Source organism: Marmota monax, unplaced genomic scaffold, assembly GCF_021218885.2.
Source record: "Marmota monax isolate L192 unplaced genomic scaffold, Marmota_monax_Labrador192_F-V1.1 WCK01_AAM20220418_F8-fsc00115, whole genome shotgun sequence".
NCBI lineage: Eukaryota > Metazoa > Chordata > Mammalia > Rodentia > Sciuridae > Marmota > Marmota monax.
In genome coordinates, this window is record NW_026694419.1 from 4,991,694 (window position 1) to 5,135,872 (window position 144,179).

Here is a 144,179-nt window from a genome sequence, read left to right on the forward strand (position 1 = left end):
CCTCATATGTACTCCACAATTTAGATAGGTCTTATCTAATTGGCTGAAGGAATAGAACAAAAAGACTAGGCTCCCCAAGCAAGAGAGAGGGATTCTACAGAAAACTGGTTAAGAAATTTGTCTGAACTACCTTGCCCTGAGATTAAAACTGTACCATAGATTGTTCTGGGTCCTCAGACTGCTGTCAGACACTGTAGATTTTAGATTTATCAGCATTCATAAACATGTGAACCAAATCCTCATAATAAATCTACCTATATAAGTGTACATATGTACAAATTTGTTCCTCAAAAGAACCCTGAATAACACATATAAAGGTAGTGAAAGTGGTTCAACAAGGAAATCTATATTTTCTTTAATTAATTTTTTTAAATTAATTAATTTATTTATTCAGATTAGATATATATGACAGCAGAATGCATTTTGATTCATTGGAGGCAATTGCAGCACAACTTTTCATTTCTGTGATTATACACAATGTAGCGTCACACCATATGTGCAGCCATACATGTACCTAGGGTAATGATGTCCATCTCATTCCACCAACTTTCCTGCCCTCATTCCTTCTCCCTTTCCCCTCCACTTTCCCAGTTAAAGTTCCTTCATTTTTCCCATGCCCCACACCTGCAGTGTGAATCAGCATCCACTTATCAGAGAGATCATTCAGCCTTTGGTTTGGGAGGATTAGCTTACTTTACTTAGCATGATATTCTTCAACTCCATCTGTTTACCTACAAATGCCATAATTTTATTCTTGTTTAATGCTGATTAATATTCCATTATTTATATATATCACAGTTTCTTTATCCATTCATCTGTTGAAGAGCATCTAGATTAGTTCCACAGTTTAGTTTAGTATTGTGAATTTGAGCTGCTATAAACATTGACATCTCTGTTACTATAGTATGCTGATTTTAAGTCCTTAAACTGAGAAGTGGGATAGCTGGGTCAAATAGTGGTTCCATTCCAAGTTTTCTTTTTTTAATTTTTTTATTGTTGGTTGTTCAAAACATTACATAGTTCTTGATATATCATATTTCACACTTTGATTCAAGTGGGTTATGAACTCCTATTTTTACCCCATATACAAATTGCAGAATCACATCAGTTACACATCCATTGATTTACATATTGCCATACTAGTGTCTGTTGTGTTCTGCTGCCTTTCCTATCCTCTACTATCGCCCCTCCCCTCCCCTCCCCTCCCCTCTTCTATCTCTACCCCCTCTACTGTCATTCATTTCTCCCCCTTGTATTATTTTCCCCTTTCCCCTCACTTCCTCTTGTATGAAATTTTGTATAACCCTGAGGGTCTCCTTCCATTTCCATGCAATTTCCCTTCTCTCTCCCTTTCCCTCCCACCTCTCATCCCAGTTTAATGTTAATCTTCTTCTCATGCTCTTCATCCCTACTCTGTTCTTAGTTACTATCCTTATATCAAAGAAGACATTTGGCATTTATTTTTTAGGGATTGGCTAGCTTCACTTAGCATAATCTGCTCTAGTGCCTCCATTTCCCTGCAAATTCTATGATTTTGTCATTTTTTAATGCAGAGTAATACTCCATTGTGTATAAATGCCACATTTTTTTTATCCATTCGTCTATTGAAGGGCATCTAGGTTGGTTCCACAGTCTTGCTATTGTGAATTGTGCTGCTATGAACATCGAGGTAGCAGTGTCCCTGTAGCATGCTCTTTTTAGGTCTTTAGGGAATAGACCGAGAAGGGGAATAGCTGGGTCAAATGGTGGTTCCATTCCCAGCTTTCCAAGAAATCTCCATACTGCTTTCCAAATTGGCTGCACCAATTTGCAGTCCCACCAGCAATGTATAAGTGTACCCTTTTCCCCACATCCTCACCAGCACTTGTTGTTGTTTGACTTCATAATGGCTGCCAATCTTACTGGAGTGAGATGGTATCTTAGGATGGTTTTGATTTGCATTTCTCTGACTGCTAGAGATGGTGAGCATTTTTTCATGTACCTGTTGATTGATTGTATGTCCTCCTCTGAGAAGTGTCTGTTCAGGTCCTTGGCCCATTTGTTGATTGGGTTATTTGTTATCTTATTGTCTAATTTTTTGAGTTCTTTGTATACTCTGGATATTAGGGCTCTATCTGAAGTGTGAGGAGTAAAGATTTGTTCCCAGGATGTAGGCTCCCTATTTACCTCTCTTATTGTTTCTTTTGCTGAGAAAAAACTTTTTAGTTTGAGTAAGTCCCATTTGTTGATTCTAGTTATTAACATTTGTGCTATGGGTGTCCTATTGAGGAATTTGGAGCCCGACCCCACAGTATGTAGATCGTAGCCAACTTTTTCTTCTATCAGACGGCGTGTCTCTGATTTGATATCAAGCTCCTTGATCCATTTTGAATTAACTTTTGTGCATGGCGAGAGAAAGGGATTCAGTTTCATTTTGTTGCATATGGATTTCCAGTTTTCCCAGCACCATTTGTTGAAGATGCTATCCTTCCTCCATTGCATGCTTTTAGCCCCTTTATCAAATATAAGATAGTTGTAGTTTTGTGGATTGGTGTCTGTGTCCTCTATTCTGTACCATTGGTCCACCCGCCTGTTTTGGTACCAGTACCATGCTGTTTTTGTTACTATTGCTCTGTAGTATAGTTTGAAGTCTGGTATCGCTATACCGCCTGATTTGCACTTCCTGCTTAGCATTGTTTTGCTATTCTGGGTCTTTTATTTTTCCATATGAATTTCATGATTACTTTCTCTATTTCTACAAGAAATGCCGTTGGGATTTTGATTGGGATTGCATTAAACCTATAGAGAACTTTTGGTAATATCGCCATTTTGATGATGTTAGTTCTGCCTATCCATGAACAGGGTATATTTTTCCATCTTATAAGATCTTCTTCTATTTCTCTCTTTAAGGTTCTGTAGTTTTCATTGTATAAGTCTTCCACCTCTTTTGTTAGGTTGATTCCCAATTATTTTATTTTTTTTTGAGTATATTGTGAATGGAGTGGTTGTCCTCATTTCCATTTCAGAGGATTTGTTGTTGACATACAGGAATGCCTTTGATTTATGTGTGTTGATTTTATATCCTGCCACTTTGCTGAATTCATTTATTAGCTCTAATAGTATCTTTGTAGACTCTTTTGGGTCTGCTAGGTATAGAATCATGTCTCCTGCAAATAGTGATAATTTAAATTCTTCTTTTCCTATTTTTATGCCTTTAATTTCTTTCGTCTGTCTAATAGCTCTGGCCAGTTTTTCTAGAACTATGTTGAACAGAAGTGGAGAGAGAGGGCATCCCTGTCTTGTTCCAGATTTTAGAGGGAATGCCTTCAGTTTTTCTCCATTCAGAATGATGCTAGCCTGAGGCTTAGCATAGATTGCTTTTACAATATTGAGGTATGTTCCTGTTATCCCTAGTTTTTCTAGAGTTTTGAACATAAAGGGATGCTGTACTTTGTCGAATGCTTTTCCCGCATCTATCGAGATGATCATATGGTTCTTATTTTTAAGTCTATTGATGTGGTGAATAACATTTATTGATTTCCGTATATTGAACCAGTGTTGCATCCCAGGGATGAATCCTACTTGATCATGGTGCACAATTTTTTTTGATATGTTTTTGTATCCGATTCGCCAGAATTTTATTGAGGATTTTTGCATCTAGGTTCATTAGAGATATTGATCTGTAGTTTTCTTTCTTTGAAGTGTCTTTGTCTGGTTTAGGTATCAGGGTGATGTTGGCCTCGTGGAATGAATTTGGAAGTTCTCCCTCTTTTTCTATTTCCTGAAGTAGCTTGAAAAGTATTGGTATTAGTTCCTCTTTAAAGGTTTTGTAAAACTCTCCTGTATACCCATCCGGTCCTGGGCTTTTCTTAGTTGGTAGTCTTTTGATGGTTTCTTCTATTTCCTCAATTGATATTGGTCTGTTTAGGTTGTCTATATCCTCCTGACTCAATCTGGGCAGATCATATGACTTAAGAAATTTATCGATGCCTTCACTATCTTCTAATTTATTGGAGTATAAGGATTCATAATAATTTCTGATTATCTTCTGTATTTCTGAAGTGTCTGTTGTGATATTGCCTTTTTCATCCCGTATGCTAGTAATTTGAGTTCTCTCTCTTCTTCTCTTCATTAGAATGGCTAAGGGTCTGTCAATTTTATTTATTTTTTCAAAGAACCAACTTTTAGTTTTGTCAATTTTTTCAATTCTTTCTTTTGTTTCGATTTCATTGATTTCAGTTCTGATTTTAATTATTTCTTGCCTTCTACTTCTTTTGCTGTTGTTTTGCTCTTCTTTTTCTAGGATTTTGAGATGAAGTATGAGATCATTTATTTGTTGGTTTTTTCTTTTTTTAAGAATGAACTCCAAGCAATGAATTTTCCTCTTAGAACTGCTTTCAATGTGTCCCATAGATTCCGATATGTTGTGTCTGTGTTTTCATTTATCTCTAAGAATTTTTTTAATTTCCTCCTTGATGTCTTCTATAACCCATTGATCATTCAGTAACCTATTGTTCATTCTCCAAGTGATGCATGATTTTTCCTTCCTTCTTTTATCATTGATTTTCAGTTTCATTCCATTATGATCAGATGAGATGCATGGTATTATCTCTACTCCTTTATATTGTCTAAGAGTTGCCCTGTGACATAATATATGATCTATTTTTGATAAGGATACATGTGCTGCTGAGAAAAAAGTGTAACTGCTTGATGTTGGGTGGTATATTCTATATGTGTCAATTAAGTCTTGGTTATTAACTGTGTTATTGAGTTCTATAGTTTCCTTATTCAACTTTTGTTTGGAAGATATGTCCAGTGGTGAGAGAGGTGTGTTGAAGTCTCCCATGATTATTGTATGGTGGTCCATTAGACTCTTGAACTTGAGAAGAGTTTGTTTGATGAACATAGCTGCACCATTGTTTGGGGCATATATATTTATGATTATTATGTCTTGTTGGTGTATGGTTCCCCTGAGCAGTATGTAGTGTCCCTCTTTATCCCTTTTGATTAACTTTGACTTGAAATCTATTTTATTTGATATGAGTATGGACACTCCTGCTTGTTTCCGAAGTCCATATGAGTGATATGATTTTTCCCAACCTTTCACCTTCAGCCTATGTATGTCTTTTTCTATCAAATGCATTTCCTATAGGCAGCATATTGTTGGATCTTTTTTTTTTTTGAATCATTCTACTAGCCTGTGTCTCTTAATTGGTGAGTTTAAGCCATTAACATTTAGGGTTATTATTGAGATATGGGTTGTTCTTCCAGCCATATTTGTTTATTTCTGTTATTAAACATGGTTTGTTTTCCTCTTTGATTATTTCCCCCCCCTTTACTGTCCTACCTCCCACTGTTGGTTTTCATTGTTATTTTCCATCTCCTCTTCCTGTAATGTTTTGCCGAGGATGTTTTGAAGAGATGGTTTTCTAGCTGCAAATTCTTTTAACTTTTGTTTATCGTGGAAGGTTTTAATTTCATCTTCCATCCTGAAGCTTAATTTCGCTGGATACACAATTCTTGGTTGGAACCCATTTTCTTTCAGTGTTTGAAATATGTTATTCCAGGATCTTCTAGCTTTCAGAGTCTGTGTTGAAAGATCAGCTGTTATCCTGATTGGCTAACCCCTAAATTTAATCTGCTTCCTTTCTCTTGTAGCTTTTAAAATTCTCTCCTTATTCTGTATGTTGGGCATCTTCATTATAATGTGTCTAGGTGTGGATCTCTTATCATTTTGCACATTCGGCATCCTGTAGGCTTCTAGGATTTGGGATTCTGTCTCATTCTTCAAGTCTGGGAAGTTTTCTCATATTATTTCATTGAATAGATTGCTCATTCCTTTGGTTTGGACCTCTATACCTTCCTGTATCCCAATGACTCTTAAGTTTGGTCTCTTGATGTTATCCCATATTTCTTGGATGTTCTGCTCATGGTTTCTTAACAGTCTTGCTGAGCTGTCTATGTTCTTTTCAAGTTGAAATACTTTGTCTTCACTGTCTGATGTTCTATCTTCTAAGCGTTCTACTCTGCTGGTAGTATTCTCAATTGAGTTTTTAAGTTGGTTTATTGCTTCCTGCATTTCTAGGATTTCTGTTTGTTTGTTTTTTATAACCTATATCTCCCTGTATAGTTGATCTTTTGCTTCCTGGATTTGTTTGTGTTTTCATTGTCGAGGTGATCTTTCATTGTCTGATTTTGCTGTCTAATGTCTTCCTTGAGACTCCAGATCATCTGAAGCATGTATATCCTGAATTCTTTATCTGACATTCCATCTGCTGCAGCTGTTACCTCTTCTAAAGTTGAGTTGACCTGCATTGCTTGTAGTCCTTTCTTTCCTTGTCTTTTCATACTGCTTGCGTTTCTTTCTGCTTGGTGAAACTGTTGTGTTTTTGAAATTTTTTCCCCCTGTATATTTATATTGCTCTTGTATAGTTGAAAAGTCTCTCTTGCAGGGTCGGGCGGCGTTCTGCCTACCTTGCAGGCGTGGGCAGCAGCTCTGCTCTGTCCCTCCTCCAATTGGTGTGACTTGTCTACCACACCCGCGGACCGCTGGGCCTGTTCCGGTGTGGGCGAAGGCTCTGCTCTGCTTCTACTCCAATTGGGGTGACTTGCCTACCACCCTGGCCGGCCGCTGTGCCTGTTTCACCAGTCAGTCGCAGGTCTGCCTACCTTGCGGGCACGGGCGGCGGCTCTGCTCTGCCCCTACTCCAAATGGGGTGATGTGTCTGTCATGCCGGCAGGCCACTGGGCCTGTTCTGCTGGTCGGTCGCAGATCTGCCTACCTTTCGGGCGCGGGTGGCGGCTCTGCTCTGCCCCTACTCCAATTGGGGTGTCGTGACTACCACGCCAGCAGGTCTCTGGGCCTGTTCCGGGCGCGGGCGGCGGCTCTGCTCTTCCCCTACTCCAATTGGGGTGACGTGTGTACCACGCCGGCAGGCCGCTGGGCCTGATCCGCTGGTCTGTCGCAGGTCTGCCTACCTTGCAGGCGCGGGCAGCGGCTCTGCTCTGCCCCTCCTCCAATTGGTGTGACTTGTCTACCACACCCGCAGACCGCTGGGCCTCTTCCGGGCGCAGGCGAAGGCTTTGCTCTGCCCCTACTCCAATTGGGGTGACGTGCCTACCACCCCGGCTGGCCGCTGGGCCCATTCCAAGTTTTCTAAGGAGTCTCCATACTGCTTTGCAGATTGGTTGCACCAATTTGCAGTCCCACTAGCAATGTATGAGTGTGCCTTTCCCCCCACATCTCACCAACACTTATTGTTGTTTGTATTCTTAATAACTGCCATTCTGACAGGCATGAGGTGAAATTTTAGAGTAATTTTGATTTGCATTTCTCTAATTACTAGAGAAACTTTAGTTGAACACTTTTTCATATACTTGTTTATAAGTTATTATATATCTTCTTCTGAGAAATGTCTGTTCAGCTCCTTATTCCATTTATTGATTAGGCTGTTTGGTTTTATGGTGTTAAGTTTTTTGAGTTCTTTATATACCCTAGAGATTAGTGCTCTATCTTATGTTCATGTGGCAAAAATTTGCTCCCAAAAGTTACTCTTGTTCTTCAACTCATTGATTGTTTCATTCGCTGAGAAGTTTTTAGTTTTAATCCATCCCATTTATTGATTCTTGATTTTATTTCTTGTGCTTTAGGAATCTTGGTAAGGTAGTCAGGGCCTAATCCAACGTGATAAAGATTTGGGTCCACTTTTTCCTCTATTAGGCACAGGGTCTCTGGTCTAATTCCTAGGTCTTTGATCCACTTTGAGTTTTGTGCATGATGATAGATAGGGATTTAGCTTCATTTTGCTGCATGTGGATTTCCAGTTCTCCCAGCACCATTTGTTGAAGAGGTTGTCTTTTCTCCAAGGTATGTTTTTGGCATCTTTGTCTAGTATGTGATAACTGTTTTTATGTGGGTTTATCTCTGTGTCTTCTATTCTGTATCATTGATCTACATGTCTACTTTGGTGCCAATACCATGCTGTTTTTCTTGCTATAGTAGTAAGTTTAAGGTCTGGTATTGTGATGCCTCCTGCTTTGCTCTTCTGGCTCAGGATTGCTTTGGCTATTCTGGATCTCTTGTTTTTCCAAATGAATTTCATGATTGCTTTTTCTGTTACTATAAGAAATGACATTGGGATTTTAACTGGAATCACATTGAATCTATATAGCGCTTTAGGTAGTATGAACGTTTTGACAATATTAATTTTGCCTATCCAAGAACATGGGAGATTTTTCCATCTTCTGAGGTCTTCTCCAATTTCTTTCTTTAGTATTCTGTAGTTTCCATTGTAGAGGTCTTTCACCTCTTTTGATAAGTTGATTCCCAAATATTTTATCTTATTTTTATTTTTGAGGCTATTATGAATATTGTAGTTTTCCTAATTTCTCTTTCAGAGGATTCATCACTGATGTATAGAAATGCATTTGATTTATGGGTATTGATTTTATGTCCTGCTACTTTGCTGAATTCATTTATTGATTTTTGATTTTTTAATTCTTGATAGTTTGAGTTCTTCTTTTTCTATTTGTATCCCTTTATTTTTTTTTCATCTGTCTAATTTCTTTGGCTAGAGTTTCAAGGACTATGTTGAATAGAAGTGGTGAAAGAGGTTCCACTTTTTAGAAGAATGCTTCCAATTTTTCTCCATTTAGAATGATGTTGGCTTTGGGTTTAGTATAGATAGCTTTTACAAGTTTGAGGTATGTTCCTAATATCCCTAGTGTTTCTAGTTCTTAAACATGAAAGGGTGCTGTATTTTGTCAAATGCTTTCTCTGCATCAATTGATATAATCATATGACTCTTATATTTAAATCTACTGATGTGATGAATTATATTTATTGATTTCTGTATTTTGAACCAACCTTGCATTCCTGGAATGAATAGTACTTGATCATGGTGTACTATTTTTTAAAATATGTTTTTGTTTGTGATTTGCCAGAATTTTATTGAGAATTTTTGCATCAATGTTCATCAGGAGGGATATTGGTCTGAAATTTTGTTTCCTTGATGTATCTCTGCCTGGTTTTGGTATTAGGATGATATTAGCTTCATAGAATGAGGTTGGAATGCTTCCTTCCTTTTCTATTTCATGAAATGATTTGAGGATTGTTGGTATTATTTCTTCTTTGTAGATCTTGTAGAACTCTTGTATGAATCCATATGGTCCCAGGCTTTTCTTGGTTGGTAAGCTTCTATTTTCTTGCTTGAAATTTATCTGTTTAAATTGTGCATGTCCTTTTGACTCAGTTTGGGTTGATCATATGCCTCTAGAAATTTGTTGGTGTCTTTGAGGTGTTTTATTTTACTGGAGTATAAATTTTCAAAATAGTTTCTAATTGTCTTCTGTAATTCAATAGTGTCTGTTGTGATATTTCATTTTTTCATCATGAGTTTTAGTAATTTGAGTTCTCTCACTCCTTCTTTTTGTTAGATTAGCTAAGGGTTTGACAATTTTACTTAATTTTTCGAAGAACATGCTTTTTGTTTTGTCAATTTTTTGAGTTGTTTCTTTTGTTTCAATTTCATTGATTTACACTCTGATATTAATTATTTCCTGTCTTCTACTACTTTTGGGTTGGTTTGTTCTTTTTCTCGGCTTTGAGATGTAAAGTCAGATCATTTATTTGTTGCTTTTTATTCTTTTAATGAATGAGCTTAGTGAAATGAACTTTCCTCTTAGCACTACCTTCATAGTGTCCCAGGGATTTTGATGAGTTGTATCAGACTTCTCTTTTACCTACAAGAACTTTTTTTATTTCTTCCCTGATGTCTTCTGTTATCCATGCATCATTAAATAACATATTGTTTAGTCTCCAGGTGGTGAAGTAGCTTCCATGTTTTAAATTTTATCATTGATTTCTAATTTTATTAATTTTTTATTTTATCATTGATTTCTAATTCCATTAGAAATGGTCAGATAGAATGCAGGGTAGTATCTATATTTTTTTTGTATTTGCTAAACTTGGTTTGTTACATAACATAGGTTCTATTTGGAGAAGGATCCATGTACTGCTGAGAAGAAAGTATATTCACTCCTTGATGGATGAAATATTACATATATGTCTGTTAAGTATAAATTATTAATGATCTTATTGAGTTCTATAGTTTGTTTGTTTAGGTTTTGTTTGGAAGATGTATCCAGTGGTGAGAGAGTTGTATTAAAATCTCCCAGTATTGTTGAACTGTGGTCTATTTTATTCTTGTAGTTAAGAAGAGTTTGTTTTGTTGTTTATGTATGATAAGCAGTATAAAGTGTCCTTCTTTATCTCTTTTCATTAACTTTGTTTTGAAGTCTACTTTATCTGAGGATGGAAATCGCTGCTTCTTTTCGTGTTCATGTGAGTGGTACTTTTTTTCCCCATCCTTTCACGTTCAGTCTGTGGGTGTCTTTTCCTGTGACAAGAGTCTCTTGAGAGCAGCATATTGTTGGGGTCTTTTTAAAAAATCCAATCTGTCAGTCTATGTCTTTTAATTGACGAGTTTAGTCCGTTCACAATAAGGGTTATTATTGAAATATGATTTGTATTCTTGGACACTTCAGTTTATTTTTGTTTTAACATGACTTGGTTTCTCCTTTGATTGGCCTTTACTTTAGTGTAGTTTCTCCCTTTTCTGATTTTCATTGTTGTTTTTAATTTCCTCCTCCTGGAATATTTTGCAGAGAATGCTCTGTAGTGCAGGCTTTCTTGTTATAAATCATTTTAACTTTTGTTTATCATGAAAGATTTTATTTCATTGTCAAATCTGAAGCTTAATTTTGCTGGATATAAGATTCTTGGTTGGCATCCATTTTCTTTCAGAGCTTAGTAGTTGTTGTTCCAGGATCTCGTGGTTTTGAGGATCTGAGTTGAAAAGTCTGAGGAGATCCAAATTGGTCTCCCCATATGTGTGATCTGATTCCTATTTCATGGTCTTTAAGATTCTATCCTTATTCTGTATGCTATACATTTTCATTATAATGTGCCTTGGTGTAGATCTATTGTAATTTTGTACATTTGGTGTCCTGTAAGCCTCTTGTATTTGATTTTTCAATTCACTCTTCATGTTTGATAAATTTTTTGATATTATCTCATTGAAGAGATTGTGAATTCTAGTGCAAGTGAGCAAAAGTTAACTTGAATCATAAAAACAGATAACAAACGTCCTTTGATGAATTCCTAGAATTGAATTAGTGTATAGCCCAAGAACTTCTTGAATGAGAGGGAGGATGGGTCTCCTTCAGGAAGGACCTTAGATCACTTCTAAAAATACATACTGTTAATCTGTCTCCTATCTTTCCCTAAAGAGATGTAGAGACTTTTACAAGAGCAATTGTACATTAGGAAAAAGGAAATAATTCAACATGTTAGGGAATAGTAGACCTACCTCTAACTTGACACTAATTCCAAAAGACCCAAAGCTCTGGTCTGCCATTAAGAATAGGGGTAAATAAGGGTCAGGCAGTGAATAGAGTTTTAGGTCAGGTTCACTTCATAAAGAGGGACATAGTTACCTAACCCCATCCAGTGATTATTCCCCAATTTAAGCATACATAATTGGAATAGATATACTCAAGCAACTGGCAGAATATTTATATTTGTTCCTTGATCTGTGGAGTATGAGCTACTATGTTGGGCAACAGGCACGTGGAAGTCATTAGAAATGCCTCCAATTAAAAAGACTATATATATATATATATATATATATATATATATATATATATATATTATTCTTAGTTAGATTGCAGACATTCGTGATACCATTCAGCACTTGAAAGATGCATAGTGGTGATTTTCAAGTCACCTATTTGGTCTGGGCCAAAGAAAGAACTGGAGAATGGTGACAAAGTATTGTAGGTTTAACCAGATAGTGACTCCATTGTAGATGATATACTATATAGGGTTTCATTTGCTTGAGTAAATTAACACATCTCCTATGTGTATGTAATTTTTATGTAATTTTTAATTCAGCAAATGCTTTTTTCTCCATTCTGGTTAATAAAGACAACCAGAGGTATTTTTTTTCTACTAACTAGCAAGGTCAATAAAACACCTTCAATGTCCTACTTTAGGGGTGTATCAACTTTCCAATGGAACAGTTTAGTTAGCAAGGATCATATTTCTTTTTTCTTCCACAACATCCTCATATTGAAGTTATAATGTTTATTTGAACTAGCAGGCAAGAGGAAGCAACTACTTTAGATTTACGAGTAGGATACTTATATGACAATGAGATGGGAAAAATAAATGACAAAAATTTATGGGTCTTCTACCTCAGTGAAATAACTAGTGGACCTTTGGTATAGGGCATATCAAAATATCCCTTCAAGGTGAAGGATAATTTGGAGTTTGTGGTGTTTCTTCCAACCAAAGAAGAAATATAAGCCTAGTTGGCTTCTTTGGACTTTGCAGGCAACATTTTTTTGTAAGTATTATTTTGGTTTGGCTCAGTTACCAAATAAACTGAAAAGCATAGTTTTGAGTGGGGTCCAGAATGATAAAAAAGCTTTGAAACAGGTCCTGGCTGCTATGGTAGCTTTTGTGTTACTTGAGTCATATGATCTGGCAGATCCAATGTTACTTAAGGCATCAGTGACACATAGTGTTGTTATTTGATATTTACTTTTGAAAGAGCTGTATAAGTGAATTATATTGCAAGTCTTCAGGGTGTTGGAGCAAGGCTTTGCCATCATCTGAAGATAAATACTCTCCTTTTGTGAAATAAATAAATAAATAAAACAAACTCTTGGCTTTCTATTAAGATTTAGTGAAACTGAACATTTAACTGAGGACTGATAAATTATCATATGACTTGAGCCCCCATAAATTAGATGCTATCTAACCTGCCATCCATAAAGTTGAAAGTGCATAGCAGAACACTCTATCTTCAAATTGAAGTGGTGTATAACATATTGGGGTGATAAGGCCCTGAAGGTACAAGTAAATTTCATGAAGAAGTGGCTCAATTTACTTCATTACTGCTACATTTACTTCTTTCAACAAATCTGCTTCTATAGCCTTCTAGGAAGTTAACTACCATCAATTAACAGTGTTCTAGTTTACAGATGTTTCTTCATGATAACCTAATTCCACTCAAAAATAGTCAGCTCCTGCACCACAGCTCATTTCTGAGACACACTTGAAAGCAAGGGTGAAAGAAAATTCTCCAGGTTGGAAGAACTCTGAACAGGGCATCTGGCCATTCATTTTTTTGAAAGGAGAAATGTCCAGATGTGTCACTATGTACTGATTCATGGCTTGCAACAAATAGTTTGGTTGAATGGTCAAGGACTTTGAAGGAATATGATTTAAAAATTCCCGAGAATGTTGGGCATAATGGTGCATGCTTGTAACCCCACAGGCTTGGGAGGTTCAGACAGAAGAAATCTCAAGTTCAAAGCCAGGTTTAGCAATGGTGGGGCACTAAGCAACTCAGTGAGACCCTGTTTTTAAATAAAATACAAAAATGGGCTGGGGATGTGGCTCAGTGGTTGAGTTGCTTGAGTTCAAACCCCAGGACACCCACCCCCAACAAAAAAAAATTAATGAGAATAATTTGAAGAGGAAGTTTATGGATATACCTCTCTGAATAGACAGAATTAGTGAAGATATTTTCCCCCTACATCTGTGCTCACCAAAACACAACCTCAGAGGAGGAGGATTTTAATAATCAAGTGAATAGAATGACTCATTCCTGGAACACCAGTTTCTTGAATGAACACCAGTTTCTTTTCCTAGGTATCCTTGACATTTTTCAATGGACCAATTGAACCAGTGGCCGAGGTAGCAGGGATGAAGGTTATGTATGTTCTCAGTAAGATGGATTTCTATTCCCCAAAGTCAAACTAGTTATGGCTACTCCCATAGCAGATTAACTCTGACCTTCTGATATGGAACAATGTCCTGGAGTGATCAGACAGGTACCTGGGAGGCAGGTTGATTGCATTGGACCATTTTCATCATGGAAGGGACATCATTATGTTCTGACCTGAATAGACATTTACTATGGATACAAATTTGCCTTTGCTGCACTCAAACTTTGGATAAAACTATCATCTTTGGTTTTATGCCTTATCTATCATCGTGGTTTTCCATACATGTGTGTACACACACATATGTTGGTTCTAATCAATAAATTCACTTCACAGCAAATGAAGTGTAGTAATGGATCCATGCTCATAGAATTCACTGGTCTTACCAAGTTCCTCAGTATCCTGAAGCAGATCATTTGATAGAAGTTTGAAAAGGTCCTTTGAAATCTAAGTTACAGAACCTAATAGGTGGCGATAATTTGCATGGATGGGACAAAGTTATCCAGGAAGTCATATCATACTTTCAATTAATATCCAATATATAGTGCTCTTTCTTTTGTAATCAGAAAAAAAGGATAGAAATTGAGGGTAGAAATGAAAGTGGTGAAATTCACTATTGTCTTTAGGTCACCCACTAGTGGAACTAAATTTCTATGTCCACTACTTATACTGCAATTTCCTAGAGATTTTAAATTTTAAAGGAAAGAATGCTTCTACTAGAAGTGCTGACTAGGGGGATTTATACTGATTACCAACAGGGAAATTGGACTTCCAATGAACAAGGAAGATGTGGAAGAATATGTGTATAACATGGGGAATTTACCAGAATGCCTTTTATTTATACCATGTCCTGTGATTAAGGTCAGTGGGAAAACTGCAACAACCCATTCTAGGCAGGAGTATTAATATCCCAGAACTTTCAAGAATGAAAATTTGGGTACCCCACCAGAAAAAGAAGTACAATAGCTGAGGTGTTCACTGAGGTAAAAGAGAATACAAAATGGCTAGTGGAAGAAGATACTTTTAAGTAACAGGTATGACAATGTGACTATAATTTATAGAAACAAAAACCATACTTATTGTGATTTTCCAAATATCATTTTTCCTCTCTTATTCCCTTATCATGTAACACAGACATATTGAATTTATATAATATAATTTTGTGTTATTAACTACATCACAGTATATAAATTATGTAATATTTTATATTCATGTAAGTATAAACATTATCAAAATACTTTGCATCTTCCTGGAAAGGGTTGGTATGTTTTCAGTTATGGTCAGAATAGTTGTTTCATGTTCAGTGATCATAGGACTTTGTTACTTTCTTTATTGGAGAGTAAATATGGCTTAAGAAGGTGAGTTGTATGGGCACAAATTTTTTAATAGGTAGACAATAGGTAATAGTGTTAATTTTTTGTTGTCAACTGGTAATTTTGGATGAAATTAATATTTTAGAAAGGTGAACTTTGAGTAAGCAGATGACCTCTTTTTAGTCAACTTTTTCATGTCTGTGTGACCAAAAGACCTGACAAGAAGAATTTCAAGAAGGAAAAGTTTATTTTGACTCATGGGTTCAGAGGTTCAGACTAAGGTTGGCCCATTTTGAAGCTGTGGGCCTAAGTAAGGCCCAGAAAATTACAGCAGAAGAGTGTTATAGAAGAAAGCACATCAGAACATGATAATCAGGAGAGAGAGAGAGAGAGAGAGAGAGAGAGAGAGAGAGAGAGAGAGAACCCTCCATTCATAGGGACAAGATATAAACCCCCAAATCACACCTCCAGTGAGCTACTTTCTATAGCCATAGCCTAGATGCCACTGATCAGGTTACACATTTCATGGTCTAATTGATTCACCTCTGAAAATTCTTGAATTTCTCACACATGAGCTTTTGGGGGATACCTCATATCTAAACCATAATATCCTCCTCCACATAGGTGAGTCTCATTTAAACAGTTAAAGAGCTAAACAGAATGAAAAGATCAGAATCTCCAGGAAAGAGGGCATTCTCCATGATGGCTTTTGGACTTCGTCTGCACTATTTAATCTCTTGGGTCTTCAGTTTACCAGTTCTCACTGTACACATACTGAACTCACTAGCTTTGATAATCATGTGAACCAATTCCTAAGTATATTCTATTGGTTCTGTTTTTTTTTTTTTCTGGATAACCCTTAATAATAGAGGGAACAATACATGTAATCTGATAGACTTGTAAAGATGGACAGCACAAAGGATTTCAGTGGATCACCAGGAAGGAAGGTAGGTGGAATTTTTTTTTCTTATATCCATATATTCTTCCTAATGGAAATAAAAACATTTAAAGATACTTTATTTAACAAGTATCCTTCATCCTAGAAAACAGTACTCCTTCTCATTACATCTAACATCTTCCATATTACTTTGGCAGACCATTTCAACTCTTAAATAGTACATCACCTTCTATATGGTCATGGTATGGAATATACTGTGGGTCTGAAATCATATATTCTTTGCTGTAAAGCTTTCCATGTCATGTGAATATAAAATATTCTGATTCTCTTTTGTAAGTATGTTCCAAAAAATGTATTTAACAAATGGGTGCACTTCATGTAGCTGAGTGCCTATTAATCTGCTGTAATTAAAATGCTGTACTATCTACTGCAGTGGTTAAAACTGAAACTACTACTTTATGAGTTTGTGATTGTCAAGTTTCATCTGTCAGAATCTATCTGGTTTCTGCAAGGTTAGTGTGGCAAAAATAATTAAAGATGTCATAGAATCTATTATCTCTCCATCTTTTAAATCTTTTTAAGGGTGGTACTAATTTTGTTCACTCCTGGAATGCAATATCATTTTACTATCTTGTCTGGAGAAGGAGCAGTTTTAAGTTATTTATGTCTGAAAAGTTTTTTTTTTTTTTTTTAGATTGACATTTGCATTTGAATCTGTGGACTGAGTAAGGCAGATGACATTTTTTTTCTCCTAATGTTAAGTAGGCCTTATCAAATCAGCTGAAGGCTTTAATAGAAAAAAGGCTGATTCACAAATAAAGGCAAGTCCTCTTGCCTTAGTACTTGAGATGAGACATTAGTCTCTTCTTGCCTTTAGACACAAACTGAAGCAATTACTCTTCAGGGATTTCAAGCTTGCTGGCTTTATACCATTATTTTTTCTGGTTTTCAGATCTTTGGCCTTTGACTAGAAATGTACCACTGACTTTCCTGGTTCTTCAGATTGTTTACTACAGATCTTGTAACTTTTCTGTCTTTATAATTTTATTGGTCAAGTACTCATTAAAATTATCTGTCCACTATGTTTTAGGATCAATGTTATTTTTTCAGTTCCAGCATCCTACAAAAGTCTTCAAAATGTTTAGATATTTTCTTTTCCTGAAGATGTGTTTACATGAGAGAATAGTCACAGATCTGTGTCAGGAGGCTAGAATGATCCGTCAATGACTCAAAAGCTCACAGTTTTTATATAATTTGCAGCCGATAAAATTTAGAAATGAAATATATAATTCAGTACCTAACACAACGGAAGTCTTTCTGATATTGAAATCATCCTTTCATGTTTATGTCTAGTCTTATCTCACTGACAAAATGTTTCAGCATTAAAGAAAGTTAAAGTTCCTTGAGCACTAATGCACAGATTAATTTACCTGAAATTGATCTCTTTTTTATTTATATAACCATATATATCAAGAACTAATGAGTCTTTTGAAGTATCATTATGATAATTGATAACATGTTTGAAATTGTGTTTGATGAGCAGTTATTATTATCACTTCTCACTACATCTCAATAAAATACTAAAGAAGCAAAAATAATGATATAATCTTACAACAACATAAACTAACAATAATCATAGCTTTTGAAACTGATAGGAATCCATGCTAACTCTAAAGCACGAAGGGAACTAGACTTGAAAATTACACTTTATTTGTGTTCTTATATTTTTAAGCTATTATAACTTGTGAAATAGAAATAGATAACACGCAGAAAATAATGAAGGACCTTATTCTACTGTTTGTGTATTGAAAACAATTTTTAATACAATAATTTTAAAGTCTCGAGATGCTTTAACATAAAGACTGTCTTTAATTTGGAAGGAAGTCACAAAACTCTCTATTTAGTTTTTCTGCTAATATTATTTCTCATATCATCTTTTCTGCTCAATACATGACCTGCACTAATCTTGAACTCCATTTTAAAAAGGATTGTCCCTTCAATAATTCACGTCCCAGGATATGAAAGAGAATACACAAACCTTCTTGGTGTACCATAGGATCTATAATGAGCAGTAACTTAGACAGTGTGCAAGGAATAAAGTCAAAGTATTTAAGTGAGAGCTAAAGTAACAAATTTTTAGCTAGCATCAAAACTAGCATCTGATCTACTTAATTTAGTTTGCATATTGGAAACTGAATTTAGTTTCCATAAAATTTCCAATATAGTTCCAACATGCACAAATAATGGTATAAAACATATTACTCCACAAACTTATTCTTCTCAAGTAGATAATATAATCCTTTAATACAAAGGATCTCATTTTTTTGTCTAGTGGTTATATTTCTAAACTTTGTTATAATTATGTGGAAAATATAGTACATATCAGTGCCATGTTACTTGACATCTAGTCATACATGATTCTTAGTCTAGTGCCTTCCATATGATAAATGTTGAGTACATGTTTATGTAGCAAGTAATTTTAAATTGAAAAATTAACAACTTTCCCTAACAATTTGGGCTTCATGTAGAAGTGGATTAAATTCAATTTGAAAATAGGTAGAATTTTCATATATGCCACTTCAAATCAATAATGAAATATTCTTTAAGAGAATACTGATCACACAATATATAAGTAGAAATTTTATTTTATTTTTGAGTCTCCTATAAAATATATACATATTACATTGTCTTTCTCAGAATGCTGTTAAAAAAAATCTCTTCCTTTTTATATGGAAAACACCACTTTATTATATTGCATATTCTTCTCTAATATTTAGTATGACTTTTACTGATGCAATTCTATGAAACTAAGGTCCTTTACAGCTAAGTAGTTTATTTTTATAATATTCCCCCTCCCTTTTTAAGTAACTGTCAGAGAATTTTAAGGATTTTGTTCGATTTCCTTTAGATTTTACTGCAAATCAAAGCCTTTAAGACAAAGAAAGAATAAATATTGTTTTACAAAAACTCTTTTAATAGAGATCTTTTTGATTTTCAATATTTTAAAACATGATTGCTATAAAATCAAAACTTCAAATGAAAGAAAATTGAGGAAATACAATATTGCTCTTTGGGGAATTCTTCATAATTCAGTTAAAAGGTCCTTAAACAGATTTATCTGTTAGAAAGTTCCATATTCAGACCAGTTCACAAACCATCAGACTTTCAATTTAAAAACAAATCTAAAATTTACTGTTTGGACATAAATTTCTTCTTCAGAGTATAATATAAACATGAAAATGAAAATAAATAATATCTAATGAATTATACAAATTAAGTTGAATATTATATGATTTATATACCAACTATTTTCTCATTTTTCTAGGATAGTAGGTGTCATTATATTAAACACTTTGGATAGATTATATTTATTCACTTTTGTTAGTATGCAGAACAGAATGTCTAGATTTACACAAAGAAATGATAGCTCTGATTTTTCCAGATGGAATTTTACTCAAAAAGATTGCTTTGAGTAGGTAATAAGACATTTTTCATAGATATTCATATAAATGGATATATTAAATTACAAAGAATCTATTATATAAGAATGCATTTTTAATTACTCCATTTTAAAATTATTACTAAATGCTAGTTACACTGAATAATTTTTTTATAGAGAGCAATTAAATATAATTAACTTATAATGTTTTACTATAATAAACCAAAAATTTATCATGTATTTCAATTAAATGTTCATGAATAGTAAGAAGGAGATGTCATGTGATTAAAAAATTGGTTTCATTGATACTATAAATACTTTCACTGGAAAGATGAATTATAGAAGATTTGTGCACATTAATGTCTATGCTCTATTTGGGATGCAATTATAATGTGAGCAGCATAAACACATGTATCTAAATGTCTCTTTCCAAATTAATCCGGATATGTCCAATGAAATTCTTGTATAATCTAAAATTTTCTGTGCTTTATCCATCAATTATCTAAATAGGTATCATAAGATATATGAATATGGTTATAGAATTAGAAATGTCTGCCTATAATTATCTCAGTGTTGCCTTAATACGTCAAGCTGCATTATTAGAGGTAAGCATCTCAGAATGGTCACTATTATGTGTATCTCTCATTTTTTTCTAAGGTTTATTTTTACCTTAATTTTGTACTAATGTCATTAAAAATGAGTTGTAGCAGTTTTCTTTACTTATCTAGTGTAGTGTAGTTTTCCCTTTAATTTTAATAGTTTTGCATACTTATAGGTATTGAAATGATACATAATATATGCCTTGATTTTTTTAGAAATGGTGACTTTAATTTTTTTGCATAAATACTAGGGAGTAGTATATCTGAATCCTATTGTAGTTCCATTCCTAGTCTTCTGAGGAATTTCTGTGCTTATTTCCATAGTAGCTGTTTTAATTTACAATCCCACCATCAGTGTAGTAATGCAGTTCACAACAGCCAAGTTACAGAACCATCCTAGCTGCCCATCAATGGATAAATGGATAAAAAAATGTGGGATATGTACACAATATAGTTTTATAAGGCCATAAAATAATTAAATTATGTTATTTGCAGATAAATGAATGGAACTAGACAATATCACGTTAAGTGAAATAAATGAGACTCAGAGTCAAGGGCCATATATTTTCTTGCTTATGTGGAAAGAAGGAATATAAAAATTTCATGAAAATGGAAGGGAAGCCAGTATAGACAAGAATAGAGACCAGGGTAGGGAGGAAGAGAGGAAAAAGAGATGTCCTGGGCAATGAATTGATTAAATTATGAAATATCCATAAATGAATATATCAAAATAAATTCCATTATTTTTTATAATTATGATGCACCAAAAATAAAAATACAACAATCTTTTTAATATTGCACTAAGCTATCTTTATTTATTTCTTTTCGCATTAGATATTACTTTGTGCATTTATTTTAGCATGCCTCCTTGGCTTTACAAAATCTGTAACTTCTTTAATTTCTTTAAAGAAATTACATATTCCTAAGAAATCATTGACACTTATGCATTTTGTTAATTTTAGTATCAACTCGACTGGGTTAAGGGATGACCAGATATCTAATAAACATTATTTCTGGGTGTGTATGTGAAGTTATCTCTAAAAGAGATTACCATTGGAATCAGTAGATTTAGTGAAGAAGATTGTCCTTACCAATGATAACAGGCATCGTCCAATCCTTTGAAGATCTGTATATAACAAAAGGCAGAGGAAGGGTTAATTTGCTTGTCTTTTATGATGAGATAGAAATCTTCTCTTGCCCTTGGACATCAGAGTTCCTGCTGCTTGGGCCTTATGATTGGACTGAAAACATCACTTACAGGTTCTCCTGGTTCTCCAGCTTTCAGACGACATTTTGTCTCATTTCCTGGACTCCAAAATCACATGATCCAATTTCCATGGTAAATCTCCTCATATCTGTGTATCTCCTATTGACTCTTACTACTATAGAACTAGTCCATTGCCACTCTTTCTTAATGGACTATTCTTTACAGCAATTTTAGGTTCACAGCAAAGAGAGTTTTCATATATCCCCTCTTCCTACATATATAGAACTTAACCTTCCTTCTTTCCTTTCTTTCTTTCTCACTTTGGACTGAACCCAGGGGTGCTGTACCTCTGAGCTACATCCCCAATCATTTTTATTTTTCACTTTTAGACAGGGTCTCCTAAATATGTTCAGGATGGTCTCAACCTTTAAGTCTTCCTGTCTCTGCTTCCTGAATAGGTGATATTAGAGAAATGCACCACTACCTGGCCTTCACCCACTTTTGATAGTCACATCAGAGTTGTTACAATTGATGAATCTAAGTTGATGAATCATTATCACTTAAAGTTCATAGTTTGCATGAAAGTTAATCCTTGGCGCTATGCATTTTGTGGACTTTGACAAACATTCAACGGCATTCACCCAATGTTAAAATATCACAAAATATTTTCAATGACATGTGTTATGTCTATTCATGTGTGCTCCTCTCTAAGCCAGCAGCTGCTTGTCTTTTTGCTGTATTGATATTTTCTCCTTTTCTAGAAAGTCATATAGCTATAATCATATGTTATGTAGCCTTTTCATATTGACTTCATTTACTTAGTAGTAAGCATATAAGTTTACTGCATGCCACTTCATGGCTTGATAGCTCATTTGTATTTAGCATGGGATACTATTCCATTGCATGGATGTGTTCCAGTTTATTTATCCACTCACCTATTGAAGATATCTTGGTTGCCTCTGTGTTCTGACAGTTATGAATGAAAATACATGTACATGTTTTTATGTTTATAAGTTTTTGTTTTGGGTAAATACCAAGAGCTATTATTGCTAGATAGTATAATTGTATGTTAATTTTGTACAAAACTTCCACACTATTTTCCACAGTAGTTGTGCCATTTTGCAATCCAATTAGCAAAGAAAACAAAACTTCTTATTGCTCTGAATCCTTGCCAACATTTTTTGTTGCCAGTGTTATTGAGTCTTGCCATTCTAAGTGTGAAATGGTAACCATTGTTGTTTTCAATACTCTAATAGCATATGATGTTGATCATTCTCTCTCTCTCTGTGTGTGTGTGTGTGTGTGTGTGTGTGTAAAATATTTTTTGGTGATATGTCTATTCAAATCATTTGCTCAATTGTTAATCAGCTCATTTGTTTTCTTAATTTTAGGTTGTAGTTTTTTTATTTTTTGTATATCGTGCATGACAGATTTAATCAGATATATCTTCTACAAATATTTTCTTAACATCTACACCTTGTATTCTCATTATCTTACAGGGTATTTCAGAGAGAAAAACATTTAATGTTAATTAAGTTCAGCTTATCAATTGTTTCCTTCATGGATAAGGTCTTTGGTGCTATATCTAAAGTCATTACCAATCTCACAGTTGTTTAGATTACTGCTATGCTCTCTTCTATGAGTGTTTTTTGGGGTTTTTTTTTTTTTTGCATTTTATATGTAGGTCAATGGTTTATTTGGGGTTAATTTTTATGTGGATGTAATATCTGTGTTTGGATTCATTATTTTGCATGTGAATGTGTAGTTGTTACAACACCATTTATTAAAAAGACTTTCTTTGCTCCATTGTATTTGTCTTTTCACAGATGATTAAATTTCTGTTGGTCTATCTCTGGGCTATTTTGTTTAATTGCCTATTGTTCTATTTTGTCAGCACCACACTATCTTGATTTTTTTTTTTAGTTTTATAGAAACTTCTGAAGTTGAATAGTATCACCCTCTGCCTTAATAACTATCATTTAATATTGTAAGTTTTGAGTTTGTCATTTATGCTATAGGATAATATATGATTTTAAGTGTCAGGTTCAACTGTCCCATTTTGATAGAAATTACTTGGTAGTTTAGGAGTAGAAATTATTAACTTTGCAAAAGCACATTATTTCAAGGATAAAATTTAGGCACAGTTATAAATATTGACAAAATATTTTGCTCTTAAACTTTTATTATTTTCTTTACTGTAAAAGGAATGATCTCCTAGCATTGTAATAACTTACTAGGGTTATACTTTGTACCATTCGTAGACTTTGCCAAAGGATGATTAATTCATACATATGTTGCCATACCCCTCATTCTAACTATTAATATTTTAATTTCTCCATTCTGATACTTATTAATTAAATATATTTAATTTTTTTCTGGTTAATTTCTCTCTATGATCTGAGAATTTGGCAATGTTGAAAATTGTTTTTTGTTTAAATGAGAAGACAACATTTTCATTATGGTGATTTGTAGTGTTTCTCTAACTTATGTTTTAATTTTCACTCTGCTGTAAATTTCATCATATCTTTATTTTTTACATGTAATTATTACTAACTAATAATCCTAGGAAAAGATCTCTAAACTTGAAAATCATAGAGTATTTTTCATGTTTATCTTTCAGATTGGTTTCTACTATGCATGGGTCCTTTTTGATTTCTCATGGTTATGACATTTGTGAGATTTTGTTTTCCTTCCCTTTGAGAATATTTAGCAAAAAATTCCTTTAACTAGAAGCATTTGAAGATATTTTAAGAGGTTAATGCCAACACATTTTTTTAAAGAAATCCTAGGGTAATTATCTCTAGTAAACAGAGTAAGTCCAGGAAAAGAAGAAATCAGCAAAATAATTGAGTAGTTGGTTATAACTTTATACAAGGAGCAAACATAAAACTCTGGAACCCTGAAGGAGAAAAGGACTGATGATAATACTAAAGGAGTCTTAGGTTTGGTGAATAAGTGACCTATGTGTCCTCAAGACTGGCACAGAGATAACCATAACCTGCTGATTTCTGAAGTTTCTAGAAACCAGCTTGATCCTGCGACTAAGCATGTCTAGTTAGCTTTCTTAAATTTCCAATTCAGTTCACTTAGTTCATTAGGATTATTATTCTTTTTTTTTTTTGCTTTCCCCCTATGAAATATTTTACTTCTGGCCTTTAATAATAATTTAAAATCTGCACTTCTCTGGTAAGGAGTGGGGTGGAAAGTGAGGATGAGAATGTGCTCTTCACACACATGGCTCAACTGTTTCCTGTTAGTATTTAACACTAATGCTGGACACATTCGTCTTCACATTCATACTTAACTTCAGGAAAAAAACTTCTCTGTCCTATTTTTCCCCTGAAGACTTCAGAGACACTTTTACCCTCAGAGAGAGGACATCATTCAAGAATGGAGATTGAAAGTACTTGAACATCAGTAAGAACTTTTTCTGAACACAACAGACTCAGCAGAAACTTTGTCAGGTTACCTCTTCTAAAAAAGAACTTGCTAAAAAGAGATGTGATCTACTCTGTTGTTTGACATATTTAAACTTAAGGGCCCTTCATTGCTATTTAGCATGCGTCTTCTAGACTTGGGAGCAAATTGCAAACATCTGGTTAGTGTTTCAGAGTAAGAGGTTTGATAGTTAGAGGTTGGTAGTAAAAGGAGAAATTCTCCAAGTAGGCATCAGTGTACTTTCAAAGACAGCATTGAATGTATTGTTGTAACTTGTCTAAAAGCCTTAGCTTGAAATTTAGAAACATAATAGTTCTCTGTTGTGGACTGTGTAACTAATTATTTTATTAATCATTTTAAGTGAATTTCACAACAAAAGAATTTCCTCAAGGAATAGCAATAGGTTAGAAGACCAAGCAATATAGGAAGAAAGGCAAGAGATGGAGGGCTTGCACAGACATTGGCATCACGAGCAGAAAGAAACAAATAGGAGGTTGCCTACTGAGTGAGCCTCTGGAGATGGCAGCTTAATAATAACATGCATTTTTAAAAGAATTAACATATAAAAGGAAATATCATAAAAGACTTTAATAATAAAAGATTCAGTTTTGTTCAAGATCTATTATGGCTAGTGTATTTCTCTTCCATAATTCCTTGCACTTCCCTTTTAATTAGATTATATTTCTGTAATCATGGTAGTGTAGCAAGAACATAAAAAGATAATCCAACAAGTAAACATGATATATATATATATATATATATATATATATATATATATATATATATATTTCTTGACTTTCTGGGTGGAGAATACACATGCATTCCAGAAAATAATGTTTCATTACTCTAATCACACACACACACTCACACACTCTCTCTCTCACACACACACACACATTCACAACACTGACAAGTACAGACGTAAACTCCTGATAATTAAATATTATGATATGATATGAATTTTATTTCCTCAGCAGGTAGGATATTTTAAAGGAACAAGTTATAAATATATTTTAAACTTTCAATTGATTTGAATTGTCAAGGCCTGAGAGAATTTTAGGTAGGTTCAGATTAAGCCAAACTAAGCAACATCGTGGATTAAAGTAATTCCTTCAGTTCTGATATTTTTGGTAACCTTAAATTTGAGGTAAAAAATTAGAAATTTAAAATAAGATTTGTTAGAGTTTGATAATGATAATGGAATTGGCAGTAGAATTGAAATCTAGTTTGGAGGTGGAGAACGTAATCTTCATATCAAGAAATTAAGACATGAGGTATGACAAAAGGATTTTCTGCAAATATGTTTATGTGTAAAAATATACAGAAAACATATTTAGCAATATGTAAATTTTCAGTCTATATCTATTGTAGTTAGTGGTATAATACACTCAGGGAAACCAAACTATAGGGCAAAGATATCATAATAATCTAACAATATAAAAGGAAGAAATAAAGGAAGGAAGATGAGTTAGCTTAGGAGTAGTGTACAATTCAAACGTATCTTGACTTCCTTCTCTAGTCATAATATCTTGATATAAAAAAAAAATCTTCACATATACAAGTTTGAAGTTACAACCTGTGTGAGGAACTTGAAACTTTCCTTTTGATATGTAGAGAGAAAAACTTATTTTTGATAGGTTTATTGAAATATATTATTCATAGTTCATATCATGAATCCACTTAATGGCATAATTCAATGTTTTTTACAATATTCATAAACTTTACCACTGTTAGTGAAAAAATAATATCCAATGACAGTTGTTAAATTATACTAAAGGAGACTTTATTCAGGATAACTGAACTGGGTATAGGAATCACTGCAATGGGTTTTGCAATGGAGGAGAGGAATTGATCTCAATATCAAAAATAGCTTAGGCAAATGGAATTTAGAACCAAGGAGTAAAGTAGAGGTGTGGATGGAAAATTATCAAGAGGAAAAAAAATCAGTGTAAGGGAAATTATGGTTAAACTAACCTAACAGAATTCTTGCTGAAAAAGCCCAGGATTACTAGATATGACTGAAAGATGGTGGAAGAAAAGGAACCCAATATCAGGTATTGAGTATGAGAGAAGTTTGTGGTAAACTGATTTAGTTAGGTTCATTCTTAAAAGTGTATTTTATAAGGAAATGTATACATGGTTCTAGGAGAAGTTTCAAGAGCCTAACTAAGTTATGGTCTAGCAATGAATCTTCGTCATTACCATCATCACAATTTTAGGATTCTTTTTTATTAGCCCACAAAGAAACTCTAAACTGTAACTTTATTACCATGATTATCAACTGTGATACTTTAAAAGAATTATGCCGCTTTTGTATTTTAATAATAATAATAATAATAATAATAATAATAATAATAATTTTGTATTGTAATAATTTAAATAATAAAAGTCATATTTTTGAATAATTAATATTTTTAGAATGTTTGTATTTTGTGTCAGTTTATGTATATTTCTATATATTAAATACCTACAAACATGTAATTATATTAAAATTTGAATGCTAGTTTATACTACTTATTTCCTGAGAGAATTGTTGAGGCACTAAGCCAAGCATTGTTCAGGACAAAGTGAGTAGTTTGGGCTCTTACTCACACTGTTGCATTTGACCATAAATGTGATATTTCTGGGGAGCTATATTATTTCTTAATGCTTGGCGCATTTCCTTGTGTTTAGTCTGCACTAATTGCAGAGAATACTAGTCTTTCTCTACATTTGTCATAAAAATTGGGCTTTAAGTAGAAGTCTCAGCAATTTTACTCTTTCAGTTCCTGTGTTCCCAGACATAATATACTGATTTCAGTTCTTTGTTAACATGCTCACATCCCCATTGTATTATATCACTGGGCAACTTTTATGTATGGAGCTCATCATATCTTGCTGGGTGTGCCAAGAAAGATCATGGCTGGTCTTTAGTCAACCATTTCTTAATATTTTTATTTTCAGAGGAGAAACTTGGAGGATTAAGAAAAGTATTCCTCTTCAACAAAGAGCAGATTTGAATATTGCCTGCTACAAAATGGTGGTTTCTTCAAGTCATGTTCCTCTGCTATGACACAAATCTCCACTGTGGACACCATCTGTCTGGGCTCCTACACCTCACCTCTATAGGTTTTGTGGGACAGGAAAATTGATACAAGCATGCATCACAAGGTGTTTGCTATGCTGTGAATAATAAAGTCTCTTTGCCCATGTCTTCATCACACTTCGTGGAACAGTGACAGACTAACTTATTAGACTTTAAGCAGAGTAAAATAAAAGCTTACCTTGTACTTCTCAGCCCCTTGATTCATTCTTGATCCATTTCTCTTTCTACACTTTTTAAAAAACTGACCAGCATGTAAAGACATTTCAACATTCTTTTTAATGATGAATGAGTTTTGTTTTTATAAACTAACACATAGTTCCTCTAAATTGAAAGATTTTGATTATAAATTCATTATCATCCAATACATTGGTGATAAATTTGATATGCTTCGGCTCAGCAAACTGGTTCTCTCTGGGAAGGTGCTGTGATCAAAACAAGTGTAATTATTATTCCAGCCTTTAATGGAAAAACAGCTAACTTCTTAGGTTAGTATTACCTGGAGAAGCTCTAATGAATTCTTAAAACATATTTCCTTGTGGTGACTTCCTAAGCTTCACTATCAATCATTCCACCTATACCATGATATAAATTTAAAGGCAGAATAGGGCTCTAATTACTTCACTCCTTCACATGGTTAAAATAGAGTGATCTAAAGAACTTTTGTTCTTTTGTGTCTTTGCCCACATATACTACAATTGAAACTGAGCATTGCTCATGTCAAGTGGACAAACATACTGCATCTTTATATTTAGTCCTCCATTGATAAGCTATCCTAAATAGTGAATGTTGGGTTGTGCCAGCCAGTTCCCCTTCAACACTGAGGCTCTATGGATGACTGCTGACAGCTAACAGCTCCATTAACCTACAGCCATTCCACTGACCAGATGAAAATAAAGTCAAAGTAATATCCCCTCCCCAGATAGTGAACAGCTAATGCCTGATTGATGCAAGGGTAATAGAGCTGGCCTCCTTGCCAGAACATTTGGAAAGGGCCACCCTAGCTTCAAAATATATTAAAACTGAGAATTAACTCCTGCAATTTAACGCAAGTGTACTTTGAAAGAATGTAGTGTAGAGACATCCAATATTGGGTGAACAGACCTTCCAAACTGCACAGAGGGAAATACAGCCTGAAGTATCAATGCGTATGGATCCATGGGCAGAGATGAATATCTTGGCTAAGGCTGGGAAGTACATGTTTGATGCCCAGGTGACTTACTGGTATATAGTATTTTGATGGTAAGTGGGGAAATTTGCCAAAAGCATAAGTAGAAAATTAGTAAAGCAATAGGAAACTGGTTTCCCCAGAAACAGATACTGAGAGAAAAATTTCCATGCAGATCACCTAAGATGGATACCCTTAGTGATTATTCCACTATAGAAATGAGGAAAGGAGAACTCAGAAGGTAGAAAAGTTAATGCTTGTGATGGTTAATTTGAATTGTCAATTTGATTGGATTAAGCCATGCCAAGGATTAAGAGGTTTATGGGTGTGTCAGGGAGGGTGTGTCTAGGAATGACTGGCATGTGGGCTAGCCAACTGAAATGGAGACCCTCCCTATGAGTGGGCAGCACTGACCAATAGGGTGATGGCTTGGATGGAATAAAAGTTGGGAGAACAAAGAAGCAGCAGCAGATGCAAACTCATGCTGCAATATTCTGAGGATATCAAGTCCCACTACTTCATTTTTCCAAAGTGGATTTTGACAGTGATTCTCCACAAGGCTTAGGTCTCAGACTAGGGTAGCACTATTGATCCCTCTCATTCTGGGCTTCAGCTTCTTGGACTATGCAGCTGCTGGTTCTCCTAGCTCTCCAGCCTGCAGATGGCCATTTTATACTATCCAGCTTCTGGCCATGTAAGCCAACCTAATAAACGCCCTTTTTAAATTCATACTTGCTGTTTATTCTGTTCCTCTAGAGAATCCTGACTAATACAATGCTGCTATATCTAATATCTCAAGCAATACCACAAATTCCCTGAAATTGGGATGAAGAGAAGAGAGTTTTCCCAAATTAGCATAAGGGACCCAAGCTTGCACCCCAGCATTGTCTAGTCACTTGATGTAAGCTGCTCTAATTCTTGGGTGTTGGTGAGATGTGGCTACCCAATTTCAACATATGATTCAGTGCCAGTGTATACCTATAGATAGTTCTGTTTATGGCCCTCACATAATTGTTCATAGAATTTCCTTTCATATAGACTCACTTTGTCTTTTCTTATTCCTTAGATACTAATGTAAATAACTAATGTAAATACTAATGTAAAGTAACTCTCAAAGAGTTCTTTATTCTTAACTCTCCATAAACTTGTTCACTGTACAAGAAGTGTTTTCTGTCTATGCTCTTAAAAATCTCATGCTATCAATATAACCATTAACATGTTCTATTTTACATTATTTCTGTTATGTCTACATACTGGAAAATGGAAACAGAGCTCTCCTGGTAAAGCATCTGAGTAAATATTAACAAAATAAAATTTACTATATACAAATTAATAGGACCTATGAAAGTAAGTAAGTCGTATGTGAGATACACGTTAAAACTGGGTTTGGAGAGAAAAAGATTGAGTTTCAAATCACAACACTCCGACATTTAGTGAGGAAGTTATTTAACCTCAACAACCCCAAATTTCCTCCCTTATCTATAAGCACAGTGCCTTACTTTAGAACAGCATTATAAAGAATAAAACAAACAAGCTTGCTGAAAGAGCTTGACTTAGTTCTTAGCATATCAATTCAGTAAGTGGTGAATATCCATTAATGAAGAAATATTATTTTTATTTCCTTGAATTCCTAAGTCTGTCATTGAATAAGGGAATTGTTCATTGCATATTTTTGACATGACTTTTAATGAATATTCTCCAATGTTTGTCATAAAGAGAACAAAGTAGGAATGGCCATTTTTAAAAAATGAGATTTAATTTTAAACTTTAAAAAAAAAAGTTAATAGTAAATGAAAACCTGGATATGCCTCTCGTTTTTTTTCCCCCCCAATTTGTAACTACTTAGAAATGTAAAGTCTGGAAACATGGACTTTCCACACTGTAATTGTGGTAGTTACATTACCCAGCCTAAGCCTGCTTAATGTTGGCAGGTGATTTTTAAAATTATTAAATCAAATGAGTTTTATGGAAAAACTATCTCCTTAGTTTCAATCCTTTGAAAAACTGCCCAGAATATGTACCATTTTTCTTAAAAAAGAAAGTCACAAGGAGAAATATAATCTTATTAATTCAATATTAGTGTAGTGCTTGCAGAGGACTGTGTCTAATTCTGGACAATGTTAATAAAACACAACATAAATAACTTGCAAAGGTTTCAAGAAGAGCTTACAGATAATTTATGTGGAAAATTGTATATTTTAGGAAATACTTGAAACATGCCAATTTAGATGAAAAATCTGCTAATAAGAACATTTAAAAATATCAAAATTTTAAGAAAATTTTGTATTCCACTGATAATTCCAAATGTAAACTCATTATGAGAAAATTAATATAGACATACTTGTACTAAATAATGAAATTTTTTTTTATTTTCAACACCATTCCTAAAATTAAACGATGTTTACATTTGGTGCATATATTTTATACCATTCCTATGCCTTTAACACATCCATTTTAAATGCGTATAACTATTTTTATACAGGGCAGAATGAGCATTTCCATTTCCATTAAGGAATAATTGAATCACACAAGTGAGACCATACGAAAATGTTCTCTGATTAATGATAATTTCTTAGGATTTCAAATATGGGTCTAATATTGTTTTTAGAAACCTCATGAAGGAAAACATGTGTCTAGAAATTAGAGCTCTTTTTCCAACTTATTTCGACATACCATTATTGTCATTGTGCAAGTTTTCTATTTCCTCTTCTTTAATCTTGTCAATAATTCAAGAAGATGAAGTGTGAATTTTTCTTAAAAAAAGTTTGAAAATCTATATTTTTTGTAGAGTTATACAGTTGAAATCTGATTCCTGCTTACAGACAAGCTCTTTTTTTATGATTACATAGGGATCTAGAATGTTTTTCATGAATTCTAATTTATAATTCTGTGGTTAAGATTAAATAAATAAATAAATGATAAGAAAACAACAACAGGAACAAATGTTCTAGTTAGCTCCATTTCTTTTGTCATCCTATTTCTTGGCCATTGCTGTCTATCAAGTATAATTGTGAAATTGCCTCATAGATGGATATAAATTGAGACTAGTTTAAAACTCATTTTCTCTTGTCCAGTCAAACAATTCAACGCCATGCCATTTCTCGGACACACAATGGATAACAACCCTTTATTTAAAGGACATCTGGTCATCAATATAATTTGATTCTCATCTATAGGAGACTGTGTGTGTGTGTGTGTGTGTGTGTGTGTTCAGATTAATATTGAAGACCTAAGCATATGAATGATCATCAGCAGGAACAGTAAAAGAAGTTTAACGAGGAGATTATAATCAAAAAATGCAATAATGGGAAACTTGCTTAATGAGGACATTGGTGCCAAACTACATTATTCATAGGGCATTCTGATTAGAGACAAATGCAAAATGAAACATACATTCCTTGGTGGAAGTCTTCATTTACATTTCAAATAAATACTATTACTCTAACCTTTAGCTGAGAAAATGAGCTTTCATACTGAATAACTAAAGACTCCCCCAAAGATAATGGTGTACCAAATATATTGTTAAAGAATAAATTGAGGACTGAAGTACATTTCCTTGGCTTTAAGAATCATGTTTCATTGTGGATCCGATGCAGGACACATTTTTATCCCACTAATAAATCTACTAATTTCAGGATCTCTATCCATGAAATAAAACCTGTCTATAAATGGATTTTATACATTTCTCCATTTTATTATATTCTAATAGTTCCCATTCTCTTTTTAAGAGTCAATCAGCTCAACTGATTATAGTAAAGTGAAAATGAGATCTGGATTATGAATCATAGTTTTTTTCACTAGGTTTCTTCATCATAAAATGCAATCGTAACTTTAGTTGACCATATTACAATTACTATAAAGCTAAAATGAATTATCTCAGGACTCTTATTCCTGATGAGTATGTGCATTTTTGGAGGTACATTTGTACACAGCAGTATGCATCTCAGGCATCTGTGGAAATGTTATACATTAGAGAGTTTACCTTTGAATGTGGAATATAAGCTTCTGTTGGTATCACAGGCTGCAAACCTCTTGTAGGAACTCTTATAAATCAGAGTTGAGAGCCAGTGGTAAAGGAGAAGTGTAAAAGTAAAACTCTGAGCACTGATTACACTTAAAAATGATCCTTCCACTGAAGAAAATCCATGAAGTAAGAAGGAATATTTGCAAACAGCATTACTGGAGAGTTGAATTTTTAAATGGAAAGGGATTATAAATTTCTTTTTGTGAGGAAAAAGGATCAGAACTCTGTCTTTTGATAAATACAGAAAAAGTAACAGATAAAATAAATTTCAAAGTTAAGGGAGAAAATACAAATAGTTTTTTGGGGGGATGGGACCAGGGATTGAATTCAGGGGCCTTTGACCACTGAGCCACATCTCCAGCACTATTTTGTATTTTATTTAGAGACAGGGTCTCACTGAGTAGCTTAGTGCCTCACTTTTGCTGAGCCTGGCTTTGAACTTGATGATCCTCCTGCCTCAGCCTCCTGAGCTGCTGGGCACAAGCATGTGCCACTGTGCCCAGTGAAAATACAGATTCTGTTAACTTAAATTCTTCATATTCAATTTCTTTTGTCTACCACTAACTTCTATAAATCTTTCTCTGAATGAAACCTTTTAGAGAAAGTTACATAACATTGAGAGAAAATAATATTTTAAGATATTTGTAAATAACAACCCATGTTCAGTAATATTGACACTGATTATGGATATATAACATCTCAGGGAAATTCAGGCTCATGGACATGACCCAGAATACTCAGTGAAGTACAAATATTGAGTGAAGCTGAAGTATGAGGGTAGTTTAAAAACATGTCAAAGCCACTCTGGCTCTCAATCTTTGACCTTAAGAGAGAAGTTTAGATGCAGGTGAGGTAACACATAGATTAGTATCCATAAAATTCCCATGTCCTACAGTACCACACTTCATGAAGGTTGCATACCATGGAGAGTTACAGAAAAAGCAGCAAGTTGTGTGGAGCACTCTGTGTAATCCCTTCATTTCTTCTTGCCTCCAAAGGTCTTGTACTCTTTAAGTCAGTGTAGATTGAGTTGCTAAAGAAGTATCATGTTAGTTCATACAGAAGTTAAGAAGAATATAAGCTCTGGAAACCTCTATTTCATATCCCAGAGATTTGTATAGTTTACGTAACATCCTCCTGAAAGCCATGCTTCATAAATATGTAGATCATATATCTGTTTATTACAAGCAATTCTAAACCAGGGTCATCCACATAAAGCATTTCCATGTTATCAAAGCTCTCCTAGCAAGGATCTCTAGTCTATATTCCTGGAGATCAGTTATCATCTCATTGACAAGATGTTAATCTAGTTATCTTCTTTCTGTTTCCTCACAGCAATAATATGAGAAATTTTTCATGGGACAACTACAGATGCTTCTCAACATGATGGAGTAACATCCTGATAAACCCATCATAAGTTGAAAATGCATTGCAACCTTAAGTGACAAATGCATTGCAAACATCTAACCTACTGAATATGACAATTTAGCAACACAGTACACTGGAGAGTGTTGGCTGTTTACCCCTGGGATCACATGACTGACTGGGGGCTACAACTCACTGCCACTGAACAGCATCACCAGAGCGTATCATAAAACATATCAGTAGTCCTGGAAAACAAATTTGAAATTTGAAGTACACTCTACTGCATGCATATGTCTTTTGCATGATATTAATGTTAAAAAAGTAAGTTAGCCTCTGCAAATTAGGAACCATCTCTATTTTAATTACTTGAATTTCAGCAGACTAAAGTTCTAATGTATCAATTTTTTAGAAAAAAAAATGATGGATAAAAGGATATCGTAGAAGTTCTTTCCTCTCCTGGGCTATGAAGTCTGTTTTATATCACAGTACATAATGTCAAAAGAACTCCCAAATAGGTGGGATATTGCAAGGTAGCTTAGATTCTTTAAAAAGGCAATTATAAGGTACTCTTCTGAGTTTGAAGAGATTAGAATGGTGCAAATTATAATTAAATTTCTTATAGATACTATGGAGGTCAGAATTAGGTGTCTTCTGGTCATCTTTGAAGTTTCAATTCTGTGACATATTTTTGGTGATAAGATAAACTAAACACTATCTTTGGATTGTAGGAAGTAAGCAAAATTTATTTATACTAATTTACCATTTCTACCTGCTCCAACATCGAAGTATGCCTATTTTCGTATCATATACATCAAGACCAGAGCTCCCATAACAATGTAATTTGGTTTATTAATATGATAAGAACTGACACAGTTTAATGCTTAGGTACCCAAGATAATGCTTTCTAGGACCTTGAATAACTTACTAAAATCTTTTTACTTCCAAGAGTGGATAAATAGAATATTTTATCTAATAGTTTTTTTTCCCCTTTGTGGATTGTTGAACTACTCATTCTAACTGATTACAAATTGCATTTGTCTTTTAGTTATCAAATACTAAATACTTTCTGGACAAACCAAGCTTTTAAAAATGTGACAGTAGATTTCCTCTATGCATATTTAGTTTTCTATTGAAACAATCATTCCTTTTCTCAACCATCCAGCAGATGAGAATGCTGCTTTCTTGGATTACAGCTACATTGAGAATAATGCATGCATTTCATGCAAATTACATTTTAATACATCAGAGCAAGTTATAAATGGAATTGAAATGAACATTCATTTCTCCAGTCATTTCCTAGAACACACAAAACCCACAGCCATAACTCGATATGAATAATGGTGATATTAATTATAAGTGCTGTTGTTTTAATTGAGTATAGAATATTATGGCATTTATTCAAATGTTCATCAACTGCACATAATAATTGTTTGGCAACATGCTATAATAAGTGACACAATTACTATTACTTAATTTGGTATTCATTGTTGGAATATGAATCACCCTGAATTGTTTTGGTATTCATGCAGATGTAAAATATAATTCCACAGGATTCCTATTGTAATTTGCCAGAGCATTAATTAATACTGCTGTGCAAATATGAACAGATAAGTTACATACAAAAATGAAGCAAGGAAAGCCATGAATTTAAAGTTCCAAATTATACCACTTTTAATTTTGATGACTATTAGCTTTTAAGTGTGGGAAATAGCTGCCAAGTATAGGAGGTGGTCCCACAAATCAATCCACACCTATGGCACCCAATGATGCATTAGAGAATCTTAAATATAGAGATATCAAAATTAATGCTAGTTTCAGGAAGTTCATCTTAGCAGAAGGTCCTTGCCTCATCAATGTTCAGAGATCCTGTGTATTTTAAAACCTCAGGAAGCTTGACAGAGTAGTAGCACATGCCTGTAATCTCAGCAACTCCAGAGGTTAGGAAGGTTGATTGCAAGTTCGAGGCCAGTCTCAGCAACTTAGCAAGGCCTTAAGCACCTTAATGAGATTCTACCTCAAAATTTAAAAAGGCTATGAATGTGGCTCAGTGGTAAAGTACCCCATGGTTCAATCAGTCTCCAGTACCAAATAAACAAACATTTTCCCTCAGGAAAATAGCCATCCTTGCAGTCTTCCACTTATAAGGAGGAGACCTCTGAGAACAGCAGTCACTGATTAAATATTGTGAGGTCATATAACTAGTATCGAGACATGAGACATACAATTCTAACTACCTAAAAAAGACAATGTCTACTTTAGGATGTATGCATTATGGAGTTCAGCATGGTTTTGTAGAGATATAAATGGTGACTGTGGGCCTGACTTCTATATTTTCTGGCTACATGGACTTGGCAATGGAGGTAACCTTTCTGTTACTCATGCATGTACCATATATAATATAAGCATATTACACATATACCACAGGAACCCGGTGTACCTGTACACATACTTATCTTTATGCAATTATTTTTCTTTGGCTTCTAATAGTGTTATTTGTCTCACCTGTATTTTGTCTCAAATAAAGAGTTCTTGACTCTTTTTCTTCCTGAGGTGGAACAGAGAACTATCATTTATTGAATCCCTCAAAGCCTCATTGGATACTATGGCTCAAGAGATAGTTGCCACAGAGATTATCAATCACTGCCATTCCATTCTCGTCACTTATACCCTTATTTGCACAATATCTATTCTGCATGAACAACTGTAAATGTCTTTATACTACAAGACCTTTAGTTAATTCATCTTCTCTTGTACTTTTTGTAATAATGTATTGCTTTCTTCTTGTCTTTCCTCCTCCCCATTGCTTTCTTCTGAATTGTCTTCCTCATATAAACTATTACTACAAGCCTGGTAAACAACTTAAGTGTCCTTCTATACTTTCACCGTGATGATAAATCCATATTAAAATATAATTATATACACCCAAGAGTTTTGTTGCTTGTTTTAAAAATGAAAATACAATGTATAATTTTTTAATTGTTTTTAGGTGGACACAATATCTTTATTTTATTCTTATGTGGTGCTTAGGATGGAGCCCAGTGCCTCATGTGTGCTAGGCGAATGCTCTACCACTTGAGCCACAAACCCAGCCCGATAATGTATCGTTTTTTGAATGTTAACATTTTCATCTAGTAATACCACCTATGTCACTGTAAGGACTTTGAGAAGTACTTTATTTGAATGACTGTATAATAATTCACGACATACATATGCCATAGATATTCAACCACTTTCCTGTTAATGGACATTCAATCCTTTTCCAGTTTTTGACCACTATACATATTTCTACAATGCATTTACGTACATAATGAATGTTTTATTTATTATTTTTTAAAAAATTTTACAGAGCAGGTTGTCATGGAAATGCAATCACTGAGGAATGATGTATGTATATGTATTATTTTAATTTATGTACAGTTCTGTAACAATTTACATTTCTACCAGCAATGTATGAGAGTATCATGTTTTCTAACTTCCTACTAGCTCAGGCAGTTATCACATTTTTCCTTTTCAGAGCTAATGGTTACAAAGTGATAGCTCCTTGTTATTTCAAATTTTATGACTTGTCTACCTAGTGAGTTTGAACAGATATTCAATTCATGCACTTGTTAAATCTGAGTACCATGAATTGCATATTCCAATCCTTTGCTCACATTGCATTAAGATGTCTGGGTTTTACTTCTCTATTTTAGGGACTTTTTATACACTATATGTAATAACTATTTGTCATTGCCTTAACAATTTATTCTAAATTTAATAATGTGCCAGAAAATGCTCTTAATTTAAATGTTTATAATCATCAGAAAATTTTATTTGTAAATAATTTATATTATATTAATGCTTTTTTCTACTTCTCTTTTAATGCTTTGTCATAAGTGGTGACACTGGTTTTTGCACTGTTGACCTTCTCTATGATTTATGTAAATTTTATTCAATTCTATATCTTGATGTATTTTTAAATTTTTAATTAATTTTTGTTGACAGGTAGTAATTATTGATCTTAATAAGGATCAGTGCAATCTCTAATTACTTTCAAAAACTGTAAACTAATAACTCAGGCAACTTAGATTATACATTGTCTCAAACATTTGTCATTTTTTGTGGTGAGTCTATTCGGAATCCTCTCTTCTAGCTCTTTTGAATTATACCATAAAGTAATATGGCATCTTATGATTATTTTCTATTTTAAATTTTGTCATAGTGAATTATAATAATAGAATTTATGTTACTCACATACCTGTCTGAAATACCAAATGATTTTACACATCTATTACACTAATACATAAAAAAATATATTTTTTTAATATTTTGGGAGGTATTGATTTTAGTATCAGTACTCAGAATTAAGGTTGATCTAAAATTTATTCCAGAATTCTTCATCTTGCATGAATTAAACTCTGTATCCTCCTCAACCACTTCCTCAACCCTTGGCAACCACCATTCTTTCCATTTCTGAATTTTACTACACTATGTAAATTATGTAAATAAGTTATGCAGCATGTATCTTTTCTTTATTACCGTCTTGTTTTATTTAACATGATGTTCTCAAGGTTCATGTTGTGGTATGTGACAGAATCTCTCTCATCTTAATACTGAATAATATTGCTTTATATATTATACCACATTATTTATTCTTTTACCTCTTGAGAGACTTGGTTTGCTCCATCCTTTGGCTAATTTGAATAATGCTTCTATTATCACAGATATACAAACATCTCTTTGAGACTTCGGCTTTGAAATTTGGGTAGTATAAAAAAGAAGTCGAATTTTGCTGGATAGTACAATAATTCTATATACAGTATTTGAAGGAACCACCATATTGTTTTCCACAGAAGTTGCTTCATTCTACATCCTCTCCTATAATGCACAACAGTTTTGGATTCTCCGTGTTTACACCAACATTTCCTTTCTGCTTGTTTCTGACAAAATCCATCCTAATGGGTGAAGTTGTAGTATTTTACTGTGGTTTTGATTTGCATACCCATAATGATTAGTGATGTTGAACAACTTTTTTATGCTTCTTGTTCTTTTGTGTATCTTCTTTGGAGAAATGTCTGTGCATGTCCTTTGCCTGTTTTAAAAATAGGATTATTTGTTGTTGAATTACAACTCTTTACTTATTCTGGATATTAACTCCTTGTTAGATATGGGTTTTCAGATAATTTTTTTTCTCATTTGTAGGTTGCTGTTTCACTCTGTTGATTATGGCCTTTGATGCATGAAAACATTTGATGTTAGTTCAGACTAATTTATGAATTATTTCTTTTGTAACCTGAACTTCTGATGTTATATCCAAGAAATCATTATCAATCCAATGTCATGAAGCTTTCCTCTTTGTTTCTTCTAAGAGTCTGACAGCTTTAGAATGTCTTGCATTTAGGCCTTTGATCCATTTTGACTTAATTTTTGTACATGGTGTTAGTAAGATTTCCCAATACAATTTTTCAAAACTATTTGTCAAAAACCCTGTTCTTTTCTCATTGAATGGTTCTGGGAAACACTTTTGAAAAATCATTTGGCTGTATATATGGAGGTTTATTTCTGGGGTCTGTATTAATTCTCTTGGCATATATGCCATTGTCACACTGTTTGGACTATTGTGTCTTTGTAATAAATTTTGAGATCAGGAAGTGGGAATATTTCAGGTTCATTCTTAAAGAGTTTTTGGCTATTCAGGATCCCTTGGAATTCCATATGGATTTTAGGATGAATTTGTGTATTTCTGCAAAAATTACTGTTGGGATTTTGATAGGAATTTTGTTTATTCTGGACTGTGCACTAGGTAATACTGACATATTAAAAATATCATATTTTCCAATTCATAAACATGAAAAATATTTCCATTTTTTGGTGTCATCTTTAATTTTTTTCAGCAACACTTTGCTGTTTTCAACTGCATATACCTTCACCTCCTTGGTTAATTTTATTTTAAAATATTTTGTTCCATTTAAAGTTATTGTAAACTGAATTGTTATCTTGTGGTTCTTGATGAATTGTTCTTGGTCAGCATATGAAAACAGAGCTAATTTTGTGTTTTGACTTTGCATTTGGCCATGTTGCTGAATTCATTTTTTAAATTTAACAATTTCTCATATGAATGAAATCTTTGAATTTTCTAATGTAAGATCATGTCATCAACAAAAATAACATTATTTCTTTCCTGTTTGAATGCCTTTTATTTATTTATTTATTTTGCCTACTTGTCCTTATTAGGACATCCCATACAATGATAAATAAAAGTGTGAATGTGGGAATACTTGTCCCTGATACTAAAGGACAAAATGTTAGTCTTTGACCATTGAATATTATATTTGAAGTTGATTTTAAGGTTATCTTGGATTCAAAGCATTAATTTTATATTGCTAGATCTTTAGATTTTTAATAATCTGGAATGAATTTCTTAAAATTAAGAAGAATTCAACTGGGAAATTATTTAGTTCTGGTTAATTGATTCATTATTATGCAATTTATCCCATTTTTCCCTGTTAATTGGTATACTTATGTTTTTCCCTTCATTTTGAGTTAATTTTGGTATTAAAAGGAGCAAGTATTTTTTTTTTGTTTCCTCCAGGCTTAGAAATAAATAAATACTATCTATTTCCATAGTATTACATACATTTCCTTATAATTAATTGAATTATAATGCATGTGTTATTTTGGCTCCTTTCTCATTCTTGTATTATGTTTAATCTATTTTTTCCACAATTGAACTCATATAACACATATACACATACATAGATTTTAATGTGTGCACATTTTGTTTGTTTGTGTATATTAATTTTGGGTTAAAAATGATAAATTTCCACTTCCTAATTTCTGTTTGGTGTTTGTTTCTTAACATGAGTTCAAAGATTTTTGTCATTTTTCTTTATAGTGAAATCTCTCATGGGTAAAAATATCCTCTGTCTATAGCTTCTGTAAGCTTTATTGTGATAATTTGTTTTAAAATGTTTTACTTTTTATTATTTTCCATATAGTTAACAATATCAGTATTATTTTTCTTATGTAATACATACTTTGGGTTGTAGTGTAAATTTGTATTTAGTTAAGTTTTGCTGAAGATAAATCACTATTATTACTAATATATAAATTCATTGACAGAATATTGATAAAATCACTAAATTTAAAATTCACTAAAGTTTTTCAGGGGATTAAGTATATACTCAGTATAAAGTAACTTAAGAATCTATAAATCAATAAATAAGTTTGTTGATTGAAATGGATGTCCGACAGTTTTACTTTTCTGCATTAGTGTTAGATTTTGGAAGAGCCATATTGAAATATCTCAATAATTTATAATAAGTCAACATTGTTTGAAGTTCTAATAGAGATTACATCTTTATTAACAATTTAGATGTTTGAATTAGTGATTATAATACATTCTTTATCAATTGTTGCTTTTATTTTTATGACCTTTTCTTTTTTGTGTTTATAAATATTATCACCCTTATATTTCACTTGTTTCAAAGATAGATTGGCTTCTTTGCTTTCTCTTGATTGCATTTACTTAATCCTTTCTTGCCTGGTCCTTTATTTCTAACTTTGTTGTTGTTGTTGTTACATGTATTGTTTTAGTGTCTTTCTTATTCATAATTTTCTGCTTTCAATTATTATGATAATGTGCAGCAAAGTACCACAAAGCCCAGTGTTTCCCAATCATTTATTGGTAGCTAATTTTGTGGAAGAATTGAGCTATTCTGATCTATGGCTGCCTGAGGTCAGCTGGATTTGTTCATGTGTCTACAGACAACAGTCTCAGAGTGCGGGTTGCTCAGAGTTTGATATGGCTTCTCTCCTTACCTCAGTTTTTGCTGTTTGTTACGTGATGGGATGGTCTCTATTAGGACACTCAAGACAACTTTGTTTCTACCATGACTCCCATCCTCTAGCCTTCTGTCCCAAGCATTTTGCACTGGCCATGCAAGAGGAACAATAGCAGTCAGGAGGCAACATGTAATTTCTTTCAAGACCTAATCTCAGGTCTAGGAGCACTGGTACATTTAAATCAAGTTACAGATGCAAGAAGTGGAGAAATGACTATTCCTTCAGTGAAAGAAACTGTGGTTATAATACAAAAGTCATGAATCCATGCAGAAGCAAAGATTTTGAATCATTTTACAATTTACTACAAATAGATAATTTTGGTTTGTAACTGAATTTGACAAGCTGTATCTTTTATTAAAAGAATTAAGTTTGATTTTGTTTCTTCTACTTTTTTAATTTGTAAAATTTATTTCTCTTTTTCATTTTAATCATGTTTGGATATAAACACAGTAATATTTACTATTTATTTTCCACTTGTATTTTGTAAATTGTGCTGTATTTTTTATTTCATTAATTTTACTCTCCTTATAATGGTGCACATAATCATACACTTGCCTTGAATTTTCCATGAAAATAATATTTTTTTCCTATCAAAACATTTTGTTTCCCAATGCTTATTCATTTCATCTCATTTGCTTCTTCCACATCTTGATCCTATTCAGTGACTTAGTTTAACATTTTCACTTTGGACCCTTATGATTTTCTCTGCATCTTGGTCCTTCAATTTCAAGGAGCCTGTTATCATATATGTTACACATTCTATTCACCTTGTTTGCATTTTTGCTTCAACTACAGAGATGACTGGTTAGAAAAGAGCAACAGAAAAGAAAAAAATAGAGGAACAATAATGGGAGAATATTTCTAGTTATAGTTTTGTGGCTCTTAGCTATTTTTCTACCTTATATTGTTGCAGGTTCTGTGATTCATCTGCTTGTTATCTATTAGCACACTTTAGTGAGTGTATTTTTCTCACTTATTAATATAACTTCTAATTTATAGTATATCTGCTTATAAATTATTAGGTAGTTATACAACATATTTTTGGCTTGACATCTGTTTTCTTAATACTCTGCCTTGAATTATAAAACGTTGTGTCTGTGCATTCTAATTCTGTTTTATAACTTTTATTTTAGTTTGGAATCTTGTGAGACTTTTTTCTTGGTTCGGGTATTCCAGAATTTTACTGTTAATTGCCTAAAAAACATTTTTCTCATCAACATCTATAAAACTTGCTAAGCCAAATCAGTGTGCAGATTGAGTCCTTACCTTACATATCAGTAATTTTCACCCATTGTTTGCCTTTTTACACTGATCTTCTAAAACTCTAACGTGAATCTCAGTTATGATCTTTTCACTTCTAATTTTCTAATAAAAAGTTTAACTTGAAAACATTCCTTTTTCCGTTCCACAAAGATTGTTCTTGCAGTGTGCTAGATTTGAATTTCCTTAAATACTAGTATCATTTTTACTATCAACACTTGCCGCCTCTAGAAGAACTTTTTGAGGAACTATTTTAAATTTTTGTGAAGGATTCTTCCTCTTTCTGCCTTATGGGTCCCATTCTTCTAGTTGTTATTAATCTATGTTAATTTAACAAGTCCTAGATCCAGCTACTAAGAAACATTAAATAAAATCACCTGCAAGGATGGAGGAATCAGAATGGCCTTCACTCTTGTGACATGCAGATACCACAAGGAAGCTTCTGGGCTTCTTGCAGACCTGTGTGTGAGAAAGATTCAGGACATGTATTCTGACCTTACTTCATACCCTGGGAAGAATGAGAAGAAGCGTAAACTCATTAAGATGGTCTGCACCATCCTTCCAACAAATAGGATCATATGGTGTCCTTTGTTCAGAGTCTCATCATAACTTACCTGACAGATGATTTTCCTTACATGTACTTTGTTTTGTTTTGTTTTACATTACAATTCTTATTATACATATATACTGCAATTTTTCATATCTCTGTTCGTATATAAAGTATGTTGACACCCAATTTGTGTCTTCTTACATGTACTTTGGACAATGATGTCCATCGTATTCCACCATGGCCCTTGGGTTCTCTGTACTGAGTCTAGTCACCAGGATATTTCAGAATGGAGAAAACTTGCAAGTCCTGTCTCAAATGAACCCATTTTGTCCTGCTGCCTATGTACCCCAGTGCTGCTGGGCTTACAGAGGAGGAAGCTGGTTTGTAGATTGTCACGACCCCTCGCCCGCAAGGGAAAACACAACACAGGATTCTTCTTTCAGCAGTTTATTCAGGCCTTGTTTCATGTATCATCTTCTAGTGACCCCCCGCCGAGCGCCCAAGCATAGCCTAATAAAGCTTACTCAAGTCCAATCCCAAGCTGCCACGCGGGGTTTTCTCATAGGGTGTTGAGGGACAGCGCACCAACTTTCCCTAATAAGGAGTTGTTTACAGTAGATGAAATAGGGGAAGGGAAAGAAAGATGGTTTATGCTGCCTCCTTAGAATCTCCTTCACTGAAGCCAATCTCCTGCATTCTAACTCTGAAAATTCTACATGACCTACATTATGGACTGGAATCTCCACCGTCTTTCATTTGAACATTTACAATTCCTAATCTGCCTTTCATTTTATTCAAATGTATCTATCTATTCTTTTACTATGAGTTTAAATTTCTGTAGGACAGCTTTTTCTCTTAAATTTCCATGTTCAAGCCCAGTAAAGTATCATTTTACTTATAAAATATTTGATATTTGAATGAAAAAATACATAAATATTTTAATTCTAAGTACTTTCTATATCAATTAAACATATTTCCCTGTTGGAGTCTATATCTCTAAGGCATTCACTTTTGCTTTATTTCACCAAATAGAATAGATGCTTACTTGTCAATCATCATGTCTTGATTTTTTTGGTTATCCTCTCACAACATTAAGAACCTGTTTGTCCAATGGGCTTGACTTATTAAAGTAAGCATGAGAGAATACATGTGTTACCTGTTAGAAAATAATGCTTGGGAAAAACATCTCCATAGTTCTGACTGCTTTGAAATTCTGTTTCTATTCCTTTTGGGTTCCATTGTCCTTAAGCATAATACAATAATACATCTCTCACAGGATCCTCATGAGAATTAATCATGCAAGTAAAACTCTCATGATTGCCTGACATAAGTATAGTCAAAATGTTATCATTGCTATTATTCTATTCACTAAAAATATGATAATATTTATTATATACTAAAAAGGTGTTGAAGAAACCCCCAAATTGAACTCTCTCAATTTCTGTATAAAACATGAGGCAAATAAATTTATAGGGTTATGAGAAAAGTCTATCCTATATCCAAATATGTGCCACAGTGACTTCAAAGCCATATGTAGTTGCTTTAACTGAAAGAAAGCAGGTCTTCTGTGATTTGCCTAAAGAGAGTAATACGTTCAAAAGTGTTATAATAGAAGCTGTAAAGAGAAATGGAGTATTTGTGAGCAGTTACAATTAAGTGTGGTTGCACATCTGTTGGTTCTCTCTTTCTATCTCTCTCCCTCCACCTGTAATGCCCAGAACCCTAGGAGATAAGGGATAAGTAGTGAGACCATTCCCCGAGGACCTGGCAATATTAGCAGGGAAATCTTGATTTGAATATGCAACTACAGCCCTAAAATTCTATTAACTTTGATTTCTAATACCAAATTTTTAAGGAAGAAAGGAAAAGAGCAGCTAAGTGTGAAAAAGGTCAAATGAAGAATTATCTTAAAATGACATTTTTATGATTATAGCCATGTTTAATAACTTCAAATGAAGAATTATCCCCCATTTGATGTTTTTAAGACCAAGACAGTGTAAAAACGTCATTTAAAAATGACGTTTTTACAATCAAAGCAATCTGTAAAAATGTCAGGTGAACAACTCAATGAATTAAATGTTTCTAAGGATATAAAATAGGTTAAAATGTCCAGTGGAGCATTTCATTGACATTTAATTTTTTTCCAGGAAATATTGATCATAAAAATGCAGTATTTAGTATGTTTCTATCTATATTTTAAAGTTATCTCGTCTGTAGAAATGACTAATACATAAATGTGCATCTGATATAACATTAAAATGACAGATGATAATCGACCAACATTTAAATATAGACATATATGGAAGGTTTTAAAGTTACCTTTTAAAGATATAATTCCATGGTAAAAAGTAACATAGGCATAAATTTGCATTTTGCTTTCTAAAGTATTTCATAATTTATATGCTATGAGTATACAGCACTTATTCATTAAAATGAATGTGTTAAATATCATAATATCTCTCTTACAGAAAAATCAAACTTTACCAATTCACAGTAGAGGTAACAAGAATATACAGAACTCCTTCCTTATCTTAAACTTGAAGTTTTGGTGTACATATGCAAGTGGAATACAACTTGCTATATGTTGGCTTAATAATATATAGATAGATAGATAGATAGGCACTTTAGTAAAATTGTTGGTTTTGATGGAAATTTCTATACTTTCATCCTTTAGTGTGGTAAGCAGTAACCTGACATGGACATAGAACTTGTAAAATATGTTGTGTTACTAAAAAACTAAATTTTGAATTAATTTTAATTTTAATGAATTCTAATTTACATTTAAATATCCATATTTGAATTTATAGAAATTAATAGACTGTTAGATTATATTAATCTGAGACATGATCCAATTCTAAACTAAAACTGATTCTGGAGTCTTTAAGGATATGCTGAGTCAGGTAGATTCCTACTATGTGAAAATAGCAAATGTTTTGCTAGCAGCATAATGTTTGGTCAAAAAGTAGGGCCACTGAAATAAATTGAATGCTTAAACAGACTGTCAGGAATAAACCTATAAAATACAGGCTTACCAAAGAAATTTCAAGCATATACTCATCTATTTTTCACATACAATCTTGTCAGGATTTACTTGTAGTGTCAAGAAATAGAAAAATCTAAATATAATAAACAGCCGTAACCAGATATTTTGATGAGCAAATATTTGTGCACACATACATATATCCATATATACACAAGTTAATTTGTATATAATCAAAGTTAGCATTTAAGCTCTCTCAATTAGAAATAATTTGTCACTCAGAATAGTTCTTTATTTACTAAATCTATGACACATTTTCATTAAAGATCTTGAGGTGACAAGCAATGTTCTTATATAAAACATTTTAGATTTAAAATATATATATAATTCTCCATGCTTTATTGTCTTTGAGACTTATAATAATGTAACAAACATGTTTTACAACTGCATTCCTTTTATTTATTTATTTTTTTAAGATGAAGACCTCAAGGACTGAGAAAATTACAGCAGAGACACCACAGTGAAAAAAATTCACCATGATGATGATGGTAATGGTAATGACTGACATTTATAAGACTTTGTAATCTGTAATCATATCCAGTGCCCCTGCTGTTCCATGAGATTGAGCTTCTTTGATTACTCCTCCCATTTAATAAGCAGACATACTCTGGTCCAAGTCACTGCTAGTTGAGTCTAGAATCCAGGTCTCACAAATGCCCTGCCTAACTGGTAATGTTTCTAAGAACTGGATGAAGATCATGGGGAGATACACAGTTCTGGGGTGGGGGTTGGGATCAGGCTGGGTTGATTGATTGCAAATGAGTTGCATAGGATTTGTATAAATCAAATATGATCCATGCTTTGATAAACGGAAGAGATGAGAAGAGGGTCAATGATAATGGGAAATTTAGCACAGGGGAGTACTTAGGGAGCATTCTAAGAATTCTGTCTATGTCATCATTGCAGTTATGCCAAATCATCAGGTCGTTATGTCCTGGAAATACCCTGTGACCTTTATTCCGTCCACCTTACAGAGGCTAAATGATTTCATGCTGCATTGTGTGAGCTGTCTTTTGCCTGATGTTGACATTATTTGCTTTATCCTCTACCCCATCTGTTCACTTGTATCCTGCTTTCAGTTTTCTTCTCTGACATAGTAGACAGCCACATTTCTTTCGAGTTCTTACTGCCTACCTACCTACCTTTTTGTCTCACATGTTCACTTTACATTAACTACTTAATTTACTCCTTCCAGCAACTCTGTGCATAAAATTTTATTACTCATATTATGCAGATGAATAGACAAAGGCAAGGAATAAAAATGACACTACTCAGAGATAACTAAATTGTGAATTTCAAAACCAGAATGACATACATATCTATCTACAAGTCCCAGTCCATAAGAATTATATTCTTAGTGATATAATTCTAAGCTATTGGTCCTTGATTTTTTTTATCCCATATTTCCGTTAGTTTTACACCTCCCTTAGATGGACTTAGTTAAAATTTATCATATTTAAAAAAATAATTATGCATGAATAATTAGCAAAAGCTTTTAGTGGCTTGAGTATAAGCATCAAGTCCAGGCCTCTTAATAGGTTGAATAAAAAACATTGCATCCATCTTGGAATTTTAATGAAAGACAAATATAGATACTCATTACCTGCACAGATGGAAGTGTTCATACAGTCTGCTATTTGTGCAACAAAAATCTGCTCCTTACTCAACTGCCTGCCTGTATTCCTAGACACAAATGATAGCATAGCATGGGAGAGGATTGTAGACAAATCCCATTCAAGTTTGCATTTGATGGGAAAAAAATTATGTTATCTCTCAGTTTCGTCAAATCCTATGATTGCCTGAACTTATGGACTTGAGGAAATTTTTAATTTCATCACAAGGAGACCGAAACTCACTTGAGCTCAGTAGACTCCCTGATTTGAGTGGAGCTGTGTGTGAAGGGAAACCAACACAACCAAAGTTCTCAGGTCAAAGTACTAAAGAGGAGAAAGCTGTGAAGCAAGAAACTTAGTATGTGCTGAGGGTCCCCTGCAATGTTGACTCAAGTGCAGATGGGTACATGCTACAAGAAAATAGTTTGTGGCAAGAAAAACAAACAAAAAACTAAAAATAAAATACTAAAAAAAAATAAGACATAACAATATTCAATCTTTACACAGGCTGAGAATGTCACCTGTTTCCATATACCAGTTTGGAAAGACCCGTAATTCATGGGCATTTGGTAGAGAATTCAGAAAGGCCTTGTCTCAGTACTGGGGAATTTATCTGAAGAAAAACTTATGTCCTGTCCCATCTCTACTAAATCTCAAAAGCAAGATCCAAAGAATTTATGTTCCCTAGTATCTTAAGGTAATTATTTGAGGTAAAAGATAATTACTAAGAATAATCATATAAATACATAAATCTCTAGCACCCAACAAAGTAAAATTTATAATGTCAAACATCCAATCCAGATTATTACGCAATTGAAGAAGCAAGACAATACAATCATTTATCAGGAAAAAAAATTAATCAGAATTGACCCAGCTCTAAATTAAATGTTAAACACAAAAAAAGATGTTAAACTGATTATTAAAATTGGATTCCATAAACTAGAAACTTGAATAGAAAATTAAAAATGTAAAAAAATGTTCAAATCAAACTTTTAGAAAATGAAAACTATAATATTTGAGGTGGAAATATATACTAGAATAGACTAGCAGCAGATTCAACACAACAAAAACAAATCAGAGAACTTGAAGATAAAGCAATTTTAAATTTAAATACAAATGTTTTATACAATGTATAAAGCATAAAATAATCATTAAAATAATTGAAAAGTCATCTGTGAGCTGTGAGACAAATTCAATTGTTTAAGATATTTATAATTCTAGTTTGAAAAGGAGAGGATAAAGAAGTTATTAAAAAATTATTTAAAGAAAGTATTTGAAGAAAGTATAGTAGCGCCCGGAGTGGTGGTGCACACCTGTAAACCTAACTGCTTTGGAGGCTAAAGCAAAAGGATAACAAAATTTGAGTTCAGCCTCAGCAACATAGTGAGAACTCATCTCAAAATAAAATAAAAAGGGCTATAGCCAGGTAGGATGACACATGCCTATAATTCCAGTGCCTTGGGAGGCTGAGGAGAATCTCAAGTTAAAAGCCAGCCTTAGCAATAGCAAGGAACTAAGCAACTTAGTGAGACCCCATCTCTAAATAAAATACAAAATAGGGCTGGAGATGTGACTAAGTGGTTGAGCGCCCCTGAGTTTACTTCCTGGTTCCAAAAAAAAAGAAAGAAAGAAAAGAAAAGAAAAAAAAAAAACAGAAGGGCTAGGGGCATAGGTCTGTGGTAGAGTAGGTAGACTACTACTAGGTTCAATTCCTAGTGCCACAAAAGAAAGGGAGAAAACAACCAAATTTGGTGAAATCCACAAATACAAGAAAGAAACACATCCTAAAGCACATCACATTCAAAATACCTGTAAATCTATAATAAAGAGAAAAATCTTAGAAGCATCTAGGGAAAATAGACATTATGCTTACAGAAGAACAGATATTTAGATTTTTTTAAAAAAAGATTTCTCATCAGAAATGATGCAAGCTTAAAAAGCAATGTTTTCCAAGTAAAACAAGAAGGAAAAGGGAAAACGATCTCCCTTCACTTGTAAAACTTGTGAAAGTATTTTTCAAAACTGAATGCATGGAAGTATTTCCAAATGATGGGACAAACTTCTGAAAATTCATTTCTGTATAACAGCAGTGAACACAGACTTCTAAATTATACTTATTTAGAAGTCTTTACATTAATCACAGGCTTAAACAACTGAGCAATTATTCCAAAAAGAAGAGTGAATCTTCGTAAGAATGATTGGCTTTGAGATGTATAAACTTTCCTATACTCACAGTTTTTCAACACAGCTATGAAATGAATAGCAGCCTAGAAGCTTTTGAAGAAGAGCAGAATGAGTTTTGAGCTTCTTAAAAAGATTCATCTCCAGAAAAATGTTACCATTTTACCTGTTGCAAGATTCCTTGAAATGCCTCACTTTCAGGGTATGTCTGTATATATGACTAAAACCCTGTTCAATCACAAAGAACTGTGACACTCATTAAGCACTCTGTGACATATATACACAATGGAGTTTTATTTAGGCATAAATAACAAAATTGTCATTTGCAGGAAAAAGGACAGAACTTGAGAGTCTCATGTTATGCAAAGTCAAGGTTTCCATGTTTTTCTTCATATGTGGAAGCTAGAGAGAAAAAAAAAAAACGTGGTGGGATGTGGGGAGGGTGATCTTCTGAAAATAGTAGAGTGATTATTAGGGTAGAGGAAGGGAATCAGTGAGGGAATAGGGAAGATAAAGGGGAGATACTAAGGAATGAAACTGACCAAATTAAATGTTACATAGAGTGCATGTACAAATACGTAACAATTAATCCCAATATTATGTATAATTAGAATGCACGAATAACAAGGAAAAATAATTTTAGAAAAGTATATGAAAGCACAAAAGGTGATATATCAGACACCATTTTGTCCCTTGGGGTAACCATTGTCAAACTACATATGTAAAACGATGCTTTCAGTCTTTTTCTAAATATGTGTATAAATGTAACTTAAGTTCAAATGGAATTAGGTTATTTTTTAGGAAAAAAACTATTAGCAGCCTTCATTTAACATTATAAGTGACTGAGAAAATGAGGACAGTTGAGGCACAAAAAAAGATGAACAGAAAACTTAGATGGATGATCTCTGGGATGCGATGTGTATAGTAGGAGTTGAAAAGGTGCTGCATGTTTCTGAGGAATCTAGAAGACTGCATATATCTGAAAAGCCATGGGCAAGCCAACAAGGCTAAATTGCTCACATCTGGCTTATCTTGAGGCTCAACACAGCAGAAAATGAAGGTCAAGTCAGAAGTGTAAATGCCTCCACGTGTGTAAAGGAATCCTTGGATGCAAGAATTATTGACTTAAGAAATCTAAGCAAATTTCTGTCCAAACATTCAGTGACCACTGAGATAATCATCTTCGGTGGCCACACATGAAAAAAATAAATACTTAGCATAATTACCACAAGATAGTCAAATTAGGTTAGAAAAGTTAAAACAAAATGAAATAAACAGCAGCAATAACCGCCACACCAACAAGAACAAATAGAAACCCATGTGGAGGCAGATTTTAATCTCAGAATTGGAACATGTGTGACCTAAATGCCAATTTTTAAGAATTCACAAAATTCAAATAAATATAAAACTATAATCCATACACATTAAAATAAAGTGGCCAATAGTAAATACCCCTTAGAAAACCTGAGTGTTCAACTTAATAGAAAAATTATTATTTTTTTAATTTTTTGGTGATTCTCTGAACATGACATAAAAACTTTAATAAAAATACACATCAAAGGTAGGCAGACCTGTGACTGGGAGAACAGGCCCAGTGGCCCGCCAGCATGGTAGACAGATCACCCCTATGGGAGGAGGGGCCCAGCCGCCACCAGCAAGGTAGGCAGACCACAAGTCCAGGAGAAGGGGCCCAGGGGCCCGCCCAGCGTGGAAGACAGATCACCCCAATTGGAGGAAGGGCCCAACTGCCGCCCACGCCTGCATGGTAGGCAGACCTGCGACCTGGAGAACAGGCCCAGCGGCTCACCTGCGCGGTAGACAGACCTCCCCAGTTGGAGGAGCCCAGCATCCAGCCGGTGAGGTAGACAGACCATTCCAACTGGAGGAGGGGCCCTGCCACCCCCTGTGCCGTCACCTGACCGAGCTCTTGACAAACATAAGGTTTCCCCAACACCCCCACCTCATCAAACACCTTATGAGAAAAACTGATGGAACTCATCTTGGAAAGTCCCACCAACCCTTAAAACCCACCAACCGGTTGACTGGCGTGGCTACCAGTGTGGTTCTGCAGTGGATCAGGCACCTGGTTTACATCTCAGAGAATAAGAGTAGAGAGGCCACAGGTGGAAGCTCAAGTCCTCTCACACTGACTACCACCACCATCCTGAACCCAGAGACTCAAGCTAGGAATAGACAACACCATCAACTGGAAGAAGTGAAAACAGAGTTCCGAGAGACTTTTTTTTTCTTTCTTTTTCTCTCTTCTTTCTCTCTTTTCAGCCATTCACTCAGTCTCCTCTACCCTTCCCCCTCAGGTCTTCGCAACCTCAACATATATGAAACCAAAAATTGTACACGAAAAAGGTCTTTAACAACTGAATCACCAGAATAATATACTATAGAGGAATTGCATATGCCCCACCTCCCTTCCCCCTTTTTATTTCTTTTCTTTTTTCTCGTATTTTCATTTTCCCGCTGTCTTTTTTCTCTCCCTTTCCTTGTTATTTGTTTTCCTCCCTCTTACTCCCTCTATCCCACTTGCAACCTCCTAAATTTTACTATTCATGAGTAGGGTAATCTTATAAATACAGATAGGAATTTGAATCTATACGCTCTTCCATAAATTACCCATATATTGGTTAGAGCTCTCCAAAGTTACTAAGTTAGATTAACCCCATACCCTCACACCTTTCCCCATAAACATAACATCCTACACCTGAAATTCAGTTTTCTTCAAGCTATCAGAAATGGTATGCCTTTCATGAAACTAATGACTATATTTGTAAATGATAATTGAAACCAACATTTGTAGACATAGAGTCTAGCTATAAATGTAGTAATAAGGAAAACGTGTGCTTAGATGATGTACTATTGATATTGAGAACTGTTAACATTGTCTTTCTCCACAAAAGGGAGACTTTGCAACTATACAAGAGCAATATAAATATATAGGGGGAAAATTCAATAACACAACAGTTTCACCAAGCAGAAAGAATGGTGAGCAGTATGAAAAGAAAAGGAAAGAAAGTACCACAAGCAATGCAGGTCAACTCAACTTTAGAAGAGGTAATATCTGCAGCAGATGGAATGTCAGATAAAGAATTCAGGATATACATGCTTCAGATGATCTGGAGTCTCGAGGAAGATATTAGACAGCAAAATCAGACAATGAAAGATCACTTCAACAATGAATTACATAAACAAATCCAAGAAGCAAAAGATCAACTATACAGGGAGATAGAGGTTATAACAAACAAACAAACAGAAATCCTAGAAATGCAGGAAGCAATAAATCAAATTAAAAACTCAAATGAGAGTACTACCAGCAGAGTAGAACACGTAGAGTATAGAACATCAGACAATGAAGACAAAAGTATTTCAACTTGAAAAGAACATAGACAGCTCGGCGAGGCTGTTCAGAAACCATGAGCAGAACATCCAAGATCTATGGGATAACATAAAGAGACCAAACTTAAGAGTCATTGGGATACAGGAAGGAATAGAGGTCCAAATCAAAGGAATGAGCAATCTCTTCAATGAAATAATACGAGAAAACTTCCCAGACTTGAAGAATGAGACAGAATCCCAAATCCTAGAAGCCTACAGGACGCCAAATGTGCAAAATCATAGGAGATACATACCTAGACACATTATAATGAAGATGCCCAACATACAAAATAAGAAGAGAATTTTAAAAGCTACAAGAAGAAGGAAGCAGATTACATTTAGGGGTAAACCAATCAGGATAATAGCTGATCTTTCAACATAGACTCTGAAAGCTAGAAGATCCTGGAACAACATATTTCAAACGCTGAAAAAAAATGGGTTCCAACCAAGAATTGTGTATCCAGCGAAATTAAGCTTCAGGATGGAAGATGAAATTAAAACCTTCCACGATAAACAAAAGTTAAAAGAATTTGCAGCTAGAAAACCATCTCTTCAAAACATCCTTGGCAAAACATTACAGGAAGAGGAAATGGAAAATAATAATGAAAACCAACAGCAGGAGGTAGTACAGTAAAGGGAAAAAATAATCAAAGAGGAAAAACAAACCATGTTAAGTAACATAAATAAACAAATATGGCTGGAAGAACAACCCATATCTCAATAATAACTCTAAATGTTAATAGTTTAAACTCACCAATTAAGAGACACAGGCTAGTAGAATGGATCAAAAAAAAAATCCAACAATATGCTGCCTACAGGATACGCATTTGATAGGAAAAGACATACATAGACTGAAGGTGAAAGGTTGGGAAAAATCATATCACTCATATGGACTTCGGAAACAAGCAGGAGTGTCCATACTCATATCAAATAAAATAGATTTCAAGCCAAAGTTAATCAAAAGGGATAAAGAGGGACACTACATACTGCTCAAGGGAACCATACACCAACAAGACATAACAATCATAAATATGTATGCCCCAAACAATGGTGCAGCTATGTTCATCAAACAAACTCTTCTCAAGTTCAAGAGTCTAATAAACCACCATACAATAATTATGGGAGACTTCAACACACCTCTCTCACCACTGGACAGATCTTCCAAACAAAAGTTGAATAAAGAAACTATAGAACTCAATAATACAATTAATAACCTAGACTTATTTGCCATATATAGAATATACCACCCAACATCAAGCAATTACACTTTTTTTCTCAGCAGCACATGGATCCTTCTCAAAAATAGATCATATATTACGTCACAGGGCAACTCTTAGAAATTATAAAGGAGTAGAGATAATACCATGCATCCTTTCTGATCATAATGGAATGAAACTGGAAATCAATGATAAAAGAAGGAAGGAAAAATCATGCATCACTGGAGAATGAACAATAGGTTACTGAATGATCAATGGGTTATAGAAGACATCAAGGAGGAAATTAAAAAAACTTCTTAGAGATAAATGAAAACACAGACACAACATATTGGAATCTATGGGAAACAATGAAAGCAATTCTAAGAGGAAAATTCATTGCTTGGAGTTCATTCCTTAAAAAAAGAAAAAAACAACAAATAAATGAGCTCACACTTCATCTCAAAATCCTAGAAAAAGAAGAGCAAAACAACAGCAAAAGAAGTAGAAGGCAAGAAATAATTAAAATCAGAGCTGAAATCAATGAAATCGAAACAAAAGAAAGAATTGAAAAAACTGACAAAACTAAAAGTTGGTTTTTTGCAAAAATAAATAAGATCGATAGACCCTTAGCCATGCTAACGAAGAGAAGAAGAGAGAGAACTCAAATTACTAGCATACGGGATGAAAAAGGCAATATCACAACAGACACTTCAGAAATACAGAAGATAATTAGAAATTATTTTGAATCCTTATACTCCAATAAAATAGAAGATAGTGAAGGCATCAATAAATTTCTTAAGTCATATGATCTGCCCAGATTGAGTGAGGAGGATATACACAACCTAAACAGACCAATATCAATTGAGGAAATAGAAGAAGCCATCAAAAGACTACCAACTAAGAAAAGCCCAGGACCAGATGGGTATATAGCAGAGTTTTACAAAACCTTTAAAGAAGAACTAATACCAATACTTTTCAAGCTATTTCAGGAAATAGAAAAAGAGGGAGAACTTCCAAATTCATTCTACGAGGCCAACATCACCCTGATTCCTAAACCAGACAAAGACACTTCAAAGAAAGAAAACTACAGAGCAATATCTCTAATGAACCTAGATGCAAAAATCCTCAATAAAATTTTGGCAAATCGGATACAAAAACATATCAAAAAAATTGTGCACCATGATCAAGTAGGATTCATCCCTGGGATGCACGGCTGGTTCAATATACGGAAATCAATAAATGTTATTCACCACATCAATAGACTTAAAGATAAGAACCATATGATCATCTCGATAGATGCAGAAAAAGCATTTGACAAAGTACAGCATCCCTTTATGTTCAAAACTCTAGAAAAACTAGGGATAACAGGAACATACTTTAATATTGTAAAAGCTATCTATGTGCTAAGCCTCAGGCTAGCATCATTCTGAATGGAGAAAAATTGAAGGCATTCCCTCTAAAATCTGGAACAAGACAGGGATGCCCTCTATCACCACTTCTGTTCAACATAGTTCTCGAAACACTGGCCAGAGCAATTAGACAGACGAAAGAAATTAAAGGCATAAAAATAGGAAAAGAAGAACTTAAATTATCACTATTTGCAGGTGACATGTTCTATACCTAGCAGACCCAAAAGGCTCTACAAAGAAACTATTAGAGCTAATAAATGAATTCAGTAAAGTGGCAGGATATAAAATCAATACGCATAAATCAAAGGCATTCCTGTATATCAGCGACAAATATTCTGAAATGGAAATGAGGACAACCACTCCATTCACAATATCCTCAAAAAAAATAAAATACTTGGGAATCAACCTAACAAAAGAGGTGAAAGACTTATACAATGAAAACTACAGAACCCTAAAGAGAGAAATAGAAGAAGATCTTAGAAGATGGAAAAATATACCCTGTTCAGGGATAGGCAGAACTAACATCATCAAAATGACGATATTACCAAAAGTTCTCTATAGGTTTAATGCAATGCCAATCAAAATCCCAATGGCATTTCTTGTAGAAATAGATAAAGCAATCATGAAATTCATATGGAAAAATAAAAGACCCAAAATAGCAAAAAAACAATTCTAAGCAGGAAGTGTGAATCAGGCGGTATAGCGATACCAGACTTCAAACTATACTACAGAGCAATAGTAACAAAAACAGCATGGTACTGGTACCAGAACAGGTGGGTGGACCAATGGTACAGAACAGAGGACACAGAGACCAATCCACAAAATTACAACTATCTTATATTTGATAAAGGGGTTAAAAGCATGCAATGGAGGAAGGATAGCATCTTCAACAAATGGTGCTGGGAAAACTGGAAATCCATATGCAACAAAATGAAACTGAATCCCTTTCTCTCGCCATGCACAAAAGTTAACTCAAAATGGATCAAGGAGCTTGATATCAAATCAGAGACACACCGTCTGATAGAAGAAAAAGTTGGCTCCTATCTACATATTGTGGGGTCGGGCTCCAAATTCCTTAATAGGACACCCATAGCACAAGAGTTAATAATTAGAATCAACAAATGGGACTTACTCAAACTAAAAAGTTTTTTCTCAGCAAGAGAAACAATAAGAGAGGTAAATACGGAGCCTACATCCTGGGAACAAATCTTTACTCCTCATACTTCAGATAGAGCCCTAATATCCAGAGTATACAAAGAACTCAAAAAATTAAACAATAAGAAAACAAATAACCCAATCAACAAATGGGCCAAGGACCTGAACAGACACTTCTCAGAGGAGGACATACAGTCAATCAACAAGTACATGAAAAAATGCTCAACATCTCTAGCTGTCAGAGAAATGCAAATCAAAACCACCCTAAGATACCATCTCACTCCAGTAAGATTGGCAGCCATTATGAAGTCAAACAACAACAAGTGCTGGCGAGGATATGGGGAAAAGGGTGCACTTGTACATTGCTGGTGATACTGCAAATTGGTGTGGCCAATTTGGAAAGCAGTATGGAGATTTCTTGGAAAGCTGGGAATGGAATCACCATTTGACCCAGATATTCCCCTTCTCGGTCTATTCCCTAAAGACCTAAAAAGAGCATACTACAGGGACACTGCTACATCGATGTTCACAGCAGCACAATTCACAATAGCTAGACTCTGAAACCAACCTAGATGCCTTTCAAAAGACAAATGGATAAAAAAAAATGTGGCATTTATACACAATGGGGTATTACTCTGCATTAAGAAATGACAAAATCATGGAAATTGCAGGAAAATGGATGGCATTAGAGCAGATTATGCTAAGTGAAGCTAGCCAATCCCTAAAAAACAAATGACAAATGTCTTCTTTGATATAAGGAGAGCAACTAAGAACAGAGTAGTGAGGAAGAGCATGAGAAGAAGATTAACATTAAACAGGGACGAGAGGTGGGAGGGAAAGGGAGAGAGAAGGGAAATTGCATGGAAATGGAAGGAGACCCTCATTGTTATACAAAATTACATACAAGAGGAAGTGAGGGGAAAGGGAAAAAAAACAAGGGGGAGAAATGAATTCCAGTAGATGGGGTAGAGAGAGAAGATGGGAAGGGAGGGGAGGGGAGGGGGGATAGTAGAGGATAGGAAAGGTAGCAGAATACAACAGACACTAGTATGGCAATATGTAAAACAGCGGATGTGTAACCCATGTGATTCTGCAATCTGTATATGGGGTAAAAATGGGAGTTCATAACCCACTTGAATCAAATGTGTGAAATATGGTATGTCAAGAACTATGTAATGTTTTGAACAACCAACAATAAAAATTAAAAAAAAATACACATCAAAATAGTTCAACAATTTCATTTTGAATAAACAAACATCATACATAGGCACAACATAATCCATATATGAAAAGTCAAATCCAATTAAACGATTTAGAATGCAGCAGTAAAACTTAACCCTTTATATATAAATAATTTTAATAACAATTCAATATCAAGCATAAACAAACAAAAAATAAAATAACAAATACTCAAAAGACTAACAGATGCCATTTCATAAATTTTGTAGACTAGGAACCAAGAGTTCTATATCAAGAAAGATGTCCCTTAAAAAATGAAGGAAATATATAGACATGGTCAGATTGCTAATATATTTCAAAAATTTTTTATTTGCTATTTTTAGTTATAAATGGCAGAATGTATTTGACATATTAAACATACATGGAGTGTAATTTCCCATTATAGTGGTTGTACATGATGTGGAGTTACACTGGTTGTGTATTCAAGTATGAACATAGAAAAGTTATGTCTGATTCATTCTAATGTCTTTCCTATTCCCATTCCTCCTCCATTTCCTTTATTCCCCTTGTCTAATCCAATGAACTTCTATTCTAAACTCCCTCCTGTTAACTTTGAGTTAAGATTGCTAATATTTTTAAACTGAAAGATTTAATCCTAATCAATATGTTTTATAGTGAAAAATAGAGTACACGGTATCTCAAATTCACATAAGGAAATAAAGAGCTTTAGTAAGCCACATAGGTAAATGTAATGTCATTGTTAAAACATTTTTATTGATACAACTTCTTTTACTTGATTTCAGTAATTACAAAAACTACTGGTAAGCTCATGATGTATAAAGATATGATATGCATGCCAATAACAGCAAAAATGTGTGGAAGAAGGAAACATAACTATAGCGTAGCAAAGTGTTTCTGTACTATTCAAATTAAGTTGATGTTAATTTAAAATAAAATACTTTAATCCTAGATATTATATTCCCAAATACACCACTATGAAGTAGCTTTAAAATTAGTAAAACATGTAAACACCCTCGACAACAACAAAAAACACAAACAAAAAAAGATATTAAAATACAGAAAAATATTTCTATAGCATACTTACACACTATCTTATACATAATGTATTGTATATAAATGGCTTAAATACTTTAATCAAAAAGCAGAGAATGAAAGAATGGTTAAAAACATGTGTTCAAGATACATTGTTTTTACAAGTGATATACTTTAGATTCAAATATACAAATAGGTTGGAAATAAAAAGTGGAAAAAGTCATACCATGCAAACAGTGTCCAGAAGAGAGCTGAACTATACACTAATACGAAATCCAAAATATACTTCAAGTGAAATAGTAAGGTCAGGAAAGTACAGAAAATAGTTGCATTTTATAATTATCAAAATGTGAATAAGAAGACACATATAATATTATAATCAATCATGAAACTTCAAAATGCATAAAGAATAGCAGTAAATATTGGAGGGAATAGACAAACAATAATAGCTGGAGATTTCAATATTTCACCTTTATTAATAGGAGAATAAATCAGGAGAATGATCATTAAACAGAAGGCTTGAACAACACTATAAGTCAATCAAACAAAGACCTAGGGAACATTTCATTCAATAATACTAGAATATACACTTCCCAAACATGCATAATAGGTTACTGAGAGAGATCATGTGGTATATACCCTTGTTCATAAAAAAGAAACAATTTAAATTTGATATCATCCAAAATATATTTCTGATTGCAATGAAATGAAATTAGACACCACTAACAGAAATAAATTTGGAAAATCTATAAATAAGTGAATGTGTTATTCCTTTTTCACCCAATAAGCCAAAAGAAAAAAAAATACATGGAAGTTAGAAAATACTTTGTGATGAATGAATGTAAAATCAAATATACCAACACATATAATAATGCAATGAACACAATGCTCAGATGGAAATTTATTAAAAAGTACCTAACTTAAAAGAATAAATATTGGTATTCTGTAATTTCACCTTCTACCTCAAGGAAATAGAAAAAGGAAAAACTATATATAAAGATGGCAGAAGAAAGACAATAAGTGAAAAAATATGAGTATAAATAAATGAAACACAATAAAAAACTGTAGCACATAGTATTTGCTTTTTCAAATTTGTGCATTATAATTGTACAAAACTAGTAGGATTCATTGTGATATATTTGTACATGTGTCTAACATGATTTAGTCAGTTTTATCTCCCAGTACTTTCCTTTTCCCTTGTCTTATCCCTCTCCCATTTATTTTCATTAGGTCCCTTTATTTTCATTTTTAAAAAGTTTTCCCTCTTCAGCTTCTATGCATTATTTTCTTAATATGGCTTATTTTACTTACCATGCTCTTCTCCAGTATTTTTAAAAACAAAAATTGTTTCTTTTGAAGGGATGAGGTACAAAATGACAGTTGGAAATTAGGAAATATGCGGTATATTCACTGTCTTATTTGTCGTGATGTAACAGGGATATATACTTATTTCAAAACTTACCAAATTTTATCTTATGAAGTTCTTTTTATATTAATTTACCTACAGAAAAGCTTTAAGATAATATGTCCTCTAATTAAAGGCAATTCTTCTCATGGCAATGATGCCAAATAGTAGACTAGAATCAACCAAATTCAATGAGCATGAAATTTTTCTTCTGCAAAAATATTAGTTTGAATTTTATTTTTTTCTTTTTTTTTCTTTTTTTTTAATTTTTTATTGTTGGTTGTTCAAAACATTACAAATTTCTTGATATATCATATTTCACACTTTGATTCAAGTGGGTTATGAACTCCCATTTTTACCCCATATACAGATTGCAGAATTACATCAGTTACACATCCATTGATTTACATAATGCCATACTAGTGTCTGTTGTGTTCTGATGCCTTTCCTATCCTCTACTATCCCCCCTCCCCTCCCCTCCCCTCCCCTCCCCTCTTCTCTCTCTACCCCCTCTACTGTCATTCATTTCTCCCCCTTGTATTATTTTTCCCTTTCCCCTCACTTCCTCTTGTATGTACTTTTGTATAACCCTGAGGGGGGAAATAGGAAATCACCCAAATGCACAACAATAAGGAGATTGCTAAGCCAAGAATATCATATCAACTCGGTGGTGCAATTTTAAATAATTTTCAGAGAAGAGTGAATTCTATGAAACATAATTAACATCTAAACATACTTTAAAGCTTTCAAACAATGGGTCTTGAATTTTTTAACTAACAAAGATATAGGTTCACATGACAACTACCAGTGAGTATTTATCCTATATTTACACATGTAGATAAAGTCTGTGGCTCATGAGTCTTATCCACAAAACTTTACAGTGAAAAAACTCCTGAAGTTTTAAATATGAGTTTAGCCCTCAGAGGTTTTTTAGAAGCTGTTTGTCTAAGTCATAATATTGGGGTATTTGCCATGTGTGTTTATACATATGAAAAATGTAAGCTCTCTGATCTTCCTCTTGAATACTGCAACATCATGTCTTTGGTCCCTCCCCCAGAAGACCAGAAGATGCTGCATATTCCAGACAGACAAGCTACAAGAGATTATTTCCAGGAGGGTTTTCTACCAGAAAAAGAATATCTAAAGTTGTACCCCTCATTGTAATGGAATTACATTAAACATAAACTCTGACAAGAGTTAAAACAGCAAGATTGCACTTACATTGTATAATCACTACACAAAAGACCAATAATCACTTTGTTCAAAAGAGATAATGCAGCATAATATAAGTAGTAGTTTAAGCAATTATCCAGTAGAACAGTTAATCATCACCCTTGGTTCACAGTCTTTTGTTTCTTAGGAATACACATGTCAGATTGTAATTAAATGCACTCACACTGTTCAGGGCAGAGTGAGCATCCTGGGTTGAAACGTTGGAACCAAACTAAAAAGCACAATGCAGACAAGTTTAGACATAGCTTTTTGACTGTGAATGCCTGGTATGGGGTCTTGGCTGATAAATTGGCTATATAAGGGTGAAACCACACTCAAGTAAATTATTTATAGAAAAGAATAAATTATGCCTGTAGAAAAGTTATACTAATATAGTTTACTAATTTTCTGAACATTGACTTTCTGTGTGAATTATCTGCCAGGTATAATTGTTTTGAAATTAAATTTATTGGGAAAGAGAGGTTTTAAGTGCATTGACTTATTCAAGCTCTTAATAAGGCTTTTAGAAATCTAGAAATTGTTATCTGTATATGTACATCTTTTCTTTCATTTCAGATAAATAACTTCACAGTTATAGTAGTGAAGCATACTTAAATATAGTGTAGTATATATTATAGGGAACAGAAACACAATAGATAAAAAACAAAATTATATTCACTACTGTTGAAATTTTTATAATTTTATAGTTTTATCAGGTATTAAGAATCATAAAAATTGAAAATAAAGTGTTTAAAATTAAATGTAATCTAGTAGCTTGGAAGAATGGATGGCCAACTTCTCATTCTTCAAAGATAACGTACAATTTTATCTTTACTTACGGTTTTATTCATGATGATGTGGTAATGACTTCCATGTCCTTAACTCAGACTGAAACTTTCCTACTTAGCTCTGGACCTGGGCATCTAACCATTCACCAGAGCAGTATGGCCATACTTTGGATGTGGAGTGTCTCTTAAAGGCCCATGTATTGAAGGCTTGGTCCCCAGCCCACAGTGCTATGAGATAGTAGAGCTTTAAGAGGTGGGGCCTTAGTAGAAGAAGGTGAGGTCACTGGGGCAGGCTTGTTAAGGCTACATTGGGCCCTGGCTCCTTCCTTCATTTCTTTTCTTCTGGATACCTGGCTCCACTTGGTGGAGCACTCACTCTGCCAAGTGCTCTCCACCATCATGTTCTATCTCACCACAGGCCAAAGCAATGGGGCTCAGGAACCATGAACTGAAACCATGAGCCAAAGTAAATATTATTAATAAGTTGCTTATTTTGTCAGAGTAATAGAAAGCTAACGCAAGTACCTTCTAAACTATAATATACATACAAATCATAAGCAGCTCTTTCTAAAAATGCAGAGTCTGACTCAGAAGTTCTGATACAAAGGCTAAGAACATTTCCAAGTTCATAAGTGATCCTAATACTGTTGTATCACACTTTGTTCTAAGGTCCTAGGTACATGTTTTAAGTAATTTTTCCTCCTCTCTTTTCCTCTTCCCTTCTGATAACTCCTATTATGCATATATTGGTATGGGTAATAGTGCTCCACATTCTTCTTTGATTCTGTTTTTTATTCTATTTTCAATCTGTACTTCCTTCAGGTTGCATAATGTCTATTGATATAACTATCTCTCTCTTTTTTTAATTTCACCAACTAAAATCTGTTGTTGTCCAGTTTAATAACTATTTTATTTCAATTACTGTGCCTTTAAACTCCTAATTTTCATTTGTTTTTTTAATACTTTATACCTCTGTATTGACATTCTCTATGTCATGAGACATCCTTATGCCTAACTTTACTTTTTTGAGCATGATTTATTTATTTCTCTTAACTAAATGACTATAATAACTCTTGAAGTTTTTGTTAGTTAAGTCTGATATCTGGGTCCTCTTATAGGCATTTTCCATTTCTTCTTTTGCCCTGTGTATTGGTCAGTTTTATGTTTTCTTCTAAATGTATCATTTTCAAAAACAAGGCATATCAGACAATTTATTATAGCAAGTTCAGACACTTGCTAGAAACCTCTAAGTTAATTTCTGTTGTCATTTTCTTGTTTATGTTTTTAGACACTTGGTTGGCATTTTAAGTGAAGTATATTTTTGTCACAGTGTGTGATGACTGATCACTACAGGTATGTACAAAATCACTATCAAGTAGCTACTAGAGAGGAGATAGAAAATGTTGGTGATTTACCTCTCCTGGTGAGATGTCGCAGCCCATGACTGAAAGATTGTGAGACTGTGAGTGTCATGCTTTCAATAGACCTGCTTGCAATGAAGCTTACAAATGCCCAGCATGATTCCTATCTGGAAAGCTTAAATCACAATGGGTTGTATGATGCTCCACTGACTTTTAGTGTTCTCACTAAATATTTGTAAAATATTTTTAAAATATATTTTAAGTGGTCAGTGACATTTTATTTATTTACTTTTGTTTGTTTATTTGTTTATTTATGGTACTGAAGATCAAACCCAGGGCCTCACATATGCCAGGCAAGTGCTCTACCACTGAGCCACAACTCCAGCCCTCACTAGGGTATATTTAGTACACTCATCAGATTAATCATGATTTTTACTCAACTTTTCCTCCCATTTTCTTTCCAAAATTTGTAAAACACTTTTCTGACCATATCCTATTCTACTTTACCTTATTAATTAATTGATCTAGCTTCTTTGTTCTGAAATATCTTTTCCTTTTTATTATAATATATAATTACACTTCTTTGCAATTATATAATTTAACTCTTTTTGAATAATTCTTTCAAGAAACAGAAATAATTCCCTTCACTATGAGCTCACAAATAAGATAAATATGTATCTAGTATGAAACTTATGAAACTTTATGGTAATTGTTTGTATAATTTTTTTATCTCCTCATCTTAATTATAACCACTATATAAACATACTCCATACTGTCTCTTGGAACAATCTGAAAAGAAGGAATAATTGAAACAAAACTGTAGTGAAATAAAGAGAAACAATAATTCACATTGATGAGATATTTCTATATATTTGCTTGCAAAATTGTAGGTCAAATTTTCACAAATAATTATTTAATTCATTCTTGCAACAGGAAAAAAGACTTTTCTTAAGGTAGAACCAAAAGGAATCCAGTCTTTATAAAGATTTTTCTCTCTTGAATGGATTTTATTACAGTTCACTATAAGATATCTGAGATAGATAGAAATATATCTGCATATATCTGCATATATATACATACATACATATATACATATAGTATATCAATATACACATGTCTATGTATTGCATGCAACTCTATAATATATAATATGAATATATGTAATATATATATATATGCATATGTGACATATGCATATATAGTACTTATTTTGCCATGAAAGTATTTATGTATTCAGAAATATTTTACAAGAGAACTTGAACATATCAATTTCAAAATATTTGAGATATTTGGTATTCAAGATTACTATTTATCAAAGGTACACATACAAATAATATTTATGCTCTGATACTCTTGCCAATTGAAGAGAATCACTAATTAAAAATCCATCACTTTATTATAGTATAAGTTATAAATGGAAAGTAATTTTAGCTTGAAAATTAATTCACATCCTTTGTATATTTCAGTGAAAATAAGATGCAATATAGTTGAGCATCTTTTTTTCTTAATTATTATATTAGTCAGGATTCTCCAGAGAATTGAACCATTAAAGGGAGAGAAAGAGAGGATGGTAAGTCCAAAGTCTACAGGCTGTATTAGCTGGCTGAGGAGCCAGGAGAACTGATAGTGTAGTAGTCCCAAGGCTTCTGCTGGGCAATTTCTCTTCCTTGGAAGTCAGGGCTTTTTGATTTATTTAGGCCTAAATCACAACAGAGTGATGAATTTTTATTTAGTGATTATTATAAATTGGCAAGGGTACCAGGACATAAATTTGTAAGTGTGCCTTTGATAAATGGTAATCCTGGACACCAAATACCTGAAATATTTTGAAATTGATATGTTCTAGTTCTCTTGAAGAATATGTCTGAATACATAAATACTTACATGGCAAAATAAGTATTATATATGCATATATCTCATGTGCATATATATAATACATATGATACAAACACATATATAAATATGTTTCAGTCTATTAGAGTATACACATCTCTTCAAATATTATCATTTCTTTATTTTTAAAACATTCAAAATTTCTGCTTAAGGTTTGCAAAAATATGTAGTATATTACCATTACCTATAGTCAACCTCCTATGCAATATCACTCCAGAAATTCTTTCTCCTCTATAATTATAACTTAATACCCATTGGTGAACCTGTATCCCCCATTCCTCCATCCCCTCTACTCTTCCCAGAAGTTTTTTTTTCATTCTTGACATTATCAAATTATAGGACAAATCACTCCTGTAAAAGATAAATTCTATTGGAAAAGAAAAAATAGACACAGATAACAGGTATTGTATAATTTTTTCCCTTTGTCCTAAAAATGTCCCTGAGCTGGGGAAAATGGGCATCAATAAAAAAGGAATTGTAGGTCAAATCACTTTCCCAATGGACTTGCAGAAAGCTGAGTATAAAAGTGGGTGACAGAACAAGAAGACTAGCACAAGGGAGTTGTCAGTATTATGTAGAGTAATTGATTTGAAGTGATTGAGGTTCTTTTCCCAAAACCAAGTGAATAGAGTTCTAATAGTTAATCCTGAATATTAAAGATGTTTATAAATTGTAAATGCTCACATCTGAGTTTATCTAGCCCTTTCTTATACCTCCAGATCAAGAGTATGTGAGAAGAGTGTTTGCAGATTGTTCTGGGAGCCTACAAATTAATGTGTGTAATTTCAGTTCTATTCTTCAAATATGTAGAAGAGGGGAGGGATATTTAATATTTTCCCTCTGAATTTTGAGGGCATTCCTGAATTTAGAAGAGAGCTTGTCTCTGTTATTTGGATTGAAGTTAGGGATCTACAGAGTAGCTCGTCCCAGCAGAACTGGAAAGGGCCATGTTGTAGTGTTCATGGGACATGATCTGGGTAACTCCCATTCCACCCCACAACTTTGCAGTCTGATGATGTGGCAGAAGAGGACTCCAGTGGTCCTACTGGTTTAATAAGAAGGATCATGTCTACTAGAAAAGAAGTGGCATCCATCATGCTCTGCAGGTGACGTCTAAGTCCAGTGAGGGAAAGGAATCCTACAAATATTGGTGCCATCTACTTATGGCAGAGTCAGTGCAAAGTATTATATCTCTATGGAAGAATTCTTTATCTACAGAGAGAGTTGAAGGGTACTGAATACAGTCTAGAGAAATACCATATGATTTACCTGAAGCCACCAAATTAGCAGAGACATACAACATCTGGAAAGCAAAACCAAACAACAAAAATAGAATAAGATTGACAAATCTATCCCCCAATGATAAGTAGCCAGATAAGGAGGATTTTGCCTGTTTTTTTTTTTTCCATATTTCATATCCTTAACCCCTGGAGAGATAACACCTTCAAAACCCCCTACTTTAGTTTACGCAATGTTGTTTGAGGTAGAATAACACTGAATTCATTTTAAGGCTGATATACCAAAACACATTAGAATTCATTTCAATTAATAAAATCAGATTTTGTTAGTCAATAAACATTTGGGAAACTTCTATGATTAGACTCAGATGAAAAATGGGATCCAAAATACTTGAAAGTGGGAATTAGACTTAAGTGGTAAAAAAAAAAAAAAAAAAAAAGTGAAACTGCACACCAACCATATTCCAATGCTTGCAATTTAGTTGACATGAAGGTGTTATGCAAAACAATTCAATAAAGCAGATGATACTGCTGAAAGATAGCAGGCAGAATGATAAGGAATGTAAATAGGACATACTGAAATATTCTCATGGGTTGTAACACAAAACCTAAATAAGAATTTCAGAGGTCTTTCAAATTCAAGCCATGGAATGATTTTAGATTTCCTTTTGGCCCTTTCAACAAAAACTCAGGTCCTTTACCTGGCCTATATTATTTGAGCAATGATTGTCAGTAGCCAGGAGATGGGGGCAGTTGTTTTGTCTAGGATGTGTTTGGTAGTGTCCAGAGACATTTGTGGTTCAAAAACTTTCCTGCTTTCAAGAGGCTTAGTGAAATTGAAAAGTAAAGATTATTTGAAAAAATAAATATCAGGATTGATTACCTTTTACTTTTAATTTTTTGTTTTGTTGAATAAAGAATTCATGCCTTAGGTTAAACAAGATTGTAGCTTTGTGAGCCAGAGAAAATTTTATTTTAATTTGATTGGAAATATTGAACAATTTTGTAGGAAGGCAGGAATACATTTAAAAGGCAATATATTTACATTAATAATTCTATAGCTTCCGTGGAAATAAAATGATTAATATAATAAAATTTAGAAGAAAAATGAGTTGTTTAACTATTCTGAATGCATTTTTTGCCACATTTTAATATAAAATACATTACAGTATAATGAAAAACAATGGTAAAATGTTATTAAATGTTATTTTTTTTTTACCAAATGCCATTTTCTCATAATGTACTTTGTGATTGGAAGGCCTGTCTTTAGAGGTCTACAGTAAAAGGAAACATACATAATTTTGGAAGATGAATATTCAAAAGCAAGCAAATGAATATTTTAGGTAAAAAGTGACTCAGATCATTTTTTTCTAATTACAAGTGTAATAAACTGGACAAATGTAACAATAATAAAATTTTGCCAGACATGGCGGTGCACACCTCTAATCCCAGTGACTCCCAGAGGCTGAGGCAGGAGGATCAGAAGTTCAAGACCAGCCTCAGCAATTTAGCAAGGCCCTTTGCAACTTAGCAAGATCCTTTCTCAAAAAAAAAAAAAAGAAAGAAAGAAAGAAAGAAAAAAGAAAAAAAGGCTAAGGATTGGCTCAATGTTTAAGCTCACTGGGTTCAATTGATGGTACCAAAAACACAAACATACAAACAAAAAATTTTACACAGACACACAAAATTGTTATTCTTTTTAAATAAAATATTAGAAGTTAAAAATTAAATCAATATCAGAAGAATCCTTACATATATATATATATATATATATATATATATATACATATATAAACATGTATATATCTTCTCATAGTGTGTATAAGTATATTGTTATTCTTAAATATTTACTGTTATTAGTAGTTTACTTACTATTTACTGACATAATTATGCATCACAATTTCTTTCATATTAAATAGAGGCATTTTACCCTGAGTCATTAGCAAGACTATAAAATTTAATTTGAAGGTTGCAAGGAAAAAATCATAAACACTATAGTACATATTGAATCAAATCTACCAAATTTAAAAGTACATCATCATAAATATGCAATTTCACTTTGGGACTCAAAATACGAATCATATATAAACATTGTACAATGTGTGCACTCTGTATAATGTTTATATATGATTCACATATGGAGCCTGTAAACTGCCTCTCTATTAGTTAAGTGGTGGTCAATTCTTCACAGAGAAAATTATTTGAACAGATAGCTAATATTTTAAAATATTTCATGTATTCCATCATTTTATTGCTTCCGTCTTATTCATTTTCCACTTAAATATTAAGAATTTCAATTTATTATTACAAACCTTAATTACTCTCCAATTTTGCAGCATGTTTTAGATTTTTTTATACTAATATATAATAAGTTTATACAATTATACAATTATAGACAAAATTGAGGAAGGAAACTAGGAATGACCTGTTTGGTATCCACTCTAATGGCAAGTGAGGGTAAATGGGAAAAATTTCAAATAAATGTATGGGAACCTTTCTTACGTGTCATAGCTCTATGGATTCTGTACATATACTGTTTATTTTTTCTCCAAGCAGGATAACATATATATTCCTTTTTCTTTGATGTTTTTGTAAAGATGCACATATTTTGTTTATATGTATATAAATGTCTTATAAAATCTGTTTTCACAGATATTTTGGCTCCATCTACATGCACGTGTTAGTCTAGTTGGGCGTATCTGTGTATCAATAGCAGTATATGTGTGTGTTTATAGATTTAGATACTCTGGAGACTGTATCTCCAAATGGATAACATAAGACATTCAGGAAATACAGACCTACAATACATGTTGACATAAAATAGGATACTTTTCCTTTTATGTACAAGGATATTATACTACAGATGACAACCTTTCTGAGAACTCAGTGTTTGTACAATGTGGTGAAAATAAAAGGGGCACAGGCAGCTATATTATATCTAAGGGTGAAAACAATCAGGAAACAGGCAGGAAAGGCAGTACAGGTTTATAGTGTTCTTTTTAGTAGCTACATACCAACATTTAATTTGCTCTGGAGTCTAAGAAGCATTTTATAATTAATTTCTGAGCATTTACCACATACAAGCCATCACTTTAAAGTGCTATGTCATTAACAGAATCCCATTTTTTTTCATAAAGAATAGGCATACTGATCTACATTTTTCCATGCTGCCAAGGCAGAATGGACTCCAGGGATATTATCTTATTCAGAAAGAACCTTTCAAGGTTGAATAAAAGAAATGGTGCAGGGTCCCTGGGAGAGGGAAGTGATCATCATTTTCACCTTCAACTCCTCTTTGATGTGGCAGAGTCAATTTTTAATCAGCAGCCATCAGACTGGGCTTCATTTCGCCTTACAAAGTCCTATTACTCTGCCACTTTCTGGAAGGAGGTGATAAGGACAATGCTCTGCTTTTTCTCTTCATAGAACCCTGCATATGATGAGTCCCTTTGGAGAGACTTGATAAAAAAAATAAAAATAAAATAAAATAAAAAAAAAGAGTGAGTACGTAGGGATAAAGGTCACCTCTCTCTCAGAATTAACTCTTCAAGACAACAAACTTTGATTTCTCTGTGTTTATTTTTAGGACCCCTCCTATTGTCTTTGGAAGCAATGACGGAAACGAGCTGATGTGGGAGCAGGGGTGAAAATGCACACAGCTTTTGATGAAGATGGCATTTAGACTTATTCATCATCCCTGGCTAAATGACATAGAGGATAGCGGTGCTAATGAACATTATAGATATTAGTGACGTGTAGGAAAAGCACACAATTAAAATCTGCTTCTTTTAGTATACCTCAAAGAAATCATTTATCATCAGAGTGCAAGGAATTGCCACACAGACACAGTAAGAGAAAATCACTTCTATGCATTCAGCTAAATTGAAAAATGAAAAGGAAAAAAAAAAAAAAACCCACGCTCTTCCCCTCTGGAAGTGTTTTTTATGTTAAGTAAACCTAAATTATTTTTTAAACTATGCACTCATGCAGAAAAACCTCTATAATCTCTTAGTATCATTTATTGTAGTCAGCAGTCTTAATTGCCTCACTGAAATGGATCAGAGTTCTGGGAATTACCCAGTAAAATGATGTTACTACTCTCCAGCCTTCACATCCTTTGATATAATCTCATTAAAAATATCAGGCCTCTAGGTGAGGGAATACATATGGATAGTAAATGCATGTTAAGCAGGAGCACCCAAACTCCTGACCTAGTTATTACAGAACAGAGCAGCAGACGATGAATTTTAATTTTGAAGTACAGCAGTTTCTTTCTTGGTTAATACCATAATTATTAACATATTTTTGGACTGGATCTGCTTGTTACCCTTGAAAAAGATAATAATATTGAACTAACCAAAATACTGAAATGACATTTTTTGGAATAATATAAACTCTTATTTTCCAGGAGACCACACAAGTGAAAAAACACACGTAGTTTCATTAACTATAATTACTGAAAGGAGATGGGAAAAGATGTGTGCCAAATCCCTTTTCTCTGTGTGTGTGTTTCTCAAAATGTAGCTGGGTTGAAAAAATATAAACCCCTAGAGGAAATACACTCATCACCCAGCCAAATAAAGGGGGAAGGAATACAGGGGAGAGTCATGCTGTGTCCACCATATGAAATAATTAGATTTTTATAGAATTGGATTTCCTGTTGTAAATTGGAAAATATAGTTCTGCAAAGGCTGGGTGTATAGAACATAAAAACTATCCTGAGCATTGCAATAACAAGCCATTCTCTTTTTGGTGGTGAATAGTGTGGCAGAGAGAAATAGCACTGCATAGACAAAGACTCCTTTGTTTAGATTGTACCATAAATTTAAATGTTTACCAATAAATGGATAATTTCAAATGTGCAGAAAGCTCAGGTATCTAAATAATTAGTGAATTTGTATAAAATGGGCTTTTCATATACTAAGTAAAGGCTGCTGAAGTACATAGTTACAAAATGATGTTTCAAGGATATTATAGAGCACTTTCTTCCAACTTTGGAACAATTTTTTGAATGGCAGCCTATCTGCATCTTTTATTAGCTAAATGAGAAACTTGATCTTTATTATTTGTTTTTACTTCTTGCTTCCTATATTCTTACTCTAGTTATATTGAAATGGCATATAATTTTGCAAATTATATATGGTAAAATTCTTTTTTGCTTAAACGCATTGATCAGAAGTTGGTTGATGAACATTCAATTATGTATACACGTATCAAAATATCCCAGGGTGCACCATAAAGATGTGTTATATTTATGTTTTCATGTGTCAGTTAAAAATAAAGTTGAAAAAGTTGATTGACTACTAGGAAACAGTTTAAGAAATTCATCTGGTAATATGCAGGTTAGTATATTCCAATGTAATTCTGATGGATAAAATGAGGAAAATATCAGCATTTACTTGCAATTCAGTAAAATATGAAACTTGATTTGTTTATGCCAGACTATTTTCTAGAGATGAATAGCAGTTATTATAGCTATGCCAGTCATGTCTGTTGTTAGTAGAGATCAAATGATTTTAAAAGGTAGGGTTATCAAGAGAAAAATTAAAGAAAAAGTCACCAGTGATCCATGGTCCAATATGTGACATAAGCCTAGAAAGTACAGAAAATAGCAAGAGAAGATGCCATTAGGACATTTAGTTATTTTAAACCAGCATTTTAATGCATATGTCTGCAGAAGTAGGGATGGAACAGAACTTCCCTGTCAGAACATTTGCATCCCTGCCGTAGAACTGTCATATTGTTCCTGACGTTAGACAGCCTTCTGTCACTCTCAGCACATGCCACACGTCCATTATTCAAGCACCATGTCAAATGTAGTCTCCTGAAGTTGCATGTGTTCTTTTCGATACTCCATGTGAACTTTTGCCTTCTCTCTGCATGCCCTCTTCCTTTCCCTGGTGATCCCTCTCTGTTATCCAACAAGGACACTATCTTCTGTTGATGTGCTTTCCTGGCACCCCTAATGAATGCAGAGCTCAGGAATCCAGAATCTCTAAGGAAAATTCTGGGTTTCATAAACATCCCCAATATTTTTTTTCCACCTTCAGGTTTATTTTATCGATTTATGAACAATTTTAAGGATAGAGACTTTTATTTTGTAAAGTATTTTATCTCATTAATTGCATCCATTCTGAAATGACGACATATATTATTAAGGTTATGAATGTCAAATGTGGGTCAGTATTTTGTAAATATATTAGTGATTTATTTTTACTCTTTCTAGAACCTCCATTTCCCCCCAAATGCAAGTTAACTGGTAAACAATCACATCTTCATGTTGCCTTAATATCAGCATATACTCATTCAGAATTGCTATTTACAGACAAATCACCATTGTATACACCAAATGCATATGTTTATATTTTACTGTGCATTCTTTGCATAAAAACAGGAACCTGTGGTGGTGAAGTAAGGATAGAGATTTTGAGCAAGATCATTTGGCTCAGGCATTAAGACCAAGTATACTTCAAATTTTGTGGGATTTCAGTAGCAAAATGTAAAGGGGGACAGAATAAAGCATTAATCATGACAAAAATTGAACCTAATTACAATCTAGTGTTTCAGTCATCTTTGTGTCACTGTTACCAAAAGACCTGATAAGAACAACTGAAAGGAGGAAAAGTTGATTTGGTTCATGGTTTTAAAGATTCAATCCTTCCTCAGTCAGTGATATAGCTCTGGGTCCCATTTGGAGCAGAACATCATGGTAGAAGAATGGGAGGAGGAAAGCAGTTTGGGACATAATAATGAGAAAGTAGAGAGAATTACACTTACAGGGACAAAAATAAACTCCAAAGACACACCTCCAGTGATTTATTTCCTCTAGACCATACCTGTCATAATTTACCACACAGTTAATCCAGATTAGTGGATTATCTCATTAGGTTCCAGTTCTTATAACTTAATTATTTTATCTCTGAACATTGTCTCCCATGTAAATTTTGGGGGGATACCACAAATCCCAACCATAACACTAGTGATCCTTGAATACTGGGCAAATTAGAAGATAGGGTTGATTAAATGTCCAAAGTGTGAAGAGGCTTGATGGAGGCTCATGAATCCTCACTGCCTTGCTCTATTCTCTAGATAGAAAACCATTAACTTCACACTTTTCTGTCTTCAAAGACAACAGACAACATCTGTTTTCACATAGTATTCTTCATTCCACGGATGCTCTTCTGACACTTTCTCTAAATTGATGGGCACATACTCATTCTTCAAGAGCAAAATAATATTCCAAACCTTCTGTGTTTTCTTCCTCTCAATATTCCTTCTTTCTGCTATGATTTGACATTTGTCTTAGTCAGCCTTTTGGTCATTATGATATAATATGATATGATATGATATAATATGATTTACCAAAAGACCTGACAAGAAAAATTAGAGGAGGACAAGTTTATTGGGGGACTCATGGTTTCAGAGGTCTCAGTCCATAGAAAGCTGACTCCATTATTTGGGGCTCAAGGTGAGGTTGAAAATCATGGTGCAAGAGCATGGTGCAAAAGGGAAGCAGCTCAGTGCATGGCATGAGGAAGAGGAGAGACTCCACTCACCAGGAATAAAATATATACCCTAAAGGCACACCCCTAATGACCCCCCCTCCTCCAGTCACATTCTGTCTACAGTTACCACCCAGTTATCAAGGGATTAATTCACTGATTGGGTTAAGGCTCTCATAATCCATTATTTCACCTCTAAAACTTCTTGCATTGTCTCACACATGAGCTTTTGGGAGACACCATATATCTAAACCATAACAACATTGATCTCCTTGTCTCAAGTACATGTTCCTTTTAGTTACATTCAAAAGCGAGTTTTGAAATTCAGATTGCTATCACTTAACACAGTCCTCAGAAGCCTAAGATTTTGATAACAACTGTCTCCACTTGTACACTTATGTCTATGCATTCCTATATTGGTGAAAACAAGAAAGAGGATGAGGAATGGAAAAAGGAGGAACAACAAGATGAGAAACAAAGGGTATTGGTGATCAGGAAGAGGTTGAAAAAGAAGGTAGAAAATGTTAAGTCTGGTCAGTTCTTACTAGCTCTGTTCACTCATTTGGTTTGGCTTGAGAAGGAATATTGAATGGTCACCATTAGCATTTCATTGTAGTGCATATATTTTTGGAGTGATTATGAAAAGGCACCATCTAAAGTATTGTTGCTTCCATATTTATATAAAATTACATTTAGAACAAACTGAGCAATTCATTTGCAATTTTCTTTCCTGGGAAGATAAATAATTCCCTAAGTTTAACAGTCTCTAAAAAAAATAGAATTTCTTTCTGTGAAGGATTTTATCCTTTCCTTAGCAGGTTATGATATTGTAGGCATTTTCATTTAGCTTTTAGAAAAAATCCTGGTTTTTCACTTTATGTGATTTAACTTATCAAAGTGGATCAGCTCTAAACTTATCAATTCTCTAATTCAATAATTTTGACCTCCTTTTAGAACTCTATGGAATATTAGAAGACGTGGCCAAGTAAGCTAAATCAACAGGTTTTCCTATTTTCTTACTATCCCCTATAATATTAGCAAATCTTTTCTTTGCAATAACTGCTAAATTTCTGAGTTTTATCATTTCTATGTAAGAACTTGAGTTTCAGATAGTTTATTTACAAGACAAGGGGATATTCAGGACATTGCAGTCTTTATTTATTTATTTTTTGGTGGTGCTGAGGATCAAGCTTAATCTTTAAACAGTTGAATGCAGAAACACAATCTTTAAGATGTTTTGGTTTTAAAAAACACTTTTATATTTTCAACCACAGATATGTATATCATAAATATTTTGTTTTCCCCTGCACTATGTAAGGACCTCATTTAAATTGAGAGTCCTTTCAAGTGATAGAAAAAGTGAGCTCTGAATTGAAACTATTATGGGAAATAATCATTCTTGCCTAGAAGGTTTAGTTTTCATGACAGAAAATAATTTTAGTTGGCTATCCAGATAAATAGAAACTTATTTTAATTAGATGTGTTTTTGCATCACAAAGGGAAATGAAAATTTTCAAAAAAATTATTTATGTCTAGACATCTTAACCTTCTTTGGAAATGCACAATTGCTTTATTTTTTTTAGCAAAAGGAAATGTCAATTTAAATTAATCCTGGTCTACTCTTTTTATTTATTTTTGAGGATTTCACATTTTTTTCTTTCCATAACCAATAATCATTGATCTTTATTGAATACTTTCACGTGCTATATACTTTGCTACATGATTTTTCTACTTTCTTTCACTTGTTACTTGTAAGGATTTTGTGAACATCCCTGGGAATATGTGTTAGAGAAAATAAATGATTTGCTCTAAATCAAACAACTAAAGAGGTAACATGAATTTTACTTGACTAATTTGAGTATACAGCCTGTAGTCTTAACAACTGACCATGAAATAAGTGTTCAAAATTTTTCTGGGAAGGGGAAAAGAAAAGAAATAAAGAAAACATGATGATGTAGATTGAAAAAGTGTTATATTTGATATAAGAATTTTGATGAATTAAAATATAAAAGTATTTACCTATAAATGTATAATTGTACCTATTATATCAAAAAACCAACAAAAATATACTTAATTTTCCTATCCATTATACTCTAAGTAATTTTATAGAAATTATTACTGATATTCTAAGTACTAGTTGTGTATAAATGAAGTAGCCAATTGCCTAGTTAGTGTCAACTCTTCACTGTCTTTGCATGCATACATTTACTGTGGAATCATCATGAGGGTAGTTGTCAACTTCTCTGTCAGACCATACTGAACTCATTGATATAGCTTGTCATGGCCAGTGACATATGTATGGCAAGACTTATGTCAGGTAAAAGGGTAGTGCAATTTAAGGAACTGTGCATTTTATTCTTAAGTCTGTCTACTCTATTACTTCAGCAAAATCTTTCACCTTTCAAATCTTCAGTTTTGTCAGGTATAAGTAAAAATTAAAAAGATGATCGTATATATAATCTTGTTCATACTTTTCATACTCTATAGAAATTGGCACAAGTAGATTCTTCTATCTTTCTCTCCATTCATATAAAAATAATCATGATGTTTATCAAATCAGGTGGTAAAATTGATTGTTCATGGGCCCTACAGACACATCTTTCTTAATTTAAATTATCTGTATGCAGGACAAATGCTCTTCCAGTATATGATAATTCTGACTATTCCTTATTCAACTTCTATTGTTCTGTTCTGTACAATTACATTATCTCCCTGGGCACTAAAGGGATTTAGAGTTGCCACTGCTGGATTTAAAGTTGCTCCTATTACTGTCTACATTATCCCAGGATTTCCCTGATTTAATTATCATTGTCCCATTTTAAGGCTTCTTTCACAATATTGATGAATTATCCCATATAAAATATTACTTTCTTCTTGTTATTCTTTGGTTCAATTGCCCAGGATGACATCCTATTTTATCTTTACCATACGTACCATTCACAATGATATTTAATACTCTATGTAATGCTTTTATTTCCCATCACACACATGCCCCCTCCCCACAAACACACACATGTTTTCATGTAGTCACCCATGGTAAAGGCATTGAAGGCATTGTCTAATATGTAAATGAAACTCTTGTAATAGAGCACTCTGTTTAGCTCTATTTTTTTTTTTTTTGAAGATAAGAAATGATTTTGGGGAACCTACTTTCTTGAAATGACTTAATTCTATAATTCTAGCTGCCTCTGCATCCACAATCTCTTCAATATCTTCAATTCTCTACCTTTCACTGGGGATTGTGAAAATCAAGCTAATGACTTAGTGGTGCAAAATCCAATGTATTATCTTCCCTGGAGTAATGTTCACAATGCTTCTGAACTTGGTATAGTTTACAAATAATATTCTTTAACTTCTGGATGCATATGAGTACTACTCTTGCTAGAGTAGAAACAGAGGGGACTGGATAGAAGAAAATATAACCTTAATTGTGACAAATTCCCTTGAGTTTCAAGATTATCCAATAGGTTACAAAAGTCTGCTATATTATTAAATTGAGAAAAAGTAGGCCATTTTAAAATTATAAGATGGAATGCTAATGAAACTCAAATGTCTCTATAAAAATTTCAAATATAACTCAAATGGTATTTACTGTGTTTTGGACTTCACAAATAATTTCACATCTAGAAGATAACCTAGACTTTATTCCTTCTATGATCTGTCATATCTAAATATGTTCTAAATCCTATAAATTAAAATTTTAATAATGTTTCTTCTTCCCTCCCCCCATCTGTCTTTATCAATACTAGCTTAATTTGAGTTGTGGTTAGCTTCACTACTTTAATATTTCAAACATTTTCTGCTTCTTTCCCTACCATTCCATTTCTTTTTATGCACTGAAAAAGGAAACTTTGTATAAAAGTAAATATGGTCATGCTTCTGATTTGCTCAATGTTATTAGTAGATTCATATTCAGTGCAGGATAGTGACTGACCTCTGTGACACAGTCTACAATGTTATTCTGACTTAAGAATTGAACAAAAGCCTTACCCTTTGTCTTGCCTTGCCACCTTCTCCTCCACACTCTAGTGTTATTTTATGATCCATAAATTTTGACACTTTCAGAACTTTTGGAATATATCATCCAGTTATTTTATGTCTTAGCATACTCTGTTTTCTGTATACTTTATTAACCTCTCCTCATCTTTTTAGCCAATACTACTTCATCACTCCAATTAATATGGATTATTTGGGGAATTAGTCAATGTAATAAGTGTAGGTGATCCTTGGATTATACACTATATTCTTAATAATGGACACAGTGATATGTAAAGCATTCATAGTGATAGCAGCAATTTCCATTTTCATGATTCTCTTAAGTCCATCAAGGCAATCAGTGCTTTCACTAGAAGCACATAAGTCATTCTATAGCATTTTGGTGGTTGTAGACATTTCTTCAATCCAATAAAATTTTCCTGGATCACTCAGTTTTCCTGGAACCATTTAATTTCCTCAAATCAGCAATTTGGAAATACTTTTCTTAGATGTGACATTGTTAAACTATGTTGATGCCAAATTCTAAAGATCAGGTGAATAGTCATTTAGATAGTTCATCCTTTGTACTTCTTCATATGATCTAATGCAAACTCAGTTACCATATTTGCAGTCTTCCAAATCGGCAAGGCATTGAAGCAAAATTCCAAAAGGGTTTCAACCACTCATAGCCTACATTTTATTTCCAGGAGGATCTCTAATCATGTATTCTTGATTCAGCATGTTTTTATCTTACTCTTAAGCTTTCCTCTATTAGTTCTTTATTTTTCACAGATAATAAGATGTTACATGATCTCTTATTATGGAATGCTAAATATTATTTTGCTTATTTCTATATACAATATTTTATCTTGCTTTTCTCTTTATCATATTGCAATCACATATGTGAATATAAATATTTGGTGTGTGTTTTCAGCTGATCATCATATTTAACATTGGTTTGAGAAACATATTCTTCTTGGAGTAAAATACCCCCAAATGCACTTATTTTCTTTAATCATAAAGATGTGCTGACGTTTGTAATTATTCAAATAATATTTTATAAATCAAAATTACCTTTAAAATTTAATGACTTTAATGAAAGACATATTTTCTTATCACAAATATGAGAGATATGAATAGTTTATGTTTTTATTTCTAAATTTTCCAAGATATAGCCCTGAGTGGTATAGTTCCTTAGCTTTCCTGATTGCTCTGGCTAGTTTCAAGGACTAGATTTCAAGGTGGTTTAATTAGAGAGTTAAGACAATTAAAGAGATACAAATGGGAAAAGAAGAAGTCAAATTGTTTCTTTGCTGATGCCATGATCTGATATCTAGAAGACCAAAATGATTCTTTCAGATTTCCAGAGCTGATAAACAAATCCAGCAAAATGCAGCATACAAATGAACATAACACAGACCTATGCTTTCCTATACTCCAATAATGAATCTTTGAAGAAAGAAGTAAAAATATCGCATTCACAATAACTATAAAGAAAGAAAGAGAAAAAAAAGGAAGGGAGGGAGGGAGGGCTTGGGAATAAATCAAAAAAAGGAGGAGAAAATCCTCTGAATGAAAACTATAGTACATTCAAGAAAAAAAATTGAAGACCTCAGAAGATTAAAAGACCTCCCATATTCCTGGATTGGCAGAAAGAATATTGTCAAAATGGTTATGTTACAAAAATATTATACAGATTCAATGAAATCCCTATCAAAATACCAATGATAATCTTTACAGAACTAGAGAAAATAGTCCTAAAATATATATGGAAAATAAAAGACTCAAAATAGGTGAAATAATCCTAAGTTATAAGAGTGATGCTGGAGGCATCACAAAACCGGATCTCAAATTATACTACAGACCTATAGTAGCAAAAATAGCACGGTATTGACATCAAAACAAATGGAAAAACCAATGAATTGGAATAGAAGACACAAAGACAAATTCACACAGATACAGTCATCTGATACTCAAAAAATATATTTTGGAGAAATGATAGCCTTTTAAACAAATGGTACCTAAGAAACTGAATACCCTTTGAGAGGAATGAAAATATATCATTTTTACCCTGCTAAATGTCAACAAATAGTGGATCAAAGACCTAAGAATTAGACCAGAAACTTTGTAACTGCTAGAATAAAACACAACATATTGGTGCAGGCACAAACTTCCTTAATAAGATCCCTAATGTTCAAGAAATAAAATTTTAAAAATTAATAAGTTAGATGGCATCAAATTAAAAAGCTCCGCACAGCAAAGGAAATAATTAAGAGCATAAAGACAGGACCTACAGAATGAGAGAAAAATCTTTGCCAGCTGCAAAGATTTAATCAGATGGGATTATTATCCAGAATAGAAAAAGGATTCAAAACATATACACATGCACACACACACACTCAAATAAATGGTTGAAAGAATAAAGTATTCATTTCTCAAAAGACAAAATACAAATAGCCAAAAAGTATATGAAAAAATGTTCAACATGTCTAGCAGTCAGAGAAATACAAATCAAAACTATGTTGAGATTTCATTCCACTCCAATAAAATGGCAATTATCAAGAGTACAAATAATAATAAATGCTGATGAAGCATGGAGGGAAAATATACATTATTGGTGGGATTGCATTTAGTACAACCACTTTGGAAAGCAGTATGGAGATTACTCACGAGGCTAGAAATGGAACAACCATATGAACCAGCTATCCCAATTCTTGGTATTTATCCAAAAGAATTAAATATATCATATTACAGTGATACAGGCATTAATGTTTATAGTAGCACAATTCACAATAGCCAACTTATGGAATCAGTCCATGTGCCCATCAACAAATGAATGGATAAATAAAATGTGGTATATATACATAGTGGAATTTTACTCATCCATAAAGAAAGAAATTCTCACATTTGCTGGTAAATATATGGTACTAGAGAACATCATCCTAGTGAAATAAGCCAGAACCAGAAAGTCAAGGGTCAAATGTATTCTGTCATACACAGAATCTAGAACAAAATTAGAGAAAAAAGTGGGGAGGGGAATCTCATGAAAATAGAAGGGATATCAGTGGGGTAGTAGAAGGGTATAGAGGAGGATGCAAGGATACTGGGCAAATCATGCTATGTGTATATATATGGATATGCCACAGGGAATTTCATCTTTAGGTTTATCTATAAAGCAGAAATTAAAAACAAAACTTTTTAAAACATAGAAAGAAAATCAGTAGACTAGAGGAAAAAGAACAGGGGGAGGAAGGAGAGGAAGGAAAGAGGACTGAAGTGGAGAAAATTATATTCCAAGCATATCTGATCATTTCAAAATAAATTCCAATACATACCATAATTATGGACTAATAAAAATTTTAAAGTAATCTAAAATTAAAAAGTAAGAAGAAAAGAAATAACACATCATCATTTTTGGTAGGATGGTGCACTGAAAAATTCATATTATGGAGCTGGAGTTGTGGTTTGCTGGTAGAGCTTACCGAGCATGTATGAGGCACTGGGTTTGATTCTCAGCACAACCTATAAATAAATAAAGGTCCATCAACAACTAATAAAATAATTTTGAAAAGAATTAATATTATAACTTTAAAGTTGATGACTACTATATTGAAGCCTAGAGATAAAGATATGATGAAGAAAGAGCATTTTTGCTTAGAAATCATGCAAAATTTCCCAACATTATGTAAACTGAAAGGAGGAGATTGATTACCTATTGCTTTAAAATATCAACTGACACTATAAGAAGCAAGTTGGGTAAGAAATAGCCATTTTTAATCAGGGGAAGGTAATCTAGCAATTTGCTAAAGTGATAAGCAGAAAAAGAAAATGTTGCAGTATTCAATCGTCAATGTCAATAGAACAATTAAAGGCAGTGCCATGAGTCATAGCCTAAAAATGAATGTATCATGGAAATAGCTTTTTTTTAAGTGTAAAATGTTGGCTTCCTCTCCTCCAGTAAAAAAATTAGTTAAATATAAATGCATATTTTCATTACACCTTAAGTAAGTGCCACAACCTTAAGGTAGAATGTAATTACCTGATTGAAGCCTGCTACATAAAGTAGAAAGACTTAATCACTTATGATGCCTTTACTTATTGGCTTCCATTCCCTAGCAGACTGTGAGATTTAAGTGTGTGTGTGTGTGTGTGTGTGTGTGTGTGTGTGAGAGAGAGAGAGAGAGAGAGAGAGAGAGAGGTGGTAACGGACTCTATGTCACACATTCAGTTTTGTGCACATATACAACTTCCAAATCTTTGGTTCTATTGCATGGTGTGTGTGTGTGTGTGTGTGTGTGTGTGTGTGTGTGTGTGCTTTACAACCCTGGATAAATGAATGAAATTTAAATTCATAACAAAAGTTTTGAAGCAGACATAGGCAAATCCACATTTAAATTTAAAGGATGCTTTTTCTAAATAAAGGAGTACAGACAAAGTAGCAAGGTACCTTCCAGAGGTAGAAGCAAAGCAAGTGTGCAACAGAAAACTGGATAAACTTGTAGTCACTTTATATCACTATGGTCTATTTTTTTATTTATTGTAATTTTTCATATACTAGACTCAAAGTTCTGAGCTTCCCTCTACTCTGAAATATTAGTCTGGAATTTTTTTTAAAGTGGAGATTTTCTCAGTCACAGTGTCACTGCCTCTTTCTGAGATCAATTATGTCTGCATTTGAAACTACAAATGAAAATATTCTTTTAAGCAAATATCCTTTCATTAGTACAACATAATGGATAATAATTTTGATTAGAAAAGATTTACCCAAATGAAAGACAAAATTGTGTAAAACAAAATTAGCTACAAATATTAAATTAAGATAGTGCTCTGATTCTCTCATATTTCATCATGATTCACTTGTTTAAATGGACAAAATAACACAAAACAGAAATGGCACAAAATTGAAGTATTATGTAGTGTTAAAAAGCATGTTATTTTGAAATTTTTGTTGATGCGTAAAAATATATATGTGATGTCTAATTTTTACTAGAAATGGCATTATCTGAATGCATGAACAACATAAAAGATTGTGTAAAACATTAAAAAAATGTTAGTGTGGGTGACAGCTACTTTCTTTGAGCCTTCTTCTCTGAAGCTATTAATGTATGATAATCTTCAAGTATTATTTGAAAAAAGTAGGCATAAACATGAAAAGAATTTTAAAAACCCACAAAGCTATCAATTTTAGGCTAATTAAAACAAAAGAGTTAAAAATGCATTCCTGCTATTGAATAAAAGAACATTATGGTGGCCTAACCAATTTGGATGAAAAACAGACTATAACACACACCCAAAAATGTGTTATAAAGTACAGATGTTTTCTCAGATTAGAAAAATAAAGTTTTCTTTTAGCATATGTAAGCAAGCCATATGGAATTTATTTTCATCCCCTTGATGCTTTTAAGTAATATTTCTTGAAAAAATACTTTGGGAGTTTGATATGGCAATGTAAAAAAATCTCAAATGTATGTTTTCATTATTTAGTATTAGAATGATTGAAAGCAATAATTGAGGAAGTTGGTATAGTTAGAAACTATATGTAGTATATAAAAATTCCCTACTTTTTCATGGATTTGTCTTTGTACAATTTTTTTTAATGTAAAGACTTATATGTATAGTAATTAGCACAATAGCATCCATTCATTTCCTTGACTCTTTTTAATCCATTCTCATAACTTGGAAATTGCTCATGGAACTGTGAGGGTATCTTTATAGTTCCTTATCAGGCTTCTTTCTCTTTCATTTTCATTACAATTCCTTCTCCTTCCTTTTCTCCTTCCTCCTCCCTTTGGAACTCCCCATTCTTTCCTCCTCCTTTTTCTCTATCTTTTTCTTCTTTTCATTTCATCACTTAAATGATGTAATTCCTTCAAATACTTGTTAGGAAATTGACATCAACTAGAAGCTGAGTTATAAAGAAAAAAATATCAAAGTGCTAACTTTTGTGTTTTCTTTTGTTCTTTACAGCAAATAGTTAAAAGCATATCTCTATCATTTTATATTTTTAAATCATTTTAATGTTCTATACATTAGAACATCTAGTTAAAACCCTTCCTTTTTTCAATAAATTTCATTATTTAAAAAATAATCCTTAAATTGTGTTTTTGTTGGTTATTTTTCCCTTGCCATTCTGCAATGAAAGCCCTGTCCTCTTTCTCTCGTATTGCAAGAAGAATTTTCTAGATTTTTCAAAGAATGAAAACAGATTCAAAATAATTGATGAAAATAATCTTGGTTGCACTTTTTGTGCTTTCTTTTCTCAAAAATGTCTGTCATAGAAATGTGTTAAGCCCTTAGACCTAGATGATTGAGTCAAAGTTTTTCAACTTGTGTAAAAACCACCTGGATACCTTCTAGATCTTCTCTCTGAAGATTCTGACTTAATAGAATAGAATGGAATCAATTTATGCATGCTAATCTACAAGTATTATTTGAAAAAAATTAGGCATAATTTTTAGAATGCGTATGTGAATGCATATGTGATTATGATGGATATCATGGGTATCACACTATGAGAATCCCTGAAAAAGAGAAAAGGTTGCATTGCTAAGTTTTTATTTTTCTATAGGTAGCAATTTTTATACCCAAGTTCCCAAATGACTTTTGCTCATTTTCTGGCTTTGCCTCTTGTGTACATCAGATGTATCACTCAAATACAAGATAATACCTGAAAGGGCAAGCTAATATTATGATTTATGTTCTGTTCATGCATACGATACAAAGAATATTTATATATACTGATTGATGTATCTGTATAGAAATAATTAGATGTTCCCTTCTAATAGTACAGTGTTTTTATTTTTTACAGTGAAAATATAGTATAATGGAAATTGGACTAAAACTGAGGTCTTGGGGTTTGATGTTGACATGGTTAAATTTTGGTAACAAATTTACTTTCCTCAGGTATTCCTAATTGATCTATGAAGGAATTGCCCCTATTATTTATAAAAAAAAGAAAACTCTCAAGTAGTTAACCCTGGAAGGATAGTTCTGCATGTTGGGAAGATCAGTTGCCCTGTCAGCTTCTGCTTTGTTCCTCTAATAGTTTTCCTATTAGAGTTATTATGATCACTAGAGATGAAATCACAAGGATTCATGATGACTTTGTCCAAGTAGCTAGCTAATCATCGATTTCATAAAAGGTAAAAATAGAGTAAAACCATATTGATTAATAACAAATTAATAGGCCTACCACCATTTTCTTTCTTTTCTTTTTCCCCTTTTGGTACTAGAGATTGAACCCAGAGGCGCTCAACCATGGAGCCACATCCCCATCGCTTTTGATTATTATTATTTTGAGACAGAATCTCACTAAGTTGCTTAGGGCCTTGTTACGTCACTGAGGCTGGCTTTGAACTTGTGAACCTCATGCCTCAGCCTCCAGAGTTCGCTGGAATTGCAGGTGTGCACCACATCCCTATAGTTTACAGCCATTTTTGAGATAGTTATTGAAATTTGTAGGGTGTGAAGATTAGAAAATCATCAAAAGATAGAACTCAATCAGAGTCTATATAATATAGTAGGTTGAGTAGAGGAGAAATCAGAAGTTCTATTTGATATCAAATTTTTGTTAATTTTTATTAATGCATATTAATTATGCAAAATGATGTTTCACTGTGGCATATTTGTGTATTCATACATACATAATTTGCTCAATTTTAGTAATTAACCTATTTGAGATCATGTAGAAATAATGTTAAAAGCAAAGCTGAATATATGAATCTGGTATTCTAGAGAGAGATTCGGGGTAAGAGAGAAAGTGTGTCAGTAGTATACTAATGGTTATTTGTTGAATCTGTTCCAGGACTGGCCTTATTTCACAGTCCTTAAACTCAGTACTCAGTCCTTATTTCTCAGTAATATATGTGTGTGTGTGTGTGTGTGTATGTGTGTATATATATTATATGTATATATATTATGTGTATATATATTATATATATATAATATATATACAGAACAACTTTAGGGAAGAAAAGTTTAATATATATATATATATATATATATATATATATATATATATATATTCATATTCCCCCTTTATTCATGCATGTATCAATGGACACCAGGTTGATTTCACATCTTGGCGATTTTAACTAGTGCTCCCTTAAACATGTGAACATGGGCTTCTTTTCAACAAACCAATTTTATTTCTGTTGAATACATGTACAATAGAAGGATTTCTTTTTTAAAAAAGTAATATATGAAATACATTATTTCATTTGACAAATATTTGTTGGGAGCAACAGCACCATAGCTCCATTGCACTTATCTCAAACATGCTACACCCCCAACTATTGGAAATATACTGAAAAATTTAACCATAATTGATACATGACTCTACAAATTCTAGCAACTTTTCCCCTCTCTAAATTGAGTAATGTCAAAGTTATTTATATTGTTTCATAGCCAATAATTATCAAAAGATAAAAAAGAAGATATTGTCATAGTATGCTTCTATACAGTTCCATACAGTTAGAATCACCTATCTCTTATCAAATCTATATTCTTTCCATCATATGCCTTTGACCACTCTTCTCTTACCCTCTTGAAACAGTCTACTTCCTCTCTCTCTCTCTGCTTTCCCAAATCCAACCTCCACTAAGAAGGCTCTATTGCTTATCCCAGTCAGACAAAATATTTTGCTAGGTCATTTATAATCCGCATCAGTGGTTTCACAATATGGCTAATTAAGATCACCTAAGGAAAAAAAATAAATCAAAATAAAAAAATAAAAATCACAGGTGGGATTTTAAAATTAGAATTACCTAAAATTAGAAAAGTCATACTTCGAAAAAAAAAAAAAAAATATATATATATATATATATATATATATATATATAATATAATAGGGTGAGGTAAAGAAGAAATCAGAAGTTCTATTTGATATCAAAATTTTTGCTAATTTTTTATTAATGCATATTAATTATGCAGAATGATGTTTCACTGTGGCCTATTTGTGTATTCATACATACACAATTTGCTCAATTTTAGTAATTAACTTATCTGAGCTCATGTAGAAAGATCTGGAAACTGTTTTAGTCAGCTTTGTCACTAAGGTGACTAAAGATCTGACCAGAACATTTTAGGGAAGAAAAGTTTATTTGAGGACTCACGGTTTCAGAAGTCTCAATCCACAGAGAGGTGGTTTTATTTCTCAGTCTCCAGGTGAGGCAGTACAGCATGGTGGAGTAGTGTGGCAGAGGGAAGCAGCTCACTTGGTGATCAGAGAGGAAAAAGAGAGGTTTCCAACTGGTCAGAATCGAATACATACCCCATAGTCGCTAATGAACCACTTCCTTCAGCCACACCCCATCTGCCTCCAGTTAACATCCAGTTAATACCATCTGGGATTAATTTACTGATTAAGTTAAGGCTATAGCCCAATCATTTCTCCTCCAAACCTTGCATTGTCTCACACATGAGTTTTTTGGGGACACGTCACATTCAAACCATAACAAAAACAATGTGCATTTTATTAAAATGAGACTGGTTAGGTCAATATGGTACATAATGTCAATATATAAAACAACCTCCAAGTTATATTAAGTGAAGAACCAAAGTACATAGGTATGAAATCCTACCTTGTATCAGGTGGGAGTGGGGGTGGAGGGGGAGGCAATCCTAGGGATTGAACCCAGGGCATTGCACATGGTAGACAAGTGCTATATGAGTGAGATAAATTCCCAGACTATTTTTTTCTTTTAACTTTGAGACAGCATCTTTCTAAGTTGCCTAGACTGGCATTAAACTTTCAAACTTCCTGCCTCAGTCTCCCAAGTAGCTAGGATTATGTGTCAGTGCATTCGGTGAAATTCCACTTTTCAACAGAAGATAGATTATATAAATTTATGCATGCACAGTAAATGTCATAAGATTAAAAGGGAACTTGAGTAGTTGTCCCTGGAAAGGAAAGAAAAAAGAAGATAAACAGTTTGGAGGAAACTTTCCATTTGATTACATTATATGATTTTTAGATTTTGCATTGTATGCATGAATTGTTATTAATTAGAAAAAACAAAAATGAAAATAGGGCTGGAAATAGAGCTTCACAGTGGAACACCTGCAAAGCATGCATGGTGTCCTGGGTTCAATACAAAAAGGAAGGAAGGAAGGAAGGAAGGAAGGAAGGAAGGAAGGAAGGAAAGGAGGGAGGGAGGCAGGGAGGGATGGAGGAAGGACCCACATGGAAGCCAGGACTCTTCATCTCTACTTCTTCTCTGGGGATTGGGACCAGTCTTCCTCCTCCTCCTCCTCCTCCTCCTCCTCCTCCTCCCCCTCCTCCTCCTCCTCCTCCTCCTCCTCCTCCTCCTCCTCCTCCTTCTTTTTTTTTGTGTGGGAGATAATGAGTATCAAATCCAGGGCCTCAGAGCCTCATGAATGCTAGGCAAGCACTCTACCATTAAGCAACACCTCTATCCTGGGACCAGGTTTGGAAATGTTGTACCACCTAGATGATTCTGATGACTGATTAGAATTTATATCCACTATCTATACAACCTACATGACACTTATTGACTCATATTAAAATGGGAGGAAGCTTTACATATTTTTTTTGTTTTTTTTCCTATAATTCCAGAGAAGTTACCTTTAAGTATTTTTTGATAAGAGTAATGCAAAACTACATTACATTTTTAAATTATTTTAATTCCAGTGTTGAAGGGTCTTTAGAAACTTTTAACATACAAGGCATTATTGAACAATTAAAGATTATCACTTTCCGGTCTTGGTGGTGCATGCTTATAATCCCAGCTACACAGGAGGCTGAGGCAGGAGTATCCTAAATCCAAAGCCAGTCTTGGAAGCCTGCACATTGTATACATATATTGAAATATCACACTCTATCCAAAAATAGGTATGATTATTTCATGCCTATTAGAAATAAAATATACATATTAAAAATGTTCAGAAAGCACCCTTTTTTCTAAAATACTCTTTTTCTACTCCTTTTCCTTTAACTTAATTTATCTTATAGTCCTCTGTCCTGAAGTTTGCTAATTGGATTAAGAAATTCCATACCAAATAATAAAGGTATACATGATAGTTAATTTAGGTGGGTGGTCTTTTAGCTCAACTTCTCTGTCATAGACTCACTTGATCATCAAATGTCCTCTGCTCTTTCTTTGAACATACTGACTAATGGTCTTGGCATGATTTGCATACATGTTGGCTGGTCTCTTTTTTTTCTGGGCAACCTGAATTTTAGTGCTTACTGAAATTTGGCTGTATTTATACATTTCTTATGGCAAGTTAAGTGGTTATCTAATTGTATAAAATAATTATTTTATATATATATATATATATATATATATATATATATATATATATAAAAATTAAAATTGTATGTCTGAAATTTAAGTTGAATGACTTAAAATGATTCAAATAATTTTAGTAGCTCAATAATTATTATCTAATTAAGTATGAATTGATATACCAATAAAAGACTGAAAATTTTAAAATGCAATTTAATCTTTCATCATTCAGGGTGATTTACATGTGTCTAAATTATTGTTCTACTTTAAAGAAACCAATATTTATACTCAGAGTCAATACATCATTGGTGATTTATACAAGGCAACAATTCAAAAATCATAAGTCACACTACCCTAAAAGACTACTTATATCAAAGGTTGACAAATTGATACGTTTTGGATTTAAGCAACCAGTTTAACATATGTATGCATCTTTTTTAATAATTTGTTGTTGCAACTGACCTTTTTTAAAAAAAAAATAATAGTTTTAGATGAATAGCATGCCTTTATTTTATTTGTTTATTTTTATGTGGTGCTAAGGATCAAACCCACGTGCTAGGTAAGCGCTCTGTCACTGAGCTACAGCTTTAAAAACTGTCTAACTGCTCTTACATTAATGTGAAATAGTAGAGTTTCATTCTACTTTAAGAATTGTTTGAGCTGGCTGTGGTGGTGCACACATGTAATCCCAGCTACTCAGGAGGCTGAAGCAGGATGATTCAAGGTCAGGTTCATCAACTTGGTGAGACCATGTCCTAAAAACAAAATCAAATAAAATGAAATAAAATAAACAAAATGAAAAGGGTTATAGAGTGTTCCTTGTTCATGTCCCCGCCACACACAAAAAAAATTATTTGGATGGGGTTACTGATCTAAAATTTAAGAGACTTTTAAAAACTTATAAAGAGAAAAAAGCATTTAAAAAGTCAGATCTCATCCATCCTGAAAATACATGTTGCAAATATCACTATTTATTTAGCACTAAGCATCTAATATAACAACTTTATGTTGTAATATGTTTTTCTACCTTTGCTGATTGTATGCCATCCTCTCACACTCACTGCCGAACCTACTGGAATCCAGCAGCTGTGGTCATTGCTCCTGTTAAGAACACCAATTTCACTTTCAGTGCTTTTCTAACATGACACCCATCACAGAAGGTTGTGGCAATTCTTTCCCTGAAATACCCTTTGTTTTTATTTTCAGAGACAATTCTGACTTCTGCTTTTTAAAGCTACCTCTCTATATACTCTTTATTTCCCAGCTTAGTAGTTTTCCATCAACTAGTTTACAAAAGAAAATTGTCTACTGGAGACTGTGATCTAATTGGCAATCCTTCCATTCATTCCATAATTATTTATTGAGGATACCTCACATATCAGGGACTGTTCTACGAATAAAGAAAAATGGACAAAATTCTGTTTTCTCTCATAATACTTAGATTTATGTGAGAACACTATGAATTACATATATTATATACTTGTGTCTTTTTTATAATTTTATTTCATTTTTATTTGTTCTAATTAGTTATAGATGACAGTAGAATGCACTTTGCCACATCATACATAGAGAATAACTTCTCATTCTTTTGGTTGTACATGATATAGAATCACACTGGTCATGTAATCATATATATACATAGGGTAATAATGTCAGATTCATCCTACTATCTTTCCTACCTCTATACCTCCTACCCTCCTTTCATTCCCCTCTGCCTAATCCTAAGTGTATCTATTTTTTTCCCTAGCTGCCCCTCTTATTGTGAATTAGCATCTGCCTATCAGAGAAAACATTTGACCTTTGTTTTGGGGGATTGGCTTATTGTTCTTAGCATGATATTCTCCAGCCCCATCCATTTACCTGCAAAAGCCATAACCCCATTCTTCTTTATGGTCAAGTAATATCCTATTGTCTATAAATACCACATTTTCTTGAAGGGCACCTAGGTCGGTTCCATAGTTTGGCTACTGTGCATTGAACTGCTTTGAACATTGATGTGGCTGCATCACTGTAGTATGCTGATTTTAAGTCCTTTTGGTATAAACCTAGAAGTGGGATAACTGGGTTAAATTGAATTTTTTGAATTCTTTATATAACCTGTAGATTAATAAATTGTATGTTAACCATATATTATGTATTATATATAATATGTATGTATTTATTACTATCTCACATATATATCAGTAAGTTCTGATATGGACTGGATTATTGTATTCACCCAAAATTTATATGTTGAATTCCAAATCCCCATGCAATGGTGTTTGGAGGTCAGGTTTTTATAAAGTAGTTAGGTTTAATGAGGTAATGAAAGTAGGATACCTAGTCATGGAATAATGGAATTAGTGTACTTATAAGAAGAGAGCAAAAAAGCAAAAATATCTCTCTGTTCCCCACCCTCATCATGTTAGTAGCTATCTATAAATAAAATAGAGAACTTTCACCAGGAAGTAAGTTTTTCCTGGGCCTTCCTGCAGTTACCAGCATCCCAAACTGTGAAAAATAAATGCATTCTATGCTTAGAAGTTAGAAGTCCAAATTTTCTGAAGCAGGTGTTCCACAGGCAGGTTCAAAAAGTTACCAGGAAGCTAGGCCAAATGCAAGGGATGGGCAAAGATAAGAATAGTGTGAAATCAGGTCTAATAAATTAACTAGGTAGGTAGATCACTTTCATCTTTCCTGTAGGTTTAATACCCTCAACGAAAGTCATGTTGAAATGTAACCCCCACTGTGATGATGGAAACTTAGTCTGACTATGACATCTGGAGGTAAGACCTTTGGGAGCTAATTTAAGTTAAATGGGGTCATAAGGATGAGATGTCAATCTAATGAAACACTGGCTATATAAGAAGAGGATAGATTTTATTGAAGATTTTCAAATTTTGTTCCCGTGTGGTGTCACGCACTGCTTTGGGATCCTGCAGAGAGTCCCCACCAGCATGTAGGCACTTACCAAATATTAAGCAGATGCTATTGCCATGCCCTTGGACTTCCAAAACTTTGAGTTTAACCCCTTTTATTTATAAATTACCTTGCCTATGTGAATCAGTTATAGTATCAGAAAGAGATTAATACAAGGTTTTCTTGGGCATCAAATATTGGGGAATTTTGATGGGATAAATGATGTTTTATTTTTATTTTCTTTTTAATTTTAGTAGACTGTCCAATAGTTGTGTGGACAACAGACTAAGAGGTGATAATCATGTAACTGGAAGAACATTAGGAAGGGAACTGCAAAAAAATTCCTGCAAGAGATGATAATGGTTTGGAGTGGAGGTAGTGAGAAGTATCCAGTTTATTCATGTATTGTGAAATAGGATTCTGGTATTAAATGAAAAGATGGAAAAAATAAGGAGTGTTTAAGATTTTATTCTTGAGCAATTTAACAAATGGTGTCTATTGATATGGGAGAGACATTGAGAAAATCATGGTTTTAAAGGCAGAAAGAGGAAAACCATGAATTCAGTGTTGAGCTGTTCAGTTTGAGATGTCTATTAGACAGTATGATAAATAAATCTGAAGTTCACAGAGAGATTGGGGCTGGAAATAAAAATTCAGAAACCATATGCCCAAGAAACTTGAAAAGTTGTAAGACTGTCTGAGATCAACAGAAAAAAAAAGATGTGGATGAAGAAAAAGAAGAGATCCAATGACCAAGTCCTCAGGCACAACACATAGTGGTCAGGGTGACAGAACAGAAAAAGGAACAGGGTCTAAAATGGCCAGATAGGGAAAAGTCTTTTAAAACCAAAGCCCATTGAAAAAATGAATCAAGGAATAGAGTTGGTCAACTAGATCAAACAATGTGACTTAAGACTGAGAATTGATCACTGGACTTAGAAGTGTTAATAACCTTGTTTATAACCAGCAGATTGGTGGAGATGACAGTTTTTGATTTGAATGGGCTCAGAAATGGGAGAAGCTCAAAGATAGAAATTACTAAAACCTTTAAGATTTTCTATAAAATTAAGACAAATAAAAGGATAGAAATGATAGAAATCAAAAGAGAAATGCTCCAAAAAAGAGTAATAGCAGATGGCAGCCGTATACAGAGGAAAAAATTGATGGGTACGAAAAAAAGATTTTTAATAGTTGGGGGTATAGCATGTTTGAGATAAGTGCAATGGAGCTATGATGCTGTTGCTTGTCTCATAAATAAATAGGACATGGTAACTCATTGAATTTTTTGCTGGCATTCACAATTTTATATTTAAAGATATTAGAAATAACCCAGAGCAAAACAAAGAATCAAGTCATGTTTGAGGTTTTGGTATGTAAATGCACTGACATTATATATCAACTCTAGGCTTAGTTGTTTAAATTTTTGAATAAGTATGTTTTTTATGATGTTTCAAAACCATATTTGCAATTCTCATCTCTCTCCACACACCACGGATCTCTCCCACATGCAGAGCTTCCATTGACTTCAAAGGAAACATTTCACATGGAAGCAATAGGACTAGGTTAAGACCAAATCCAAAGAAACTGCAGACACTGCAGATATAATGAGAGAGGTGGCAGACCATCTTATTCAGGTTGAAAGTGCAGAGGAAGTCCATTCTAGAAATGTATTCTTTCATAAACAAGTTGAAGCTTTATTGCAAATTTTGCAAAAATCCATTCATGCATTATTTATCTTTACAAGTCAATGCACCTGCATCATTTGATATAATGCCAAATCAAAATCATATTCCTTTCTTCCTTATTTTAGAAATACATTACGGTTTTGAAATATTTGAAGTTTCACAAATTCATTTAGAAATAAGGAAATAATTTTGCCAGATTTCTGTACATATGCACAATAATAATATCAAAAATATTTTTGACCTTAAGACACTTTGGTTAGTTAAAATAATTTTAACACTTTGCATTTTATATATTCAACTCAACAAGTATATTTTCAATTATTTTATCACTAGTGAACATAAGGCAATTTAGCAGAGACTATTGTAACTCACATTTATATATGACAACTAGTATAGAAAAATTAATTGTGAGTAGAGGAGAGTAATTTAGTACTGGAACATGCAATTATGTGAATATTTATATATGAGTATATATCAGACACTAAGAAAGTATTTCATTTTATAATTCCTTTATTGATAATGACAGTTGTGAGAAAAGGCAAATTAAAAGTTGAAAAGAACCCAGGCACAGTGGTACACGCCTATAATCCCAGCAGCCCAGGAGGCTGAGGCAGGTGTACAGCAAGTTCAAAGCTAGCCTTAGCAATGGTGAGTCACTAAGCAGCTCAGTGAGATCCTGTCTCTAAATAAAATACATAAAGGGCTTGAGGATGTGGCTCAGTGGTTGAGTGCCCCTGAATTCAATCCTTGCCCCCCCCCCAAAAAAAAGTTAAAAAGAACTAATAGGAGTTATATAGTTCCTATCATTAAAATTGCAACAATAGGCATATCACAAAGATGGGATTATCTCACCAAACAGCAATCATTTTATTTTATCACTAATTTTAAAGCTTAGTCTATAATTTTAATTTATATTAAGTATGTATCCTTTTTACAGGGTGGTATGTGGTACAAGATACATCTCCCTTTTAATGCCTTATCATTATAGTAATATAGAATCATTATTTATTAAGTAATAATTTTTAAAACCCAGATAGCTTTCTTGTATCTACTAACACTTTGACTATCAGATTTTTCAGACTTAAAAAAAAATAAGATCTGAATTGTTCTTGTTCTCTATAATTTATTCTTTTTCTCTCTTTGTTTTTCTGTTTCTCAACTCTGTTGACTGGATTGTCAAGGTAATTCAAAAAAAATTAAACCATAGTACCATGGCTCTCTACCAAAAATATATTGCTGTGCATTGAATTGTAATATTCCTCCTGAGGCCAAAACATTATTTTTACAAAGAATAATGCTATGCAAAATAACAGGAAACACACTGTGAATAATGTCTTACACATGACAAACTTGGTGCCTTTACCAAAACATTAGTTTTGTGTATGCAAATCTAAATAGCCATGAAGAAATGACAACTTAGCAGTTTGTGGATATTTCAAATATATTTCAGTTGTGAGCACTTTATCAAATTTTAGAGTTAATTTTCTTAAAAAAAGTCAAAGTTATACTTATAGAAATATGAAAAATGTTCATGCATGTTAACTTTTCTGATAAAGATATTTAAAGGTTAACATTAGTGAGCATATTATTTATAGTGTTTACTTTTAGGCACATAAGGCTCTTTAATGAAAGTTATAGCAATTTCTTCATCTAAAGATTATATTATATAATGAGTTCATAGGAAAACATATCTCTTACAAGTGTAGAATAGCATTATTCTTTATTCACAGATAGCTCATTGTTCATTTTGTGCAATTAACCCATCTTCATTTTTAATGCTTGTATACAGTAGAAAAAGATACTCGTTACCCTCAAATGCTTAGATATTTAAGATTAAATATTCCATTAATTTCTCATTTAAAAATCATTGTTTTGTGAAATTATACACTTTCAGACAATTAAAAATTAAGAAATTACATTCAATAATATTTTCAGAGTGTGTACATATGTCCACTAACATAAATTATGTGAAATTATTAAATAATTGAGAAATCAATTATCATGACCCATGTGATGTTTACACAGTTTCTCCAAACTAAGGTGGTGAGTCAGGTTAGAAATATTAAAGGAATGAGAAATTTAAGAAATAAAGACATGGAAATAAGTGAAAAGTAGGGGCATGGTGGCGTGACCCAGCTCTGATGGACACTGGATCTAACAACAAATGGAGCTTTATTAAAATGTGCAGGAACACCAATGGGATTCAGAGTGAAGAACTTCCTGAGAAAACAGGAAGAAAATGGCAAAGACAACTTGGCTGGGGCTTAGCAGGTTATGCCCACTTCCTTCATTTCTGAGTGATGTATTTGAACCTAGGGCCTTCTGAGCTAATGGACAGCATAATCTGAGCAATCTCAAATTGGTGGAATTTCACCGAGTGAAAAATAACCCTCCTGCCTTGAGATGATTCAAACAAACCCATCATTCATTCTTGACCCCTACAGTCAATAGTAATCCTTTTCGCTAAGATATGGGGGAAGGAAGCAATGCTTCAAAACAAGTTAGGAAGAAAGGATTCTGGAAGACTGGTGGAGCAAAAAGCTGCAGGTGTCTGTCTCTCCTCCCAGACAACTGCATTCCTAAAATCTGTCTGATACAACAATTTTGACCTCGGAAGTCCTGAAGGCTTACAACTTCCAACAACTTCCAAGTGAGGCTTGGTGACAAATTGTGGTTAACTTCAGATAATTTCAGCTCTCAGCATCATAACAGCTGCCCCTCTGTCATCTCCAGTGGGGTGACAAACAGCTGTGCATAGAGCTTATAAGAGCCAAAATGGATACTAAAAACCATGTCCTTCAAATACTGGGGACTTGTGCCCTGATCATTAATTCTAGCCTTTAGGTTGAAGTGTAAACACATTGGCAGGTGGCCATTGTTCTGGTGTACTGGCTCCCTATTGTTACAGAACCTTTCTTCCCAGGCAAAAGTGACTTCCAGTGAAGACCTGCACCTTTCCCTCTCTACTTCATTTCTCTTTTCCATTTTCCTCTTTTCTTCATTTCTATTTTTTGGGGGACTAGACATCATAGACTAGAATGCTCAAAAGCGACTGCTTATGTAGAAAAAAATTAGAAAGTGATAGTAGATTTTCAAGAAAGGGATAGGCTGAGGAAAATCCTCAGAAGACCTTAAATTTACACACCATGCTCTGATCTTTGACACAAAACAATCTACAATAATTAAAACGAAACAAAACATAACGAAATAACCACCAAAAACAGCAACAACAATTATAATTAACCCCTGTTGAAGTAACTCCTGGTTGTATAAATTCACAGTCTGAGTTTTTAAATTAATACATTATTAGATTCAAAATTTCAGTTTTAGATAAGCATACAAAGAAACAGGAAATTATGGAAGATTGGAGGGAAAAACATAAATCATTATAAGATGTTCCTGAAAAATATCTGGTGGCATAGCTACTAGAAAAAAAAATTAAATCAGGTGTTTTAAAAAAAATTAAACTTGTAATCCCAGTGGCTTGGGAGGCTGAGGAAAGAGAATCCAAATTCAAGGCCAACCTCAGCAACTTAGCAAGGGCTTAAACAACTTAGTGAGACCCTGTTTCAAAAAAAAAAAAAAAAAAAAAGGCTGGTGGTATGGCTGAGTAGTTAAGCACCCCTGGGTTTAATACCAGTTAACAAAATAAATACATTTTTAAAAAATTTTTAAAAAATTAAACAACTGCCAAAAGACCTAAAGGAAGAGGTGGAGAAAAAAATAAAACCATTTCTGAAATACAAGATAGAAATATCAAAGAAGACAGAAAACTGAAGGGAAAAAAAAGAAAACTAAAAGAAATTTTGGAGCTGAAAAATGCAACAACTGTAACTAAAAATTCACTGGAGGGACTCAAAGGTGGATTTGATTTGAACAGGTAACAAAAAAGAATTGGTGTGGTTGATGATAGGACAATGGAAATCACTGAGTCTAATGAACACACACACACACACACACACAAAGGATGGAAGGAAAGTCATCAAGTCTAAGAGACCTATGCACACCATCACGTAGAACAACACACATTGCAGAAGAACAATAAAACAACTTACTACATGTGAAGGATCTTTAAAAAGTTTATAAACATATATCTACACAGAATCCTTGAGGGGCAGCAGGCCTTCAAGGTCATTATTTATTACTAACAGGTAGAATTCAGTAAAAGGATATAACTATTATAAATATTTAGGCACCTAATTACAGGTGACCTTAATATGTGAAGCAAAACTTATAGAACTTAAGGGGAAAATCAGCATTTCTATGGCAATACTTGAAGACTTAAAAGCTTTATTCTCAACAATGGATAGAAAAAAACAGATAGAGATAAATAAGAAGACATATTTTATCCAGAAAATGACACCACAAGAAAAAAAAACTGAAAAACCAAAAATTTACAGACCAATAACTCCAAGAAGCATTGATGCAAATATCCTCAACAAATACTAGCAAACCAAATTCAATAACATGTCAATAGAATTATGTACCGAGCAAGTGAGCATTATTCTTGGGATGCTAATACAATTCAACCTGAAGAAATTGTTGAATGCATATACCATGTTATCAGAATAGAGCGAAAATACTCCACATGATCACCTCTATTGACACAGAAGAGTCACTTGATGAAATTTAGCACCTTTTATGGTAAAAAAATTTAAAAAAAACTAGGAATAGAAGGAAATCAACTCTATATAATAAAATCCATGTATGAATACCCTCTAGCCAACATAATCCTCAAGGTTACTATGAGGTCAGGCAGGGATAGCCATTTTTACTATTTTATTTAGCATAGTATTGGGAGTTTTTACCCAGAGCTACCAGGCATGAAAAAGAAATAAAAGATCATATTATCTTGTATATAGATGACACAATCATATACATCTTATACTCCTAAAAGTAACACTACAAAGTGATTAGAAATAAATGAATTAATCAAAATAGTCAGATACAAAATCAACAAACAGAAAAATTAGTTACATTTATAAATGCTAACAACATTGAATAGTATGAAAAACAAATTATAACAGCAATCTTATTTTTGATAACAACAAGAAGATGACATACTCAGCAATTAACCTAAATGGTAAAAGAGTTGTACAGTTAAAATGATGAAATACTGCTGAAGGAAATTAAAGAGGAGATAAGTAATTAGGAACACATTAATGCCATTTTAATGGTGTGGAAGAAAATACTCTTAAGGTGTTAATATTATAAAAAAAATGATAGACAAATTCAATGCAATTCCTATGAGAATCCTAATAATGTGGGTTTTTTTTTGTTAAAAATAAGAAAATTTACCCTAGAATTTATATAGAGTCCCAAGGAATACCTAATATTCAAAACTATATGAAAAAGAAAGACAATTTTTAAACTAATACTTCCTTTTTTCAAAGCTTACTACAAAACTATAGTAATATAATCAGTGTGGGACAGTAATTAAGACTGACATACAGACCAATGGAATGGATTAGTGAACTCATAAGTAAACACACATATGGCAAAGTGATTTTTCACAAGGATGCCAAGACCATCCAATAGAAGAAGGACATTTCTTATTTTATTTTCAATGATGTTGGAAAAACTGGACATCCTTATGCAAAAGGATGAAGTTAGTCACTTACATAACACTAGGTAAACAAAATTAGTTCAAATTAGATCAAAGACCTAAATGTAAGATCTAAAATACAAATCTTTTAGAAGTAAACATAAGGAAGAAAATCTCCATGACATATACTTGGCAATAATTTCTTGGATATAGTACCCGAAGTACAAACAGCAAATAAAAAATAGATGAATTAAATTCCATGCATAAGTTTAAAAATGCATATTCAAGGACAACATTCACAGAGTAAAGAAATAACTATGGAGTAGGGATATATTTATATGTAATATTTCTAATAAGATATTAATATTTAGAATATTTAAAGGACTACTGAAATTCAATAACAACACTACAAAACAATTCAATTCAAATATGTATAAAGGACTTCAATAGGGATATATCCAAGGAATATAGACAAATGGCCAATGATCACATAAAAAATATAATTTATTTCACTAATCATTAGGGAATTACAAATTAAAACTGCAATGTGATACCACCTTGCACCCATTAGAATGGTTGCTATTTTAAAATAAATAAATAAACAGAAAAGAAGTGTTGATGAGAAGAGGGAGAAACTGGAACACTTCTTCACTACTGGTGGAATGTAAAATGGACAGCCACTATTGAAAGCAGTATGATGTTTTCTCAAAAAATTAAAAATAGAAATAGATGTATTACCTAGGAATCCTGCTTTTGAGTATATGTCCAAAGAAACTGAAATCAGCACGTTGAAGAGTTGTGTGTGCACACATGCCTGTAGCATAGTAATTCACAGTGGCTAAAATATGGAAGTAAGTTAGTGTCCAATGGGTAAGCAAAATGTGGTATACGCACACAATGGAACATTATTCATCCGTTAACATATATGAACCATGTCAACCTTATGCTAAGTGGAATAAGGCAGTCAGAAAATGACAAAACCTGTATGATTCCACTTAGATGACATACTTAGAGTAATCAAAAATCATAGAAACAGAATGGTGGTGGTCAGGAATTGTGGGGAAGGGAAATGTGGAACTATTGTTTATTTGGTATAGTTTCCATTTAATAACATGAAAAGATTTGAGTATGAATGATGATAACTATTGTACGACATTATTATTATATTTAGAACCACTGAATTATACACTTGAAAATGTTCATGATAATAAATTTCATGCTGTATAATTTAACAAATAAAAATAATTAAACAAGGAAACAAGGTTCCATATTTATACAAATAAATAATACAAATATACGTCATACATTTTTAAAACCCATCTAGTATATTTTCAAGACAACACTAAGTTAAGCTAAAATTGCTAAATAAAAGACAAATTTTCCCAATGATCTTGACAAATATACCTCACAGAAAACCTGGGAGGGTCATATGGAATTGAGAATTTCTGGCTCTTTGCAGTTGTCAAACAGGAATGTGCCTGTGTAGGAAGAGTTATCCTTTCATCTTAGATTTCAGGCCTACAATCTGCCTTTTTATTTCCTTCCTCTCCTTGCTCAAACCTGTAAAGTGAGAAACCTCATACTCCTGCTTATGAAAAAGACAATCTGCATGTCTAGTGCTGTTCACATCCCTCAGCCAGAAACAGCCATGCCTTGGCCATCACTCAGTCACATATGTGCATATCCTTGTGAAGGGGTAGGTATCACATGAGGTGCCATATTTCCCTTGAAGGATAGATCTAGAGAATAGTCCTAAGCAGGGCAAGAAACTCCTGATTCACTTTTGCAGAATATGGTTTGCAAGAGATGAATGCACCCAAGACTGGTGTACGTTGTAGCCAGGGGAAGGTTAAAAAGGGCTCTCTCAAACACAGAACAGAGATACCTAACTTGTTCAGATCTAAAGGAAAAATACTAAGACCTAAAAATACTCATGGAGTTTGAAAAATGGCAATTTACCCAGCTTAGGTGAAACTGAGCAAGTGAGGAGGACAATGATAGGATCCAAAATGGAGTAGCATTCTAGGGACTGATGTTGTGGGCCTCAGAAACAATGGTCAAGAACATACGTGTTATTTTTAGGTTGATGAGAGGCCATTATAGGGTATTAAAAAGAAATGAGACATGCTTTTTTTAATGTTCTAAAATAATTTACCTTGCTTCTCTGTGGAGAATACATAGTTGGCCACCAAGAAAGAAAGCAGGCAGGCCAGTCAGAGTCCTGCCTCACCAGGGGAGACATAAAGGAACTTGGAAGAGAATGGACCAGTGAAGGTGTGAGAGCTGGTTGTTGTTTTCACTCATTGTGAAAGTGAAGTTGATAGGATTTGCAGATGATGTGGTCTGTGAGAAAGAAAAAAAAAAGTGATAGTTTTAGGAATTTTTGGCCTTAATAACTGAGCAAATGGTGAAGCCGTAGACCAAAAGGAAAAAGGAGTGGGGAGAGGAAATCATGTTTCAGACATGTTAAGATTGAGATTCCCAATAAACATCCTAGTGGAAAAGCTTTGAACACTTCATAGGATATATTAAACAAAAGCTCAGGAGAGAGGTAGTGGAAAAGATGAGAATTAACAAATGAAGGTGGGGAGAAATAGAATAAAGTCCAAAGAAATATAGAGTCCTAAAAGTTAAGCAAAGAAAGGTTTTGACAAAATCATCAAACTTGCAACCTCTTTAATTGCTGCTGCAGAAGGGAGTAAAATGAATACTGAGGTTAAAATATTGGATTTGGCAAGATGGAGGTTGTTGTTGGCAACAATTACAGGAGTGGTTTCAGTGGCTGAGACGAGAGTGGGAGGTAAAGAATTGAGCATTTCAGCTTAAGCAATACGTTAACTCATATCAACATGAATACTGGGAGAGTGAGTTACCATTTCCTTTCTTCCCCACAAATATTTTTTTTTTTTTTTTGCTTTCTGGTATCAAAGCCACATGGTTGTTTCAAAGATAAATATACCTTCCCCAGCCCGATGTTGGGCATGGTGCTTATGAACAGTGACTGGAGTTCAGCAAAAAAGATGTTCAGGGATTTTATTTATGTTTGTCTGCCATCCTGTTCTCTCCTCTCTTCTCATTTTGTCTTCCTTCCCACTAGATTTTTGTTCCATTTCCCGCCTCCGTCTCTTTGTATTAATCATAGCTTTACAGAGGAACAGAACCAGTAAAATACAAAGTATATATGTATATTTATCTATAAAAGTGGATTTAGTGGTTGGCTTACATGATCAGAGGCTGAATAGTCCCACAATGGCCATCAATAGATTGGAGAACAGGAGAAACCAGTAACTTCTCATATACTTCAAGAAGCCAGAAATCTCAGAATAAAGGGGGAAAATGATGTGGTCCCATTCTATAGCAGAAGGTCTGTAAGTCTGCTAGAAAACTGCTGGTACAAGATCACGTTCAAAGGTGAAATAAACTGGAGTCAGATGCCCATGGGCAACAACAGCAAAGAAAACACATTTGCTTCAGAGCAGCTTCAGTGGAGCCTCTGAGCATCTGCCACCTCCTATTCTGTTTTTTCATCCTGTCTGGGCTCCCAGTCTGTTGGATGGTGTCACCCACATTCAGGAAGTTCTTCTCCACTCAATTTGCTCACCCCATGCTAATCTTCTCTAGGGTGCTTTACCAATTTTCTAGGAATCTCCCAGTGCAATCAAGTTGATAAATGGGATTAATTATTACACTCTTCTCTATGATAAAGACTTATGTAAATAATAACTGTATTTAACAGTATTTAATAAAAGCTAATCTGTAATTATGATGCTATTACTTTCTTATGACTGTAACTTCATTATTTATTTAAACTCTCCTTCTATCCTTCTCTAGGATGTTTTTCTTCCTGGGAGGTTCTTTGTCAACCATTTTGAGCTAAAATCTTATAGGTCAGTTCCTCCAATTCCTGCTCAATATCTGAATTGGCTTGAATGAACCCCAAGGAGCAAGCACTGGAAATTTATGACTAAAATTATTGTTCATTGAACACATGTAGTCTCATAACCTTCTGTTGTACTTTTGAATGTACATGAGATCAATAGGGATGACTCTTCCTTTATATCTAATATTAGCAACTTGGTTCTTCTTTCTTCTTGGTTAGTACAATTGATCTTCTCAAAGAACTGTATTTTGGTTTTATTGTTTTCCTTATTATTTCCATGTTTTAAGTTTTATTGATTTATGTACCAATATTTATTATTTATTTCCTTCCATTTGTTTTAAGCAAATATTGCTATTCTTTATTTAATATATAAAATGTTTTAAATTCATTCTATCTTTTTTTTTTCACATATGCATTTAATGATACAAATTCCTCTTTAAGCACAGCTTTTGCCGTACTCACAAATTCTAAAACGCTCTATTTTTACTTTCATATACTTGGGGAATTTCCAGCCATCTTTCCTGTATTTTTTTTTAATTGTTTGTATTTGTTTTAATTAGTTATACATGATCGTAAAATGCATTTATGCACTTTGATATATCATACATAGATGAGATATAATTAATCATTTTTCTGAGTGTACTTGTTGCAGGATCATATTGGTCATGTAGCACATATATACATACAGTAATAATGTATTTTTCATTCTACTATCTTTCCTATCCACATCCCCTCCTCTCCCCTCCCATGACTTCCCTCTACCTAATCTAAGGTAACACTATTCTTCCCTACTGCTCCCCCCCCCCAACTTATTTTGAATTAGCATTCACATATTAGAAAAAGTATTCGGACTTTGGTTTTGTGGAATTGGCTTATTTTGTTTAGAATGATATTCTCCAACTTCAACCATATACTGGCAAATGCCATAATTTCACTCTTCTTTAAAGCTGAGTAATATTCCATTGAATATATGTACCATATTTTTTTTATCCATTCATCTATTGAGGGACACTAGGTTGGTTCCATAGTCTAGCTATTGTGAATTGAGCTGCTGTAAACATTGATGTGGCTGTGTCACTATAGTATGCTGATTTTAAGTACTTTGGGTATAAACCAAGGAGTAGGATAGCTAGGTCAAAGGATGATTACATTCCAAGTTTTCTGAGGAATATCCATAATGCTTTCTATAATGTCGTCCAATTTGTAGTCCTACCAGCAATGTATGAATGTACCTTTTTCACCACATCCTCGCCAACAATTATTGTTGCCTGTATTCTTGATGATTGCCATTCTTACAGGAATTAGATGAAGTCTTAGAGAAGTTTCAATTTGCATTTCTCTAATTGCTAGAGGTGTTGAATACTTTTTCATATATTTGTATATCAATTGTATTTCTTCTTCTGTGAAGTTATTGTGGTCCAAGAACATACTTTTATGATTTGTAGTCTTTTAAATTAGTTCAATTATTTTTTTATATCCAGTATTTGCTGTATCTTGGTGATTGTACACAAAGAAATTGAGAAGTATGGGTATTCTGCTATTGTCAGCTGAAGTGTTCTGTAAATGTCAATTAGATCAAGTTAATAGCACTATTCAGATCAACTAAATTCTCATTGATATTGTGCTTGCTTAATCTATAATGGGGTATTGAGTCCTTAATGAATATAAAAGATTTTTTGTTTCCTTTTAGTTGTCTCAATTTTTGCATCACATATTCTGACATTTTCTTTTTAGGTGTAACACATTTAAGATTGTTTTTTATTCTTGGAGAATTGCCATCGTTATTATGCAAAGCCCCTCTTTATCAAAGATAATTTTATTTGTAAAGAAGTCTACCCTATCAGAAATTAATATACTACTCCATTTTTTATTAGTGTTACCATGATCTTTATCCATCAATTTACTTTTAACTTAGTCTGTTAATGAAGTTAAATCCACTATTTAAAGTGGATTTTTAAGATAATATTTTATTCTTTTTTAAAATCTATTTTATTTTTCTCTTTTAATCAGTCATTTTCTCTTAATCTCATTTAATCTGAATATTAGGATCATTCACATTTAAAGTGATTATGAAAATTTGGATTAATAACTATTATGTTTGTAACTCATTCCTCTTCATTACATTTTTTTCCTATCTTCTCACTTTCTTTTGCTTCCTTGTATTAATAGAGTTTTTATTATTCCTTTTTATCTCCTCTGTTGGCACAACAAGAGGTTTTTAGTGTTTACCCTAAAATTTTAATATACATTGTTAGTTATTCTAAGTCCATCTTTAAAGAACACTACATCTCTTCCAATGAAATGCAGGAACCTTTTCTTAATTTTTAAATTTTCTTAATTACTCCCTTCCTATCCTTTAGGAAATTGCTGTTTCTCATTTCTTATATCCATATAGAGTTGACCCTTAAAATTAACTACATTTTTAAAAACGCAATTTTATTTTAGTTTCATTTATTCCTTTCTCAACACTCTTTCTTTCTTCACGTATATCTGATGTTTGACCTAGTATTTTTTCTTCTTCCGAAAGAACATTTTAAATTATTTCTTGCAAGGCATGTCTGCTGCCAAGTGAATCCTAATCTGTTTCAAAAAAAAAAAAAACTCTTTATTTCTACTTTGCTTTTAAAAGAGAACTTCATAGGATATAAAAATTAAAGTTGTTTTTCATTTTTGATACATAAATCATTTAATCTACTTTGCCTTTTTACTAATAATAAGTCTGCTCCAATTCTTACTTAATTCCATAGGCAAGATTCCCCTGTTCTCCTACCTGTAGATTTTCTCTTTGTTTTGGTTTTTCTGAAAGTGAAATATATCTGCAAATTTGGTTATTTTTAGTATTTATCTTGATCAGTGTCCTGGATCTGTCATTTTTGTATATGTCATTAATTTTGGGATTTGGGGGGTATTATTATTTCAAATTTGTCTTTCCTCACTTATTACTTTTTACTTCCCCTCTGGTATTCTAATTATGTATATGTTACACCTCTTGGAATTGCTCACACAGTTTTTAGATGTTCTGTTTCTTCATTTTTAAAAATCCCTTGTTCTTCTCTGTACTTCACTTTGAGAAGTTTCTATTGAAATGTCCTTAATTGCTCTTACTATTTTTTCCTATTACATCATCTTCAGATGATTTCCCAAGAAACAATCTTTTATTCTGTTATAGTGTTTTTGATTTGTAGACTTTCCTTTAGATTATTTGTGATTATTCCTATCTGTCTGCTTTTATTTCTCATGTATTTTTGCTTATTGTCTACTTTTTTTCCACTAGAACCCTAAACATATTAATCACAGTTAAAGTTTCTTGTTAAAAAATTCCAACATGTGTTATATTTGAGTTGGGTTCTGGTGATTTCTTTCCCCTTATTTCACTTTTGTCTTATTTTGGTAAGCTTTGTAATTTTTCTTTAAATCAGGACATGTTTCAGATATTAGAAACTGAGGGAAATCAGCCTCTAGTGTGAGGATTTATGGTAAGCAGGCTAGGAATTGGGCTTTGTTTCATCTCTTTGTAGCTGTAGATGTCAAAGGATCTAAATTGCTCTTGTGTCTTTGTTTCTGTTGCTCCTCTTGAGCTAAAGTTTGCTAGAATATGAAAAAAAATCATATGGACATATTACTGTTCTCAAAACAAAAGATTTAAAACAGGGAGGTATCAGAAATCAGAAGGAAATCTCGATCCAGAGAAATAGGTGCCAAACAACTCGTGACAGTTGCATGACCAGATGTGTCTGTATCTGGTCTTCTAGTGCCGAGACAAGGCCAGAGGAGAATCCTACATGCTGTAGTAGTAAAACACATAGCTCCTCGTCACACAGAGTCTGTGTTTCATACCTATTTAAGTTATAGCCTTCCCTTTGAATATTAGAGTTCTGTTGTTGTTGGGAGGTTTGGGGATCTGGAAAGATCTACGATCTAGGACAAGGCTCTGGTAGAGCTTTTTGGACAAGAGGCTTTTCTTCTAGAGAAGGTCTTGATTGCACTTCACTAAGATTAGCTTTTGCTGGATCCATGAAGAGATCTTTCTTTGATCTTCATTTTAAGAAACTTTTGGGATTAGTGTAGACAAAATCCACGACAGTGGAGTAATCTCCAGTAGACTCTAGCCTCCATAATCTTTTTACTTTCATGTCACTTCACACAAACCCTCTATCAATTCATCAAAGTGACCACTTAAAGCTGGGCATGATGGCTCATGCTTGTCTTCTCATCCACTTTGGATGTTGAAGCTGGGTTCTAAGTTCTAGTCCAACCTAGGTAATTTAGTGAGATCCCCCCCCATCTCAAAATAAAAAATTTAAAAAGAGTTAGGGATGTAGTTCAGTGGTACAGCGCTTGATAGGTAGCATAGTAACATGTGTAAGGATCTGGGCTTGATCCCCAGTACCATTAAAAAAAAAGAAAGAAATGAAGAAGACCATTGAAGTTTTCTTATCAGTTCGTGTCTCCAGCACCTTCTGTTCCAGGTATGTAGAGATTGGTTGAGACTCTTTGGAATCACACGATTCCTTCAATTTTGCAGAGGCATTTTCCCTAGATACCTCAGTTTTCTGAAGGATCTGAGAAAAGTCATTGCTTTCCAGTTCATCAGTCATGTCTTGTTAGTGTGGTAGAAATGACATCAGAGCTCTTGGAAGAAATGTTGTCACAGCTAGAGTCAGAATTCCTCAATATTTTAAACTATCAAATTTTTTTTTAAAAAATAGGATGTGTTTTATTGAACTATCTGTATATTTTCATTATTTGTAAATACATTTTATGGAAGACTGAATATACTTTACTAGCTTCTTTGCATAATTTAAATAAATGTGACCATATCATAGTATCTTGGCTTTTTCCAACCCAATCTCATTTAGCTTAATAGGACACAGTCTAATTCTATGCATACTCTCAACAATATGCTCAACATTGGACTCTTCTAAATGGCAAAGAAATTCAGTTATTAGGTATCAAGTAGACAATGATGTCAAACTAAAAGTAAGTGATGATATACCATTGCCGCAAGAGACACAGAGCTGAAATTTCCTATGTGTATAATTTATATAATCCCTTTAACTACAAATTCTGGCTTCTAACTGATTCTATTCCTGTCTTTATTTATGATATCCATTCATTGGATTCATAAATGAATAGCCATTGCACAACTCTTTAGGTATGTGCACATAAAATAAATGAAAACAAATGTTTTCATTAACACAGCTGCTCCAAAATATTTAGTTCAAATAATTCTATACTTGTTTCTCACAGACAAGAGACTTGGGGAAAAAAGGAATTGAATATTAAGGTATTAAATGTCCTTCTTTAGGCATAAAATTCAAAAGTAGGATGATACTTGCCAAGTAAGAGACGTGGAGAATAGATACTGCAGACATACGTAGCACATATGTAGATACTAAAGACGCCACTGTTCCATTGCCCATTGAACACATGAAATAGGCCTTTTGAGAGCTGCAAAGTTCTCAGCTAAAGACATTTTTGAGGCTCTAAATATGAGCTGTGACTCTACAAAATATATTTCTGGATTTTTGTAAAACACTGAGAAAATCAAGACATTTCACTGTAAAGGTAAATCATTTTAAATCATCAGAAGTAAAAGGGTTTTTGAGAAAGTAATTTTTTTATTCCCATCTAAAGAAAGATTAAGCAACATTCATGTCAGGTTCATGGTGACTGGTCCTTTGCCTAAGGCCATTTTTTTCTTTTTCTTTGGAAATGTCCAGCCTAGACACCTGATTAGTCAATGAGTGAAAAAGGGTGAACAGAAGATTTTCCTATAACTCACATATAGCATACACACAGAGAAATTCTGGATACAGTAAAGTATGACAAATATATATAAATATATATATATATATATATATATATATATACACACACACACACACATATATATACATATATAAATAAATAAATAAAATATATATGTATATACATATATATTTTGCTATTTTAAAAACAAAGGTGAAGCTGGCAGATGCTACAAATAAGGAAGAAATTCAAACCTAAAGATTGAGTTGAAGCCAAAATAAACCATGAGAGATGTGTGACTATGTCTACATTTGGACTTTCGATGTCCAAAGTCAGAGGTAAAATTCTATGTACTGCAGTAAGCTGGACCTTCAACAAGAGATGAAAAAATATTAATTTTGTTTAGATGAGGGGTGAAAGCTGAATCAATGACAACATCTTTTCTTTGGGCACCACACAGGGGATCCCTTGGCAGAGAGGATCTAAATTCAGTTTATAGCATAGAAAGTAAAAATATCATTATGTGAGTCAGATGAAGTCAGGTAATTAAGGTTTTGTGAGAAAAAGGGAGCCATTTTTTAGCTACTATGAGCTTGAATACAGTTGTTTTAATACACAAATATAAGAGGTCATAATTTAAAACTACATTTATAATTGAATTTATGTTTAACTCTACCTTAGTGATGAATAATGTGGTGGGTTTGGGAAATATTTCTTAAATTTCAGAAATATTTGAGCTGCCTTGAAAACTTAATATTTATTGACTACCTACACTGTTATTTATTTCTTTTAAAAAGTATATACCTTTTCTGTATTATACTTAACCTCAGCCTAAGCAGTATTAACTGTTCAGTAACTAATTTTAGTGTTATTAAATTAAATGCATAAGTACTAAAATGTTATCAATAACACAACTCCAAATAATCTTTCATCCTTTGGAACTCACACCACAGGTTGGGACATTGTGCCCATAAGTCTACATAGTCTCCAACTGTCTCAAATTCATACATGACAATTCACTCCTATAAACACTGTCATTTTGAACATTCTGACCTTTTATTCAAGATTAAGTGACAGTTAACAACTTAAGTTTGAATATTGAGTGCATTGCTCACCCGATTGCTATTAGGGACAATCTACCTAGTCTCTGTGAGTTGTTGTTTTCTCTGAGTAGAAAAATGATATCTCTTAAAATTATGTTGGGGGTTAAATGAGACAATGTACTTAAAGCCCTATTCATGGTCTTGGCACACACTATGCAAACCATAAACTGTATGCCTTTTACTGTAGAGTCATGCATTGTACAACAGTGCTTCGGTCAACAACAGACCACATGTAACATGGGTGGTCTCATACGAGGATATCACCTTATGACTTTGTAGTCATCTTGGTTGATGACATATGTTCTTTGATATTAGCACAGAGACAAAATCACACAAGAAAAATTTCTCAGAAGTATCCCTGTGATAAGAATTTTATCTATGACTGTAACTACAGTCTCTGGGGAAAATAATTATCTACAGAATTTCATTTGAATTATCTACAGAATTTCATTTGAATTATCTGAAAAGCATTCTCACACAATTTTTCATTGATTCAATAGTTTGGAAAAGGGCAAGTCAGTGATTTTGGCATTTGATAAATTCAAGAAAATCATGAGGACTAGTAAAAACTCGTAACCACTTACTTCTCAGAGCAGGAGAAAAAGACATAAATAAAGAAAACAGGAGCTGATGTTTGTGGCCTTTTAATATTTTCAAGTGTATTAATCGTCTCAATAATTTTATGTTATGTAATTTAATCCATGAGACCACTAAGGTTTAGGGGACTTACATGACTTACCAAAATCAAAGGCACAAAGCATGGGCAGACACTGGGAGTCACATATACCAGACCACAGAGCACACTGGAGATGTGGAGATGCAGGACCCCCCAAAAAAAGTAGAAGAAAATTAAGGGCAACTTTTGTTTTCTGGAAAATTTGTTTGGGGACATTGCAGACTAAATTTCAAATAATATATCCTATTAGGAAGAACAGAGGCAATTTCTGTGGAGTGAAAAAGCCTATCGAGAAAAAAATAATCTCTTCTTCTTTGCACATATTTCCAAAGTAATCCTATAGACATGTCAACTTAAATGGAATAATTAGTGTAAGAGCTTCAATATTAGATGCAAGGTGATGGTTAGATTAATCTTGGGTATTTAATGAAATACCATCTTCTCTTTGACCAAAAGTCTGACAGCCTGGTGACAGTACATATCTGTTCTGCAGCCCATTTAATTAAGAACTAGCATTGTAGAAACTGATTTGGGTCACTAAATTAAAAAGATTCTTGTTTAAATCAATGTGTTTACATGGTAGGTTCTTGTCAAAGATATCATTTGCCATACTTGAAAATAATCTTCCATCATTTTTGGATTAGATGATGACCAAGATACCCTCAATTTTTCATTTTAAATTTACACAATAATCTTATTTTAATCTTAAGCATTGCTCCATTTTGATCCACTTAGAAGGTTCATTTCTGGAGATGAAAAAAAACATGTTTTTTTTTGTTTGTTTTTTAATCACATACAAGCAAATGCTACTATTTTGTAAGATCTCATGTTTCTGTTTACATTTCTCAAATCAACCTTTGTTGTTCTGGTAAAAAGTGGAATAGTTTTATGTTTAAGGACATATGACACACCGAATTTTGTGAGAATAGGAGGAAGATGTGTCCAGAAAGTCTTAATTTGTTTGGCATTGGGTCCTCCCAACCCCCAACTTGGACTCCTGAGAGAAGCTTGACCCAGGTTTTCCAAAGCAATAAGTCTCCATTCACATTTTATGTAATTATGTCTGGTTACATCCTCTCAAACCATATTTTTGGAAATTTGAGAAAAATTAAAACCATCTCTATATATTGCAATTTTACTCCAGAAGGAAGCAGAAATGTGAAAAAAAAATTGAAAACTCAATTCATATAATATTTACATCATAATTATGCTACCTTAAAGCTATTTAAAGATGAACTGCAGTTTAATTATTTTTGTTATCTATAGAATTTAATCCAAATCTAATCTCTCCAAAAGAAACATCAATTTTGCACTGATAACATTTTTATATTAATCATTTAATTTCTAATACATTCCATAGTCTTTAAATTCCTTAGTCTTTAAATTCTTTACATAGTTATTATCTCATTTTGATACTCATCTTTCAAGTGAAGAAAGCTTAAACATTAGTGCATTGCTAATTTTCAAATGAGGAAAAGGAATATCTCTGATGTTATGAGATAGTCCAAGGTACTACAGTGAGAGTCCCGCAGGACACCAGGGAGAAGAGAAGCCTTGTCAGGCCTTAAGCTGCTCTGTGCACTCAACATTAGAAACCCACTTTTGAAAATAGGAATTAATCCTCAAATAAGATATTTGATTTTTCACAGACATGTAATGCCATAAGGCTTTCTTTTATTAAGAATTTTATTCTAAGCAGATAAGTCATTCTAGAATCTTTATAGATGCTTTCTCAATGAGCTTGAAAAACTACTTCCTATTAAAGAAATGCTGTTGTTCCCATCTTAGCTTAGAAATTGATCACCTCAAACATCAAAAAACAGTTGCAGTATCTGAAATTAATTTGTGTTTCACTTTTGGCACTTTTAAAATTCTCCTTTCGCAATTGCTTAATTTTTAGGCGATTCATACCTGATGTTAGAAATGAAATGTGCTCTCTTTACTTACACCATCTTAAATATCATCTTTGTTCTATCACACATAATTACATTGTGGACCTTTTTGCTCTAAGAACATATTTTAATGTGTGGCATCTGTTATTGTTTTTAAATCTTTTAAAGCTGGACCCATATATCATATTTATGTAAAAATAATTATCTATTTTTAAATGAGTAGGCTTTCTAACATATGCTCTCCTCCCACAATTTTTAAGAAGCATAAGGACATTTTAATAGATCATACTTTTTCACTGACTTGTTTGAAATCAGCCCCCTAATTTCTCAGTAGTAGCTAACCCAGCAATCTTGGCCTGGTTTAGCAGACAAGATGAAGAATAATATTGACTCCATTCCCAGTGTGTAAATGGTGAATTCAATGATTACTATTTTCTCATTAAGAATATGTTCAATTATGCCATGGATAGAGCACCATTTGGTTTAATGAGGAATTAAAATGAATGGAATTAGATTTAAACTAAAATCCCATGAGCATTAATAGAGTGATTAAAGGGGGTGTTGAAATTTTTTCTTTATTTATTTCTAGTTCCAATCAAGAAGCTTCATTCTTAGAGAACTTTAAGAAAGATTAAATCAGATGGATCATTTTTAAAGTAAAGTTTCCATTCATGGGAACTTTTTTTCTCTTTAACAAAGTATCTGTAACTATTCAGTGATTCTCAGTGTTGAGAGACTATATTGCTCATAGTTTAACTGCTAATTAAAAAACAAACTTAATATAATAATTGTTATCATTATTGTATGTTTATCATCCATCAGGAATATTCACAACCATCCTATGAAATAAGCATTCCAATTATATTTACATTAAAATTAGCTTTGAATTTCATAAAATTAAATTTTCATTTTATGAAATTAAATGACTTGTACAAGGTCACTTGCAGGCAAAATTTTAATACGATCTCTAAGATCTCCATCCTTTCATGTTCTTAAATCCTGGATCTGTAAATATGTTGGACTTTAGTGCTGACATTTTTATTATGCTCTGTAGCACAGATAGAGGGCTATCTTTATAGAGATTATGATCTTCCTGAAGCCAAAGATTCAAAGTTGGAGGGACTGCAGGCATAAAGGGGATTTGATGGAAAGAAACTTTTTTCTTCCTGGATTGAAGCTAGAAAGGGTTAGTGACAAGGACTGCAAAGTAGCCTTTCAACTGAGATTAACCTACAGCAGTCAGACAGCAGGTACAGGCAATCTCAGTCCTACAACCACAAGGAAACGTATTTTTTTGCCAATAACTTGAATTAATTTGCAGGTGGATTCTTTCCAACAGCGTCCAGACAAAAACAGTCCAGGTGACATTTTGATTTCAAATTTAGAAGATGCTGTACAGAGGACACTCTCATGCTATGCCTGAACTGCTGAGTTAAGTTCCTCCATGCTGTTTTAAGTCACTTTGTATTAATTTGTTGAATGTTATAGAGAAGTAATGCACATCATAAGTCAGAATTTATGGGCAAAAAGTCTGATTCCACTTCCTCTATTTCCAACCCTAATCCTCTAGGCAATCTGGACACTTCTGCATGAAAACACAGATTTGTTTATTGCTGCTTGGTTGAGCATGTATTTCTGTCATGCTGTGTTAATAATAGGACTTAATGGACAGAGAAATGTAATTGGAGTTAATAACCATTATATCATGAATAAAATAATATCATTTGTATTTTCATTTATTTGCCAGGAAAGTTATGTTGGAAACTAACTAGAATATAGTAATTGCTCAATAAATTTCATTTTCTGTCATGCTTATAATTGATATACAAATTATAAAATGTGAAAATTGCCAAAGCTATAGCAATCTATACTGATTATATGTTAAAAGTTGTTTCTATTTCTGTTTCCTCATTAAACATAGTCCTCTTTGAAGAAAAAATTCCCACTCATTATTCAAAATTTACTACATTTTTTAGTGTTTCATGTATCTCACAAAAGTAGAAGCTTTCTAATGGATTCTTATTTAATCTTTTACACTATACACATATAAATAGACTGTTATTTTCTGTAAGTTAAATCACTTATATAAGTTAATATTCCAAGCTCATAGCTTTGGAATATATATCTATCTATAATACTTAGATAAGTTAAATCACTTATATAAGTTAATATTCCAAGCTCATAGCTTTGGAATATATATCTATCTATAATACTTAGTAACTGTTTGCCAGATGAATTAAAATGATCTAGTTCTATGAAAGATAAGCAACTTAAAAGAAACACTTTTCTCAAAATCTTTTGGGATAAGTTATGACTTCCTATTGAAAAAGATTTTTCATTGATAAATCTTGGCATAGATGCCTTAGAATAAACATTGAATATCAATTGCATTCTTTAGCATTTCCCTAACCAAATGAACATGAATAAAATATATGCTGTGTATAACAGAAGGAAACACTGGTTTCTAGATAGAATATATTGGGCTCTTTAAAAGATTTATTTCAGTGAAATCATTAAGAAAGTGAAGTTTTGGAAAATGCATTTTTCCAAATAAAATCTACTCAAACCCTGTGGAGTCCGAATTCTTTACTTAATTCAAATCTGTTAAACGTATGGTTGGTTTTTCTTTTGAAAAATGTAGCTTCCTGTTTCTTAAAAAAAGAAAAAAAGTTTGAAAGAAAAAGTCTTAAATATTTCTCAAATATAAAAAGAATTGGCTTGAATTATAGAAATGCAGGCATACCCATTTAATTTTATTTTATTCTGATGCAGATTACACACAGATGTAAGTACATCAACACCATTTTATAATTATTGCTCTAAACAGTGGTTTTTAAAATCAGGTAACAGAAGAAAAGCTATGAACAAAAACTGCATTTCCATTGAAGAATGTGGTTCCCTAGAAATCTGATCTTTGACATTTGAAAAACTTGACTGTAAGGAATCTAGAATTGGTCTCCTTGAGTTTTTTTTTTTACTACTTTGAGTTTCTCGAATGTGAAAATTAAGGTTTTTTGGTTTTTTTTCTAAAAAAATGGGAAGTTTTTGGTCATTTTGCATCAAATATTCTTTCTTGTTTTCCCCTCTGCTTCTGACATTGCTTGCATGTTGTTTCATGGGACTCTGAGGCTCTTTTTGTTTTTCTTCATTATATCTGTTTGTTATCCAGTTTGTCAGACTGGATAATCTCAGTCAACCAATTTTCAAGTTTGTTCATTCTTTCTTCTGCTAACTCAAACCTGCTGGTAAGATCCTCTCGTGAATTTGTAGTTTCTGTTTTGGAATTTGCAACTTCACAGTTCCTGTTTGGCTCTTGTATAAAATGTCTATCCTTATATTGATATCCTTGATTTGGTAATATACCATTATTATACTTTAATTTGTTAGAGATGATTTTCTTTAAGTCTTCATACATATTTTTTTAAAGCTGATTTAAATTCTAGTAAGTTCAACCTAGGTGCCATCGGGGTCTGTTTCTTTTATCCTTTTCTCTCTCTCTCTTTTTTTTTAATTGGTTGTTCAAAACATTACAAAGCTCATGACATATCATCTTTCATACATTTGATTCAAGTGGGTTATGAACTCCCATTTTTGCCCCAAATACAGATTGCAGAATCACATCGTTACACATCCACATTTTTACATAATACCATATTAACGACTGTTGTATTCTGCTACCTTTCCTATCCCCTACTATCCCCCCTCCCCTTCCCTCTCATCTTCCCTCTCTACCCCATCTGCTGTTGTTTAATTCTCTCCCTTGTTTTTTTTCCCCTTTCTCCTCACAAACTCTTATATGTAATTTTGTGTAACAATGAGGGTCTCCTTCCATTTCCATACAGTTTCCCTTCTCTCTCCCTTTCTCTCCCCCCACTCATCTCTGTTTAATGTTAATCTTTTCCTCATGCTCTTCTTCCCTGTTCTGTTCTTCGTTGCTCTCTTTATATCAAAGAAGACATTTGGCATTTGTTTTTTAAGGATTGGCTAGCTTCACTTAGCATAATCTGCTCTAATGCCATCCATTTCCCTGCAAAATCCATGATTTTGTCGTTTTTTAGTGCTGCGTAATACTCCATTGTGTATAAAAGCCACATTTTTTTTTATCCATTCATCTATTGAAGGGCATCTAGGTTGATTCCAGAGTCTAGCTATTGTGAATTGTGCTGCTATGATCATTGATGTGGCAGTATCCCTATAGTATGCTCTTTTAAGGTCCTCAGGGAATAGACTGAGAAGGGCGATAGCTGGGTCAAATGGTGGTTCCATTCCCAGCTTTCCCAGGAATCTCCATACTGCTTTCCAAATTGGCCGCACCAATTTGCAGTCCCACCAGCTCTTTGAGTGTGGATTAGTCATCTTGTACCTAGGCCTAACTCATAATAATTTATCTATTAAAAAAAGTGGATATAATTTAAAGAAAATAATCTGGTAACTCTGGATATCATATCTTTCTCCTCCTCAGGGTTTATTGCTTATGGGTATTTTTTAAGTGCCTTGTCAAAGGTAAGCAGGCAATTTCTGCAAATTGGTATAAAGTTAGAAATTATAGGAGGCATGGTCGCAAATATGATTATTAACTCACCCACTTTAAACACCACTCAAAAAACCTTTCCAAACATCCATGATAAGAAGGTAATACTCTACACACATATAACAGCAATAGTCTACTTTGAAAATGTAAACAACCTAAAAAAGTAGTCAAGACCATTTCCATAAACACAGTTTATTTTATTTAATTATAATAAAACATTTAGAGACAAACCTTCAAACTAATACATGTAATATTAGGAACGTAATGTTTATCTGGGGCCAGAAAGCAAATCTAAGTTTACCTATAGCTTTATATTTATGTCAGGTAGATAAATTAATAATAGTTTATTATAATCTCTGTATTTTACTGGGTAATATGCACCACCTATTGAAAAACTTATAAAAATAACAAACACAGAAATAAGATACAGATGTTTATTGAAAAACATTATTAAATGCTACATAAAATAGGCACGTAGGAGAGATTTTATTTAATAGAATGGGATCTGAATGGGATCTCAATGTTTACATTCTTAATTTTTTTTACCAATATCTAGTAAACATGATCAACATTTTAAGCCCTCAAAATTATGATCATATTTAGAACTATAACAAATACTCTAAGTTAGTATGTCTTGTTTTTTTTTTTTTTAAAGTTAGTAATTTTTCCAGTGGAGCCCATAGACGCAGTTTGATGAGTCACTCAAATCTTGTGATGCACAGAAAGTGTGGTATGTAGTTGTTTTGATTTCCAGGTGAGACTCTAGCAGCTTTCACTAGATTCTCACAGAGTGATGAGCTAGACAGTCCTTTCTTTTGGAGGGAAGAGATAAACTCTTAACTTTATGGCTGCCCTAAATTGATCCGAGGTTGTATATTAAATGTCCCAGTGACAACTCCAGGACACTCACAGATCTCTCTTCATTTCTCTCTCTTTTTCCATAGGGGTATTTACTACTTAGAGAATCATAGCACTTTCTCTAAAAGCTCTCTTAAAAATGTGCATTGCAAAATGAATAAATGCAATTGACTTTACCAATTAAAGAACAATCTCATACAAATATTTTGGACATATTCTTTCATGTCCTAGAAAAGAAAATATTCAGCTCATTGTGCAGTAATCTCAATGTGACAAAGAAGTTCTATTCATTAATGATTCTAAATGGAAATATGACTTGAATTATTTTATCTTATCCTTCTCCCATGATTAAGGACTCACCTACATAAAATCAGGTTCCCAGTGTCCTTATTTGGTTGATCACCTACCTGTTTTATTTGTGATGAACTCTCTGCTCTCGGTCATGTTAGAAAACATACTATGAATCTGTGAATTTTTTTTCACATGAAAAATCATAAAAATGTAATGGTTCAAAAATAACAAACAACATATTGACAAATATATAATGCCTAAATTCATTTCCAGATATGGTCTAGGCACAGGTTTTCAACTGAATTACCTTGGCAGAATTAAACTTTAGTATTCCAAGGCATTTATTGTACCTCTGGATTAATTTCTTTCCCATACATCTAGAATTGTACCATTCTTGGGAGAATTGAGATATGTCACTGAAATCATTTTCTGATTTATGGGTTCCGTTGAAGACCAAGGTTGAAAAAGCTAGAGATTGGGGCCAAGATAAGTGTGCAATCAGGTATAACAAAACTGAAATATACTATGTTTTAATAAAAAACATTTATTCTTCTAAGGATTTTAGGAAAAGTCCTTTTATGAGATTGAATAATCAAGAAAATTATTTTAACATGATGTTACTCATTGTTTATTTTAGAAACTTTTTAAGGTTGTACTGTGTAAAAGACATTGGAATAAATGCACCTTTACCATGAGCTGCTATTAATATATCAAGTAAATATCTCAATTTCAAGTATGAATTATCCTTATTCCCTTTGTAAATTGCTTTTTCTTTTTTTATTTATATGTGACAGAAGAATATATTACAATTCTTATTACAAATATAGAGCAAACATTTTTCATATCTCTGGTTGCATACAAAGTATATTCACACCAATTCATGTCTTCATACATGTACTTTGGATAATAATGATCATTACATTCCACCATCATTTCTAACCCTATGCACCTTCCCTTCCCCTCCCACCCCTCTGCCCTATCTAGAGTTCCTCTATTCCTCCCATTCTCCCTCTCCCTATCCCACTATGAATCAGCCTCCTTATATCAAAGAAAACATTTGACATTTTTGTTTTGGGGGATTGGCTAACTTCACTTAGCATTATCTTCTCTAACTCCATCCATTTATCTGCAAATGCCATGATTTTATTCTCTTTTATTGCTGAGTAATATTCCATTGTGTATATATGCCACATTTTTTAAAATCTATTCATCTATTGAAGGGCATCTAAGTTGGTTTCACAGTTTAGCTATTGTGAATTGTGCTGCTATAAACATTGATGTGGCTGTGTCCCTGTAGTATGCTGTTTTTAAGTCTTCTTTGGGTATAGACCAAGGAGAGGGATAGCTTGGTCAAATGGTGGTTCCATTCCCAATTTTCCAAGAAATCTCCATACTGTTTTCCATATTGGCTGCACCAGTTTGCAGTACCACCAGCAGTGTATGAGTGTACTTTTCCTCCAACATCCTCACCAACACTTATTGTTGTTTGTCTTCATAATAGCTGCCATTCTGACTGGAGTGAGATGAAATCTTAGAATGGTTTTGATTTGCATTTCTCTAATTGCCAGCGATGATGAACATTTTTTCATATATTTGTTGATTGATTGTACATCATCACTGGCTTTTCCTTTTGGTTTTCTTTCATTGAAATTTTATTTTCACTTGAAATTAATTAAATTTTCTTTATTTCAGTTTAGCTAAGAGAGAAGCTTGATGGTGCTTAATTAAAAAATAAAAAAGTACATAGTACATTCATTAAAATATGATTACTTTTTTATACGGATGTTTTCAAAAATTGCTACCATTTATTGAATAATAACATAGAGTCATGCTGTGTTTCCTATACACTTGGTGTCCATAGATTCTTGCTCATGGTTTGTTGGAGGAAGTCCATGTTTCTCTTTTTGCTCAATTTCTCGACATTTGAATGGTAATTTCACCAGATACAGAATTCTAGCTAGGTTATCTTCCTACCAATATATTTAATATTTCACTACGCTATTTTATTGCTACATGATTTCTGAAGAGTAGTCCAATTTAATTCTTATGCTTATTTCTCTATAAGTGAGGTAATTTTTTCCTTCTACTTCTTTCAAGATTTTCTCATTGTCTTTCATTTTCCACCGTTTGCATATGATATACTTACTTGTAAATTGTTCAGCATTTTGTGTCCTCTGAGCTTTCTGGATCTGTGGTTTGATGTCTGTCTTAAAATTTTAAAGACTTCTCAAATATTATTACTAAAAACATCTTTATTTGTTTCTTTCTTTCTTCTCCTAATATTCCCATTATTCTGCTTTATCTTTTTAAACTTTTTATTCTCTTTACATTGCAGTTTTAAAAATTTCTGTTGACATCTATTCAAACTCACTGAATCTTTCCTCAATTGTACCAGTACTCTGGTGAACCCTTTGAAAGCATTTTTCATTTCAGTTACAGAAATTTTCTCATCTAGTATTTGCTTTTCAGTCTTTCTTAGAGTTTCAATGTCTGTGTTCACCTCTCTTCTCTTGCCTGTTTTTGAACTTTTTCCATGGAGACTTTAAAATAGTAGTCATAATTATTTTAAAGTCTCTGTCTGCTAATCAAACAATTTTATTTATATTTGAGTCAGTTGTGATGCTTGCTTTGTCTTTTCAGATTGTGTGTTAGCATGCATTGTGATTTATTTATTTTTTTAATTGCTGAAATCCATAAATGATGTACTGTGTAAAAGACACTGAGATAAATGCACCTTTACCATGAGCTGCTATCTATACCTGGCTAGGAGTTAGCTGGTGTTGGTTATAGCTGTGTTGGTAGAAATGACAGTTTCCTCTAGTGTCCTCTTTTCCATCTCAACTATTGTCTCTGACTTTTCCCAGAGCCTTCCTTTATAGGATGGAATGCTTGCAGGGTTTTGTTTGTTTCCCAGCTGTACTCTCCTGTTATTCTACAGTAGCACTATTGATGCGTTGGTAAGGGATAGGGGAGGAAAATTTTTGGATTGTTTAGTGATTGTTTCTGTTCCTGTGAATTAGGTGTTTCGCTTCCTCCAGGTCAGTGGACTTGGATAAAACCCCAGTGGGTTAGAATCTGGTAAAAATATTTTCTTTAAGGATACGTCTTGATAACAACAGAGAACTTTGGGCACATTTCAAAATGTTTAATTTTTTTTTCCTCCTCATGCTAGAAACACAAGAAATTTTTCTGAAATCTGTATGGTAAGAATTTGGTAGGGATCTATGAAGAAAATTCAGTAATGTGTGGAGCTCTTTCTGAGATTGGGCCCTCTCAGAGTTTTTAATTCACAATGATGTCTACTCTGAGCCTCTGACAATTCATTAATTACTGTTCAAACAATTCATTAATTACTGTTCAAACTGCAATAATGGCTCCAACAGTGAGACTCTGCTACTGGGAAGAATCTCCCTGTTTTTCTTTCCAGTTCATGTGGCAGCAGTTTGCCTTTTATTCTCCCAGAGATCAAAAAAGAGTTGCTATTTTCCTTGTTAACGAGAGTTGAGATTTTTCCTTACTATGAGAATAGAAATGACAACTTCCAAAATCTCTGCTTGTGGCACTGCAAACTGTAACCTAGAAGCTTATTTGAAATTTTCAAAAATCCCTTAAATTACAAATTTGTGTTCTCATTTTAGGATTACAGATCTGATGAATACAGAGGTTAACTCACCCAATCAGTATTCTACAGAGTGACATTGGGATTAGATTCCAAATATGCTGACTGCAAAGATTCTTCTTTACAACAGTCTATTCTACCTTTCTATGCTAAGACTAAGAAGACTGCAAAATAAAATTCCACATATTTTAAATGAAATAAAGTCTTATGGATGGTGAGAATATATTGTTCACCTACACAGAATTTGAGTTAAATATCAATCATGACTATCTAAATGTAGCAGGTATAAGCAGGTAGAATCTTAGAAGCAACACAGTCTCCTATAATTTCAGATAATATTTGAAACACAGATCTTTGTAAGTAATATATACTTAATTGTAAGGGGTAAAATAAAACTCATGTATTCACAATCTTCTTTCTCTTCTTCTCTTCTAGAGATACAGCAGTGTAATTTGAAAGCTAGACATTATATTCTGGCCTTATATTCTTATTATTTTACCTGTGGAATATGTTATTTCAAATCTAGCTGGAAGTTCTTAATTTTCCACATTTCTATGAGTATCTTGTCAAGCCACCTTGTAATTCACCATAAATCCACTGTCTTTCCCATAAACTCAGTTGAAAAACACACAACATGCCGCCACATGATATTTACTAATCCTTTAAAAAGATTTCTTATTTCTTTACTATTTCTAATGTATAGACTTTTTCTACACTGTGATAGAGCTTAATAAAAATAATAAGTCTATATCTGCAGTGTTTTACCAAAAAGAAAATAAACATCTGCATTTGGGGAAATATTCAGAAAATTATTTCTGCAGAGTTAATTAAATTTGGTTTTCCAATTTCATCCTGATATTTAGTGTGGGTTTGCAAAAATTCAGACTCATAAAGATCCTAAAATGGAAAAAGCAATATGAGAGAGAATGTAAAGATAAGTAATATAATATGTCTTAGAGTACAGTAAATAAGAGCCTTCAGGAAATGATTCACAAGATGTTTCAGCACTAATTATGCATTGTTTACTTGATGGGTCTTAACAGCTTTCTGTGGAAAATTTATGTCCAATGTAAATTCTGTTAAAGACATTTTTGTCAGAAAAAATTGCAAGAACCCCTTTTGAGTACTGTGTTGGCATCAGTGTGTAGAAAACAAATATCACATTCTATTTATTTCTAAAAAATGTTTTCTGGCCTATCTTTGTTCCTGTAGCCTAATTTTATATTATATTAAATAAAGTGCCTTGCTGAAAAATCCCAAGGTTACTTAACAATGACATGTTTGTACCATTCAAGTTTGCCATCAACTGTACAACAAAAATAATCATAGTGATTTTTTTTTTAAATTGAAAAATAAGTAAACCAAAGAGGTGCTTCTCTTTTTTAACAGCTAATAGGATTCATTTTTATATAGTATTTATTATTGTTTACCAACAACTATCAAATAGGATTTACTTTGTGAGATGTAGTTTCAAGAAGCTCACATGATATATCGCATCAGGTGCTTTCCAGAAAAACAAGTGGTGAATGATATCTTGTGTATTATTCATTTTTGAGCAAGTAATTCACTTGCTTACTTCAAAGACACTAAACAATAGACATGATTATTGCTGGGTAGCCAGCACCCTGCCAGGGTAAATTTCTGCTCAGAAAGTGTGAGCTGCCTAACAAACAGAAAGCCTGAAATAATTAGAAAGAAATAGGAAACAGAGGCAGAAATTAGATTAAAAAGGAAGCAGAGTGCCTGATAGGTTTTCCTGACTTGGCAGGAGCTGGAATTCAACAACTGAAAAATGGCTTAGGTTCTTTATTTAAGGGAGAGTATATCAAAGGTAGGGGTAAGGTTTCAGAGGAAGGAGTCTTGCTTCTCCTGATGGCAAGAGTCTTGCAGTAAATAGGTTGATTGGCATTTTGGCAAGCCACACCCATCTCTGAGAGGCTGTGTGGCTCCAGGGGGTCACTCCATCTCCTGTGCTGTGCTGAACTTGTTGATGGAGCTAGGTAGGAAGTCATCTGTACTGGGTATTCTCAAACCAGCGGGGTTGCCACTGGAAATTCCCAGTACCGGGCTTTCCTACATAATGGCTTCCACATCAATTTGGTTCATGCACAGTTCATAGATGGCTCCTGACACATGATCATGTTTCTGTTTCTTGGAGGAGAGAGTTGAGACATGGATAAGGTTTTTCAACCCCATCATACTACTAAATAAGGAGGCCAACACAGATGTTTGGACTCTGAGAACTCAAGCCCTTTGGTTCCCTGACAATGAAAATAAATCAACAATGGGTGTGGCCATTTTTACTTAAGGAGAATGAAACCACTCGATAGCTTGGGTTAAACTGGATCCTGAGTGTCATGGAATCTAGAAATGTCTTCTTCTTTTCCCTTGTAATCAACAACCACAATGATACAATGAAGCTGGAGCCACTTACCATAGATTGATCCACATTCTAGACCAATATTTTTAAAAAAATTACTACCAAATCATTCAGTCTCTTAATCATATCTTGCATCTATTAATTCTTCCTTGACTTTAACGTTTATTTTTACTAAAAGATTATTGTCTACAGATAATGTCCATGATATCCTTGAATTTTGTCATGTCTCAACTGATGTTAAATTGAGTTTGGTATAATTTGGATTTAGTTGCATTCTAGCCACTTATTTCTCAAAATAGTTGTTTTAAAACATTAAATCATTTTTATATCCAATAAAAATCTGAATGAAGTTTCTAGATATTCTTAGGTAAAAGTAATTCTTTGACCTAGTTAATAACAACTATTCCACATCAAAAGTACTGTTCCTATAAATGACTTTAAGTGTTTTAGGTCTTAAGATGAAGATTAAACTACTGTAATTTTATTATCAGTTATGACCACTTTTAATGCAAATATCAAAATTATTATTTAGTATACAACTACATAGCAAAGAAGTTGTAGGAATTATCTTTAAACTTATATTTGAGTTACTGGACTCATTATTTCAAACATCTTGGTCTGAATCGATATCAGTAATGATTCATTCTTTTGATTAAGAAGTGACTCTTTCTGTAGATGTCAGATAATTACCAAGATGACCTATAATGAGAACATTTCACAACTTTCTGACTTAAGTTCCTTATTCCCTCAACAGCATAATGACTTCCTCGTAGATCTTTTTATAGTGTCTCTGTACTCCTGGGGTTTCTTTTCATGATCAGTCACTATCAAGATTTGCTCCTATCATCTGTTTTTAGACAAAGAAATGTTGTGTCTCTATATAATAAAAACTGTGTTTTGTCTAGATATTTTAGAATTCTGGCACATATCCTCATTTTTTTTTTCTTAAAGAAAGGTTTGACCTACACATCTGTATATAAATTGCTTGTAACTGCAATAGTAAAAGATGATACAGGATACCCTTTATTATTCTGTTAAGTGCTCTGGGGGGAATTAAAGTGGTTTCTTTTATATAAAATATTAAGATTAGAAATGCAAGATGTTCTTCTGATCCTGTCCCTTAGGAATATGGTATTTAAAAGTAAGTAAGAAAAAATGATAACAGCTTGATGACACTATGAATCTCGAAATTCATAGCAATACCAATATACAAAAAGCACTTTGTAGATGAAATCATAAATTTTCTGTTAAATCATTCAATTCTTAAACAATTTATATTGAATTGTACATTGCACCAACATTGTAATTTTTCTTTAGAATTTAAAAATTTATATCCATCAATGATGTTAAAAAGTGCTTTTGTGCTACTAGAGATATCATATGCTTTATTTCCTCATGCTAAAAATGTGAATCATTTCTTTATTGGCTTTTAGACTGAAAGATTTTCCATAGCTGTCAGCTTTGTATCTTGGTTCTTCCCCAGTTAATGTCTGTTGAAAGCAAAGTAAGTGTCCTTGTTGGTTTTCTGTGTGTTTGTTAAAGCAACACAGAAGTTGAACGCTCATATATTTTAAACATATTCAAGGTTGATTTTGATTCTTTAAAAGTACTTTTATTTTTTAAAAGAAACTTTAATGAAGAGTTTAATCCCCATAGACCTTTGGATTGTGTCGTAAGTATTGAAAGGCTCAATGTGGTTAATCAGAGGTCTTATTTCTTTTAACATTTCCATTTATGTTAGGTATAGAAAAGGCTTCAAGAATCAGAAATTTAGAAATGATGATTCAAAGCATAAATGTGCTTATTTTTCAAAATATAAAGCAAAGAATTTTACCTTCTTTTTTAAAACTTTGATTTGTTGAAGAAAAATTTGACAAAGCAATAAAAACAAATCACACAAAAACATACCTGTATATTTTCATTAAAACATCTCATTCTTTAATTTGTAACAAATATTCTTTATATAATCTCAAATGTTATCTTAAAATTATACTCATGAATACTGATACATTGAATTTAGAAAACTTGATAGGACTTCATCTGATAGTGATGAAAATCAATCAAAACAAATATGTTGACATAAATGGAACTAGAAGTATATAAACCTTCAAATTTGTGATTTTGGGAGTTTTTGTTTCCTCATCTAGAAAACTGAACATTAAACTTGATTCCTTAGCTCCTCTCATCATGTATTTTTTTTCAAATATTCTAAGAATAGAACTTATGTGAAGAACAAAAAGTAAAAAAGCTAATAAAAATAAAATCAATTTAATAAGATCTGAGCTCACAATGGTCAGATCTCATAACAGAAAAAGTCTATATTCAAGAAAGCTTGATTTTAAAATTCTGAATCCTTGGATTTGCATCAAAAATTAAAAAAAAGACTATATGACTCAGAGGTTTTTTTTCCAATTTAATATGAAGTATACAAAATGGTTTAATCTGTATACTTGATAAATATGACTCAGTGCCTTCTTTATGCTCAGAACTAGAATTATTTATGAAGTTACAAAAAAATATATGCTCTCTCACTAGTGTTACCAGGGGAAATTACACCTGTACCTTGTGCAGTTGGTTTGATATCTGCATTAGATTTTTAGGGCTGCTTAAATAAAGTACCACGAACTGGGTAGTTTTAAAACAAGATAAATTTATTTTCTCACAGCCTGGCACCTGTAAATTTGAAATCAATGTGTTGAGAGTGTCAGTTGCTCTCAGAGGCTCGGAGGCAGATTTGGTTTCAATACCTCCTTGAGGTCATCCTTGTAGGTGCTGGAAATGTTTGTGCCCCATTATTTGTGGGCTCATCACTCCAGTCTCTGTCTCATTGTGTGTATGAGTGTGAGTGTGTGTGTGCGTGTGTGTGTGCCCTTGTGTGTGTGCATGCGCGTAGGCCCACTTGTCTGTGTCTCTTCTAATAAGGAAGCCAGTGGCATTAGATCAGAGCCCACCCAAGTCTGGTAATGACCACAGAGTAATCACATTTTCAGAGACTCTATTTTCAAATATGGTTAACTTCACAGATACCAGGTGTGAGCATTTCAACATATCTCTTTGGGGGACACTATTTAACCCAAAAGAGTAACATTCTGCCTCAATTATAGTTTCCTCACAGTTAATACTGGAATGAGGAAAATACCCATATTTCAGCAATTAGTGAGAAAATATTTATAAAAATAAGAAAGTAAAATTGTATCAAAAGAACAGTGTGTCCAGAACAAGAAAATGTATATTCAAGTAAGAGAAAACAATTATAGAGTTTGGAGTTCAAACCTTTTTTTTTTTTTTTTTAGTGAGCAATTTAAAAGATCTCTAAAGGCATTTTATGAATTAGATGATACCTAAAATGTATAAAGACTTTTGGTGTATCTCCTTATTTTACTCTCAAGGAAAGAAACTTCAAAATTGCATATATCTCCATAATTGGTGGTAGAATTGTGAAGAAAACCCAAATGCCCTTATTCTGGGTCTGCTCTATATACTTAAATATATTCCCCACAACTTATAGAGGATGAATGGCCCTGTTCCTCTGTCTGAAGTGTGTGGTTATATCTTTTGAACATAAGAGACATGAAGATAATCCAAGAATGTTGTAGTAACATGAGGAAGCAGAAACATAATTATTTTTAATGGCTTAAGAATTTCCTTTTGGAAACATTTGAGTTAGTGGCCAGTCTCACTTTTTACCTACTCATGGCAGATAAATGTTTCATGCTGGGTGACTCTAATAACATTAATTTATTCCTGTAGCATGGTCCTATTTAAAATCCATTCCCATGACATCATAGAGGTGAAGTGAAGCTGAATATTTTCAAATTAATAATTCCATCTTCAAAGTCTCTTTCTTACACTGATATGAGAGATGCCAAGGCTGTCTCTGTAGTTTATCTTGTTGCTTCAACATTAAAGTGTAGCTTCCATTACTCAACAGTGGATTCTGCATGGTTTCATCTGCTCAGATTAATTTTGCTGTTGTTCTGAGTATAGTACAAGGGCAACCTCATGAATGAAAGTATGAGGTGGTAAAACAAAGACACCCCAGGAGAGTCAAAGCTCTTACCTGACAGTCAGCTTAGTCCTGAGAGAAACTATATATATATATATATATATATATATATATATATATATATATATATATATATATATATATATATTTCCATCCCCCTCCCATAAGAGCCTCCTTTCACCATCTATCTAGGAGGGGTGATCCTATAGGCTTAGGCTTCTGGGTCCCCCAATAGCCCTTGCTGACTAACTGAACCCTACTCAAGTTCTCCCTCTAGGGCATCTCTCAATCTAGTAAGAGGGGCTCCTCTTCCTGGCACCTCAACCTCTCACTTTCAGCTAACCCCTGTGGATGTCCAAACCAAAATCTCACTTTATTCTATGTGGACTATTAAAACTAATGAAAATTTTGTTCTTTTTCTTCTAAAGCTAGATTATTACATTCCATTTATAAATATTTGCCAAACACCCAATCCCCAAGATACAAAGAAGTAAGGATGGAGAAAGAATACAGAGGGAAGCAGGAAATGAGAACATTAGAGGGAGGGAGGGCCCCTACAGAGTATCTTTTCCTCAAAGACAAGAAAATGTCACAGTTAAGTGTTTATATTTAAAAAGAGAAAATTTGATCTTCCTATCCAGCACTCAGTACTGATGAGCAGATTTCTTTGGACTTTCTTTGTTGCACACTTTCTCTTTATCTCTCTGTCACTCTCCCTCTCCTGGTTCAGTTTATACTAAAAAGCCCAAGAGGAGAGAAACCAGATATACAAATGGATACAAATCTCTATATAAAGTTCTGAGTAATATAGGATGCAACAGTAGTAGCATAAAATTGGAATTGAGAAATATGTATTTTTGTTTTGTGATAAAGGAAGTGTTTTAGCTCAAAAAAGTATATACTGATGATCCTAACACATTGTGTTGCTTTCTTTTTATCTCACTTATGGTCAAACCATATCTAAGGAAATGGAAGAACTAAATGTCAAGGCACTTAAATAAAGAGCTGCTATATTCTATTTCTCTTTGTATTTCTAATTGTGAAACAAACTCAGGGAGGGTTTCTGGAAAGCAAGGAATTCCACTGTGCATGCTGAATTCTTTTCTGTTCTGCACTGGGGTGAGAAATAAAGTATCCGGAGAGAGAAACCTGAACAGGAGTCATCATTCCTGAGGGATTTCCGGGGACCCACAGACCTCCTTTAATGGCCCTGCACTTAGCACAGCCACTTTGAGAACAAAGAAGCAGCACTTGCCTGCTTTCCATCTAACCATTTGGGCTTTAATAAGAACTTTATTGTTTTCTATGGGAAACTATAAAATCTGAAAAATTCCTCAAAACTTCACACGTGGGTAACTCCACTGCCTCTCATCAAGAGTTCTATGGTCTCCAAGGGCATATTTCAATTTCACTAGGCTTAGCACACTTTTAGGATATGGCTCAGCAATGAGCAAAAGAAAAAATATATTTCCTCCTTGCTAGACTAATTGTTACTTGTCTTCTTTTCATTCTTTAATTTAGTCTCTATATAACACTCTGGTTGCTCATTCAAAAAAGTGTTATGAGGAACTCGCTATGCAGTATGGTAAGGGGTCAGGTCTAACTAACTAACTAGTTATGTAGTTATCTTGGGTGGTCAAGGATATTGTGGGCTGGGAAAACTCCTTTCAAAATCTACTGGTATTAAAAACACCTGTATTGAATCCGTGTTAGTTTTCGGGGGTGTTTCCAACTCAAAAGTACTTCAAAAATAAATACAAAATTTTGAAACTAAATGATGTGCTGTGTTCTAGAGGACACAGTCTTAGTTAAATATTATTATGTAAGGATTTTACTTTATATTCAAAGGAAGAGCAAACATGCTATCTGATACATTATTTGTGTATCTTTCCAACTTGGGATGAGTTTTTAAGCTCTTCCTAATTGTAGAAAAATCTTAGCCTGTTTGTATACAGCAAAATCCATACCATTGGTACCGTAAGTTATTGGTGATTATTCCTGCTTCCTCACATGTTGAAGTATAACATTAGAGAAGCACACAGAGGAAAGCATATAAAGCAGGGTTTATTTAAAAAAAGGTAACATAGACTTCTCCTGGGAGGGAGAAGGGGCGCATATCTGGTATACTGGTACCCTAAGAAGCAAGGCATTCTGCCTTTTTTATATGTCCTAGGCTTCCTTTGTCCTCCTGCTCTCTTCCCCTTATCTCTCTCCTTCCTGTGTACTTGACCAGGGCCAGGAAATGCTCACGAAGTGTCCAAAAGGTGGCAAATGGATGGCTGAAGGGGGAAGGGCAGGATGGAACAGCCCAGGACACATTAATTAACAACTTTATAACTCCCTGTTAAGGGAGGGGCAATTCCTGGGACCAGTTACCTTTGCAACAGGTTGGAGCAGCGGCAGGTTCTTGATAAGGGTGAAGGAAGGGCTCTGAAGGAATTAACATTTCAATCCCTCAGGAGGCAGTATCCAACTTCCCAGACTCAAATTGGCTTCCTAGATCTAATCTGGCTCAATTTACCTATCTATACTGACTGCCGGTCTAATTCTGGCTTCACCATTAATACAAAGGGAGAAAAAGCAAATTTCCTTGATGCTGAGTACCAAAAATCCAAAGCATTTCCATCTGCTATTTTATACCAACACACCTAAGCTTACTTAATTTGATAATAATGTTGACAACATGAGTCAAAGCATTCATTTAAAAAAAAATTATCTTATAGGTAGGTATGTTTTATCACTTGCTTAAATATACAAAAAGATAACTTTGAATATTATTAAAGAGTAATAATCTATCCTAAGATATTTACTTCTTTTAAGCCTTTTTACTTTTTACTTTTTTTTTTTTTTGCAGAAGACATATAATTTATGAACAGGATGTAAATTTTTTGTTATTTGGCTTTATACCTTTCAGTAAAAAAGTAATAGTTTTATTAAAGGTAATAGTTTTTAGTTGACATGTATATGTAAATACAGCCAAACCTCTTTATTTGTGAATTCTGTATTTCTGAATTTACCGATTTGCTGAAGTTTGTGAATAACTGCCAAAATCAATACTCTTGGTGCTTCCATGTCATGCAATATCAAAAATTTGGCTTGCTGCATGCACACATTCCTAGCTGAGGTCAAACAAGAGATGCTCTCTGCCCTCTTACTTCGTATTTCATATTGTAAACAAATGACCTTTTCAAACATAAATCAAATATGTGTAATATGTTTGTTGAACTAGTTAATGTACGAAAAGCAGGAAAATATTCATGAAAACTCAAAAATGGAGTTTTTTTGTGGTTGGTTAGTCATGAGAATAGTGAAAGAAACTTATGAAAGCTGAAAGGCAATGAACTATATTTGGAGTTATATTTTCTTTTTCTTTTTTTAAAAAAATTTAATAGTTGTTGATAGACCTTTATTTTATTTATTTATATGTTGTGCTGAGAATTGAACCCAGTGCCTCACACATGACAGGCAAGTACACTACCGCTGAGCCCCAGCCCCAGCCCTGGAGTTATATTGTCTATGAGAGAAAATATGTTCATATCTTTGTAACAGTTTTCTACTCAATCATATAACTTTGCTAAGTCTAAGATCCCAAACTTATGATGACAATATGCTTGCATGCCATGTGAGGATAGCTTGAAAAGATAATAATATTTTTCATTAGGTAAATCTTGGCTTTGAATAGTTATCATAAAAAATTTCATAATCAATACAGCTTAAACATTATACCCCAAAACATATCATCTTTCCCTCTCACAAATATAGGCATAGCTCATTGATTAATTCTGTATTTATGATAATATCCATATTAGGGAAAATAGTAGATGTATTTAATTCACTTAAATTTTCTTTTTTTTTGTTGTTGTTAAATATGAGGGGCCTGGACATATATTTTGAGATATAACTGAAAACAAAAATCCAACAACAAAAAAATCAAAATCTATATAATGAGAGAATATTCAGAGACAAATCCAAAAAGTCTGAAGTTTTTTTTTTTTCCCCATATTGGAGAGAACCTGTTAGGAATGGCGATGAAATTATCCCAATATGGTAATCCTAGCTGTAACCTAAAAGAACTTTCAGTGTTTCCAGCATAGAACTTTTGCTGAGGAACAGAAATGGCTTAGAAAGGTGATCACGTATGGAGCTTGAGTCAGTCTTCCATTTCTCATGATGATGACATCATAAAAAGTTCACAAGTGCTGGTTCAGATTCTATGGCCAAGTACCTTGAAGAACCTATGGCACTGGATCCCCATGAGAAAGACCAAAGGGAAGCAAAACAAAAGAAGTACTGAATACTGCAGCCAACCTCAAAACACTGACAGTGCCAAGGAGAACCAAATTAAGGGCAGGATAAACAACAAAAATCCAGTTGACCAGGACAAGCATAAGGGTCCTTGGAAAACTAGGTAAAGACCTAGTCCACCTGTACCTGGAGGATGCCAGACCTTCCTCATATGTTGACAACAGCTTGAAGGACAGAAGAAGTGGGAAACCCTTGAGTAATCACCTGACAAAAAGTGGAGAGATTCTATTGAGAATTGGAATATTTCTTTCTTCTCATGGAAATGGGGTTTAAAAAGTAAATTCATGAAATACGGAAAATTATATATTATCTTACATAGTCTGATACAGGGTACATGTGATTCTAAGTCACTTAGAACTATTTACTTAAACAAAACATAATATTATCAAGGAGTTGGTAATAGAAGAAATGGACATTTTTTCCCCAGTTTATTGACTTATAGTTCACTATTTAGGGTTTAGTCCAGTATACTGTAATCACAATGAAACCACTGAATGATTCTATGGGACTCTACCCAAAAGAAGTTTACAGTGCATTCCAAGGACCACTGAGGAATATATTTCTAACCAATTGACAACCATGTAAGTAGCCATAATTAGTGGGATGTTGCAAAAGAATCATGCCTTTTTTGTACTGAAAATGACTCTGGTACTAGAGATGAAACAAAACCACATTAATAAAAAATTAAAACAGCTTGTTATCATAAGAATGAAGAAGAAGCACATTGACAAATTCATGCCCACCTCTCCACAGCACCAAGTTATTTTCCAAACAGACACTATGAATAATACACATAGCTTCTGTGTTGTTATTCGATCAAGATTTCTCTTTTTTGCTGGTTGTTAAATCTCTGTTCCTCAGTTCTTCTGGCATTACTATCTAAACTGTATTACTCTTTGCAAGAATAGAATACACACTCTGTAAATGAACAGCTATTGCATGAAAACAGATTTAACTCAAATTCTTTATTCCAGATTTTGAAATATATATTACTGGCTATACATTTCAGCATATTTTCACTAAACCCCCTAAATATCATCATGTTTTCAGTGAGGAAGAATAATGCCATTCAAATTAATAATAAATTTTTCATTTGATTATGAGTTGTGTTAAAAAATATTTTCTATTTTTACTAACACGACAAAAGTTAATTATAAAAATAAATAAGAAATTAAACCATATTTTTGGAAGTCTTGCATTGGTGAAGCCTCCAATGCAATTCTTAATTCTCACCTTTAGAGTTAAGAGTGCATTGATAGTTTATTATTTTAACTCTGAAGGGAAAAACAAAATCTCTTTCTCTTTATCCTTTATGCAGGCCATAAAGAATCACTTGTCTATAGCAACAGCCACAGGTCTGTTGTTTTGTGGATAAGAAGGTGCACATGTTCTATTCTGAGATTGTTACCGATAACAGACATGTTTTTCCCTGGCCAATCTCTCCAACTTGCCATAGTGCTTGTTGAAAGAATTGTGTATACTCTTAGTTCACAATCCTTCACCTCTCCTAGATGACTAAACTCACTTCAATGTACTTCTGTGCCTACCACTTGAAGTTATTATCCCTAAACTAAGCTGTAAGGTTTGCAATACCCAAATCTATTGAATGTTTCTCCTTATCTTACAATATCTTCCCTTCATCTGGTACAATGTTCATACCATTTTTCAGACACATGAACTGAATGATTCCTGTGTTTAAAGAACCAAAAACAGTTGCAAATTTCAATAAACCCTTTTGTAATGGAAACTCACCTTTCAAGATTTTATACTACAAATGGAACATACCTAACTTTCAGATAAGTTATGCTGCTTATGCTGCTCATGGAGAAATTACTATTGGGATTTAAAGAGAGAGGTTGCCTTTTAACTCATGGTTGAAAGAGATTCATACCCTGATGATATCTCTAATCAGATGTTTGTAACCTTTGATAAATTAATCGGCACTTATTAATCTATTTCTTCCTCTGAAAAATAGAACTATTTATAACGATAAGTAAAACTCATTGGAACTTGACTCCAATATAGCAAATGCTAAGTGCTCTACCTTAATTTAAATTTGAAAGACAAATCTATAAGAAATTTGTGACTATAATCTTTCTTTTATATACTTAAAAAGAAAACTTTGATGATTTTGAAGGACTGGCCTAGGTCACAGAAAAGGGTAAGCAACTGAGATTCCATCTATTTGCTCAAAAGCCTCCAAACTCAGAGAATTGCCATGCTATAAAAATACCTAGCATTTACCCAGAACATAATTAGTATTCATTAAATAATATCTGCAAGAATGATATTGTGGAAAATATTTCAAAATATAAAAATGTAAATCTAACTTAATATCTATTTTATTTTTTCAGGGACACTGGAAAAAATACATACTAACCAAGAACAAAAATTAAGAACAAACTTTTTGATTTATATTTTTCTTAAAAAAAAAGAGAGAGAGCTGCTTGAACAAAGTGAAAATGGATTAAAATGCACAGAAAGAAAGAAGAGTTAAGTGAAAGAAAAGTAGCATTCAGGAGACCAAGAAGACTCAAAAGATGCTTGCAGTGCAATTCAGTCTGTAACATCAGTCGCCATCAGCTTGAATGTACAGGCCAGTTAAAAGCGAGCTGTTGCTCTGAGATAATTATGGCTATTCCTACTTTTTTGATATATATATTTAAGTAGTGACAGTATGAAATGTCTTTATGAGATGAATGTCAGCATTTGTTATTTCGCTTATATTTTTACAGAAATTGCATTTTAAAAAGTAAGCCTATTTGTGGAACTAAACACAAAAGAAGTAAATTCGTGTATAATAAAATTATTGTAGCATTAAACATGTATTCTGTTTGATTATAGAATTATTTCAGATAAGCACAATACATTTTCCAGTTCATAGCATTTAGATTTCTGAAGTCCTCCCACACAACCATGCAAGTTATATAGATTTTACCATTTAGAAAGCACGTGATAAATAAAACAATTTATCATTTGATATCATGAGTAAGTGAAAGAATGCTGATTTCCAGAATGGGCTACATCAATTGAATACATTTGAGATCATGATAATGAAGACTTTAAATTATGTTATTAGTCATATATGAACTAACAAGTAAAAATTTTAACATAACCTGAATGACTTTTGCTGTGTTTACTACTGAAAAAATCTGGGAGAATAATGGCTATTGTTGATAATAAATGCTCAGAAGCTCATGTTCCTTGCTTGTTAACTGTCTGAATCCTTGTATCTTTGAGCACCCACTTAAAAAGATTGGAACTTGTGACTGCTGCCACTTCCTTATACTTCCATGTTTTTGTTCCATCCAGGTCCCAAACCTATTGGACTGTGCTGTCCATATTTAGGGTGGGTGTCACCCTTGCTGTCACATGTAACAAGCATTGCTAGAAATAGTCTCATGACATATCCAGAAGTCTCCTAAATTTAGGCATCTCTTACTCCACTCAAATTGACAGTTAAGATTAACCATCATGCCATATATGTACAGAGATCTATAAAAAAAGGGAAAAGTTAATTCAAAGGCAAAAATTAAAATTAGGTATTAAAATTCATTCATATGGCAACTTAAATCAAGAAAACAAACCTGAATACATATAAGATTGGAAATAAGATTAATGTAAATACAGATACACTGAAAATCATAAATTAGTTGGTAAAATAATGTGTGAACAATCCTGAGAAAACTAGTGGTTTCCTATCCAAATGTACACTTCAAAATTGCTCTAAAAGAGTTACTTCAAAACTATATGATACTACAAAGAAAAAAAAAACACTTCAAATTATCCCAAAAGAATCAACAAGACTCATAAACCCCAAAGGTCTTAATGTATTTGTCTTTTCAAAACCTAAAAATTGTATGATTCTCATGCTATGGAAAATTTTCAAGAACCTTGGAAACAGGGAAAGCTACCAAATCTGTATAGTGAAGCCAATATAACATTAAAATAATCTTAACAATGGAAGAAAGTAAAGAAACTTATAGACTCTTTCAGCTTGAGGTTTCTGTGAAGTATATTCCAATAAGTGGAAGATGTTAACTGAGGGAACATCAGTGAGAGATCGGAACGAGGGGGCAGGAAGAAACAGGGAAATCCTGCAGACAAGGAAACTAAGTATTTTAATGGTGGAGTAGAGTGACAGGGAGAAGAATTGAGGAGAAAAATCCTCAAGACTAGGAAGGTCTGAGAAAATCTGTTCACTCAATGGCAAGCTCTCAGATGTAGCAATCTCATAGAAATGAGTCTGAAAGTAATAGATATGGCCAGGCCTTATTAATCCTATTTTGCAGAGACATTGGCTGTGGCTACAGAGGAAGAACACGCTCCCTGCCCCAGTACGACAGAAGATAAAGACAGCACAACCACAGGCTGGCTGCTCATTGTGTTGCCTACATAGAAACTCCTCTCTTGATACAAGAGATGTCACATACAGACAGTGTGCTCTATATCTGCCTATAGATCTACATTACTAATGAATAGAAATGCCCAAATATCAACTATTACACCAGAAAATGTTAGTAACATTATAATAAAAAATAACATCTTATCATGGCCAAGTGGAATATACTAAAGGAACACAAAGATAGTTTAATGTGTAAGCATAAAATTAAGTACATATCTCCTTTCTGTTTTCATCTTATTAATAACTGTGTTTACACATATTTGCTCAATTTGGCAGGTATATTTGGGAAAGCTTTACATTTAAGTACAAGCCATAAAAAATACTCCAAATCAATTAAGAAGGCTGAAGGAATTGCAGAGACAAAGGTCACTAACCTCCAAAGAGCTACATTGATATATAATAGAGAGGTCCCCATGACCTACCCTTGTGTATCAGTACATGGGTATTATGTTGTCAGGGGTGGTATCAACAGTGACTTTATATAAAGAGATCTGTTCAATAGTTGTAACATAGATATTTTTAACTGCAGCACCTGATTTTATTTTATTTGACCAATTATATTAATATGTAATTATAGACACAAAATTGTGTTATGGTATATGTCTACAATGTGAAATTATTGAATCAAGCTAATTAGCACCTTTAATATTTATCATATTTTTCTGTATAGCTACTACTTTGCACTGGAATACTATTCAGATTTGGAAAATATGAATAGGGAATTCTGCCATTGAAACAACTTAAGGACAGTGTGTTAAACAAAATAAGCCAGGCAAAGAAAGAAATGTGCTATATGTTCTCACTTTGAGTCTAATGGTGGATGCTAGAGGCTAGAAAATGGGGGAATGTGGAGATACTAGTCACAAAGTAGCACTTGATTTCTCTGTGAGATTTTTCTATGAGCAATACTTCATATGATTCACGGTATTAGCAGATTTATTTGAAACCTAAATATTTTCAATAATTTTCATCAGTAACATCAAGTAAATCAATAATTCATATTTGGTTTTCTAAGGATTGATCCTCAAAGGAGCCTAAAAATATTTAATATCTGTTCTCTGATTACAGTTGATAAAATGAATATAGACTATATTTTTAACATCAAGAAATAATATTTCAATAACATACAATATGTAACATTTATTACTGGAACATTTGAATATTTTTAAGTCATGAGAAAGACATTGCTGTTCTTATTACCACTATTACTTAACAACATTGTAAATGATAGCTATTATAAAATATGAAAAGGAATATAATCATTGTGTTTAGGTAATTTGATTCATTGCCAAAACCTGAGAATCAAGTAAAAGTTACTAGTATCAATAGTAAATATTTCAAAATGGATAGTTAGAAATCATGTAAAGGTTAATAGTTTTTTCATGTGCTATTTAGTAATCCATATGAAACAAGCCCTCATGCTGAAATAAATAAATTGTATCACTAATAGGAAATATTTCAGTAAGAAAAAATTTTTAAGAATCATTGAATATTCAAAAACTTCCCTGAAGAAACAAAAAGATAAACAAAATGGAAGACAGTCTTGTTATTGGACAGGAAGACTAAATGTAACAACAATATTAATACTCTTCAAATAATTTACAAATGATGATTTAAAATGTTGTTAGGTCACTTTGGCAAATATTATTCCAAAGTTTATTTAAAACAGTAATTGTTCAAATATAGCTAAAATATAAAGAAAATATCCTATATCTGGTCCTGACATTTATTATAAGTATTTAAAATGTTATAAATTTAAAGATAATTCTGTTTTGCACTAATAATGGTAAGATTCATAAATTATAAATAAGAATATATTATTTTATATTACAATGTAAACCTTACAAGATAATTTCCTTTTATGTTTTTGTATTATAAGTACTATTTTGTTACTCATATTTTAAGATATATTTTATCTAAATTTATATCATGAGTTTCATATTATTTTGTTATGAAATAGAAGCATATTATTGTTTTTTGTTTTTTTTTTTAATTTTTTATTGTGGGTTGTTCAAAACATTACAAATTTCTTGACATATCATATTCCACACTTTGATTCTAGTGGGTTATGAACTCCCACCTTCACCCCATACACAGATTGCAGATTCACATCAGTTACACATCCATTGATTTACAAATTGCCATACTAGTGTCTGTTGTGCTCCGCTGCCTTTCCCATCATCCACCCTCCCCCCTCCCCACCTCTCCCCTCCCCTCCCCTCCTCTCTCTCTACCCCCTCCACTGTATAACCCTGAGGGTCTCCTTCCATTACCGTGCAATTTACCTTCTCTCTCCCTTTCCCTCCCACCTCTCATCCCTGTTAAATGTTAATCTTCTTCTCCTGTTCTTCGTCCCTACTCTGTTCTTAGTTACTTTCCTTATATCAAAGGAGACATTTGGCATTTGTTTTTTAGGGATTGGCTAGCTTCACTTAGCATAATCTGCTCTAATGCCATCCATTTCCCTGTAAATTCTATGATTTTGTCATTTTTTAATGCAGAGTAATACTCCATTGTGTATAAATGCCACATTTTTTTTATCCATTCGTCTATTGAAGGGCATCTAGGTTGGTTCCACAGTCTTGCTATTGTGAACTGTGCTGCTATGAACATCGATGTAGCAGTGTCCCTGTAGCATGCTCTTTTTAGGTCTTTAGGGAATAGACCAAGAAGGGGAATAGCTGGGTCAAATGGTGGCTCCATTCCCAGCTTTCCAAGAAATCTCCATACTGCTTTCCAAATTGGCTGCACCAATCTGCAGTCCCACCAGCAATGTACAAGTGTACCCTTTTCCCCACATCCTCGCCAGCACTTGTTGTTGTTTGACTTCCTAATGGCTGCCAATCTTACTGGAGTGAGATGGTATCTTAGGGTGGTTTTGATTTGCATTTCTCTGACAGCTAGAGATGTTGAGCATTTTTTCATGTACTTGTTGATTGACTGTATGTCCTCCTCTGTGAAGTGTCTGTTCAGGTCCTTGGCCCATTTGTTGATTGGGTTGTTTGTTCTCTTATTGTCTAATTTTTTGAGTTCTTTGTATACTCTGGATATTAGGGCTCTATCTGAAGTGTGAGGAGTAAAGATTTGTTCCCAGGATATAGGCTCTCTATTTACCTCTCTTATTGTATCTTTTGCTGAGAAAAAACTTTTTAGTTTGAGTAAGTCCCATTTGTTGATTCTAGTTATTAACTTTTGTGCTATGGGTGTCCTATTGAGGAATTTGGAGCCCGACCCCACCGAATGTAGATCGTAGCCAACATTTTCTTCTATCAGACGGCGCGTCTCTGATTTGATATCAAGTTCCTTGATCCATTTTGAATTCACTTTTGTGCATGGCGAGAGAAAGGGATTCAGTTTCATTTTGTTGCATATGGATTTCCAGTTTTCCCAGCACCATTTGTTGAAGATGCTATCCTTCCTCCATTGCATGCTTTTAGCCCCTTTATCAAATATAAGATAGTTGTAGTTTTGTGGATTGGTTTCTGTGTCCTCTATTCTGTACCATTGGTCCACACGCCTGTTTTGGTACCAGTACCATGCTGTTTTTGTTACTATTGCTCTGTAGTATAGTTTGAAGTCTGGTATCGCTATACCGCCTGATTCACACTTCTTGCTTAGCATTTTTTTTGCTATTCTGGGTCTTTTATTTTTCCATATGAATTTCATGATTGCTTTCTCTATTTCTACAAGAAATGCCATTGGGATTTTGATTGGCATTGCATTAAACCTATAGAGAACTTTTGGTAATATCGCCATTTTGATGATGTTAGTTCTGCCTATCCATGAACAGGGTATATTTTTCCATCTTCTAAGATCTTCTTCTATTTCTCTCTTTAGGGTTCTGTAGTTTTCATTGTATAAGTCTTTCACCTCTTTTGTTAGGTTGATTCCCAAGTATTTTATTTTTTTTGAAGATATTTTGAATGGAGTGGTTGTCCTCATTTCCATTTCAGAGGATTTGTCGCTGATATACAGGAATGCCTTTGATTTATGCGTGTTGATTTTAAATCCTGCCACTTTGCTGAATTCATTTATTAGCTCTAATAGTTTCTTTGTAGAGCCTTTTGGGTCTGCTAGATATAGAATCATATCATCTGCAAATAGTGATAATTTAATTTCTTCTTTTCCTATTTTTATGCCTTTAATTTCTTTCGTCTGTCTAATTGCTCTGGCCAGTGTTTCGAGAACTATGTTGAAGAGAAGTGGAGAGAGAGGGCATCCCTGTCTTGTTCCAGATTTTAGAGGGAATGCCTTCAGTTTTTCTCCATTCAGAATAATGCTAGCCTGAGGCTTAGCATAGATTGCTTTTACAATATTGAGGTATGTTCCTGTTATCCCTAGTTTTTCTAGAGTTTTGAACATAAAGGGATGCTGTACTTTGTCAAATGCTTTTTCCGCATCTATTGAGATGATCATATGGTTCTTATTTTTAAGTCTATTGATGTGGTGAATAACATTTATTGATTTCCGTATATTGAACCAGCCTTGCATCCCAGGGATGAATCCTACTTGATCATGGTGTACAATTTTTTTTATATGTTTTTGTATCCGATTCGCCAGAATTTTATTGAGGATTTTTGCATCTAGGTTCATTAGAGATATTGGTCTGTAGTTTTCTTTCTTTGAAGTGTCTTTGTCTGGTTTAGGTATCAGGGTGATGTTGGCCTCATAGAATGAATTTGGAAGTTCTCCCTCCTTTTCTATTTCCTGAAGTAGCTTGAAAAGTATTGGTATTAGTTCTTCTTTAAAGGTTTTGTAAAATTCTGCTGTATACCCATCGGGACCTGGGCTTTTCTTAGTTGGTAGTCTTTTGATGGTTTCTTCTATCTCCTCAATTGATATTGGTCTGTTTAGGTTTTCTATATCCTCCTGACTCAATCTGGGCAGATCATATGACTTAAGAAATTTACCTATGCCTTCACTATCTTCTAATTTATTGGCGTATAAGGATTCAAAATAATTTTTGATTATCTTCTGTATTTCTGAAGTGTCTGTTGTGATATTGCCTTTTTCATCCCGTATGCTAGTAATTTGAGTTCTCTCTCTTCTTCTCTTCGCTAGCATTGCTAAGGGTCTGTCGATTTTGTTTATTTTTTCAAAGAACCAACTTTTAGTTTTGTCAATTTTTTCAATTGTTTCTTTTGTTTCGATTTCATTAATTTCAGCTCTGATTTTAATTATTTCTTGCCTTCTACTTCTTTTGCTGTTGTTTTGCTCTTCTTTTTCAAGGATTTTGAGATGAAGTATGAGATCATTTATTTGTTGGTTTTTTCTTTTTTTAAGGAATGAACTCCAAGCAATGAATTTTCCTCTTAGAACTGCTTTCAATGTGTCCCATAGATTCCGATATGTTGTGTCTGTGTTTTCATTTATCTCTAAGAATTTTTTAATTTCCTCCTTGATGTCTTCTATAACCCATTGATCATTCAGTAACCTATTGTTCATTCTCCAATTGATGTATGCTTTTTCCTTCCTTCTTTTATCGTTGATTTTCAGTTTCATTCCATTATGATCAGATAAGATGCATGGTAATATCTCTACTCCTTTATATTGTCTAAGAGTTGCCCTGTGACATAAT